The sequence below is a fragment of the Schistocerca piceifrons genome, chromosome X (assembly GCF_021461385.2).
Source record: "Schistocerca piceifrons isolate TAMUIC-IGC-003096 chromosome X, iqSchPice1.1, whole genome shotgun sequence".
In the NCBI taxonomy this organism is placed as follows: domain Eukaryota; kingdom Metazoa; phylum Arthropoda; class Insecta; order Orthoptera; family Acrididae; genus Schistocerca; species Schistocerca piceifrons.
This window is the reverse complement of record NC_060149.1, coordinates 65678754-65822932: the sequence shown is the minus strand read 5'-3', so window position 1 is coordinate 65822932 and position 144179 is coordinate 65678754. Positions and strand designations below refer to the sequence as shown.

The 144179-nt window shown below is 43.5% G+C and overlaps 1 protein-coding gene, 1 non-coding gene and 1 pseudogene across 2 annotated transcripts; 2 read left to right on the top strand and 1 right to left on the bottom strand.

Moving 5' to 3' along the window:
* Positions 1-28665: 28665 nt before the first annotated feature.
* Positions 28666-113115, top strand: LOC124722179 (histone H1, gonadal-like). Its single transcript, XM_047247379.1, has 3 exons — positions 28666-28786; positions 31507-31635; positions 112997-113115. The coding sequence occupies exons 1-3, from the start codon at positions 28666-28668 to the stop codon at positions 113113-113115; spliced, it is 369 nt and encodes a 122-aa protein (XP_047103335.1).
* On the top strand, positions 65167-65273 carry LOC124723917. Its single transcript, XR_007006576.1, has one exon. It is a non-coding gene; the product is annotated as a U6 spliceosomal RNA (small nuclear RNA).
* On the bottom strand, positions 108772-108889 carry LOC124723268 (annotated as a pseudogene).
* Positions 113116-144179: the final 31064 nt, after the last annotated feature.

Here is a 144179-nt window from a genome sequence, read left to right as displayed (position 1 = left end):
TCGTGGTAAAAAATAAAAGCACGAGGCATGATACATTCACTGAGAATTTCGCTCCTCAGTTTCTCTGTCATTACACTTCCGGATTAATACGCACGAATACAGAACTTCTTTGTTATTTGGAAACGTACGGTAGGTAGTATAATGGGCTCCAGTCAGCTTCACTCATATTTTTGTTCACTTGGATGATCTTCAGTGACTTAAAATTTTAAAAAAATCTTTTCTTTTGTAAGCTTACCATGACTGTAGCTCCTATGATAAGATATTAATGGATAAGAATTAGCCTCTAGACACCAGTGGCAGCGATGGTCTATCGGGTAGAGCACTAGAGTAGACTGGAGGTCCCGGATTCAGTCCTAAATGGGGGTGGTATTTTTCTTCGTTAAGCCCATCCAGACGGCTCTAGGTCCACAAAACCTTTTATCAATTGATTACCGGAAATCTTTCTCGCAACTAAAAGGCGGCCACTGGCCCTCCACCTCCCCCCCCCCCCCTTATCGCTGCAGCGAAGGAAGGCTTTACTGTACCTAGTCATCGCAGTATCCCTGTCACGCGCTGAGTCCCACAGACTTTAAGTAGACACTGCCTGTTTATTCTTTTATGATGATCGATCCGTTACAGAGCCAAAAATTCATTTCTTAGTTTTGTTTTACACGACTCATTCCGCAGGACGAAACTGACGGTCAAATAAATCTGCATGCTTACGGAAAGAGTCAGTACATGTTATTAAGATTAAAAAAGTAATACCAGATAAAATAAAATGTACACAAATTCTAGCAGTCGACCTACTGAGAGGGCATATTATGATACTCAACAATATAGCACAAAACGGAGCTTAATTCATTTCCATGAAATCCCAGAGAGAACAGGAGGAGTGATCCATGAGGAAATTCTTCGGTTTGGGCTTGGAAGTACAAGAATTACTAATAAGATTTTTTGATTATTGTGGTAGCTTACAGAAAATGAATGCAGCAGAATACTGTAAGCCTTTCTGCACAATCTCTGTTGATCCACTGTGGACGCGGAACAGCGGCTTGTCAAATATTTAGCAAGGAAAATCGCCAAACAATTGTGCGATTTGAGAAGTTATTTTATTTGATTTTCGGCAATTCAGTAATCCATCTTCAGGCCCCATACGCACATCATGTATAATCATTCAAAAGTATCGATATTTGCATGCTGTAGCCATCAGTATCTGGATGTCGTGAATACGTATTTCAAGTACTTCCTTCGAAGACTTGACAACAACTCAAGTCAAGTATTCGAATGAAGCATTGGCTTAGTACAAGGCTGACAAATGTAGCACAGTGCTTTACCACGCTGTTAGATACCCCATCATATCCATGAGTGCACAGTCTTCAGCGATTTAGCTATTCAATCAATCTCGCTCTTCTCAGTATCACGGATATGTATTTCAGATAGCAGCCTTGGAAAGCCATTTTCTAAGAGAGTTATATGATTACCTGTAGAAACAAAGTTTTCAATTAATTCACTCTCTATAGTTATTGTTAAGTACTGTAAGTACACGAGTCTCAGTAATAAAAACATGTTTACTGCGTACACAAACTTGTACTGTTGGCCATACGCTTCCTTCACGGCTGACCATGTGGTTTTAATTTTATCCTGAAAATCATCTATTCTACACTGAGGTTACAAAACTCATGGTATAGTGATATGCACATGTGGTGTCACCGCCAGACACCACACTTGCCAGGTGGTAGCTTTTAAATCGGCCGCGGTCCGTTAGTATACGTCGGACCCGCGTGTCGCCACTATCAGTGATTGCAGACCGAGCGCCGCCACACGGCGGGTCTAGAGAGACTTCCTAGCACTCACTCCCAACACTTACTGCAACTGTCAACTGTTGGACTCAGCTTTGCAATGAGAACTAACAACAGAACCTTCTTCTTTCTATTTGAATTTACAACTGACTTAGGATTCTTAACTGTTGAAACCTTCTGCATTTTTCCTACATCTGCAGCTACAAGTGACCTTTCTGTCCTAAACTCTGTTAGTTGATCAAATATATAAGTGATACACCAAGTGAAAGTCTGAACGTAACTATCTCCTAGCAACCTTCCTTCCAACTGCCAGTTCCCACTCCCCAGCACCATTCTCTCTCCTCATCCTATCTTGTGTTTACCAACTGCGCCTGATGGGTACAAATTTTACGCTCCTGCTCCTCTATTACTTTATTTTTGCTACATATCATACAATTCCAGGAGAGAAACTCCATAGAATAACTACTAGCTTACCAACTGCAGTCCCAACAATGAAAAAACTTGGCGCAAATATCAAACCGTAACCCATTACTCACGAACCTGTGTCAAAGCCCACTCTTATCACCCATGGCTGAAGTGTTAAAATCGTCAAAAAACTATGCATCTACGTTACCTAAGTTATGCCACTGTAGTAAAACGTTTTTATAAACGATTTACAGAGATTTCAAATTATTGATATTTGTATTCAGCCCATAGATCTCCTTCGATTTTTCAAGTGTATATGGCAGACATTAACTATACAAACACTGTTTCTTGCCTTGTTTCACAAATTTTATTATGGTTACTGCAGAACCTAGGTTTCGGGCAATAAGCCCATTTTCAAGTACATTACTGATTCCAAAGATATTAATGCAAAGGTAAACATGGTGATAAGGCAAAGATAGTCATCTCAACTTCTTTAATGGGCTTAATGCAAAATTACTTCAATTACATTAAGCCAAGGATCGATACATTAAGATGTTGAGATGACTATCTTGACCTTAACATCATGTTTATCTTTGCATTATTATCTTTGGAATCAGTAATGTACTTGAAAATTTGTATGTAACCCGAAACGTAGGTTACGCAGTAACCATAGCAAAATTTGTGAAACAATGCAAAAAACTGTGTTTGTTTAGTTAATTTACAATGTTTCACCAAGAATCCACAGCTGATTCAGTTAAAAGATGACGCTTAAAATAATGAAACGCAGTTACAATCATTAAAACTCGAACTTTATGTCCAAACCGCGTCAGACATCGTATAGGCATGTAGTACTAGGCATGGCATAAAAATATCTTAAGCCCTCTTGACTTCGCCTTGTTGATCTACACTTCGGTGTAGAGAAAGAGTCCCCGACCCTACAGGCAACTGCTCACGGTTTTCTTTTTTTTTGTTATTTTCGCATATAATGTGACTATACGGCTGCCGCGTTCTGTATATAATCTTGGAACAACTTCTGCGATCCATGAACAGCATGAAACTCCAATTTCTTTATGTGGTTGGATTATTGGTTACAAAGAATAAACAGAGAATGCTTATGGTTCGATAATGTTTGCTATCCTAAACCGGACCGTTTATCAGTTATTGCAGTCTCTGGATAGAAGTGTTAATAGTGCAAGGAATGGTAATGATCACTAAATCAAGCCAATAATGAAGTAATTCATTCACTGGTCTCTAAATTAAGTGGAAGAGTATAGACACTGCACTTAATAGGGAGATATCTCTACTCAAGGCTAACACTAAATATAAATGATTCTAAAACACGGGTATTTGTACTGTATGTAGTACTATCCAACAAAGACATCTGTAAAACTATGAATTTGTGTCCAGTATCTGTTTAAAGACCAAGTAATCGAAAGACTAAACTAACGCGAGTCGCTGAACAATGTCATGTAACAGACGAATACTCGTATGACCTGCTTATTCACAGGAGTCATAAATGAGGTACTATTTGGAGAAAACCAAAACATTTGCTTAGAAGAGTATATTTAACACATGGCATCCTTACAGAGTCAGATTTTCCGAAACAGAAGTTGCTATGTTCTCGTAGGTTCTTCGCTTATTCATCACCGAAGGGCGGATGTGGAGTTGAATTAAGTTATTAAAATGCGGCAGAAAGAAATAGTGTGCCCATTTGACAGGGGCAACGTGAAAACATGCTACATTGTTTTCGGCGTGTCCGCTCTGTGGTAGTTCAATACCTAATGCTGCATCTTAAGCATGATCTGTTCCATTCCGCTGTGGTTTAATTACTTAATCAAAACTCCACATCTGCACTTCGGTGGCGTATAATGGGAGAACGCTTGACAACACAGCAACTTCATTTCCGAAATATATGAGTCTGTAACTACCGCATGTATTAACAGATATTATTTCAAGCAATGTTTAGCTTTTCGCCATATAATACCACATTTGTGACTACAGGGAATCTGCTAGTCATGACTGTCTGTTAGACGATATTGTTTCTCTAGCGATTTGTGCTTCTGTTAAACTTCAGACATCGACTATACACATATGCAGAATTTAATAGGTAAATGACCATGATGGATGGTAAAACAGACACATCTCCATATTTTACAACCATTTTTATTTGACTGTATCTGGTCGAGTTGGATACTTTTCTTATTAGCTATGGTTCAGTTTTTCACTGTGTTCATTCTCTCGATAATATCTTGCGTGCACTACCGGCTTGCCGGTAAAACATACCTAGATACACATCAGCACTCTTAGGTATTGTTTATTTTCCTTTATTAAAAAAGGCAAGGTAAATAAGTACAACAATAAATCACAGAACTAATGTGAAGTTTTTTGGAAGTCGAACACTGATACACAAGCACTGAAAACTAATTGTTTCTCACTGTCTGTTGACGACTCGACCTACTGAGACGCATGCTATGTAAATTTTGAGAAATCTGTATGAAATTAAAATGTTTAAGTGCCATTATAATTTCAATTCTAAGTTTATGGAACAAAGTACCATGCCTTGTGGAACAGAGATTGACAGCATGTCACATGTTTAATAAACACTGCAGTTTCAAAGTGTAGCCAGAAGCGTCGTGTTGAAAGTTGATAGGCTTCAATACGTAACCAGAAATTTCAGGAACACTCGGATCTTGAAGATAACGACGTTAACGTGATGATTTGTATAAAATGAGTACTCATTTCATACTAGAGATGTAGATGTTTAAATACGTTGAAATTATCTTCGGGTGTGTAGCAGGCTCAGTGACAAGACCTTGTGTATTTCGGCTCTGTTACAACGCAAAAGTCTGCTTCCAGCGACGAGGCGAGAAAGAAGTTGTTGCTGGTAATCTTACCTCTGGAAACTGCGCCCGGTCTCGATGTTCCATTGGGAGAAGTAGGATAGCACAAATATTTTTTTGTGATTTTCACACAACATTTGTTGAAAAGAAAGCTGCGTTTGTGATACATATACTATTTTGCAGTAAAAGGAGAAAACGTACTTAAATTTCCCGTTAAAACTGAAATTTTCGTTTTGCTTGCAAGCCAATAATCACAGTTTAATGTCAATACTTACCTGCATTCAACGCATACAGCAATAACTGCTACTTATTTTATAAAGCGCACTCAACTTTCTGGAATCCTAAAATATATCTTTTTACCAGGAATTACAGATGTGTCTTTCTGAAACCTTTCCATCTGAAGAGGAATGAAGGGGGACTAGTTTTTTTACAAGTGGTCTGCAGCAGTTGTCCTTCCCGATGCTACGAACAACTTGTAGATTGCAAGTACTTAGTCAATTATTATTCTCTTTTTATGTGCGTGAACTGCGTGTTTGAAAACTAAGCAACCAGCGCAGAATAATCTTCTGACCGCACAGATCATTGTCGTTGCTAGAGGTGTAATGGAACATGAATGACATGGGATGCTAACACTAGTCCTCTTCTGTAAGGATATCTAGTATTGAAACTCCCAAGTAACAGGGCCTCTTGATAGGTTATCCAACTTAACTATTTCATTTCTGATTGTTTCCGCCGAGAAGAAAAGTCGACAGGAGCTCATAGCTCAGTGAATCTCCTGTTTCTGTACCAGGAGAGTCATATAAATAATGTTATTTCAAATGGATCTACGCCCATTTTTGCGTCCATAGTAGCTGTTTTCTACGGAATAAATTGACTTATGTAACTACGCCGTATGTCTTTTAAGAAAGAATAGAGTAAATGTTAGTTTAAATTTTGTGATTTTACTTTTTTTTTAGGATGTTTAATTATGCCACGTTCAGCCTACATGCGTCACTGGGACAAAAAGTAATTTAATGCTTCACACTTTGCTAATAACAATCTAAGGAAGCTTGAGTCAAGTTTTATTTATCTTCCATTATTTTACAATTAACGGTAAAATATCAATGAGGAGAACCTATTTCATCAGTGAAATATTTGATAGTTACGTAGATATTAGGATCTGGAGGTTAACTCTATTATTTCAAATGATAATCAAATGATTTGTTGCTTTGACATTTTACGTATTTAGTGTCGTCTACACACAGTAACATTCACTTCAGCTACTCTTGCCATATTTTGGGAATTCCCTCCGTACATTAATACAGTGTCAGTCAATTTACCTAATACGATTTACAATTTAATAACGATTTGATGACGCAACTTTTCTGCAATGTATATGGAGCACATAAATTTCGGAATATTTCACAATACCCTTACATAGGCTGTGGCTTCACTGTACTTTATTATTCACGGTCCAGTCACAATGTGACCACCGACTACGTTCGACGTCAACGTGCAATAACCATTCGCAGACCCCGGGTGGCAGCACTAGCAGTGGAGGGCATATAAGGCGTGTGGAGGGGACGCGAAAAACTGTGCAGTCATTGTAATGCGGAAACGGAGCTATTTATCTGACGTCAAAAAGGGCGTGATCATTGGCTTTCATGACCAGGGTGGAAACATTATAAGTTTGCAAACTGTTTCCGTGCTGCAGTGATTAAAGTGCACCGCGCATGTCGAAAAGGCACTATCAAAACTGGCGCGGAGGCAATTGTGTTGCACCACGGGCAACACATGATGGGGTCGAACCTCGGCTGTGGAGATATGTACTGACGAATAGACGTGCAACGGTTGAGCAACTGACCGTACAGATGAACCAAGGGGCTACCAAAAGTATCTGCTCAACGACCGTCCAGTTAACGTTGCCTGATTCATGCACTCAGTCTGTTCATCGGCGACAAAGTCTGGAATTTCCACGCCAATACCGCAAGTAAATGCCTACTGACAAGGGAACCTCCCCATCGCACCCCCCTCAGATTTAGTTATAAGTTGGCATAGTGGATAGGCCTTGGAGAACTGAACACAGATCAATCGAGAAAACAGGAAGAAGTTGTGTGGAACTACGAAAAAATAAGCAAAATATACAAACTGAGTAGTCCATGTGCAAGATAGGTAACATCTAGGATCGTGCGAGCTCATGAGCGCCGTGGTCCTGTGGTTAGCGTGAGCAGCTCCGAAACAAGAAGTCCTTGGTTCAAGTCTTCCCTGGAGTGAAAAGTTTACCTTCCTTATTTTCGCAAAGTTATGATCTGTCCGTTCGTTCATTGATGTCTCTGTTCACTGTAATAAGTTTAGTGTCTGCGTTTTGCGACCGCACCGGAAAACCGTGCGATTAGTAGACGAAAGGACATGCCTCTTCAACGGGAACCGAAAACATTTGATCGCAAGGTCATAGGTCAACCGATTCCTCCACAGGAAAACACGTCTGATATATTCTATACGACACTGGTGACGGCATGTGCGTCACATGACAGGAATATGTTGTCGACCCACCTAACTTGTACACTTGGCGAATGGGTAAAAAGATTCTTCTACCTTGCCCGATTTAGTTTTTCTTGTGGATGTGATAATCACTTCCAAAAAAGTGATCGCATCGGACGGACGGACGGACAGATAATAATTGTCTGAAAATAAAAAATTAAACTTATCACTCGAGGGAAGACTTGAACCAAGGACCTCTCGTTTCGTAGCTACTCACGCTAACCACAGGACCACGGCGCTCCTGAACTCAGACTCTCCTTAATGTTGCCTATATTGCACATGGACTACTCAGTTTATATATTTTGCTTATTTTTTAGTAGTTCCACACAACTTCTTCCTGTTTTCTCGATTGATCCGTGTTCAGTTTTTCAAGGCCTATCCATTGTGCCAACGTATAACTAAATCTGAGGGGGGTGCGATGGAGAGGTTCCCTTGTGAGTAGCGACAATTTGCCTTTTCAGATGAATCACAATATATGCTCCATCGGAAAGGTGACCGTTGACCTTTATGGTGTGATACTTGTGATAGCAAACACCCTACAACAATCGTCAGAGTGGTCCAGGGCGGAGGAGGGAGCGTTATGGTGTGGAGAATGTTTTAGAGGTATTCCCTGAGTGATATCGTCATTCTGAAAGGCACAATGGATCAACACAAGCACGGATCTACCCTTGGGGACCATGCACACTCCTGCGAGTAGTTTGTTTCTCTTCCGCACGATGACATCTACCAGTAGGACAACTCGACGTGTCACACAGCTCGCAGTGTACGTGCGTGGTTTGCAGTGCGTCAGGATGAGTTTACCGTATTGCCCTGGCTGCTGAACGCCCCAGATTTAAAGCCAATCGAGAATCTGTGGAACTACCTCGATCGGGCTGTTCGCGCCATAGATCCTTAACCGAGAAATCTGGCGCAGCTGGTCACGGCATGGCTCCGCATCCCTGTTGGTGCCTTCCAGGCCCTCAGTGGCTCTCTTCCTGCACGTGTCGCAGTGGTCCACTCTGCAGAAGGTGGTTCTTCACGCTTTCGCCAAGTTGTCACACGAATGTCACTGGGCAGTGTAATACTCCTAGGATGCCGGCACGGTAGCTCAGAGGGTTAGCTGCCCTCTGCAATAAAAAAACTGAGTTCATGGATGGAAGATGAACTCGAACAAGAATCTTGGAACGTCCGCCTCGAACAAATACAACGAACACTAACGAACAAAATGAGATCAACCAAAAAAAGGAGAATATTTCCTCTGGTAGTGGCATAAGCTTCTAGATCGTTAAACCCACCCCAGAAAAGTGCATTGTTACTCTATAATGTTGTGCCACATCTAAAAAATGTTTATAAAACTTATTTTTCCTTTGTCCGTAACTGTTATTCGTAATAAAAAAGCATAGTTCCATTTGAAATAAAATATTATATGAAAATACACTGGGACTGTATTATGTAGTCCATTGTATCTAAGCATATATCGTGCTTCAAACTGATTTTGAAATGCCTAAAATCGAATGTTATCAACTGTACATCAAAAAAATTCCGATTACAGGAAGGTCCTATCAATGGCTGGTTAGGTTCAAAATGGTTCAAATGGCTTTGAGCACTATGGGACTTAACATCTATGGTCATTAGACCCCTAGAACTTAGAACTACTTAAACCTAACTAACCTAAGGACATCACACACATCCATGCCCGAGGCAGGATTCGAACCTGCGACCGTAGCGGTCACGCGGTTCCAGACTGAAGCGCCTAGAACCGCACGGCCACAACGGCCGGCTGGCTGGTTAGAAGCCACAGCTGAACCGATCACTTGCACATTCATGGGCAATAAATGGCTGTATATAGTAGAGACTTTCTTCCTTCTTGCGTGTGTTATTTTAGCTGTAAAAAAGAAAGGTCCGTATTCTTCCCTTCTGTTCTATTCCGAAACAACGGTTCAAAAACTTCCTTATATGTACCAGATGGTTAAATTAAAGTGTAGCTACTCACAGAGGTCCAGTGTGGCCTATAATTATCGTATGGCAGCGAAACTTGGTAGATATTCTAATGCGTTAATGTGGAACCGATGTACGCTGGAAAAAATCAGTTTCAATTTTGGACCCTAGGTGCAAATTTGGTGCTGTACAGCATCTCGCCGACGTTTCCGATGCTCGTATTGAACACACTCCGTAAGCGGAGGTTAATAATATCAACATTATGCTTTACTCACTTGTTTGACCTCTCCTGAACACTTCCTGTTCCTAATACATTACGTATGGGAACATTTCTATACGTCTTTTTTGCATTCTCAGCGCTATATTGGTATCTGGTTGCCAAAACTGGAACTATTTTTTCCAGTGTAAATTGTTTGCGCACAAACACATTAGAATATCTATCAAGTTTCGCTGTCAACCGATAATTGAAGCCCACACTGGAAGTCTGTGGGTAGCTGCACTTTAATTATAACCATCCAGTGTATTCAGTTTGATATTATTTTTTGTGTTGAAGTAAAAACTTTTAATTATAGTCTTTCACTGTTTATAAGTGTACTTTGCGTAGAATTAATAACTTTCCTTGGCATTAACATTAACACAATGTCATATATTAACTGAAAATATTATTTTTGGTGTTGAAGTAAAAACTTTTAATTATAGTCTTTCAGTGTTTCTAACTTTGCGTAGAATTAATAACTTTCCTTGGCATTAACATTAACACACTCTCATATATTAACTGAAAATATCATTATCTCCTGAACTGCCGTACTTATTTCATTCTTAACTTACAATGTTTATTATCATTTGCGAAATTCCGTATTCATATTGTATTTGCAGTTGTCTAAAAGCGCATTTAGGTAAGTGCATCTGGAAGGTAGGCTTTCATGTTTTCCGTTTTTTAATTTTTAGTTTAGAATATATGTTAATTTCCTTTTTTGTAATTTTATCTCTAGGAATGTGTAAATTTTTATAACTGTATTTATTTGTTACGATGAATGTATGCAGTGTGTAAGACATTTCCTTGTTAAGCTTGTGCTATGAGACGTCCGGTTACGCTATTAACAGTGACTACTCAACACCTCATTTCACGTTTTCCAATACTTGACATGTATGTTGCATAGTGTACGTTCGACCTGCAGCAGATAGTATCCTCAAAACGAATAAATAAGTGTTAATGGTTGGAGAACAATTGTTTGGAAGAACCATTGCAAACTTTTGCCGTTTTGTCACATTGGAAATAAAATAGCTCACACAGGTGTACGGTTCTCTTCCTGAACATGCACGTGAGAATTTTCAATACAAACGCCAACAAAAATTGCATTTAAATTTCTATACAAAAATTACCTACTGTCCTTGTCGCAGTGAGTGCAACGCAAACAGAGAAGGCATTTCATCAGTTGTCGTAAAAGTGAATGTGCTGGAACTCTCAGTCATGACATGCATGATGACAGCTGATAAAGTCTGACATGATTCGACGCCCAGCGCACCAATTTCTTCTAGAGTTCAGTAGTTATTTGTGTCTTGTACTATCTTTAGATACTAAAATAAATCAAAATTTTTATTTCCTCCAGTAAGGGCGCCGTGTAGTAATTTTAATCCACATTTGCCTACTAAGTGACGTACATCAAAACTTTTTGACTTACTAAATTTAACCATTCACGTATTTTAGAATAAGAATTTGTAAGTTTCCTTTTATTCGTGAGACGATGGGAACTGCTAATGACATCACAATGTGCAGTGCTCTATAGACAGTTAACTCAGAAACTTGCAACACTCTTTAAGCCCACGACTCACGTCTAAATATGGTAAGTATGATGGTGTCAGATATGGCTGACATAACTGAACTATGTAACAGGCTCTCATACATGACATGTGACGTACTACGGGCTGGCGTATTTACTGTTGAGAAATAATGTCCTCGGAGCCACTATTTATTTATTATCTTAAGATCAGAGTCATTAATCGCTAACTTACAAGCGGAGAACCCGACGTTCGGATCGCGGATTTACTTTAGACTTCTGACTCTTTTAATAGTCCATTAGGACAATATAACGTGCAAGTAGTAAGGGGTACTACTCAAGCGATTTCGAGAAAATAGAGAGAGAAGTTTTATGTGTCAGTGATGTACCGTTGCGTCACGACCCCGAGCACTAGCTGGCTGCAGCCATGTGGTTAACGTTTAAGCTCTGTAATCGGTGGACTGCTGGGTCGAGTCTCTCTCACCACCTTTTTTTAATTTATTTTTGTTTTCTACACTAGTAATTTGGAAATTTGTGGTAAGGTCTCATGGGACCAAACTGCTGAGGGCATCTGTCCCTAAGCCTACGCATTACTTAATCTAACTTACGCTATGGACAACACACACGCCTATGCCCGAGGTAGGACTCGAACCTCGGACGGGAGGAGCCGCACGTACCGTGAGAAGGCGCGTCGGACAGCGCGGCTATGCCGCGCGGGCCGACACTACTCATACTATTTCAGTACATATTACATTTGAAATGTAATATGATGAAAAGACACCTGTATTTGCAGGAACTTTTATTGATTTTCCAATGTTATTTAGATGTTTACTAGTTTTTTTTTTATTATTGCAACAAATATGCTATAACAAGTTAAAAACTTTTTCAAGCGCCATCTAACATGTATATATTTCATTGCTTCTCAGGAAGATGCTATTAAAATACATTCAATCGTACATCGTCAAGCCGGCCGGGGTGGCCGAGCGGTTCTAGGCGCTTCAGTCCGGAACCGCGTGACTGCTACGGTCGCAGGTTCGAATCCTGCCTCGGGAATGGATGTGTGTGATATCTTTAGGTTACTTAGGTTTAAGTAGTTCTAAGTTCTAGGGGACTGATGACCTCAGATGTTAAGTCTCATAGTGCTCAGAGCCATTTGAACCATTTTTACATCGTCGATTTTCGGCACCGCTAATACGAAAATGTTGCGTTACGCGTGGTTTGCATCCAGACTGCCGGAAGAAAGAAAAGTTTTTCAAAAAGTCAACGAGCTACGTTATTCCTCAGAAGTCTGAAGATTGCTCGTGCATGCGGTAAAACTGCATTCACTCGATGTGGTAGATGCCATTTTAATTTATGTTTTCCGTGTCTGTTTGAAAAATGTCATCTTGCAACATATAGTATCGAAACCACATCCGACGATTAAACGTACATTACCCTTGCATTCTGGGATATTGTAACTCATTGTTATTTGCACCTTTATTGATCGATATCTGACTTGGGCTTTTCAAGCGTGTCCCTCGTCCTTGAAACCTGTGTTTGCAAATCGAAGCGTCAAGTGAAAAGCAATTCTCGTTACCTAATCTGATTGCAAGTATAAGAGATTTCGGAAATCACCATAGACATACATTTTCAAGAAAACTTTATGCGTTGGGTGGTTTACTTGTCGATAGTTGTATATATGATACTCCTTGTGATAGTAAAAATTAGTGAGCAGCCAAATAACATTGGAAATTCAATAAAAGTTCATGCAATTACACGTATGTCTTTCATCATATTACCTTCCAAATATAATATGTATGAAATAATATGACTAATGTTGGAAAAATATAAATAAAAAATAAAAAAAACAAGAGCGGGACTCGGCCCAAGGGATGTACCGATTACGAAGCTTGAACGCTAACCACATGACGGCCGCATTCTCGTACTCAGGCCGCAATGCACCAGTACATCACTGACGCGTAAAGCTTCTCTTGCAATATTGTCGAAATCGCCTAAGTAGTATCCCTTACATCTTGCATATTGTGTTTTCCTTATGGACTAGCAAAAGAGTACAAAGTTTGAATCCACGATCCGAACCTCATTGCCTCCCCTTGTTAGATCTAACCAGGCATTCTACACATTTTACATTATTTTCATAACGACACGCTTGTTATAAGAGAGACCTAAATTTAATCTTATGTACAACACTTCCAAATAATTACAACGTAAATACTAGATGCTAAATAAATAGTAAGACTTGTAGTAGAGAAAGTACAGTTCGTACTAATTCATGAGAAGTAGGATAAAAAAAGACTACAGTCAGGTAGATTTAAACTGAAGAGACTGGCAGCGATGGACGTAGAGAAAGAGGAAGGTGATAGAACAAAGCCCGCATCTCGTGGTCGTGCGGTAGCGTTCTCGCTTCCCACGCGCGGGTTCCCGGGTTCGATTCCCGGCGGGGTCAGGGATTTTCTCTGCCTCGTGATGGCTGGGTGTTGTGTGATGTTCTTAGGTTAGTTAGTTTTAAGTAGTTCTAAGTTCTAGGGGACTGATGACCATAGATGTTAAGTCCCATAGTGCTCAGAGCCATTTGAACCATTTTTGATAGAACAAAACTACCGAACAGCGGCAGAAGTAAAGTGGTGAAAGTGATTGACAAACGAAACGAAAAATAAGCGTAGCTGGGAGAATTTCTTTACAGTCCAGCGAAATCATCCACTGCGTTTTGCTGTACATTCATCCACTGAGTACCTCTGACTTGCCATTTTGATTGGCGTGGCAACTGCTTCAGCTTGGCATCGTTTGCTGAATCTGTATGTAGCCACAGTGCTTACTAGTCAGTGGAGCAGTTAAGGATGATCTTTATGGTTCAAAATGTGATATTTTACAAAGATTTTGAAGAGTGATAATATGCCGATGGTATCCATATATTTCTTTGCAAATCTCCTACGCGAAGCTGAAATTGTGGGGAAACTAGAAAGGTACGAACCCTTAGCACTGAGAAATTCGTTTTCTTTGTTTCATGCTGTTAAATAAACCGTTTTCACGCCCATTTTCCTGGCTTATTACTTAATTAATCAATTGAAAAGCGTTTAGAGTTGAAAACATCTGTACTAAACATCGAAATGACAAATAAAATAATCTTATGTAGAACATAAGTTACTTCACTTTTAGTTTAAGTAACAGTGAAGCTGTGGAATAGTAGTTACAAAAGAATTACTTGAAGAGGAGCGGCATTTACTTCTTTGTACTGACTGATTGGCTCTTGGAAAGCTTATTGTCTTAAGTAAGTCTTCAGAAACCTTCACGCAAACTTTTATTTGTTTACGTTGCTGTAGTACAAGCAGAAAGTGTACAAAAATAAATTAAAATATAGAGAATACCTACGCTCGACATTATTTCCTGATGTTGAAGAGCTGCAAAAGTCTTGTAACGTTTGAGACAGTCTGATCGGGCATCATTACCCAATTAAGATTACTTTTTAAGGGAACCAAAAACATTTCTTCATGGCGCATGGCAAAATTCTTGCCACTAAAATAATTTTACAGGAAAGAAATACAGCCAGAGTTCAAGGTTTTTGATTCTGCTGGCTACAACGCAGAAAAATAACACAGAAATGGAGATTAAACTGCTTGTTAGTGAACGATCAGGAACTGGTTTGCCGTCAGACATCATACTTCAGCGAGCAAACCGGTTCAGAAATGCCTCCGGGCAACTGAATTAATATATCTAAGCAGCTATTTACGTACAAATTTCTGACGTATTAGTATGAAGAATATTCGATCAGGCATTAAAGCTACGTATAAAATTTCGGCGTAAATCAAATTAGCATGTATGCCTGACAGAAACAAACAATGAGACAGGTGTGACATCAGGTTACAAACAAGTCATTCTTATCTTAAAGGTAATGTGCCGCGCTGCTTCAAAACATTTAGTAATTGTATCAGTTTCACCACAAGCATTCTGAAAATTATAATCTTGTCGTCATCCCAGATGTCACAGTACTTGACACGTTTTGATTACGATTATCCTTATGTACAGGAATCACCAAGATCGACTGTAAATTCTTTATGTCAGCGCTTCTAGTTCCGGGCTACGTGAAACAGACACAACGGCTATTCTTGCACAAGGCCGCTTGAAAACAGCAACGGTAACAGAAGGAAATAGAGCAGTAACAGCCGATCTCGGTGTTTTCTGTCAGTAACATTTATCAGAATCATTCTGTAGATGTGTCAGAGCCACGCGAGCGCCCTGTGCCTCCAGGTAGCTGTAATACAGGGCAGAATTACAAAAACGAGCGTAGCTTTTCGAGATGGAAATCAGTGCGCGGCAGCTTCGGCAGCAGGCATCTGGGGGAGACGACGCTCGCATTCCCGGCCGGCCTTACGTCGCTAATAACGCGCCGCACCAGATTCGGCATTCCAGCAGGCATTAGCCTCTCAGCACAACACGCCCACGCCCCCGCTTATTGTGGTGGCAATCTTCAGCTCGCCTCCCGCGCCGCACAACCGACAACACTCCCACTTCATTTGTAGCATTCTCCGTTGGGTTCCTTCCGGCTATTTTCTGACCGACGGGGCAACGTGGATTCTCTCACGCTTGTTTATATCAATGAAGCGTGTAATAGATGTAATGAAGGACACTGCATAGTACATCGTAAAACACAGACACAGTGAGAACAGTATTACATGCCAAGGCAGACAGCTACAATAGTAAGTAATACGATATTCCAGTTCCTGTGTTATTCCGAGAATTATGATGCAATGCTCCTTCTTGGAATAGCATAGGCAATGCAATATCTTTTATATCCGCCGACACCGGGCAAGCGACTGTCAAGTAAAATGTCTTCCCTGTACGGAAATATACTTAACTGATATAGGGCTACAAGTTGTAGACACATAGTTTACAACATACGGAAGTTTTGGGTAAGCCAAATGATAAGTTGGCCGCTCGTGATAACCTGGCTTCGAGTCACGGTCCGACACAAATTTTCACTGTCGTATTCGATTGTACAGCTGACGGTTGTCCATTTTAGCAACTGCGAATACATTTCTTGTAATAGTAAGTCCCTCCATGTGCGGGAATCACAACAAATGTGTGAGTGCAGGTCATGAACACGCGGTGACGTATGGGGGTTTGGGTTGGTGCTAGAGGCGTACTCGGGTAGCCGAAGTGGTTACGGCGGACGCTCGCGTAAATCGAGAAATCTGGGTTCAAGCCCTGGTCCGGTACAAATTTTCATTTATCATCAATAAATTGTGCAGCTGAGGTCTAATCATATTCGCAGCTGCGAAAACATTTCTTCTGTTTAGAAAATAACAGGAATAAATTTTCAGGGTGGAATCTACTTACATTCCTCGACTACTTGCGTGCATACAGACCGTCAGACTTCCAATTGCTGCCGCACAGGAATACAGAATGAACCCACATTGTATTGAGAAATTTCGAAAGTTATTGAGAGATAATTTCTGAGTATTTTGGTACGACTGTCTCGTGGCTTCCAGTTGGTATTCACAAAGTAACTGCAATTCGTATGACTACTCACACCCATTTATCATGTATTGAATTGAAAATATCTTCACCTCCGTGCAAATGTCAACGGTATGTGATGTGTGCCTTGTTTGGAAACAAATTTGTTCCATCCACTTACTACACACCAAAGATATTATTGCACTTGTCCTCCCCTGGCCGTTATCGGAAACGCGCGGTCGCTTTACACTAAAGAACTACCTTGGTGATCAAGGAAAAGGTATCACCTTGTGAATGATTTCAAGTCAGCTGTGCGTATACTGACAACTGGTTCAGCGTGTCCTGATGAAATAGCACGATAAAAACTCACGACGAGCCGACCGAAGCGTACTCGCTCCCAGAAGAAGTAATACTGTGTTCGACTAACACGCTGCTTACAGTTGACAACAGTGACACTATATTCTTCGCCCGCAAGTACTGCTCAGTTCTGTCTCGCATTTGTTTTGCGGCTGTGTTGGTTGTACGTTAAGAGGCATGTATAAGAATATGGACAGATTTACTGGTATAGAGTTGGCTGATGCGTGTATTGATTCACAGAATGTAAAGGAAAAGCGGCACGACCGTGCTCTGCTGAGCGACGACAACCACATGACATTACTTCTGCATCTGTAGATAGGTGCCTAAGAGGAACTGTATCCTTCCTATTTTGGTGCTTGCATTTTACGTGCTTTTACACTATTGTGGAAGTATTTTCACAGAAACATCGGTGCCTGGGGCAACAAATCGAATAAATCCTAATTGCACTATTACTCTGAAACGAGCCGCCGGAGACCACAGGTCTTTAGACCAAAACAATCCGAACATATTCGTGAACAACCTCAGAAACTTTTCCAGTGTAATTTAGGTTCATCCTGTATAGGTAATAACTAATATCTCAATTAATAGAACTGGAAAAAACATTAACACACGAAACAGTAAAAAAGCATCACGTACTTTATAGTGATTTGCAGGATAGAAACGTAATTGTTGAAGTAATTACCATAAGAACATCGACATTTACAGCGGACAGATTTGAACAAGACCTGCTCTTCTAGTGTAACCCGCAGTTTGCTAAATCATGATACGGCAATGTGAGCCAGATCCGAATCGAATCGGGCCACGAAGAATGAAGAAGCATTAACGTGGCAGAGTGGCCAGCGCGAATGGTTATTCTAGGCAGTTTCTTACTCTCGTTTATGAGATGCAGGGTGGGCTGGTCACCAATCTCTGCCTCGGGAGCACGACGAGCAGGTAGATGACGGCGCACAGAACAAATGTGACCACAAAGTCTTTCGTGTCGGATTAGTTGCATAAACTGTTCTTGCTGCCACTCGTCGCATTAATTCTCAAACTAAAGCCCGGCTTCCAATAATAACCACAGTTTCCTCCGTCACAAAAGAAACCGACTGTGGATGAGATAACAGAATCACACAGATGCAGTAACGCCTATTGCGACTAGAGATTACATCGGTACGTCACTCGCATAATCCGTCTCCATCACGAAGTACTTACAGCAAGGGACATACTGCTACGCAGTCTTTCCGGTGTCAAGACCCCGTTTCGACGCACTGCTCAGCCTGAATACCGTCTCTATGCTGAAGCCCTTTCACACATTCTCATTTCCATAATTTCTTTGATGAATGAGTCCCTAATGTGAGCTAAATTCCGAGTCTGCTCAAATAAGATTTTGTGTTTATTCGTAAGACTGTGTTCGGGAGCAACAGATTTTTCTGTATCTCTGTCCTTGATGTGCCACTACAGCGGTGGGAAACGGTGCGAACAGAATGCTCCACGTAGCTGCTGCCACATTTTTAGAGGATCCCAAACAGATTGCACACACGGTATTTCTCCCATAGGATTGACTGATGATTGGCGTGACAGTAACAGCGTCCGACCACAAAGTTAAAATTAATAATTGCTAAATCATGCAATACAGTGAAACACGAGACCATGGGTAAATTTCAGAAAAAGGGAGACGAAGAAGAACATATCCTACAAGAAGCCGAATGTGATTATGAGAAATTTAAGATTTCAGTGAAATGCCGAAACTGTGGTACGTTATTAAGGAACATTTTTACCTCAATTTCTTCAATATGATAATGTTTCGTGTAATGTTTAATGTAGCCAATTTGAAGGTTAGAAATTTATGCAAGAATTAAAATACATTATTAAATCATTGAAAGTTATCGCGGTAATGTGAAGCTGTATTGGTAACATACAACGGATTTTTTAAGAAGCTGAGATTTTAACTATTAGCCAAATTCCAGCAGAAAGTGGTACAACACAACCCATTCGCAAACTTGCAGACTATTACGAAGAGTTTCGTGAGAAACTGAGCGTGCGTGTTTCGATAGGAATGACGAACGGACGAGAGGCCAAATTTAACGTCTAGTCGACTTCAGTCTCAACAGGGTTATTGTCTCAGCTGGAGAATTTTGGAGGAATGAAGCGGCAGTGGCTAAGGAATCATACTGTAATTCTTATGCAGGTCTTTAGGGACTAGCGGCAATTCGAATCTCACTCCTCCTGAACATCTCATGCTATTTCCGCGGGAAGTTAACGGGCAGCTTGCTAATTTGTGGGGAAAATGCGTGTTGTAATCAGCGTTGCAAGACTAAGATTATGATAACATACCGAGAAATAGGTCGAACTGTAGTGCGCAGCTACTTTTACGTACAATATTGTTATGCACACAAATGGGGATGAGAGAATGCTCCGTTTTATTTTACACAAACGTTATTCGTTAATACCATATAAGAGATTAATTGAAGCCAAAGTACATATTTCGTGAAATATTGGTTCGATGTTCGCTTTGCACTTTTCGTAATGTGGGACGTGGATTGCGCCTAGTTGTTAGACTATCACTCGTAGTACCAGCGCTTTCTGTGATTTTTGTCTTCTTCTTCTTTCGTCCACTTTAATTTAGTTCAATATCTCGATCACGCGTGGTCTCGAATGGATGCACTGGCAATAGCTACCATATAGGCCCCTACGTCACTTACGTACGAAATCTTACTTCATTTTGAACGAATTCGATGCACAACCGACGCTGATCTCTTACGCCTCTCACCACAGCAGAATTACGTATTCTCGATTACACGTGGATAGTTCATGAGTTCATGAGCAACGTGATTTCACTGTCACTTAGTGAGTTTCACACTATCCCATTTCAGTACTTCGGGTACAGAGAAGCAATCAACAATAGAAAATATCGTCAGAAAGCATACGCGTGGAAATGGCTTCAGGAAGAATAAGCGTTTGCTTCACGTAATACACGTTAACAACACATTAGTTATTCGAAAAGTGCAAGTGGAGGACAGGTCATATGGACTTAGCACCCATCACGTTGGACTGCTGACATGACGTTAAATACCTCAGAACGAAGCTTGCAGCCAGCAGTGGAATATGCTGTGCAGTGGCATTTAACGAAATAATCACACTGCGTTGACGTCATGCGAGGCAGGAATTGGAGTCCCCATCTGGCTCACAGTTTTTTTCCGTACGGAACGTTCGATAAACTTTTTTTCTTTGTCGTTGGAATCACAAAAGTTATGCTGCGCCAAAGAACCAAAAGACTGTATACGAGTAGCTTCCTTCCAATGATTTTTTCCAGTAACTTAGTAACAGCTCTAAAAACTGAGAGGGGAGGCAAAAATCTGAACAACTAATCAGTAAAATACGTGGTCTTGATATGAAGTCGTGTTCATCATACCACTGTGAAAAATTGTTCCCAAACTTGTATACAATCGCTTCACCCAACTTTTCTTTTCAGGGTTCATCTAAATATCGACAATGTTTACCAGTACTTTTTCCGCTTCATTATCATCATTGTTTGGTTTTTGGAGCTCTGACAGTTACGCAAACAGCTGTTCTTTTTAAGGCCTAAACGTGTTTCAGCACATTTGCACCATCAGGAGTGAGTCCTTTGTTTCTGTAAAATGCAAACATGTTCTATGTAATAATTTTCTTTCCAATAATTACTACTTTAAGTATGTTTGTGTTTTATAGATCCGAGTAGAAATACTTAAAAACGTGCTGGGCATTGAAGAGAACAGTTGCTTGCATAACATGCGGATCTTAATTTCCATAATTCCACTTCATATTGTACGGTCTGTTACTAATTCTGTTTATATGATACGATAAGATAACTTAATGGAAAACATATACTTCCAGTGCTTGACATTTTCGAACAGCTAACAGATTGTCCGTAATCGGACTAACACTACAATTCTACTATCCTTTTATGAACTTCACTCTGCTAAGTATTGCCGAGGTCCTTTTTTCTTGTGTTTGAAAAAATGAGGTAGAACATGAAGCTCGAAAGTTTGTTTGAACGTTACAGCGTTTATTAAACTTGATTTTTTTGGAGATCGTGTGCTCTTGCACTGCTCCGACCTCTGAATCGACTTACCCAGTCAGATATAGGCGAACCTACTATTTAATATCGACTCCGAACCACGATGCAACCCTACATTTTTTACATTCACAAATAACTGTCAGAGGCGAAGGGAACAATGAGTGACAGAAACAAATGCTAGGATCTGCTGAAGATTGAAATTCGAACCTCTGGATTTGTAGCGTGACAGTTACCTAACCAGACACCGAGCCACACGTAAAGAAATAATTAAGAATCAAAATAATGAATCTGTGATTTCTGAGGTTTCCGGGCGTTTTTGGTTTGTTCCCAGTATTTAGACAAATCACACAGCAGTCGTCGTCAGGCGGTGTGATCCTGTCTCATAACATTCTAGTTACTATATGAGAAAGACAAACAGGTCAGTGATAGAGATATTACGTTTGAAGGTGGAGCTGTCAGCCTGGAAGGACAACCGAAAATACTCCTTCTAAAGACGAAGCTACCGAATTTCTCATAAAACAGTTTTTATTTTTATTATTTTACCCATGACTGTAGCGGTTGAGCTCCGTGGTTGTGGATTACTTTGTATGAAGAAATGCAGCAACGAGCAACTCTTTATACGGCTTTATTTATGCCAAGGCAACTCTCGCGTTTCGCGCCTTTATTATATTGGCATAATACATTTATATCTTTATCAATACAACATTTCTAACGCTGAAGCTGCCTGTTATTCTGTAGTTAGTATCGCCTTTTGCATTTAAATGCATAATACAGACAGAAGCTTTGCATCAGTGAAGATGAAGTGTACGTATTATGCAAATAAATGCAGAAGGTGCGACGAGTTACAGAATAAAAGACAATTGCAGTGGTTGAAACGCTGGCAACCAGACCGTTATACTGATGAAAATATTAATACATCACACTGTCTGAAAATGGATGGAAACCCGAGATGCGTGTCGGCATAAATAAAGGTATATACGCCGGCCGGAGTGGCCGAGCGGTTAAACGTGCTACAGTCTGGAACCGCACGACCGCTACGGTCGCAGGTTCGAATCCTGCCTCGGGCATGGATGTGTGTGATGTCCTTAGGTTAGTTAGGTTCAAGTAGTTCTAAGTTCTAGGGGACTTATGACCAGAGCAGTTGAGTCCCATAGTGCTCAGAGCCATTTGAACCATTTTTTGAAAGGTATATACAAAGTGGCTGGATGTTGTGGTCCTTCAAATAATATTTTCAGTCTTCCTCTATTTAGATATTTGAAGAATTATCTTAATATGAGAGAATTAAGATGACAAGAATCCAAATACATTTTTGGACTATAGTCACAGTTGCCCACGCATACAACATACCTTTCACAAAATTTGTACACGTAAGCACACTTTTTCTATAAAACTTTGCTTCGCACGGATGACGAAGGAAAGAGAACTGTGGACACATCGTCGGTTGGACGACTTGATCCTCGTGAAAATTGGGACCAGTTGGGCGGCTGTCTGCTAACCGGGTCTGGCCCCTCCCTTTCCCACGGCCAGAAGCTGCGAACCTGCCAAACCGACAATGGGATGGCCACCGGTCACTGTAATACTTGGCTGGAAAGGCGACGGGCTGAACTTAACACTGGGGACTAGTCCGTGGCCAGTAAACCTGATCGCAGCTGCGATTCGCCACTGTTAAGTACTTTGGCACGTAGCTGGTACCATCGCAATTGCAAATGGCCGCATTTATCTGTTCTAATCAGTTATGAGATGGATTCTTTCTTCTTTATTCATTTCCCCAGTATGCGGAAATCTCGTGTACTGCCAAGCCTGTACCGCCAAGCATTTTGAAAGTTGATCTATAGCCAGAATCACTAAGTATTTGCAATAAGGTGTAGAATAAATGTGTTGGGTTAACATAAGACTGAACTAACGTGAGTCTGGATGCCCAACGCATATTAAGAATGTGTTTATTGTACTCACAGAAGAATTTCGGTAAAGAAAATTCTAATTGGGATGAAGCTCGAAAAATAACGTCCACCACCTCACACGCGTTCAAAATCATAGGAATAATTTTATTGAACTGGTCATGTTCCTCAGAAGCTATATAAATTATGTATTTGTTTATGATAAACAAAACTGCTTTTCTCCTTGCTCCGATGTTGACGTGTTTAACCCTGAAGCATTTCACCTTTTATGCACAAGGTATCTTCAGTGTGTATTAGTAGCTTTAATTTCGGTGTCCTGGCGACTTTTCCAATCTTATTCCCTCAACGTGAATACAAGTTGAGAAAATCGCCAGCACTATTCTTTCGAAACTTTCCGCAATTTCATATTAAAGCCTCTTTTTTGTGTAATGATAACTGAATCTTTGCGTACACATTTACCAGTCGTTTAGCTAGAAAGATAGTAGCACGTTTCTGCCGTCAGCTGATAACTGTGAAAACATTCCTAGATCAAAATAGTCAGTTCTAGTGGGAAGGGACCTCAACCTCTACTCATGCCGAACAGAGACAGGGAATCACCATGATATTTTTGAGAATAGTCAACTATTACTTGCACAAAATACTGTTTCGACGAAATGAGAAAGTAACTACACCTGCATCTGAACATACAAAAATGCAGTTTTAATGTTAAACGAATATACTAAATTAGAAGAACGTGTTTTTACTGTAAAATCTAAGAAAATTCCGCTACTCACTTTACTTATAGTATAGTTTAGGTGCGATTAACTGCAGCTAGCCCAAAAAATCTAAACTTCCCCTAGTGGCATTAAACTTGGCCACTGCCATGCACTTCCTAATAAAAGGAGAGGACGTGGAGACGTCCATAACAATATCTTGTGTGCAATGCTGATAAATAAATTGGAACCGCTCACAGTATTTCCTCATCTCTGCAATTCTGAACAGATGCCCCCTTAAATTCTGAATTTTTTCTTCTTCATCGTCCAGTCATGAATCATGAGTCCAAATAAGGCTGAAAGAGCACACAGAAAAATACTGCATTCCGTACGCCGAATACCGCTAACAAACATTTGTCTACGGACACCTAAATTTAGTTTAAACCGTATGTTCCAGGCTGGCTAACGTACGTAGGACAGCAGTCAAGTCCTATTGGGAATGTTTTGCCGTCACTCTCTTGCTGTAATTATTTCAGTCAGCACACCTACGAATTGATTCGTCTCAAAGCTAAAATGTATTAAACACACTCTCTTCTGTGTTACCTGAATTAATTTTTTTTATCAGCATCGAATTCCACGAACTGCTATATCAAGAGAGTACGGATTTCTCTACAGCACCACAGTCTAAACAAACCACTCTGCGGTTCAGAAATTTAATTCGTCGGCAGTATAAAAACAAGTTCATTACTGTCAGGGAGAAACATCACTCACGTACAGCCCTCTGCACGAGAAATGTACTGAATAGATCACTTAGGATGTCGAGCATGTGGATCTAATTCTTTTTCTCTTGCAAATCAATATCTTTCTCGCATTTCGTCACGACCATTTACTATATTTCAGTGCGAAAATACGAGGCGTAGGGAAAATTGTAAACTGCAGTCTCATCACTCGAATACTAAATAGTGTAAAAGATGTTCAGCGAACTGATTCACAGAAAAAATACACGTGAAAGTTGATCTTTTACAACTAAATAAAATATATTCTGTAACACTGCACTCATACGTGATGAAAGATGCAGTCTTCGAGTCTAATGTTGACAAAATTTTGCTTCCTGCCGAAGTGAAAGTACAGAAAATTCATAGATGTTTTATACATTACGGAACAAATACGTAACAGGATTACTCTGCTGCCACTAACGGTAAAATAATATGAAAGAGACAGTGCTGCGCTGTGAAGACTAGCATTTTCGTGTGCGTTCATTTGTTTTCACTGAATTAAATCACTATGGCCCAAGTGATCTCACACGAATAAAGCGTGTCTGATGATAGGGATGATTTTGTTTATCGTAGACATATGATCGTTGTTTTCTTATTACAGTTTCTTACATTTGTTCTTAATCTACTATCTACTTATCCATAAGCCGACCTTCAGAAGATTAAGCATACTACTGGTAGTACAGTTGTGTGTGCAATGTGCTAGTTTTAATTTTATTTCAGGGCATCATCTATAGCCAGAATCATATGAAGGGCTTATTTCAATACTGGTACAAGTCCATTTTTGTTAATTCTGAGATACAGAGTCCTAAAGTTAAATGGGTATATATACTTGAATATTTCTGGTATCTCAACTGCAGAGCCGGCCGAAGTGACCGAGCGGTTCTAGGCGCCACAGTCTGGAGCCGTGCGACCACTACGGTCGCAGGTTCGAATCCTGCCTCGGGCATGGATGTGTGTGACGTCCTTAGGTTAGTTAGCCGGCCGGAGTGGCCGAGCGGTTAAAGGCGCTACAGTCTGGAACCGCACGACCGCTACGGTCGCAGGTTCGAATCCTGCCTCGGGCATGGATGTGTGTGATGTTCTTAGGTTAGTTAGGTTTAAGTAGTTCTAAGTTCTAGGGGACTTATGACCCCAGCAGTTGAGTCTCATAGTGCTCAGAGCCATTTGAACCATTTTGAATCAACTGCAGATTTTTCAGTGCTCATTTAACTTTAGTTCTCTGTATCTCAGAATGAGCAAAAATGGACTTGTACCACTATTGAAATAAGCCCTTCATATGATTCTGGCTATATTCAATACTGGTGGAAGTCTATTCAATACTGGTACAAGTCCATTTTTGTTCATTCTGAGATACAGAGTCCTAAAGTTAAATGGGTATATATACTTGAATATTTCTGGTATATCAAGTGTAGATTTTTCAGTGCTCATTTAACTTTAGGACTCTGTATCTCAGAATGAGCAAAAATGGACTTCTACCACTATTGAAATAAGCCCTTCATATACTAGTCTAGATGTAATTGCCTACAGTTCTGAGGAAAAGTTGTTTGCCGTCTCATGTTAGAACTGTGACCGCTCTCCCTGACAGTTACATAACCACAAATTAAACACAAATTCGTGTTCGTTCTTTCTTCATTCCTACTTGTTGCACGAATCTGCTTAACACATAGCAGTTATGTGATTAGTATCTAGTAAGTAAACTCCTATTGCTATAACTAAGTGAAATAACAAATGAACTTTTGACGAACAGCAACAGTTACATTAACAGAAAATGTTTTCGACTTAGTGTTAAAGTGAAATGCCTGAATTTCCTTTATAGCGTTTGGTTACATTAGAAAAATTACCCATTACAGAAAAATCACATTTTAGCCAGGATACAAACAATAACAGACTATGATTACCAATATCAGCAGTGAAACTGCAGGTTACGTCACGGAAAGAAGTTGTTGGTTTGTACACAAATGACAGTTTCTAATTTCCATCATGCAAAGCGAATATAGTTTTAGGACTAAATTTTATGAGGGCTTGTGGTGCATTCCTTTTGTGCCACTAAGAGTCCATTACCCTGAAAGCAAAACCAGTTCCACAATTTTGATGGTAATTTCACACGTCGACAAGGAATCAGTGTTATTTTCGGGTAATACGCAAGTTTTGTAGCTCCGAGATGATGTGTAAGGCAGGTGTCGCCAGCTCTGTTATTGTTAACAGATACACACTTCCTGCGATAGCCTGAAGAATTGTATTGGTAATTATTAAACGCGAAGTCATAGGCACATGGATTAGCTTAGCTGGTACTACGCGACCACGGTATTATTGTATTTCGAACCCCGTGGCCGTTATCGGAAACACCTGGTCACTGTAGTCAAGTGCAGGGGTGACTAAGGAAAACGCATGTGCGAAGGATTTGAAAACAGTTGTGCATATACTATCAAGTATTTCAGCGTGTCCTCCTGAAATATCACGAAAAAACTCATGATAAGCTGACGGAACCGCCGTCACTCCCAGGTGCAATAATATTGCGGTCGTCGAATACACATGATGTTGTCGTTGTTGTTGTTGTGGTCTTCCGTCCGGACACTCGTCTGATGCAGCTCTCTACGCTGCTCTATCTTGTAAAAGCCTCTTCATCTTCGAATAACTACTTCAACCTACGTCCATTTGAACCTACGTACTGTATATGTGCTACAAATCGGACAACTAAAAACCTTGTGCGTAATTCTAGATTGCATTTTCAACAAACATTGTTCTTCCTACCACATACTGTCTCCCAGGAAGTTAACAGTAATGTAGTATACTAACAATATGGCATTGTAGTGGAGGTAATTACTAATATACAATTTATATCACTTTCTTTATTATTAATAATTAATGTGGCAAATTTATAACGTCCTCTTTGAACTCCACTTGCATTATCAGAAAGGTTCTACTGTGCGTCACATCGAGAGAGACTCCGTCGTGAGTTCAAAAAATGGTTCTGAGCACTATGGGACTTAACATCTGTGGTCATCAGTCCCCTAGAACTTAGAAGTACTTAAACCTAACTAACCTAAGGACATCACACACGTCCATGCCCGAGGCTCCGTCGTAAGTACCTGACTTTTGTGAAAGTGATTTCGATATAGTTAAAAGGAACGTTTATCCTTCCCTTAACAACATCCTAAGGCTATAATTATAAACACGTAGCGTACACTTCGTGGGAAGCTCACAATGTTTCTCTCGCTTACAGTACTGTCCACAAAGAGATGAGGCGCCTTCAGTTTAGGAAAATTTGAGTATGAAGCGTAGAATACAAGACTCACTGTGTTGCTTTCTTCGAGCACGAGAAACATTCTCTTATGTATGGAAATACGAGTGTTAGGCCTTGCTAGGTCCTCACGTGAGAGGTCCATAAATTTATGAGAAGTACGATCCGATTTATACCACACACACTGTTTAAGTCCCCAGCACGTACACACTGACTAATCCAGACTTAATCGAGTAATTTGATAAGAAGAAAACAAAAAGAAGTTTTAGTGGTAATTGAAAGTAAGCTAATTATATCACTTCATCACGTGAACTGATGTTTGACAATTCCTCGAGCATCTGCAAGAAACTAAGTGTGACTGTTTCACTAATCCCATGGCTCTACAATGAGGTGGAAACCGCCCCATGAGATTCTATTCTTCTATAGGTATTCTATTGTGCTGAAGTTAATAGATTTGTCTGAGTTTTTCTAGTAGTGGAGGAAAACTGTGCAAAGATAAGACGAAATCATTGTCCGTGTCAATGCAGACAAGAAGGAAACCAAAAGCTGACCTTAAGTAGCAAACTGACACAGACCAGTAGCTGTATAGTACTGAAGCGGGGCTACACATTAGGCGACGAATCACTTCTGGAATAGTTCATTATTTCCGTTGCCATTTGAAAACACGATTTTAACTGCCAATGAAAAAGACATAGCAATTTGATCAGTGTAAGTTCTATTGGTCACCAAAATTTTCCACTAACGACGGGCAGTTAATGTTCTCGCGTAAGGAACGGTTGCGTAGTCAGACGAGGCTGTGGCGAAATGACGTCGAGATGAGTTTCACTGCCTGGAGCGGGAAAAGTGTCGGTAGGAATTACGGTCGGCAGTAATCCACTGGGAACTCGGATTTCATAATTTAATTTAATAGCACGCTCCAAATGGGGCCGTAGGTAGTGAAGTTGGAGAGCAGCAGTAAAAAGAGGCCCCGGCGAAGATGTCGGCTGCGGAGACGGCTGCTGCTGCTGGTGCGGCGGCGGCGGCGGCGGCGGCGGCGGCGGAGGCGGCGCGGAGGAGGACCGCGGGGTGGGGGAAAGAAAGGCCCGCCGCTTCTGAAGGCAAATTAGCGGTAATAAGGAAGAGCCTGCAGCGGAGCAGCGGAGGGGAGCCATCTTATTTCGCGCCGCAGACTCCTCCCACTCTTTCGCGCTAACATCCTCGCACTCGGCGGCACATTGTGCGATTCGTCGTCTTCCCTCTCTCCCTTCGCTTCGCCTTCCCACGCCTTCTAAGAACGAGACGCCCTCTCTCCTAGGGCCTCTCGCGCTTCGCTTTCAAATTAAATCCGTAGCTACGCCCACCCGCGCCCCCCAAAAATACCCCGCCAGCGGCGGCGGCGGCGGGCCCCGCGCGACTGCAGCTCAGACGCCGTCCTCGCACATACTGCACGCCGCTGCCGCTGCACGCTGCACGCTGCACTGGCGCCCACGCAGCCGCCGCCGCCCACGCGCCACGCCGCCACTATTTTAGCGAATTAGTTGAGATAGCGGCCACGCTGCCGCCGGCCCGATACCTCGGCGAGCAATCGGCCGCGAAAAAGCGGCCAGCCCCGGCGCAGGGAGCTGCGCACGTCCGCCGACGCTAGGTTCATCGATCCCTCGCCGACCACCCCCGCCACCGCCCCCTCCGCGCCCCTTCGCTGACTCTCTCCTCTCTCCTTCTGCCCGGGCGAGGCCTTCCGGCTGCCAACATGGCCACACCTGCCCGGGCGCTCGCTAACTTCCGTCACTGCCAAGGACACTCCCGAAAATCCGAGTTCACTTCCCTCTCGTTTTTCTCTGCTATAATCCAACTCTTACTTTCGTATGTTTCACTTCTATCTGAAAATTGACTAATTTTCCCAAAATAATATCGCGATAGAAAATTTGCTAGCACTTAATAATAATAATAATAATAAAAGATTAACGCGAACGTACGTTAAATTAGAGTTCACATTCTGCTATCACCCTCTTCTATAAATACAACCCACTCCCTACTTTCGTACGATTCACCCTTACCAAAACTAGCAAATTTTTACGTAAACATTATCGCGATACAAAAAGAAAAAATGCTTGTACTTACGAAGAAAAGAAAAGATTTACACGAACATATGTGACACTAAGACGTACGAAATATTTGTTTTCGTTAAAATATTCCTCAGTAACAGGCGAAAGTATAGAAAAAAAACACCGTACGTCACACCTACATACATTATTATCATACTTTCACGAAAAAAGAAACAAAAGAAATAATCAGAAACGCAAATTAAGTACAGTAGTCACAAGTAATATTTACTCACGTCGAATAAATTATTCTGGAATATTATTTTTATCACTTTCTCACACGAATCATAAGTGCAGGTGGGATCAGTAAAACTGAAATGGCGGTCGTATGACAACTTTTTTAACAACTATTAATGTCAGATTCCTGAAATTTGTCATAGCACCTCTTTTACAAGTTCTAAATTACACACACACTAAATAAAGAGAACGAACAGCGCTGTACTTTTTCGAAAAATAAAATCGATTCACACCAAAAAAACAACAATCTGCAAGAAATATTATTTGCAGCACAAAAATAAAAAATCCATAAACGGAGACAATGTTGGTACAGCTCGAAGTGTATGACATACAAGCTAGTGGCTTGTGACGACACTGGAAAATAGTATGTTCGTGCCCAGCCACAGAGAACCAAGACACACTCTTCTTGCTATATAAAAATTTTTCGCTGAAATGTTTCTTGATCACTTTTTCACTGGTCTATAGCTGATTCAATCAAATTTTTAAAAAAGGTAATGCTAACGCCTGATTTATGAGATTGTACTCAGCTGCTTCATATTACAAGAAGTATATTAAAAATGCAGAAATATGTAGAAATAGTTTCGCAAAATTACAATAAAAAATCTCTGCACTGTTAAAAATGGTCACAATAGTTTTAAAATCGGTTGTGAAAAATGCAGAAAGTAAGAAAAATAAAATTCAAAACTTTTCAAAAATAAAGAGTACAATGGATTCTAAACCATCAATAGTGTGACGGTGTTGTACATTACAGGAAAAGTAAAAAAAGAAAAAAAAACGAAAAAATAAATTTCAAAATAAAAATAAAAAATCGAAATTAAAAAATGTAAAAAAATAAAAAATAAAAAAACAAGGTTTCCTGTAACGGCAGCCATACTGCTAATCCTGTCTGCCATGTTGCTGTGTATTACAAGTAAAATACCAGAAACGAAAAAAATATTAAAAAGGTAAAGTATGAAAATTTCTAAAAACGTGGGGTTTTCGCGTGTTCGCGTATGTACTGTCAATCCTGTCACTGTGCTGTATATTACAAAAAAAAGCACAAAAACGAAAAAAATTAAAAATAATCCGGTAACTCTAAAAAAATCTCCTCACAGTTAAAACCGTTCAAAAAAATCTTGGGATCGATTATGAAAAAAGTAAAAAAATGTTATAAACTCTTAGAAGGATGAGTTATCGCGCGACGCAATCTGTACAGCGAATCCTGTGACGTAGCACTGAGAGCACTGAAAGAAGCGCATGTCTCTGGCGGCGGACGACTCGGGACTGAGGTGGAAAAGTGCGCGCCCCCTATATGTGCGGCCCGGAAAAACGCGCTCTGCGCGCCGCGCGCGCCCGGATAAAAGAGCCGCGCCGCGCGCCGCCTGGCCTCGTGATTGGTTAGAATCAACCGCCAAGTACGCCCCCACCACGCGCCAGCATTATCATCCCGTCTCTCCTTTTTTCGCCGCCTTCCCTCGTACGCCGCTTTTTCCCTCTCTACCTTTTATAAAATGCCGCAGCGCGCAGGACGGAAAAATCTGGCAGGGTGCGTGGAAAACGCCAAAAGCGGCCCGCGCCGCGCACGCGCCGCCGAAAAGAAGCAACTTTTGGCGTTGTTTTATGGCGGCGGCCGCGCCGGCCGGACCGAGGTAAGTCACTCTCCCTAGCTGCTCACCTGCTTCCGTAGAGTTGGCACACCTGCACATAGTCTTCGCACGTTTTGTCGAGTCTAAGAGGACCGTCCGGAACTGTCCAGATGGTGAAGAATTTCATCAACGTACGTAGCAAACTATGCACTAAACGCAAAACGGTCGGGTTTTCTCAACACTTACTCGTATTTCAGCCGGCTTTCTGGGGAGCGGGTCGTGGTATCACGTGTATTTCCTAAGGGCGACTTCAGAGTCCATGAGGATGTAATTAGGTGGCTCTCCAACTGTAACTGCAAAAGTGGAACAAGGCACGCCACACTTCTTCAGCTAGCTGAAACTGTTTATTCGAAACGGCTCAAACATCGAATCCTGAAGCCATCAGACCGTTGCCTTTGAGGACGTCCCTCTAGTAGGAGAGATTGTGACCTAGTTCCCCAAAAACCATAGTCATCACGGATGTAAACACCGGTCTTGAAAGTCAGCATTGTAAGATCATACCCGTATTTCGAAAACTTCGACTGCAAGGTTAAGGTAGCGCAGTATTCGCTCGGACAACACTGGGTTGTTCAAGGTCTCGGTAGAGACCCATCACATCCTTGTCTTATGATGAATCTCAGCTCTAAATTTGGAGTTGTTGCTCGTGGTGTGGCATCAGGGACTATGTTGGGCATTCCACAAGTTGTGCGCTATCCCCTCGCCATACATAGGACACACAGCTCATTTGACAATCTTAAAACACGTGGAGATTTTCAGCAAATACATTCCGTAGGTCTTGAGTAATGTTAATGCAGAGTATAAGTCGCGTCTACAATGTAACGGGTTCCTAGATGCTTGTCTGCTGCATCTCGCTAGATTTACGACCCGTCAGCTCCTTCAGTTCAGGAACAGTGTCATAATATTCTCTGACATCTCGTTCCTGGTCAAACGGGCTGTTCAGAAATTTAATTCGCCAGCCCCGTGGTTCACGGCCTTTTTTTCCGTTTTTGTGAGTCTTGCGAATCAGAGTAGCACTGTGAAAAATGGTACTAAGTGGGAATCTCGTTGAGAGGCACTATGTCCGTATCGTGCGGAAAAGGATGTATCTCAAACATAAATTTGGCCGATCACGTCAAATGAATGTTAGGGTCAAGAAGAGATACTAAATAACCGTTTCTGAACTTTTCCAAATGGTTACATCTCTTCAGGCAATTTCATCCAACCATGGCTTATCATGTGGGGCGTATGGTGAATTCATGTGTCCACTCAGAAATGTCAGTCACCAGAGGTCATTCACAAGATTACAGGAATTGTGAATCGTTACACAGAATTAAGCTTCTACCATAGTACGACAATGAATCATAGAAGTCTTACAATTCAAAATATTTTTATCGATAAGCGATGGCACAATCACGTTGCAGAGTTCAGATCTGGCCGAATCCATGGTCAGAGTTCCACGCGGAACTAGAAATAGTCGCTTTCCAACTACTGTACCTGCTAGCGTAGCAATGCGCCACTACTACTGGAAGACGCCAGCTGACCTCTCTCCTCCTCGGGTTCAGCAGTGCCTTGGTAATTATAATGGTTGTAAATCTAGCGAGAAACAGATCACTCCGGTTCAGGACGAAGAAGAATATTTTAAACTATATTTTTGTCAGATTATGCATATCTCTGGCGCGCCTTCTTTGGCTCTGGGTGCGGCCGCGCTCGCAAAAATCGAAGGCGTCGGCCACATCGCGCAGTCTCTGACGCCGACATTGATTTTGCAAAGAAATGCGCGGGAACCGGAAGCACGGACTACGTGATATTACATAAAATCGCGAAATACTTGCTTATTCATCTCTTACGCAGCAATGGATCCACTGCTGTAAGAATTCTGCGTCAACTTGCCAGTGCACAGCTATCACCTCAGTTTCTCTACCCTTTCGAGTTTACTGATGCCGAAGACTGCGCCAGCCACTGTGGCCGAACGGTTCTAGGCGCTTCAGTCCGGAACTGTGCGACTGCTGCGGTCGCAGGTTCGAATCCTGCCTCGGGCATGGTGACGTCCTTAGGTTAGTTAGGTTTAACTAGTTCTAAGTTTAGGGGACTGATGACCTCAGATGCTAAGTCCCATAGTGCTCAGAGCCATTTGAACCATTTATAATTCTATAGGCGGTGAATGTAAGATTAGGAAAGCGTTTGTTACACCAAGTTCAGTCTTCATCTTAGAGGGCAACTGTGGAAAACTATCTTGCTACCCTTAGCGTAATTAACACGAAATACGTGAAACAGCCTCCAGCTATCGTTTATTAGTCTCGGAAAAACGGTAACTTTATATGGGTGTTTCACAGGAATCAAATCCAAAATATACATATGACGGGTTCTCGTTATAGCGTATAGCGTAGTCTGATCGTGTATAATTTACGACTTCTGAATGTCTGTCTTTCGTGCGGCAGTAAGAGACTTGTTTGCTAAGCGTCCACGAACAATCACACTAATAGGAGTGGAAGGTCCACATTTGTGAGTATTCTATAACCAGGTAGGTACTACGGAATATACTTCTGCAGTAAGTCATGTAGCGTTTGGCTTATTGGCTGTAGGACATATTTGGACTAATCGCCACTTCTATAACAAATCGGATCGGATTTAGACGAGGTGTTGCTGTTATGTACACTATCTGATGAAAATTATTCAAACATCTGTTATTGGGCATTAATATGGGTGCATCAATCCTTCACCTTTACATCTTGAAGTCCGCTGGACACATTTTCAGCGACGTGTCTGACTGTTTGTGGAGGAATGGCAGCCCTTTCTTTCTTTAAGAGCTGAAACCAGACAAAGCAGTCGTGTTGGAAGCTGGGGTCTGGACCGAAATCGACGTTCTCACTTTTTCCGAAGGTGCTCCACAGGGCTCATGTTGGGACTTTGGACAGTACAATCCATTTCAGGAATGTTATTATCCACAAACCATTGCCTCAAAGATGCTGCTTTATGACATCATGTTGATGCAAACGTTCGTAGTCACCGAACTATTCCCCTACTCTACACAGCATGCAATGCTGTACAATGTGTTCATATCCTTCCACGTTTAGCGTTTTGTTGTGTAGAATAAGGATACCACACTCAAACCAGGAAAAACAGCCCCATAGCGCAACAAAAAAAAAAAGGTTCAAATGGCTCTGATTACTATGGGACTTAACATCTCAGGTTATCAGTCCCCTAGAACTTAGAACTACTTAAAATTAGCTAACCTAAGGACATCACACACATCCATGTCTGAGGCAGGATTCGAACCTGCGACCGTAGCGGTCGCGCGGTTCCAGACTGAAGCGCCTAGAACGGCTTGGCCCATACCGTAACACCACCTCTTATGTACTTTATTGTTGGCACCACATATGATGGAGGTAAAATTCTCTAGTCATTAGCCGAACACAAACCCTTGTATCGAAATGCCACAGGGTATAGTGTGAATCATCACGCTAAATCTCTCGCTTCAAGTCACCCGCTGGCCAGTGGTATCGCTTTCTACACCTCCTCGAGAGTCATTTAGCATGAACTACAGAAATATGTGGCTTATGAGCAGCTGCTCGACCATCGTACCCCATTCTTTTTAACTCCCTACGAATAGCCATTGTGCTAGATGGGCTGGTGGTAGGACTTTGGAACTCAAGAGTGATTCCTTCAGTCGATTTGATGAAATTTTGTATAACCACACTCTGCAATGCTCAACAGTCGCTATTCGTCAGTACATGAGGTCTTCCTAGTCATGATTCAGCTATGGGTTTTCCCTGGCGTTTCCGCTTCACAGTCGCATCACCAACAGCCGACTTGGACAGTTTTAGAAGTCGATGATGGATTTGTTGCTCAGGGGACATCCAAAGAATATTCCACATTCAAAGTTGCTGAGTTCTCCTGACCGACCCATTCTGCGGTTTCTGCTTCTCTAGTGACATCACAATACACCCCCACCCCCACTCCCCTTCGTTTATACTAGCCAGTTCACCTCTCATCGCATCTACTGGTCAATTCTGCGCATTGCATATGATGTCCAGATAATTTTGATGTGATAGTGAGTATGTCGTTGGTTGGTTGTTTGGGGGAAGAGACCAAACAGCGAGGTTATCGGTCTCATAGGGTAAGGGAAGGATGGGGAAGGAAGTCGGCCGTGCCCTTTCAAAGGAACCATCCCGGCATTTGCCTGGAGAGATTTAGGGAAATCACGGAAAACCTAAATCAGGATGGCCGGACGCGGGATTGAACCGTCGTCCTTCCGGTGAGTATGTGTCTGCAATTTGTGCGGAGTACGTTGTTGTTGTTTGTCCTGGAATGAAAGACACTGGATCCGTTCTGTAAGGAGTCATTTAGGCTTTTCTTCATTTCCCTCAATCAACAGATGTGAATTCCAGGAAAAAAGAGTAAGGTTTAAGGTTCGGTCGATGACGAGTACCTTAGAGTCGGACAGGGCAGAGACTCGGAAGTGACCTGTTCAAATGAAAATCTCGGATTTCATCTTACTCTATTTAGGCAGCTCACGGAAAACATAACTTAGCTACATGTTACATAGATCATTTGAACGATTCTTTCATGGAAATGATTTTGAACGAATCAGTTGACATTATTTTTTAGCCTTAAACGTTTTTGGACAGAATACTGGTTTTTAATAGAAATTCTTCCATAGAGTAGCATGAGTTGTTCAGGAGATATGATTTTAGGTTAGATTTGAAACTTGTTTTGCTACGTGCCAGTCGTTTTGTGTTATTGGGAAAATGATCAAATATTTTGCTGCTTCATACTGAACGCCTTTCTGAGCCACTGAGAGCCTTAATAAGGATAATCTTTCCCCTAGTGCTGAAGGTATACACATCACTGTTCTTCTCAAATTTTGATGGATTGTTTATGACAAATTTCACTAGCAAGTACATGTTTACCGCCTGACAAAGATTTGAACCTCGCTCCTCTAGAATGTGAGCTCAGTGCCTTAAACATGGGGCCACATCACTCTGTCTGATTTCGCAATAGTTCCTCCAACAATGGCCATGGAGAAACTTTCGCATCCTTATCCCAGCTAGTGTTTCGATGCTGATCATCTCAATGTCGACGGGATCTTCATTTTTTTAAAAAAAATTCATGGTCTTCAAGCATTCACGTAGCCTGCAACTAACACTCAGCTCCAACAAGGCGGCAATGCTCAACACGCGCATCTCATATCATCGTCTTAATCCCTCGCTCAGTAAGAAGCTTCGGAGAGTGTTAGTATGCACCCAGAACAGTGGTGCGTTATGTAGTGATTAACAGCTGTCTCCTCCCAAGTGTTGGCCACTTCATAACGGCGGGGATGTCTTCTTTTTCCCAGGATTCGAACCAGCTACCCTCCGTCAGAAATCACCGAGGTTCTACACATGTCCACACAGGCACTTACATTTGAAACAAATTTTTTTCCCATTCTAGAAAAGCTCATTCGCAGGTACACGACTCGATTACGACCTACTCTGCCACATTAAACAGAAGAAGCGACGCGGATGTATAGATTTTTCGGGGACCGATTAACACCTGAACAATTCAGTTATTAAAAGGTTAAATCAGACTCTTTAGTGTCACTTGAGTCAGAATTTATTACCAGAGACACGGAAGTCCGTTGGGGTCAAAATGGTTCAGTAATGTGTACGATATCATGGAGGTACAGAGATTGAGATACAGAGGTCAGTTAGCTACACCTAGTGCTCAGATTGTAATTAATTGCTCTATAGCAACATCCTGTTGCTTGCCAACAGCCTTCCTCTTCCAGTAGCGGTATCGCTTTTTCCGCGTGACTCGGTCTTATTCGCACAGTTGAGCAGCGGAAGGTGTAGCGACATCAGAGACGTGATAAAACTGGCGCGGTGCTGAGACCAACTACGGGAATAATTGGGGCCATTAGTATTTGCAACAAAGCGCGGCAACAGCTGCGCCGAACGACCTGCGTAAATCACCACCACGTGAGACTCAGCTCTCGCTGTCCGCCTAATAGCCGTCCTGCTACATTTTGTATTTCTGCTTAGGGAAACTTTCTTCCACAAAAGGCAGTACTTTCAGCGAAAAATTTAAAGGGAATTTTGAAACAATGAGACCTATCTGCATACACCCTTTGCAGTACATTATGAAAAGCATGGCAGAAGGTACTTAGCATTGTCCCATATGTTAGGGCTTCTTCCAATTCCTGTCGCGTATAGAGCGCTGGAAGAAGACTGATTAAATATCTCTGTGCTTGCTGTAATCAATCTCATTTTGTCTTCACGTCCCTGCGACAGCAATACGTTTGGAGCTGAAGAATATCTCAAGAGTCTTACCTGAAATTTTGTAAGTGTGGCCACGAGGGATAACTTGCGTCTATATTGGAGAGCCTGCCAGTTCAGGTTTTTCAACATTTTCGTAACGCTGACCTGTGAGTCAAATAAACTTGTGACCATTCATGCCATCCTTCCTTTTAACCCTTGTCAATTCTATTTCTTATGGGCCCCACACATTTGAGGAATATTCTAAGATGGGGCGCAAAAAAGTTTTGTAAGCAGTCTCCTTTGTAGACTGAGTGCATTTTCGCAGTATTCTGTCAATGAACAAAAGTCTGTCCCTGCCTTAGAGACAACGAAAGCTATGTGATAATTCAATTTTATATCTCTACAAATTGTTACACTCAGATATTTGTACGAGTTAATTGATCTTATTGTGAAACACAGATATTTCAGTCATTTGATACTACTGCAATACACTCCAAGAGAAAAAACCGCACCAGGAATTATCCGAATGGGACGCAAATAAGTAGATGTGATGAAACTTCCTGGCAGATTAAAACTGTGTGCCCGACCGAGACTCGAACTCGGGACCTTTGCCTTTCGCGGGCAAGTGCTCTACCATCTGAGCTACCGAAGCACGACTCACGCCCGGTACTCACAGCTTTACTTCTGCCAGTATCTCGTCTCCTACCTTCCAAACTTTACAGAAGCTCTCCTGCGAACATTGCAGAACTAGCACTCCTGAAAGAAAGGATACTGCGGAGACATGGCTTAGCCACAGCCTAGGGGAGGTTTCCAGAATGAGATTTTCACTCTGCAGCGGAGTGTGCGCTGATATGAAACTTCCTGGCAGATTAAAACTGTGTGCCCGGCCGAGACTTGAACTCGGGACCTTTGCCTTTCGCGGGCAAGTGCTCTACCATCTGAGCTACCGAAGCACGACTCACACCCGGTACTCACAGCTTTACTTCTGCCAGTATCCCGAGTTCGAGTCTCGGTCGGGCACACAGTTTTAGTCTGCCAGGAAGTTTCATATCAGCGCACACTCCGCTGCAGAGTGAAAAATCTCATTCTGGATGTAGATGTGATGTATACGCACAGACAAACAATTTATTACAATTTTTGAAAAATTTGAAGATTTATTTAAGGGAAAGGGCTTCACAATTTGACAAAGTCAATATGGTGTTGGTTCACCTCCGGCCCTTATTCAGTTATTCGGTTGGGTTGAGTTTTTTGGGGGTAAGAGACCAAACAGCGAGGTAATCGGTCTCATCGGATTAGGGAAGGACGGGAAAGGAAGTCGGGCGTGCCCTTTCAAAGGAACCATCCCAGCATTTGGCTCAAAAATGGCTCTGAGCACTATGGGACAACTTCTGAGGTCATCAGTCCCCTAGAACTACTTAAACCTAACTAACCTATGGACATCACACACATCCATGCCCGAGGCAGTATTCGAACCTGCGACCGTAGCGGTCGCGCGGTTCCAGACTGTAGCGCCTAGAACCGCTCGGCCACTCCGACCGGCATACCAGCATTTGCCTGGAGCGATTTAGGGAAAGCACGGAAAACCTAAATCAGGATGGCCGGACGCAGGATTGAATGTCGTCCTCCCGAATGCGAGTCCAGTGTGCTAACCACTGTGCCACCTCGCTAGGTCATGCAGTTATTCGGTTTAACGTTAATTGACAGAGTTGTTGGATATCTTCGCGAGGGATATCCTGCCAAATTCCGTCCAACTGGTGCGTGAGATCATCAAAATCTCGAGGTAGTTTGAGGGCCCTGCCCATAAGGACATTCGACGACTTTTTTTTCCAAGGGTGGGCATTATCTTGCTGAAATGTATAGCACAATTGTCCGGAGCGTCTTCAGCTTCGTCTTCGCTACTCATTAGGGCTCAGTTTAAGCGGGACTCATCACTGATGACAGTTCTACTCCAGTATCCCACACCGAAGGCGTGTCTGCAGACGTCCCGAAGGCAGTGGGATACCTACTTGACTGCCGTCCGCCATACGTCCGGACAGTCAGGAGTGATGGTTTGGGGGCCATTTATTTTCATAGCAGAATCCATCTGGATGTCATCCACAGCCCCCCTACAGCACAGTGGTACGCCGACATTCTACGCCCCGTTTTGTTGCCCTTCATTGCAAGTCATCCTGGGCTTAAAATTTCAGCAAAATAATGTCCGCCACCACATGGGGAGAGTTTCTACTGCATTGTCTACCTGCTTGCCAAGCCCTACCTTGGCCTACAAGGTCGCCGGATCTCTCCCCCAATTGAGAACGTTCGAAGCATTACCGTGAGGGCCCTCCAGCCAACTCGAGATTTAGACAATATAATGCGCCAATTGGACAGAATCTGGCACAGTATACTTCAGGAGGACATCCCATAACTCTGCCAATCAATGTCAAGCCGAATAATTGCTTGCATAAGGGACAGAGTTGGACTAAGACGTTATTCAAAAAATGGCTCTAAGCACTATGGGACTTAACATCTGAGGTCATCAGCCCCCTAGACTTAGGACTACTTAAACCTAAGGACATCACACACACCTATGCCCAAGGCAGGATTCGAACCTGCGACCGTAGCAGCAGCGCGGTTCCGGACTGAACACCTAGAACCGCTCAGCCACAACGGCCGGCAAGGCGTTATTGACTGGCTGAATCTGTAAAGGTCTTTCTCTTGAATAAATCATCCAATTTTTTTGAAACTGTAATCATTTGTTTGTCTGTAGGCTACATGTACGTACAGTTCAACATTTCGAATCAAGGTTTTCCACAAGTACGAGAATTTTGCGGAATAGTCACTGCCCGTTAGTTTTCTGTCCACCACAATAATGACGATACTAAGTTTTTAAATGCGTCCACCGGGGCCCCACCCTGCAGAGCGTATTTTAAGTTAGCGCCATTAGTTGTAAACGAATATTGCAAGTGATATGAGCTCTTCAAAGAGCCACGAGTGTGAGACACGTGCTTAATGAACTGTTTACTGCCTGCCGCTGTGGCCGAGCGGTTCTAGGCGCTTCAGTCCTGAACCACGCGGCTGCTACGATCGCAGGTTCGAATCCTGCCTCGGGCATGGATGTGTGTCATGTGCTTAGGTTTGTAACGTTTAAGTAGTTCTAAGTCTAGGGGACTGATGACTTCAGATGTTAAGTCTCGTAGTGCTTAGAGCCATTTGAATTTTTAGAACCATTTACTGTTCATAACAAACAGTTTCCTGTCACATGGATAATGATGACGCTACCTGATAACACAGACGAGAACTTGCATGCGCGCATTTAATGTATTGTGCAACAAGTTTTGGTATCCGGAAATACGAGCGAAAGTATAGCAGAAAAGTTTTGCAACAGGCGTCATCGTAATTGATCGAAATTCATCACCGTATACAGACACTTACGGGAAACTGGATAGTTAAAGCTACAGAGTTCTTCAAGATTGCTAACAAAGAACTGTTAGCATAGGAGGATTTGAACAGATGGTCTGTCATCTTGTGGGGGTAGTATCGCTAGTAAACACCCATCAACTTTTCCGCGAAATGCACAGTTGGAAAAAAAACTGTGTAGCAAGTGCTGATGGAGTAGCAATATCATAAAAATGTTTGCATGGAATGAAGACCAATGATACTTAAACCCAGAGTTCAGTTCTGTCAGTATTTTAAGCTGCAGTACAGGCACTAGAACAGATGGTCGTCATATTAACAGTTGTTGTCACCTAGTGTTGTCTCCATAGCGACTAAGGTGCTTATGTCAATAAGAAACTAAATATTTAAATTGCAACCATTAATTCTTCATCTCAAATGCACTAAAGTTAAGATTCTCCACTCGCTGTATATTCTTGAAACAAAATTGTGGGAGGCCCTGTACACATATTTTCAACGGCATACAGAAGACCTTGTAAAGAAAAGGGATAAAGTGATACGGCACGTGTTAAGAGGAAAGATTAGAGTTTAACGTCCGTCGAAGACGAGGTCATTAGAGACGGAGTAGAAGATCGAACTGTAGAATGATGGGGAATGAACTGGACCGTGCCCTATCAAAGGAACAAGCCCAGCAGGAAATTACAGAAATCCTAAATTTGGATGGGCGGACGGGGATTTAGGGCATCGTTCTCCAGAATGCGTGTCTAGCTTCTTACCTCTGAAGCTCCATGTTCGGTACGGTGGTGGTGGTGGTGGTGGTTAGTGTTTAACGTCCCGTCGACAACGAGGTCATTAGAGACGGAGCGCAAGCTCGGGTTAGGGAAGGATTGGGAAGGAAATCGGCCGTGCCCTTTCAAAGGAACCATCTCGGCATTCGCCTGAAACGATTTAGGGAAATCACGGAAAACCTAAATGAGGATGGCCGGAGACGGGATTGAACCGTCGTCCTCCCGAATGCGAGTCCAGTGTGCTAACCACTGCGCCACCTCGCTCGGTGTTCGGTACAAGTGTTAAAGATTGCAGGGTGGTATTTTTCTGAAGGTCATGGCTGCGGACCGGATCCAAGGGTGTGAGAGCGGGGAATTAGAAAGGGCGGTGGGGGGGGGGGGGGGGAGCCAATGGGTGTCACGACTCTCCGAAGAAAGGAAAAGCTCTCTGTCTGGACCACTGATGTAAACTGCGTATTACGATTTCATTACAACGTTTTATTTATCTTATTGTTATTAATATTAAAATGTTAGTTATGTGCGGCATGTTAACTGTGAATGACGTCAAGTTTAATTGGGGGAGAGGGCTCTGAAGGACAGTAAAATTCTGTGACAGCTCCCAGAATCGAACCCTGGATGCGCACCTGCATGGCTGACTGCACAACTGAAGCCCTACCCATTTATCCAGTGTTCACCTGACAAAGCAAGGAAGTTGCGTGGTGCCAACAATCTTAGCACTGGAAACAGTAACGACATTAAAATATCTAGGAGTAACCGGCAGGAGAGATATGAAGTGGAATGACTCGGTAAAATTAGTTGTAGGAAAAGTTGAATTCAGGCTGAGATTCACTGGAACAATCTTAAGAAAATGTAATTCATCCACGAAATAAATGCTTACAAAACACCTTACTAGGCTGGAAAAATAGAAGAGATATGCTGCAACGAAGACCGGCTCGTTTCGTCGTCCAGGAATCGTTTAGTAAGCGCGACAGCACGGAGACCCTCAAAAACGTTCAGTGACACACAGCACAAGAGATGCGCTGTGCGTCACGGAGATGTAGTCTGCTAAAATTCTGAGAGCGTACGTTCTAATAAGAGTTGGGAGATGTATTATTCTTACCATATACTTCTCGAGAAATGAACACGATGAGAAAATCAGAGAAATCCGAGCTCATACGAAGTCTCACCATTCGTGAATGGAACAGAAAAAAAGGGGAGAGGGGAAGACAGTAGTTGGTAGCACGAGCACACACCATCACACACTGTTAACGTACATACCCTAAACCATCGCACTTCCCCGGTAGCTACTGGATTCGAAGCAGCTGTCTCCGGGTCTAGTGCCTCATATCTAGCAGAAATTGCACTCTTCCTTTACAAGACACAATTTCTTCTACTTTTGCATATTAGTAATATATCGCATAGAACTCTATCATATACTGACTGTAAAAGTAGACATTTTACGTTAATGATTACGATGGTATTTTCGCGAAAGAAACACGATTGCCGATTGTCGTTGAGAGTGGTAGATGAGAAACGAGGGACGGAGTGATAACTAGGTTCCGACCAATGCTAATAGTCGCTACTCGAGTTTTCCCACGGCATGTATTAAGCGGATCGCAACTGGCAACTGAGCGCGCTAATCTGCATCCCGTATCAGGCGGTAGGGAGCAGGGCCCGGTGACCTACAAGCCATTTCCCTCTCTCTGGAGTTTCGCAGCCGGACAATGCAGGGGAAGCCGACCAACTGACGAAACGTATTGACTATTCACGGCGTTCCCGTCGTGATGATACAAACTTTCAGCAACGTAAGCTACGATACACTGTTCCGAAAACGATTTGGTCGAAAACTACGAAGCCTCGGAGTAGTGAAACAACTTAAATCACTTAATAAAAGCAAGTCTTCTTGTCCAGACTGTATATTAATTAGGTTCCTTTTGCAGTATGCTGATGCATTAGCTCCATACTTAACAATCATATACAACCGGTCGCTCGACGAAAGATCGGAACCCGAAGACTGGAAAGTTGCACAGGCCACACCAATATTCAAGAAAGGTAGTAGGAGTAATCCACTAAATTACAGGCCCATATCGTTAACGTCGATATGCAGCAGGATTTTAGAACATATATTGTGTTCGAACATTATGAATTACCTCGAAGAAAACGGTCTATTGACACACAGTCAACATGGGTTTAGAAAAAATCGTTCCTGTGAAACACAACTATCTCTCTACTCACATGAAGTGCTGAGTGCTATTGACAAGGGATTTCAGATCGATTCAGTATTTCTGGATTTCCGGAAGGCTTTTGACACTGTACCCCACAAGCGGCTCGTAGTGAAATTGCATGCTTATGGAATATCGTCTCAGTTATGTGACTGGATTTGTGATTTCCTGCCATAGAGGTCACAGTTCGTAGTAATTGACGGAAAGTCATCGAGTGAAACAGAAGTGATTTCTGGCCTTCCCCAAGGTAGTGTTATAAGCCCTTTGCTGTTTCTGATCTATATATACGATTTTGGAGTCAATCTGAGCAGCCGTCTTCGGTTGTTTGCAGATGACGCTGTCTTCGTGATATTGAGTAACTCTCGTTGCCAGATCCAGACTAATAAAGTCATCAGAAGATCAAAACAAACTGCAGAACGATTTAGAAAACATATCTGAATGGTGAGAAAAGTGTCAGTTGATCCTAAATAGCGAAAAGTGTGAAGTCGTCCACATGAGTGCTAAAAAGAACTCGTTAAACATCGGTTACACGATAAATCAGTCTAATCTAAAAGCCGTGAATTCAACTAAATACCTAGGTATTACAATTACGAACAAATTCAATTGGAAGGAACACATAGAAAATGTTGTGGGGAAGGCTAACCAAAGACTGCGTTTTATTGGCAGGACACTTAGAAAATGTGACAGACCTACAAAGGAGACTGCCTACACTACGCTTGTCCATCCTCTTTTAGAATACTGCTGCGCGGTTTGGGGTCCTTACGAGATAGGACTGACAGAGTACATCGAAAAAGTTCAAAGAAGGGCAGCACGTTTTGTACTATTGCGAAATATGGGAGAGAGTGTTACAGAAATGATACAGGATTTGGGCTGGACATTATTAAAATAAAGGCGTTTTTCGTTACGACGGAATCTTCTCACGAAATTCCAATCACCAACTTTCTCCTCCGAATGCTAAAATATTTCGTTGACACCAACCTACATAGGCAGGAACGATCACGAAGATAAAATGAGGGAAATCAGAGCTTGTACGGAAAGATGTAGGTGTTCATTCTTTCCGCGAGCTACACGAGATTGGAATAATGGAGCATTGTGAAGGTGGTTCGATGAACCCTCTGCCGCGCACTTAAATGTGATTTGCAGAGTATCCATGTATATGTAGATATACAAAGCCAAATGTGTAATGGATCAATTCTGAAAGTAGAATACGTGTTGCACATACAGGGTGTTTCAAAAATGACCGGTATATTTGAAACGGCAATAAAAACTAAACGAGCAGCGATAGAAATACACCGTTTGTTGCAATAGGCTTGGGACAACAGTACATTTTCAGGCGGACAAACTTTCAAAATTACAGTAGTTACAATTTTCAACAACAGATGGCGCTGTAAGTGATGTGAAAGATATAGAAGACAACGCAGTCTGTGGGTGCGCCATTCTGTACGTCGTCTTTCTGCTGTAAGCGTGTGCTGTTCACAACGTGCACGTGTGCTGTGGCCAACATGGTTTATTCCTTAGAACAGAGGATTTTTCTGGTGTTGGAATTCCACCGCCTAGAACACAGTATTGTTGCAACAAGACGAAGTTTTCAACGGAGGTTTAATGTAACCGAAGGACCGAAAAGCGATACAATAAAGGATCTGTTTGAAAAATTTCAACGGACTGGGAACGTGACGGATGAACGTGCTGGAAAGGTAGGGCGACCGCGTACGGCAACCACAGTGGGCAACGCGCAGCTAGTGCAGCAGGTGATCCAACAGCGGCCTCGGGTTTCCGTTCGCCGTGTTGCAGCTGCGGTCCAAATGACGCCAACGTCCACGTATCGTCTCATGCGCCAGAGTTTACACCTCTATCCATACAAAATTCAAACGCGGCAACCCCTCAGCGCCGCTACCATTGCTGCACGGGAGACATTCGCTAACGATATAGTGCACAGGATTGATGACGGCGATATGCATGTGGGCAGCATTTGGTTTACTGACGACCTGGACGGCTTCGTCAATAAACAGAACTGGCGCATATGGGGAACCGAAAAGCCCCATGTTGCAGTCCCATAGTCCCTGCATCCTCAAAAAGTACTGGTCTGGGCCGCCATTTCTTCTAAAGGAATCATTGGCCCATTTTTCAGATCCGAAACGATTACTGCATCACGCTATCTGGACATTCTTCGTGAATTTGCGGCGGTACAAACTGCCTTAGACGACACTGCGAACACCTCGTGGATTATGCAAGATGGTGCCCGGCCACATCGCACGGCCGACGTCTTTAATTTCCTGAATGAATATTTCGATGATCGTGTGATTGCTTTGGGCTATCCGAAACATACAGGAGGCGGCGTGGATTGGCCTCCCTATTCGCCAGACATGAACCCCTGTGACTTCTTTCTGTGGGGACACTTGAAAGACCAGGTGTACCGCCAGAATCCAGAAACAATTGAACAGCTGAAGCAGTACATCTCATCTGCATGTGAAGCCATTCCGCCAGACACGTTGTCAAAGGTTTCGGGTAATTTCATTCAGAGACTACGGCATATTATTGCCACGCATGGTGGATATGTGGAAAATATCGTACTATAGAATTTCCCAGACCGCAGCGCCATCTGTTGTTGAAAATTGTAACTACTGTAATTTCGAAAGTTTGTCCGCCTGAAAATGTACTGTTGTCCCAAGCATATTGCAACAAACGGTGTATTTCTATCGCTGCTCGTTTAGTTTTTATTGCCGTTTCAAATATACCGGTCATTTTTGAAATACCCTGTATTTACTATGGACATTGCTACTAACATTTGAGGAACCCGCCCGGATAGCCGAGGGCGTTAACGCGCCGCTTCCGGGCCATAGGGAGTTGAGAGTGGCCTAGATGCAATGCGCCTCGCGGGGGCGAGGGGGTGGGGGGGGGGTGGGGGGGGGGACAAATGGCACATTATCATCAACAAGAATGTTGGGTAGGTGAACCAAAGTGGTGGGGACAGGGAACTCCACTAATGCACTGTAGAGGACGTGATTTGAACACTAACGTTATCTCCTATGGTATAAAAGTCTGTGAGGCTGCACTATGAGCCCACAAGGGGAAGTGCACAGTCGATCATTCACAGTAAAATAGTGTTCATGTAGAAGATATACACGGCCAGTCAAAACAAATGACGCAGCCAGAAGGGAGCGATGAAACAAATTGAAACTTCACGGGCTGAGAGAGTATGTGATGTTCTTTACAACATGATGAAGATTACAAAATCGAGTAAAATTTCAAAACAACTAGGCAGCATGAGCTCATTGTCAGTACGACGTTGCACCCCCTCTTACCTGGATGCATATACTTATTTGCTTGGGAAGGGTGTCATAATGCCTTTGTATCCTCTCGTGAGGCAAGCTGGCCCACTGATGTTGCTGGTCCTTGTTATGCTCGATCCTGGCACTGGGACGGAGTTACGTCCGACCTGGCCTCACACATGTTCTATTTGGGACGGATCTGGGGGCCTTACTGGCAACGGGAGTTACACGATATCACGAAGACAGTTCATAGGGACACACGAAATGTGTGGGCGAGAATTGTGCGGTTCAAAACTGCAAATATGGCACAACCATACTGTCGCATAAGAATTAAAACATGAGGACGCAGGGTGTACGTGACGCACCGTTGTGCAGTCACAATTCTCTGTCACTACCAAGCGTGACCTGAAGTCATAACAGAGGGCTCCCCGCGCCATGACGCAAGAAGTAACACGACTGTACCTCTCTAAAACAATTGAAGAACAGGATCTCTGGCCAGGTCACCGCCACTCTCGCCGACGATAGTTACACAGGGTAGTGCAGAACCACAATTCATCGCTCAACAGAACACGAAACATTCTTCAGCAGACCATGCTTTCCGGTCACGGAGCCACTCCAAAAGCGGCTACTGGGTGACGTGGCGCAGTGATTAGCACATTGGACTTGCGCTCATGTTCTGACAAAACATAACACCTTGAAAGCCTCGAGATAGGACGTTTATATTCGCGGGACGTGTACATTAATATGTTCTGCAGGAATGATTAGCATTTGAACCATGTCGGCCCGCGGGTTCAAGGTCAACATCGATAATGCGGTGCAACACCACCTACCGGTAAAATGTGCGTGCGGCTCTCCTTGTCGCTATAAACAGAAGGCAATGGATCAGTGTGACTTGAGCAGATGTGCAGGATGCCTCGCAGACGTAAGCGCGAACCGTCAAATCAGTGAGTTTGAAAGAGGGCGCATTATTGGCATTAGAGAATGTGATGCATTCATTCGGGAAACTGCTGCTCGTGAGGGACAAAGTGTTTCGGCAATGCAACGGGTGTGTCCAGAATGGTGCACGGAAGACCGTAGAAAACGACGAGATTGGTCCGAGGGCACCATCCAGGCTATCCCCACCCCCCCACCCCAAGAAGTTCGTCACTTCATACGAATGGCACTGCAGGACAAATCTCCGTCCTCCTCGCCTCTGGCGTAACAGTGGCACAGTGTAACACATCTTACACTGTCAAGGATGACAGTCCGTCTTACGGCATGGGCTACGAGCGCATCGTCCACTTCTCCGTCTACCCTTGGCGAATGTGCAGAAACATGCTAAACGGCAATGGAGTGTGGAACGACGTCACTGGGGACAAGAATGGCATCAGATCGTGTTTTCCCACAAATCCAAGTTCTGTTTGTTTGAAAACGATGGCCACATTTTGTTTCGCCACAGACGGAGGGAGCGGCATTACAGTGACTGCATTCGCACAAGACATACAGGGCCAACTCAAGGTCTTATGGCGTGAGGCACTATTGGGTACAACCACAAATCACAGCTGGTGCGCGTCCAGGGCACGGTGACCAGTGTGATCTATATGAATGATATCCTGCCACCCGTAGCGATACCCTTTCTGCACAACACCATAGACGCCATCTTTCAGCAGGACCCCGTTTTCGAAGGTGCCTTAAGCCCTAATTTTCGTTCCTTCCTTGCAAACGCAAGCGTTTATGTTGTGCTAACGGCAATCTGCGCATGGGACGGTAATTCCCTTGTCCGGCTGCTGCTAGACTCTGACCAATGGTGAAGGGTGTCACAGAATGCAGGGAGTCAATCGCCTGCTCTCGTGTGACAGGCGACATGTGAAGACCCTTATGGTGTGCTTGGTCACAATACGGCGGTCCTCCCTTCTGGTGGTCTGACGCGGTCGACCAGAGCCTTGACGACGAGAATACCTGCTCTCACCATCCCATGCAAAGCAACATCAGGCCGCTGGAATACCCGAATGCCCCACAAATCTGGATATTTCGCCATTCCATCAGCCGGCCAAATGGAAATTCACTATGTGCCCCTTTAAAACTCTGTCAGGTGCCGATAACGCTGTTTCACACGATACACGACATTTCGGTGTCCTTCACGGTTATATTCAGTTGGGAAGGGCATACCAAAGAGTTGCTTAAGCGCCTAAACAATATCTGGCGCTGTTGATGCCCCTTATACTCCTCGGGCCTGGTAACAACACTAAACACGAACATCCCTAATGCACTCTGGTAGCCGTTCTACGTGGCACAAAGAATCGCAACTCTTCACATTTATGTAGCCGCCGATGGCGTGCACGTGTATGAAGCTAAATTGACAGTCACCCCAGTCTTCTGCGTGCTTCATTTTTTGGTTTGTCAGGTAGTGTAGTCCCAAAAAATCTGATGAATGTTTTTGAAACAACCTGTAGTAGGATGGCACGTTTGGCTTAGCTATTCACATTGAAATACATTTTGTTTCGGTTGTCGTAAATATTGAAAGTGAGCAGAGTGCAATTTACATAGCAGCTGGAAACATACACTCTATTTTTTTAATTTAATCGTATGGCTAGGGTCCCCCGTCGGGCAGGTCGTTCGCCGGATGCCGGTCTTTAAATTTTACGATAAGGACAACACAACACCCAGTCCCTGGGCGGAGAAAATTCCCCGAACCAGCCGGAAATCGAACCCGGGCCCAGAGGATTTGACAATCCGTCACGCTGACCATTCAGCTACCGAGGGCGGACAACATACGCACTGTACTAAGATTACTCAATTGCATAAATGCATGTTACCCTTGACCACAGCAATGCAGAATGACTGATTATAATTCCATTTGTGTTACTGACGCTTCAGTAGGAGTGTTCCACATAGATTACTGTAACAGTTTTATGTTGCCTGATGATGAACGTTTGGATCTGAACTGCTTGCAAATAGAGGTTTGCTTTACAGCAGCTGCTGGTGTTGCAGAAAAATGGCTTTCTTTGTATAGTCAGAGCCATGTCTAATTCCTCCAGCATAATTGCACCACTGCACACTGTTCATAATTTTCTCCCTCTTTATCAGAGAAAAATAGTGTGAGTCAGTTGCTGTTAGTATTTCAGAAGAATCTGATAATGAGGCGTCAGGTCCACGTAGTTCGAAGATATTTTACTTAGTCATTCACCATAATGAAATCCCAGCTCACTTTGTGGATAAAGCGTCAGATGCAGATAGGACTAGGAGGTGCTGTTTCGTGGCCAGTTCTTTCCCTGACCTTATCCCACTTGATTTCGCCTTGAGGGCTCATACGAAAACATTGGGCAAACTACGCTGTTGAGTCTATCGAGTGAGGTAGCTACGGCAGTGCTTAGACGATGGACTCGTATTCGGGGGACGTTGGTTCGAATTCCCGTCCGGCTATCAGATTTAGGTCTTCTGTGGTTTCCATAAAGCACTCGAATTCCAACCCTAATTCGAGCTTTTGTTTCGTCTCTAACGATCTCATCGTCGATAGGACGTTAGAATCTAATCTTCCTTTCTTCTCGCTTACACTGAAAGGATCTCTAACAAAATTTCTGCCAGTCTGTGACTGTGTGCAAACAGTAGCTAGGTTATTGAAGTAGGTACGACGAAACGACATCCGACGACATCACGCTTGCACAGAAATTGGAGGAAGCCAGTTTGTACAATGGTTACAAATGTAACAACTTGTGCCAGTTGTGGAGAGAATTATTATAAAAAATACTTAGATTTTTATCGTCGTCACTAGACCAGCGGTATACTTGAACTTGTACCATTTTCGATGATAAACTTCGGGATCATTTGCTTTCTAGGGTTCGTTATTTCTAACTGATACTTTTGTCCTTTTTATCCCACCACCATCACGAACAACAACCTACGTAAGAATAACAGCTTGAACGTAAAAGACATGAGGACCTTAGAAGTCGAATGATGAGACGATAACCGATGTTTTCATGGAGTCATATAAAAAGCGTAGCAGTCACATTCCAGAAAACTAGACTCTTGAGTCTCACGTTGCACACTGTAATTCTACCGTTTGGCTTAACAAAGCGTAATGAATTACAAGATTTTAAACATGGCTGAAACAGCAACTGTTGAAATTCTTCACGATAAAGGATGACAGCCACAACAGTTGCAGGATAAAGATTTATTAAAATTCTTGACCAAGGTTTCGGTATATATAAATATACCTTCATCAGAAGTAAAAAATCCTAAACAGGAAGACACTTTCAATAGCAAAATCTTAGCATCGGAAATGAATTATTTAGAAACTGGGTTATTACAGCATCTTCGTTTTAACTCAGATTGCTGGAGATCTGGGCGACAATTTGTAGAAATAATAATTAGAGAAAATACAGTGCAACAGGTCACATTTACGTCGAATGAACGACCTATTTAGCCGTGGCGAGACTAGTTCATCTTAAGATTGTAACATACAACCCTCGTGCAGAATAGCGTACGTCTTTCTCCTGTGATATGAGCAAATAACTTAATAACTGTTGGACACCTGGCCGAAAGCGAATGGAACAAGGCGTGGGAGACCGAAGATACGATAAGAGCACGTGGTACAAACAAATCCACCAGCATTTACCGAAGGATCATTGATATTCGGAAACGTGGGCAATGAATTGTAACTCAGCTGGCACAGGGAACGAAAGGAAGTTGGAAAGGATCATTGCTGGGATGAAATTCAACCACTGCTGCTACCGTCCATACCTCTACAGACTCCTCATCGTATCATGGCTATATGGGAACTGTGGGAAGATCCAGGACGTCAACCACGTCGATTTTGCCTGCCCTCGATGCAAAAGAGAATCAAACTATCTACTTACGGTGCTAGTCCACATTAATCAATAACTACCTTCGAATGTGTTAACACTCTTTATTACAATGGAAATAGAAATCCACAATTTTTTTGTGGAATACCTGTTAAAAGTTGGTGAAACTGTAATCATCAATTTAGTGTGTGTGTGTGTGTGTGTGTGTGTGTGTGTGTGTGTATGTGTGTGTGTGCGTGGGTGGGCAAGCGCGCGTGCGTGTACCTCGGTGTAAATATGTATATGTGTTTATTTCGATTTATTAGATACCTCTTGGTCAACAAACGAGGCCACTGTATCAATTTGTGTGTTTTCACCATGTCACTGATATTTATTTTACATTTCCCAGAAACTGTAGAAACGATGGATTGATGCCTTCAAAGGACAGGCAGCACTGTAATTTGGCTTGGCTCTGTTGGTGTGCCCAAAGGCCAAGAAATCAAAGAAAAAGAAACTTAATGCTACTATAAAACTGGGCAACTTTGTCATTAAGGTATTCCTTTGTGACAACAGCGCATTCCAGTTTTTATTCTCAGATACTATAATTCGGGTCAACATCCAACATATAACTCTCCTGCAGTGTGTTCTTGTATAGTGCTGTCAATAGTGACGCGAGCTACAAGTAAGGACACTACACCTGAACTGGTTGCAAAGGTACGTTATTGGCAGGTGGAGAAACGAGTTTGTAGATTTCTTGAAAACTTACTGCTACTGCTGTAACTTTGAAGAGCTGATTAACTGAATGTAAGTTGATATAAATAAGTTATGTGTGCAGATATACAATATAAAATTTAAACTTTACAAAAATTGTCTTCAGGCCTCAGAAAGCGAAAAATGTTATTTCTGTAGATTATATTGTAACTTTGTGACTACACACTGTGGAAACAAGTGTGGCAACTGAAGTAGTAGACAACAGGTCTCATTAATGAGGTTAGGTCCATATAGAAAAAGACAAAATTTTATTTCGCATTATAATTTTTTTCATGTATATAACAAACAATTGCTCAGAATATTGTACTGAATCTGCCATGACTTTATTTTTTCTCATAACACTGAACTTCTAAGCGTCTAACAGGTTGAACTAACTACGTTGCTTACAGGATATTGTGTTAAATGTGTTCTGAAGTGTGTAAGAGTTTTGTTTGATTAACTTGCTTAATGTAGTTTACTTTTCTTCATTCTTATTTTGTTTCAATGAGAGCAGATCTGCAATTATTTGAATTCTTAAAAAATTAGAAAAATAAATCCCACTAAAGTGGAAAACTTCGTGAATGATATTTTTATGTTTACGGATAAATCAGAAGACATAAAACTGGGAAAATTTGTGATAAAGTTAAAGTGTGCCATAAAAACCCACTAGATCAGCCCATCGTCGTGGCAGATGACTTTAACATTACCTCCCCTGTCTTAGACTTCATGTCACAATGTTTTCCTTAGGTGGGGGGGGGGGGGGAGGGGGAGGAATTTGAGCTTTGTGACAATTAGTATTCCATATTTTGAATACCTCACTCACACAAAAACTTTATTTCTATCAAAATGAAAAGAATAAAAATTGTAAAAGTGCATGCACAGGGTGATTCCATGACGATGTAAAAAATTTTCAGAGATGATGGAGAAGCGTAAATGTATCAAACAGAGGTAAGAGACTACGGTTTAGAAACGATCAGTTCGAAAGTTATATGCGAAAATTGTTGTGATACCTCTGAAGTGGGGTACATGTACTGGTACTGTTGTTGCTAAGGTTGTATGGCTGGCAAGTCTCAGAGTTATGAGTAGTGTACAAAAAAGAAAAAAATGTTTAGTAAACATCGACTGTAAAATGCATAGCTCAAGAGCTATAAGCACTTATTTATCTTCTATACTGTGAAATACATCTCTTCTACCGCAAGCTCTTTGCTTTCCACATTTTTGGATAAGGTAGTACGGATGAAAACAAGCAAAACAAGTCTACGAAGTTGTTGTTGTGGTCTTCAGTCCTGAGACTGGTTTGATGCAGCTCTCCATGCTACTCTATCCTGTGCAAGCTTTTTCATCTCCCAGTACCTACTGCAGCCTACATCCTTCTGAATCTGCTTAGTGTATTCACCTCTTGGTCTCCCCCTACGATTTTTACCCTCCACGCTGCCCTCCAATACTAAATTGGTGATCCCTTGATGCCTCAGAACATGTCCTACCAACCGATCTCTTCTTCTGGTCAAGTTGTGCCACAAACTTCGCTTCTCGCCAATCCTATTCAATACTTCCTCATTAGTTATGTGATCTACCCATCTAATCTTCAGCATTCTTCTGTAGCACCACATTTCGAAAGCTTCTATTCTCTTCTTGTCCAAACTATTTATCGTCCATGTTTCACTTCCATACATGGCTACACTCCATACGAATACTTTCAGAAATGACTTCCTGACACTTAAATCAATACTGGATGTTAACAAATTTCTCTTCTTCAGAAACGCTTTCCTTGCCATTGCCAGCCTACATTTTATATCCTCTCTACTTTGACCATCATCAGTTATTTTGCTCCCCAAATAGCAAAACTCCTTTACTACTTTAAGTGCCTCATTTCCTAATCTAATTCCCTCAGCATCACCCGACTTAATTCGACTACATTCCATTATCCTTGTTTTGCTTTTGTTGATGTTCATCTTATATCCTCCTTTCAAGACACCGTCCATTCCATTCAACTGCTCTTCCAAGTCCTTTGCTGTCTCTGACAGAATTACAATGTCATCGGCGAACCTCAAAGTTTTTATTTCTTCTCCATGGATTTTAATACCTACTCCGAATTTTTCTTTTGTTTCCTTTACTGCTTCCTCAATATACAGATTGAACAACATCGGGGAGAGGCTACAACCCTGTCTTACTCCCTTCCCAACCACTGCTTCCCTTTCATGTCCCTCGACTCTTATAACTGCCAACTGGTTTCTGTACAAATTGTAAATAGCCTTTCGCTCCCTGTATTTTACCCCTGCCACCTTTAGAATTTGAAAGAGAGTATTCCAGTCAACATTGTCAAAAGCTTTCTCTAAGTCTACAAATGCTAGAAACATAGGTTTGCCTTTCCTTAATCTTTCTTCTAAGGTAAGTCGTAAGGTCAGTATTGCCTCACGTGTTCCAGTGTTTCTACGGAATCCAAACTGATCTTCCCCGAGGTTGGCTTCTACTAGTTTTTCCATTCGTCTGTGAAGAATTCGTGTTAGTATTTTGCAGCTGTGACTTATTAAGCTGATAGTTCGGTAATTTTCACATCTGTCAACACCTGCTTTCTTTGGGATTGGAATTATTATATTCTTCTTGAAGTCTGAGGGTATTTCGCCTGTTTCATACATCTTGCTCACCAGATGGTAGAGTTTTGTCAGGACTGGCTCTACGAAGTATGGACTCTAAAACGCGTAGCTTAACAGCTATGGGTACTCGTTCAGTAGAAGAGATATGTTTCGCAGTAACAAAGATGAACAAGTGCTCACAGCTCGTAAGATATGCATTTCAGAGCCCATACTTGCCAGACATATTTTTCTTGTTTTGGTTCATACTACGAACTCTGAAAGTTGCCTACACTACGGTCTTGGGAACAACGTACCGATGCACGTATTCGAAAGTCAGGGGTATCAGAAAGATTTTCGCTTATAACTTTCGGGTCTGTCGTTTCCAGACCAGGGTCCTTTACCTCAAATTGGTACATTAGCCATGAAAGGGTGTAACATCATCACGGAATCGCCCTGTATGTGGAAGTGTAATGTTGCAGTACATATCTGTATAAACGTATGTAAGTGTCACAAAGTTGATCATTCTTACGAAATACGAAAACATTTATTGAATGTTTATGGTACTCACATGGCGAGAAAGCGTGATTTCTCTACTATAATACGGAACGCAGAAGGCTTTTCCTGCACCATGTTGACTTGAAGGGCAGTCCCAGTGCTATATTGTTCTTGCTTATTCTGCCTTTACATTATTACACGGTCCCCGTCTCGACCACCGATGGAGAAAGCTGAAATACAGAAAAAAATACATATATACTCATTCGAAGGAATCAGCGACTTTAATATAAAATTTGTGAAATGTATCAAAAAAATAATCAGAATTTTAAATAGTGCTTCTTTCAACCAAACGAGATGACGCAGCGGCCTAACCCCTGGTGGAATGTGATTCAAATCCCCGTCCTACCACCGAAATTTCAGTTTTCCGTGGTTCCCTTAAATCGCTTAAAGTGAATGCAGAAGCGGTATCTTTGAAAAGGATACGGCTTATTTCCTCTCTACTTTTTGCCCCATCTGAATTTGTAGTTTAACGCCCTATCAACGAGGTCGTTAGAGATGGAAGATTATAGAAATATGAGGAATGAAACTCTCTGAGGCTTTTGAAACCAAACTTCCCGGTATTCGCCATAAGCAGTTTAGGGAAACAACGGAAAACCTAAATCTGGAAGGTCGGTATGGGTTGTGAAGCAGCGTGTGCTGTCTAAAACGATGAAGGTGTCTTATCAGTACGAAACGTCACTAGACCCCGAGATCAAGTTTCCTCTCTAATGACGGCGTGACGTAAACCGTAATCTTCCGTCCTTACGACTGTTTATAAAGAAATAATTTTTCTCACCGAGAATATTGTTGGAATATCTGTGTTAGTCGCGATGGGACTGACATCAGCTTTTTGCTCTTTGTAATGTCTTACAATTATTGTACTCCGTTGCTTGCGGAGAAAGTGAGGTAAGAGTTGAAGTCTCACCCCTCAACTAACCATGTAATAGGGAATGTTCGTCAGTGGGCAACGGCGAAATACCTCACATGGCTCACAGCCAAAGGCTCGTAAAATCCCTCACCAACTGTCAGGAGGTTCTATAATCCCACCTTATTCTGTTGCTCAGAGTGAATTAATTAACACCGAACACTAAGCACGCAGTGGTCAGACACCAGATACAGGTAAACCATATGTAAACGTGGAGTATCTATCAGTGTAACCTCTGCTTGGGAGCCAATTAAGTCTTGATACTATCCTTCCAATGGGAGGGGAAAATTCGAATGCTGACACGGAGGAGAGACGTGTGCCAAGATCCTCTGTTGGATACGTGCGCACACACACACACACACACACACACACACACACACACACACACACATTCATCTAAATTTTAAGGAAAGTACAGGCATTGTTGATTTGACGTCCTAGCTGTAACCACGTATCTCCTTTCGGGGAATGATATGAGGACGATTTTGGCAACGAGAGTACCTCAACATCACGCAGATAGTTCATAGAGACACGTACCGTGTGCGGACGAGCGTTGTACGGTCCAAAAATGGCACCACTATACTGTCGCATGAGAAATAACATATGAGGACACAGGCTGTCCGTCACGTACCGTTGTTCCGTCAGAGTTAATTCAACAAATATCAGCTGTATCTGAAGTCATACCCAGCGACTCTCCGTACTGTGACGCCAAGAATAACACCGCTGTGCCTCTCCATAACAATGGAAGAACGAGACCTCTCCACTCACCGACAATGATCATCCGGGGTAATACAGATCCGCGATTTGTCGCTGAACACACTACAACGCCATTCATGAGCAGTCCATGGTTCCCGATCACAGCACGACCCCAAACGCCACCGTTCGTGTTGCAGTGTTGACGACGACAATGTCTGCTCTCACGTTCCTGTCCATTCCAACATCAGGCCAATGACTCACCGGAATGCTCCACTAATCTGATACTGCACGATTCTATCAATCTGCCAAATGAGGACCCAGAGTGAAGCCCCTATAAAACTCTGTCACCTGTTGATAACGCTGTCTCACACGAATAGGCAGCATCTCAGTCTTCTTCACAGTGATTACTCCATATCTAATGCTGTTCACGACCCTTATATAGCCTACTAGGCCTGATAACACCACTAACAACATTAATGAACCCTTGTGGCCGTTCTACGCGTCATAGGGATTTGCAATTCTAATAATTTGCATACCTGCCGATATTGTGCACGGGTAGTAAGTTACGTTGACTTCCGACCGTGTATTCTGGGTATTTCACTTTTTTATGATGCACTGCAAATAATAGATTTACTGCTCGTGATTACAGTCCAAGGCCTCAAACCGCAAGTACATTTTCAACAAGACCATCTTGCACAGCACTGGAACAATGTTAGCAGTCGCTATGCAAAAGCAGTCAGAATGCGAAAAGAGAAGGACAAAACTATGTGAACATCATGGAGGTAACACGATGTTTGCTGACCTTGTTTAATAAAATGTATCTGATGATATATATCTAAAGCACAAAGATGTTGTTTTCTGTATTCCTCTGGTTTTACAATATCTCTGGAAGAATTCTGGTCCAAGAGCACATTTTTGGTCATTTCAGTGCTGTGCAGATACACTACCATGTTAGAACTGAATTGGTCTCTGCATACGTCACCCATTATCAACAGTTGGATGGCTACCATATATACACACATTGCGTGCAGAGTTTTTGGGAAAACATCGTTTGTTAAGCACAGTACTGGAAAACTGGAATTTAAGATAATGTCTAATAAGAAGATTAGTGTCACAGAAGGGGCTGCTAAGCTTAATATGTGTTTAGAGAATAAACAGCGAGGCTGTGTTAACACTGGGTGAACGAGCGATCACGTTCTCTGAACGAGTTGTATTGGAGAGACACGATTGAAACCTTTTCCTTCGACGAGCAGGTCAAAAATCCCGTCGAATAAGGTCTCGCTCGTGTGAAAAAGCTATTCAGTGTACTCGGATAAGACAGACAACAGTAAAAGGCAAACGCCTGAAAAAGTGAGAGAATGGCTAGTTTCCTGGTTCTAGAAACGCCGTCATTGTTAAAAGTACGAGAGCGTGTTGATAAGTAACGCCTTCGAATTTCTTATGTGAAGAATCTTCAAGCTTTTCAAATAAAACAAACGTTATTAACATTCTACATCTTTATTCTTTATCTCTACGTACTTGCAGTCCCCTGCCGCTACAGGGCTCCGAATTGTAGTCTGTAAGATGGTGGTGAACAACGTAACTGTCTGCGCGTCAGAAACAGCTTGCCGCAATCGAGTTTCAGATTCGTACAGTTCGTCCACACAAGGAGCATCCTCTCTTTCAGCATGAAAATGCCAGACCACATACAAGTGGTGCGACATCTGCAACAATCCGACACCTTGGGTAATACTCCAATTAGCTCGGATTTATTAGTCAGCTTTGATGTGGTCTCACTTTTTACCAAAGTGCCTTTAATGGAATCATTACATCTTATTGGTAACTTATTCAGTGCATAAATGACGGCCTTGTTTGAACATATACTCTCCTCAACGTACTTTTTATTCAATGACGAATTCTTTGAACAAACAGACGGCGTCGCCATGGGGAGCCCTTTGTCGCCTGTGGTAGCTAATCTCTTTATGGAGGACTTTGAGGAGAAAGCACTTGAGTCTGCTGTTTTAAAGCCTACGGTCTTCTGGCGGTACGTAGATGATACTTTTGCTATATGGCCTCATGGCAGACAGGAACTGGAGAAATTCCTTCATCACTTAAACTCATTACATGAGAACATCAAATTTACGGTGGAGATTGAAAAAGAGGGCACTTTACCATTTCTAGACGTGCTAGTACGCCGTAAAATTGATGGGTCATTAGGACATTCTGTGTACAGGAAACCGACTCACACAGATCTGTATCTCCAGGCGTCAAGCTGCCATCACCCAGCACAAACAGCCGGTGTTCTCAGTACCTTAATACATCGAGCGCATATAATATCGGATGATGAAAACCTCCACGCAGAATTAGAACACTTGGAGAAGGTTTTCAAAGAGAATGGCTACACTTCTCGCCAAATAAGGAAGGCCATGCGCAACTATCATAACAAGAAGCAACGCACTGAGGACGCAGATGACGACTTTAAATCAACTGCGTTCCTTCCATACGCCGGGAATGTGTCTTCGAAAATAGGCCGATTACTGAAGAAAAATAAAATCAAGGTTATCTTCCGTCCACCAGCAAAGAACCGGGCCCTGATTGGATCCGTTAAAGACGATTTACAACTGAAGAAAGCAGGCGTCTACAAAATTCCCTGTGAATGTGGCTCTGCATATATTGGTCAGACGACAACTGTCCATGAACGATGTATAGAACATGAAAGATACACCCGTCTGCGGCAACCGTCAAAATCGGCAGTAGCAGAGCAATGTATTTCATTGGGACATTCAATGGAATACAATGGAACAAAAATTTTAGCCCCGGTTTCTGGTTTTTTGGATTCCGTAATCAAGGAATCAGTGGAAATACGTCTTGCCAATAATCTTATAAATCGTGACAACGGCTTTCAGCTGGATAAAAATTGGAATCCTGTTATTAAAATTATACAATCACAGCGGAATCGACAGTGTCATTCGATACTCAATGACCAGATGAAACTTTATTTTCACCACCGAGGGCAGCACGTACAACTCGGCTATGCTGCGCATGTCAACACCTGACGCATGCGCTGTAGGATGCCAGTACATTTCGCATGCGCGAGATTCGGCATAAATACCGCGACTGCACCTGGGGTCTTCAGTAGTTGTGTACTCACCTGATGATGGCCGGACGTCTCTGGGCCGAAATATCGTGGCAGAATGTCGACGGGATCCGGCTGCATACCCGGAAATTAGTAGAAGAAAATACTCCAATAGTCCCGACATGGCCCCATCTGGTTTTCATCTGTTTCCAAAACTCTTTGATAATGGTAAAGCGGTGCCAGTAGAGGTGGGGTTATGGCTCGCTCAACAAAGTCACACGTTCTACAGTGGCAGAATCAACAAACTGGTCTCGTAGGGAGAGAGGGTGACTATGATGAGAAATAAGCATGTAGACATGAAGAATAAAGATGTAGAATGTTAATGTTTGTTTCATTTAAAAAGCTTTAAGAGGTTTCACATAAAAAATTCGGAGGCTTTGCTTCATAGAAGACCTAGCGACCCCAGCTCACTTACGATTTAAATGTAGTACTGAATATTTCGATGTTACTGAGTGCAGTTCTAGAATGGGTTGCTGCAATGCAGGGACAGTACCGTCACACTCGAAGATGGTGGCAAGCTCCGCTCTCCGTTTCTCATTGAGGCCATCACCATCACATTACAAACCACATCTTTCTCCTTCCCCCTCCCCTCACCCCCTCTCCCTCTCAAGCCATTCACAATGTAGTATTAAAATGAGGCAGCCAACCAGAATGTAGATTTGAAATTACATAACCATCACTTGAATAGGAGCCAAGTTTAAAAGTATGCAGTATTCCCAAAAACTTATATAAGCTTCCTTTGAATCGTCTATTTTAAAAGGTGTTTAAGTAAAATGGCGTCATTTTAAAAGATATTTCCATCTGAACTGCGTACATACAAACACACACACACACACACACACACACACACACACACAAACACACACACACACACACACACACTGCATAATGTTCCACCTCTGTAAATACTGTACTGCCTCGGCATTAAATATCATCTCTCAAGTATGGAAACAAACATTAAATATACTTCCACATCTGCCTCATCATAATAACATACTACAGAGAGAACGAAAGTAAAATCAAAAAATCCTATTCGTATAATTTTTTTAAAAAAATTCATATAGTAAATAACAGTGAACTTTGACGCATCGTTTTAGATTTTATGCTATCACACACATGATGGAAACAGATGAATTTAACCTTCATATACAGGGTGGTCCATTGATAGTGACCGGGCCAAATATCTCACGAAATAAGCATCAAACGAAAAAACTACAAAGAACAAAACTCGTCTATCTTGAAGAGGGAAACCAGATTGCGCTATGGTTGGACCGCTGGATGGCACTGCAATAGGTGGCTCTGAGCACTAAGGGACTTAACATCTGTGGTCATCAGTCCCATAGAACTTAGAACTACTTAAACCTAACTAACATAAGGACATCACACACATCCATGCCCGAGGCAGGATTCGAACCTGCGACCGTAGCGGTCACGCGGTTCCAGACTGAAGCGCCTAGAGTCGCACGGCCACACCGGCCGGCTCTGCAATAGGTCAAACGGATATCAACTGCGTTTTTTTAAATAGGAACCCCCATTTTTATTACATATTCGTGTAGTACGTAAAGAAATATGAATGTTTTAGTTGGACCGCTTTTTTCGCTTTGTGATAGATTGTGCAGTAATAGTCACAGACGTATAAGTACGTGGTATCACGTAACATTCCGCCAGTGCGGACGGTATTTGCTTCGTGATATATTACCCGTGTTAAAATGAACCGTTTACCAATTGCGAAAAAGGTCGATATCGTGTTGATGTATGGCTATTATCAAAATACCCAACCCGCGTGTACTATGTATGCTGCTCGTTATCCTGGACGACATCATCCAAGTGTCCGGACCGTTCGCCGGATAGTTACGTTTTTAAGGAAACAGGAAGTGTTCAACCACATGTGAAACGTCAACCACGACCTGCAACAAATGATGATGCCCAAGTAGGTGTTCTAGCTGCTGTCGCGCCTAATCCGCACAGCAGTAGCAAATAAATTGCGCGAGAATCGGGAATCTCAAAAACGTCGGTGTTGAGACTGCTACATCAACATCGATTGCACAAGGAATTGCATGGCGACGACTTTGAACGTCGTGTACAGTTCTGCCACTGGGCAAAAGAGAAATTACGGACGATGACGGATTTTTTGCACGCGTTCTATTTAACGACGAAGCATCATTCACCAACAGCGGTAACGTAAATCGGCATTATATGCACTATTGGGCAACGGAAAATCCACGATGGCTGCGACAAGTAGAACATCAGCGACCTTGGCGGGTTAATGTATGGTGCGGCATTGTGGGAGGAAGGATAATTGGCCCCCATTTTATCGATGGCAATCTAAATGGTGCAATGTATGCTGATTTCCTACGTAATGTTCTACCGATATTACTACAAGATGTTTCGCTGCATGACAGAATGGCGATGTACTTCCAACATGATGGATGTCCGGCACATAGATCTCGTGCGGTTGAAGCGGTATTAAATAGCATATTTCATGACAGGTGGATTGGTCGTCGAAGCACCATACCATGGCCCGCACGTTCACCGGATCTGACGTCCCCGGATTTCTTTCTGTGGGGAAAGTTTAAGGATATTTGCTATCGTGATCCACCGACAACACCTGACAACATGCGTCAGCGCATTGTTAATGCATGTGCGAACACTACGGAAGGCGAACTACTCGCTGTTGAGAGGAAAGTCGTTACACGTATTGCCAAATGCATTGAGGTTGACGGACATCATTTTGAGCATTTATTGCATTAATGTGGTATTTACAGGTAATCACGCTGTAACATTCATGCGTTCTCAGAAATGATAAGTTCACAAAGGTACATGTATCACATTTGAACAACCGAAATAAAATGTTGAAACGTACCTACGTTCTGTATTTTAATTTAAAAAACCTACTTGTTACCAACTGTTCGTCTAAAATTGTGAGCCATATGTTTGTGACTATTACAGCACCATCTATCACAAAGCGAAAAGTGGTCCAACTAAAACATTCGTATTTCTTTACGTACTACACGAATATGTAATAAAAATTGGGGTTTCTATTTTTAAAAAAAAACGCAGCTGATAGCCATTTGACCTATGGGAGCGCCATCTAGCGGGCCAGCCATAGCGCCATCTGGTTTCCCCCCTCAAGCTAGACAAGATCGTTCTTTGCAGTTTTTTCGTTTGACGCTTATTTCGTGAGATATTTGGTCCGGTCACGATGAATGGACCACCCTGTATATGAGAAAAAGTATCACTACGTCTGTATACTGAGAATGTCTTTATTGTCTCACACGACTAGTTTCGGCGGCAAATTGCTGCCATCCTCAGGCCCCACCGCTGGCAAAACAGTATTAAGATTTCCTTGGCGCATTTATTGTCGTATGCTGCTGCAGGCCTGCCTGTACTACGGGTTTCAAAATAACGATAAAGAAAAAAAGAAGCATTTATTGTGGAGCCCTTCTTACTAGTACACGTGGGATAGCTATCCCCAGGAACCTCTACTCGACACCGTGTTGTCTCCAATGCACAATAAATGTACCAAGGAAATCTAACACTCTTTTGGTAGTGGTCGGGCCTGAGTATGGCCGAAACTAATCGAGAGAGACAATAAAGACTCCCTCAAGATACAGCTGTGGTGGTACTTTTTCTCATCTATTCTTAATATGACAATCAACCAATTTGTTATTTTGAAACGGTAACGTTAAGTGTAATAAACACGTTCATACCTATTGTACACTTCAAAAACAAGAAAGTGTAATCCCTAATCATAGCATGTAAGCTTTCATGGCCGGCGTCTTCATTAATTAAAACTTCTGGGCTGAATTGCCGTGGTCCATATATAAAACTACTTCTCCTTCCTGACGTTTCGTTGCCGGCTGCGGGCAACATCTTCTGAGGTGAGACCTTAGAAGATTTCCTTGGCGCATTTATTGTGGAGTCCTTCTTACTAGTACACGTGGGATAGCTATCCCCAGGAACCTCTACTCGACACCGTGTTGTCTCCAATCTCAGGAAGGAGAAGTTTTATATATGGACCACGGCAATTCAGCCCGGAAGTTTTAATTAATGAAGTGTAATCCCTCTTAAGCCAATATGTTATTTTTGGAGTCACTTCTGAAGAAGCATTTATATGTGAACCAAAACCAACTAATTTGTATTTGAGAACCAAACACTCTTGCACATTAAACAAGAAGCCATAAAAGACTTCTTTCAGAGATCTAATATTAATATCTTGTATAGTTCCACTGTGTGATACTTTGTGAACAGGAACTGACATTTTTATGCACAGTTTTTTTCTACTGTACACGAAAAATTATATATCAATGTTTTCAAAATCGACTGTGTTCGTGTTGTACTCGCTTCGGCGGTACATATACTAAAATGGGAACGATGCAGAGAGCATTAGCATGGCCCCTGCTCAAGGATGACACACAAAATCGCGAAGAGTTCCACATTTATTGCTCTGAGGTTTAGGGCGCCATGTCACGGACTGCGCGGCCCCTCCCGCCGGAGGTTCGAGTCCTCCCTCGGGCATGTGTGTGTGTGCTGTGTTTAGCATAGCTTAGTTTAAGCAGTGTGTAAGTCTAGGGACAGATGGCCTCAGCAGTTTGGTTCCTCAGGAATTCACACACATGTGAACATTTTACCGGCACGGTAGATAAGCGTCTATGGTCAGAGGGTTACCTAACCTCTGTAATAAAAAACTGAGTGAATGGCTCAACGAAGAACCTGCACGGTTGTCATCGGACGTCCGCCCCGAACTACTGCATCGAACAACATACTACAAAATGAGATGAACAAAAGAAAAAAATAAATAAATAAAAAGTGGTCAGAACATCTGCCTAGTAAGCAGGAGACCCGTGTTCGAAACCCAGTCAGGCGCAAATTTTCATCCTTCCCATTAATTTCAATCAATGTCGGCACGTAGCCAATATTATCTGTAATACCTTTGTCTTAATTCATACCTGCTGCTGGCTCAATATTTATAATTAAGGTGAAACTGCCAATGATCTATTCACTGCAGATGCACACCAGGCTCCAACTCTTACAGGAATTGGCGAAACTCCGCGAGTAATGAGGATAATGTGCAAGGGGTACTACTTGTATAGTGTGCGGATTAGTTTAGCTAGCGGGAGCTGTGCTAGGGTGGCAGTTGCAGTCACCACTGTGTCTGGATGGCTCAGTGGTCAGAGCATTTGCCTAGTAAGCAGATTAGAATCCAGGTCCGGCACAAATTTTCAACTTGCCCCACTGATTTCAATCAACGCCCGCTCGCAGCCAGTGTCTGTAATTTCTTTGCGTCTTCAACAATATACCAGACACATACTGCCACTGTTGACAAAGTCATGTTCACCAAAACCGATGGTCGAGAATCTTGACGGCTGATGAACCAGCCACACCTTCTCCAGTGCTGGTAGTCTTTCAGTCTGTAACGTGCTTTCTGGATGTTTAAAGTTCTGTAACATTCAAGGAAAAAGAATCCCTGCTTTCTAGTATTAAAACAAGCAGTTGATGACCAAAATACATAGATTGTATTAGTTATAGTAGTAGTACAGGGTGCGGCAGCGTGCATCATCGTGATAGACCTTGCTGAATAATGCTTAGCAGTCACGTTTTTTCTGTATGAGTCTGTATGGTGGCATGTTATAAAAGCGGGAAGGCCCGCTATATCAGCTTGTCACCAGCATCATAGTTGCTTTTTTTTTTCAAAATGTAAGTACAACATGCACTACATACTACAGAGTGCGGCAGCGTTCATAGTAGGATATTAAAAACACACCATCAGGCAGTAACTGTAATTTGTTTATTACCGATTATGTCAATTAATAGTTAAAGGTATGCCATTTACTAATGTGTAAGTCACTGTCCATTGCGTGGATTACTTTTTGAATATGACTCCTGTCAAATGATGCCCCCTCTGCACAACACATTCATCTAGGCGGTGTTGGAAGCTTTCTACAACTCGGCATAACGTATTCCCTAGGACACTGCTGACGGCAGTTATGATGTGATCCTTCAACTCAGGAATGGTGGCACTTCCTGCTTCAGGCAGCTCCAAAGGAAAAAGTCTGCACATGAAAGGTCAGGTGAGCGAGGCGACCAGGAAATGTTACCAAAACGGGAAATAACTCTACTGGGGAATGTCTGTCACAAGAAATCCATGCAAATTCTGGCCACCATTCCTAAGTTGAAGGATCGCATCAGATCCGCCATCGGCAATGTCCCAGGGAATACTTAATACGCCGAGTTATGGAAAGCTTCCAACGCCGCCTAGATGAATATGTTGTGCAGAGGGGGCATCGTTTAACAGGAGTCATACTCAAAAAGTAATCCACGCAATGGACAGTGGCTTACATATTAGTAAATGGCAAACTTTTAACTCTTAATTGACATAAAGGGTAATAAATTACAGTTACTGCCTGCTGGTGTGTTTTTAATATTCTACTATGAACGCTGCCGCACTCTGTAGTATGTAGTGCATGTTGTACTTACATTTTGAAAAAAAAAAGCAACTATGATGCTGATGACAAGCTGATATAGCGGGCCTTCCTGCTTTTATAACATGCCACCATACAGACTCATACAGAAAAAACGTGACTGTAAGCATTATTCAGCAACGTCTATCACGATGATGCACCATAATGAGACACGCAAAGTGAATTGTGAGGTGAGGATAGGCGAGCGTAGCAGTAAACTGCACCGCACAGTGGTAACCGTGTAGCAACCAGGGCGATGTCACGACACCAGGGCAATTCTCTGGTTATCGGTGATATGAATAGGCGCCGGATTTTGGTGAAACAACTGCGCGTGAGAGGCATATAAATAAGTGCGAGTTTTGAGGCAGGGATCACTTCTCGTCGCTGGACACCAGCATCACCACCACAATGTCGGAGTGAGACGACTGTGCACGACGAGCAGCAGCCATGGATTAGAATTGGGCGCCGCGCGCCACCAGCACGAGGTCCGTAACTGCACTTTGGTGCCACAGCCCCGCCGCCATGCTTGCCTGCAGCTGCTAGTGGGACTTGGCCGTCCGACTCCCGCCAGGGGCCAGTGAGTTGTGCCCCACACACAGCCTTCTCCACGTACCACCACGGTGATGAGCGTAGGATGAGGGACTGTCGAGGAAAATAGAGGGCTGCTGCCGTAACGGCCATGACTTCTAAAGGCTGCTAGCCTACCACGAGTCTGCCGTCATCATCGCAGAGAGCCAGGACAGCATCCAGCTTGGAAGTCATCGCCCATACATTAGCGCTGGTCAGGAAAATACAGAGAGATATGTTTCACTCACCGAGCTGCAACACGTTCTGTATTTGAGTCAAATAAAGTCATTCTTTACTGTCAACAGTGTTATCACCGGGGTCTCCGCCCTACCACTCACCCAATGGACTCTTCAGATGCAATGTTTATAAAAGCGACTGCAATTGAACAATCGTGAACTTCAAGCAATAATCGAAGTTTCTTTTCAAAAGATGTTATTATATTGTCATGTAAATTTCCAAGATTATTTCAAGGGCATTTTCTTTCTCTCTCTCCTTCTCACGGTCAGAGATAAGCATTGCTCCATACATCGCCGTAAATTGCAACATTGTAAAACTGATGCATCTTGTGTCCGGCCCTTGCCTTTATGATGGTTTGAATGCGGCTATCTGAATGTCTCTGACTGCTACCAGGGAAGGTAGTGATATTGGATACTATGATCTGCAGCAAAATCGATGTTCCAACTCATTCCAGAGGTGTTGCATTAGGTTAAGGAATGTTATTATAAAAAAAATGGCTCTAAGCACTACGGGACTTAACATCTGAGGTCATCAGTCCCCTAGACTTAGAACTACTTAAAGCTAACTAAACCAAGGACATTACACACATCCATGCCCGAAGCAGGATTAGAACCTGCGACTGTAGCAGCAGCGCGCTTCCTGGCTGAAGCGCCTAGAACCGCTCGGCCACAGCGGCCGACTGTTATTATCCACAAACCACTGTATGATGCTTTATGACAGGATGCACAGTCATGTTGACATAACCAATTATCGCCTGTGAGCTGTTCCTCAGCTGTATGCTCTACACAGTGCTGTAAAATGTGTTCATATCTTTCTGCATTTAACGTTTTCTTGAGTGCAATGCTCTAACCATGCATGACACCACGATACTTTATCACCACTGCACTTTATTGATGGTAGGTAATGTCTGCCACTACAAATCACTCATTTCCAGTCACCTGTTGTCCATTGGCGTCGAGCATCGCTTAGCATTAACTACACAAATATGTGGAGCTACTCGACCATTGCATCCTATCCTTTTGAACTCTCTATGCTAATTGCCTTTACCACTTACAAGACTTGTACATTTCCTTAATATGTTTAGGTAGGAATTATTCTACTCATCAATTTGATTTGCAGTGTGCTAGGAGGCATTTCAAAAATTTTAGCGCCTTTTTTAATCGATAGCAGCAACATCTTGTTTCGCCTATTTCAGAACTTCTGTAGGCCATTTTCGACACATCTGAAACATAAAAATGGATAAGGTTAGTTTACAGGATGTTGTTGCTGTTATGGTCTTCAGTCAAGAGACTGGTTTGATGCAGTTCTTCAAGCTACTCTATCCTGTGCGACCCTCTTCATCTCCTAATAATTACTGCAACCTACATCCTTCTGAATCTGCTTACTGTATTCATCTCTTGGTCTCCCTCTACGATTTTTACCGCCCTTAATTCCCTCCAATACTGGATTGGTGATCCATCGATGTCTCAGAATGGGCCTTGTCAATTGATCTCTTCTTTTGTTCAATCTGTGCCTCAAATTTCTTGTCTCCCCAGTTCAGCTTAGTGCCTCCTTATTAGTAGTGTGATCTATCCATCTATTCTTCAACATTCTTCTGTAGCACCACATGTCAAAAGCTTCTGTTCTCTTCTTGTATCTGTCTACACTCCATACAAATACTTTCAGAAAAGACTTCTTGACACTTAAATCTACAGTATATTCGCTCTTTCCATAAATGCTTTTATTGCGATTTCCTTTCTAAATTATATATCCTCTCTATTTCGGCCATTATTTACTTTGCTGCCCAGATAGCAGAATTATTCTACTACTTTAAGTGTCTCGTTTCCTAATCTAATTCTCCCAGCATCAGCTGATTTCACTCTTCTACCTCCTGTTATCCTCATTTTGTTTTTGATAATGTTCATCGTATATCCTCCTTTCAAGTTAATGTCCATGCTGTTCAACTGCTCTTCCAAGTCCTTTGCTGTCTCTGACAGAATTAGAATGTCATCACCAAACATTAGAGTTCTTATTTCTTTTCCTACTTCAAATTTTTCTTTCTAAGATAAGTCGTAGGATCAGTGTTACCTAGCGTGTTCCTAAAAAATGGTTCAAATGGCTCTGAGCACTATGGGACTCAACTGCTGTGGTCATTAGTCCCCTAGAACTTAGAACTACTTAAACCTAACTAACCTAAGGACATCACACACACCCATGCCCGAGGCAGGATTCGAACCTGCGACCGTAGCAGCAGCGCGGCTCCGGACTGGAGCGCCTAGAACCGCACGGCCACCGCGGCCGGCGAGCGTGTTCCTACATTTCTCCGAAATGCGAACTGATCTTCGCCGAGGTCGGCTTCTACCAGTTTTTCCATTTTTCTTTAAGGAATTCGTGTTAGCATTTTGCAGCTGTGACTTATTAAACTGATAGTTCACATCTGTCAGCAACTGTAATGTGTGGGTGCCTCATTCATAGGGATTTCATGTGGTTTGTATAAAACTCATTTTCTCGAGCTAATAAATGTCGATGTTTCGGCACTGGTTTGATTTGGTTTGCCACATTTTCATCTGCTTTAGCTTTCTGTAACATAAAATTTAATGCATCACGTCTTCTCTGCTCATACCTGGAGGTGGCAGTTGGCAGTACCCTTGCAAACAGCTGTCATGTATGATAAAGCGTGTTATCAGAGATTCGTTTGAGTGCCTTAAACAGCAGTAGTTAAACGATTTTTTTTACCACAAAATTATGGTCACTAACCGCAGAGTTCCTTGTAAACACTTCTCTGTTTCCTCTTGCTTGAAATGTGTAAGAGAAAGAAGATTTTTCCTGTTGTAACACAACTGGAAACTGGCGGTTACTTGACATTTCACATGAGATAAGACATTCTGGAAAGGTGCATGTGTTAGCTCTTTCCCTGCAGATTCAGCAGGAATTTACACACAAAATAGAAATTCCAGGAAATCCCTCGACACCACTTACTGATCCAGGAGGGAGGTTTGGTTACGAAAGCAAGGTTCTCACTCGAGAAAAGCATTGGAGTCATATCATCATAGCTGTCAAAATCAGTTTTTCCTTAAGACCACATGTGAAACCAAGAAATGTAAGTCTGACAAATATATATTTTACCAATAACGTTATTACGTCTTTAACTTACAGATTACTTGCTACGATTCATACACTAGTTTTTTTTCTCATTCAGTGTAGTAGTTTCTGCAAGTAGCTGGAGAGAGAACAGTGACTGTCAGTCGTTTTACACAAAAATATACCAAAATTTGATGCACCTGCTAACACACGGCAAAAAATGAAAGTCTTCTTCTGCTTACACAGGCATGTTCCATTGCTTGTCATATTTGTGAATGTAAGTCAGATATACTTCATTCAACATAACGGGATGTACAAGCTGAACTCGACTGAACAGCAGTGAACCTTTAGGCAGCTACACTTCTGTACTATCTCCCTGATCGAGCAATGGAGAATCTGCAGCAGTCGAAAATGAAAAAGATCTATGTCTCTCGTTATGCTGATCGCATTTCTCTTCTTTGGTGTAACATGGAATAATATAACTCTTTTACGAAAAGCATTGCAGTATTGCACCAAGACCACCATTAAAATATAAATTTTTGATTTGTCGATTTGCTAAATTTCTTGTGATTCATGACCAACTTTGACAACAAAATTAACGAATCTTACATAATTTATCATTATGTGAATACCCTATACAACTGGTAAATTGTGCATTATCTTCCGGCATCCAATTGTGAATGGCTTTTCCAGAGAGTGTTGAAACTTAAAGTGCATACCTCTCCTACTGCTGCACATGACACTGTGTTTCTGGCTGCACCAGTGAGATATTTAGTTTTAAATTTGTGACAAATGTGCTTTGTTTTTACAAGTCCACTGCTCTGCTGACCATGTGACGTTCACTTAAGCGTTTTAATGTTACAGATATTATTGACTGATACAAACATATTGCTAAAAGTTATTATATGTCCGTGATAGTTAAACATATTGTAGTACAGCAGTCTCGGGGATCTGTAGCTTAAATAATGCTCCGCGGTAATTGTTAAACATGAAACCATGGGATGTCAGCATAATTTGTACACAGAAAGTGAATATTTGTTGAAATAATCCACTATAGTAATTGTTAAGCACAAAAAGTCTCGTTTTTGGGACTATATTAATAATAAAACTATAAAACCGCCACGTTTTCCTGTTTGTCTATTTCAACACTTAACTCTCTAACACCACTGAAAGAATTTTCATGGGGCTTTTGAACTTGGGCGTAGCTTGGGGCAATAAGTAAGCTTTATTCCATCAAAATCGTATCACGGAGAAAACATATTGTGATTTAAATTTTGATCTAAAACTGTCATGTCTGTCTGTATATATGTTTGAAAACGCTAATCTCCAAACCTACTAGACCAATTTTCATGAGCTTTTCACAGGTAACTTAGTGCAGTTTGGGGAAACATTTAGGGATAGTTTAAAGTGTCATCTAAAACCGTCATGTCTCTCTGTTTGAACACGCTAATCTCTAAAACTACTGGACGTATCTTCATGTGGTTTTCACAGGCAACATGAAAATAACTTGGAGAAACATATAAGATTTATTTTATCAAAACTGGAACATGGAAAAATATCATAATTTAAAGTTTTATCTTTTTTTTGCATCTTAGTTGCTTCTATGTTTAATTATCTCCGTGTACTACACCAAAGAACGAATAGATGGTGCTGTTATTTTCATAATACACCAAAGAACCAGTAAATGGCGCAGTTAGTTCTTTTTAACACAGTGACAGATGTATTTTCGGAAGTTCACGTCAGTGACAAAATTAATGTCTCATTCTTATCTTTACGAAGAAAAGAGCGAATTTACTTGACTAGGATATAGGGATTTACTGATTTCTCTTCTTGTATTAAAACTTAACAACATTGCTTTGCTTCTTTTGTTAGGTTTTATTTATATATTGTGCTAAGGAAAACAGATTTATTAAGTTTGCTTTGTGATTTGGGTGCTACTCATTATATTCCGATTTCATTTTTTTTTACAAATAAAAATGCTTAGAAAAACCGTTGAATGTTTCTGACTACAGCAGAACGGCTAAAAGACTGAGGATTAAGTGGCCTTAAGAAGCCAGTGAAGATCGTGAAATGAGACTTTCTTTGGCTTGAGAACGTCAGGCATTGACTCGTTCTTTGGAAATTCCTTCCGAGGGTGAGGCACGACGAAACTGATCGAGAGCAATATGCGTGATCTTGCTCCTCAGAAACCTTCACTCACGGAGGCTTAAAGTTACTTCTCTCCAACGTGACATCATAGAAGTGAAATTTTGAAGTGAAGTTGCGCAGGCAAGCGAGTCTTTACATCCCAAATCCCACCAATTCCTAACGATTTACCATTTCGCTTCAAAGCTTTACATTGCCCGGTGAGCTTATGTTATGCCATGACCATAAACAAAGCACAAGGCCAGACGCTGTGTATTGGGGGTGTGGACAGTAGCTTTTTACATGGCCAGCTATATTTGGCTCCCTTGTGTGTTAGTGAAGCAAATAAGTTCTTCGTTCATGCCCTCAATCATAATACTTGAAATGTTGTATACAAAGAAGCTTTATAAGCTAAAAATAAATTCCACGTGAAAGAATTCTTCAGCACAGCTATAAATAAATACCCAGGCAATGCCAGGTTTCTCAGTTAGATTACAACAGTCTTCGTGTGTCTTTTGGATGATGGTCCTGAAAAGTAGTTGAAAGTGGGTATTTGGAATACTGGGAGAAAATCGGCGAGGATTCAGCAAAAATTGTAACAAAATGTCCCAAAACTACACTCCTGGAAATTGAAATAAGAACACCGTGAATTCATTGTCCCAGGAAGGGGAAACTTTATTGACACATTCCTGGGGTCAGATACATCACATGATCACACTGACAGAACCACAGGCACATAGACACAGGCAACAGAGCATGCACAATGTCGGCACTAGTACAGTGTATGTCCACTTTTCGCAGCAATGCAGGCTGCTATTCTCCCATGGAGACGATCGTAGAGATGCTGGATGTAGTCCTGTGGAACGGCTTGCCATGCCATTTCCACCTGGCGCCTCAGTTGGACCAGCGTTCGTGCTGGACGTGCAGACCGCGTGAGACGACGCTTCATCCAGTCCCAAACATGCTCAATGGGGAAAGATCCGGAGATCTTGCTGGCCAGGGTAGTTGATTTACACCTTCTAGAGCACGTTGGGTGGCACGGGATACATGCGGACGTGCATTGTCTTGTTGGAACAGCAAGTTCCCTTGCCGGTCTAGGAATGGTAGAACGATGGGTTCGATGACGGTTTGGATGTACCGTGCACTATTCAGTGTCCCCTCGACGATCACCAGTGGTGTACGGCCAGTGTAGGAGATCGCTCCCCATACCATGATGCCGGGTGTTGGCCCTGTGTGCCTCGGTCGTATGCAGTTCTGATTGTGGCGCTCACCTGCACGGCGCCAAACACGCATACGACCATCATTGGCACCAAGGCAGAAGCGACTCTCAGCGCTGAAGACGACACGTCTCCATTCGTCCCTCCATTCACGCCTGTCGCGACACCACTGGAGGCGGGCTGCACGATGTTGGGGCGTGGGCGGAAGACGGCCTAACGGTGTGCGGGACCGTAGCCCAGCTTCATGGAGACGGTTGCGAATGGTCCTCGCCGATACCCCAGGAGCAACAGTGTCCCTAATTTGCTGGGAAGTGGCGGTGCGGTCCCCTACGGCACTGCGTAGGATCCTACGGTCTTGGCGTGCATCCGTGCGTCGCTGCGGTCCGGTCCCAGGTCGACGGGCACGTGCACCTTCCGCCGACCACTGGCGACAACATCGATGTACTGTGGAGACCTCACGCCCCACGTGTTGAGCAATTCGGCGGTACGTCCACCCGGCCTCCCGCATGCCCACTATACGCCCTCGCTCAAAGTCCGTCAACTGCACATGCGGTTCACGTCCACGCTGTCGCGGCATGCTACCAGTGTTGAAGACTGCGATGGAGCTCTGTATGCCACGGCAACTGGCTGACACTGACGGCGGCGGTGCACAAATGCTGCGCAGCTAGCGCCATTCGACGGCCAACACCGCGGTTCCTGGTGTGTCCGCTGTGCCGTGCGTGTGATCATTGCTTGTACAGCCTCTCGCAGTGTCCGGAGCAAGTATGGTGGGTCTGACACACCGGTGTCAATGTGTTCTTTTTTCCATTTCCAGGAGTGTATAACAAACTGCCCCATAACTGTGAATGACAATGCGGGTTGGTTGTACATTGAAGGTGACTGATCTCTGTTACTGCTGCTGTTACTGACATTTCGTGGTGATCGTCTAACGTACAGAGCACAAATGACAGGTCCATCCCATGACGATGGCTGCCGTGATATGTGGGGCTAAACCACAACTTGGTCCACTAGTGGAGGGAGGATAGTCATTTTGCAACATAAATCATAGTACTTTAGATCAGGTAAAAGCATACGGTCATAAAGCGAGTTACGTAAACATAACTTAAGAGCATAGGTGAGCACTTCATTTACATAAGGCAGCCATTTTGTTTACATAAGGGCATCAACAAGTGAAGGTCTGTTTACATCAGGGTGATAAATTAGACTTACATAAATATAATTTTATGAGAACAACTGAGTGCTCTGTTTACACAAGGACGCTATATCAAATGGCCAGTTTGTTTACGTTAGGAGAACAATGGGCTTCTTGTTCTTCGACTGATACAGCTTCACTTCTCTGGATTAGTTTCTTTGCAAGGAGTGATATAATACACAGTTGACTACAATTTTCGGTTTGACATGTATAGAACCGTAGGCGGTTCTGTCCTGTTTCAGGTGCCAGTGGTGCCCTGTACTATTTTAGCTGACAAGGGGAGGCCGCCAATTGTGAAATTCAGATTCGACTCATACTGCGCATAATAAAAGCCCATGGCCAGAGGTGTAATGTGGCAAAGCACCAAGATGCACTTCTCAGCCGTTGTCGAGAAAATCGAGTTAAAAGAAACCGTTGCGGTGAAATACTCTCTACGATCAACATTTTTCTACAGCGTCGTGGCGCAGTGGTAAGCGCTCGGGTTCGTAATCCGAAGGTCGCCGGATCGAATCTCGCGCCATGCAACCTTTTTTTTTGTATTTGTTTTTTGTAATTCAAATGTATATATATATATATATATATATATATATATATATCACAAATGTTATTAATTGTCTTCATAATGTTAACCACGTATAGTTAACGGAAGACGTAGAAACGATATTCCGAAACGAATACGTATAGCGTAAGTCAAACGTTCGAATTAGAATAGAGATCCCACGAACACAAATTTGCTGTGGCAGGTATGAAATATAAACTCCGTTACTCGCTCGTTACACTTGAAGGACAGATGTCGAATGGGCCGAAACGAGCCGCCGCATAACAGCGTAGTTGCCTGCTAACTTCGAAAGAAGGTAGATGCGGTCCCTAGCGCAACTTATAACATCGTCGAAAATCAGTGCTGACGGGAGAGCTTTGGTACACCCTGTTAAAAAAAAGCGGAAAAATGGAGGCGGTACAATTGGAGAGCGATCCGCCTTCACCAACATGCATAAGCAATTCATTTTTATATATATATATATATATATATATATATATATATATATATATATATATATATTTGAATTACAAAAAACAAATACTAAAAAAAATTGCATGGCGCGAGATTCGATCCGGCGACCTTTGGATTACGAATCCGAGCGCTTACCGCTGCGCCACGACGCTACAGAATATTGTTAATTGTAGGGAGTATTTCACCGCAACGGTTTCTTTTAACTGTCGATTTTCTCGACAACGGCTGAGAAGTGCATCTTGGTGCTTTGCCACATTACACCTCTGGCCATGAGATTTTATTATGCGCAGTATGAATCGAATCTGAATTTCACAATTGGCGGCCTCCCCTTGTGAGTGTCACCTTAATTAGACTGCTCTCTATATGTGAGAGATATAGCACACATGAGCTACCTGAGACCATGAAGCAGAGTGATATGTGTTCCTAAAAGATAGAAGGGTACTAGATCAGCTATAGAATAATCGAGTGGGTGCCAAGGAAAATAAAACAGACATTCTGTCATATTTTCCACTGAGTTCCCATGTGTCATTAGCAGGACAGCGGAGCTGAATCGAAAGACCTCTCCACTGAAAAGAAAGGCACGCTGTAAATTTCCCATCTGCAAATATTGCCGTAGTTCCATGCAGGCCTTTATGTTCTCCTGATCCGCAAGGCTTCAGCAGAACACCCACCCCATGGTACACTAGCGTTTCTTCATCCTGTGGTGTCTCCCCGTACATCATAAGAGACAGCGATTAGCATTTTTCAGTAAGGTGTGTTTCAGAGTGTGTTCCTTGCGTCGAACAGTGGTGATGCTGGGAACAAGTGCAGGCACAGTTTGAACTTCCCTAAAGAATGTAATCGACATCGGCGTCATTAGAGAGATAGCATCAACAATGAGTGAACGAGGCTCTCCAAGGAAGTCCACCTTGAGCCCGTTGCTTAACTCAAAGGTTGGATTGTTTAGTTACTTTTTTCTAAGAGTCCAACCGTAAAAGACTACTGACATACCACCACTTTCTTCATGCGACCATCTCTGGGGACTACAGTGTGTGGTCGACTCGGCCACGTTTACGTTTTGAGCATTCCATCACTCCTCTAAACAAACAACATAGCCCAACCAATCTCCCCATCACGGTGGAAGGGCATGGATAGATGTGAAGCCTCATTCTAGCCTCTGACACAGTATTGCCTTGACTATTCCGAGATGCTCTTGATGTCACTGTAATTAAAGAATAGTTCTAGCTTATCGTTTATTGTACTGAATGCTAGTTGATGACCTCTTACTACTCCTCGCTAATTTCAAGGAATTAAAAGAAAGCTGAACAAGAATAAAAAGCCTTCAACTATTTTTCCATTGCAGTAATTTAATATTAACATTCGGCTAACATGAAGGCTGAGAAAGATGTTGCATTTAATTTACAGGCTCGTCAAACTTGTCTTGTTCATTTCAGCCGCTTGAGGTGGAGATCATCATCTTGGAATACGAACACCGCCACTAGAACAATGCTTGCACCATTCAATAAACGCTTAATATTCTCTTGAAATGTTTTCAGAAAATTTCTCATTTACTTTTTCTTTCAGTGTGACTTCAGAAGCCACTGAAAATCACGATGTATGACCCCCTCAGTGATCAGTACCATACTTCACAAACAGTACAAGTTAGATTGAATTTATACTTCGCACACTTTAATATGTTCGTATTTTCAAAATAGACTTGTTGAACAACATGTGTTTTCTTGTGTGTGCTATCCAGCTCGTTCTCATAGTCTGATGCGGTGACACACTAATCAGAAATATCAGATTCGCATTCTGGTCCTGGTAGGAGTTTTCATGAACTGTGTGTAGCCGGCAAGAGGAGAAGGCAATGATGAGTCAAAACATTATCACTAATAAGGAAAGAGAGCGTAATCCGCGGAATTACAAACCCTTATCACTGAAGAAAGTTTTCCATAGTGCTGACCCATAGTTATGCAGTATTTTTTAAAAGAATAAACCGCCGTTTCACTGTGTATTACTGTATTTATCCTCTGTACTCGCCGGCCGGAGTGGCCGAGCGGTTCTCCATAACCTTCCGTCAGTTACCACGAACTGTGACTTTTATGACAGAAAATCACGAATTCACTCTGACAACTGAGACGATACTCCATAGGTACGCATTTCGATTAGAAGCTACTTGTAAGGAAGGGTATGAAAGGCCTTCTGGAAATCCAAAAATATTAACTCAATTTGAGATCCCCTGTCGATAGCACTCATTACTTAACGTGAATAAAGAGCTAGTTGTGTTGCACAAAATGATATTTTCTGAATCCTTGTTCATTTTGTGTCAATACACCGTTTTCTTCGAGGTGATTTGAAACGTTCGAACACAATGTATGTTCCAAAATCTTGCTGAAAATCGTTGTCAATGATAAGTACTGTCTATTACTGTATTTATCTTCTGTACTATCTAGATTTCGGCTTTTATGCCATTATCAAGTCAATGCTAAAAGTTTTAGGCCATTAACACGTCATATGTGTTAAAGCTGTCAAAACAGGTAAACAAGTACAGAGGTTCAAATGGTTCAAATGGCTCTGAGCTCTATGGGACTTAACTTCTGAGGTCATCAGTCTCCTAGAACTTAGAACTACTTAAACTTAACTAACGTAAGGACATCACACACATCCATGCCCGAGACAGGATTCGAACCTGCGACCGTAGCGGTTCCAGACTGTAGCGCCTAGAACCGCTCGGCCACCCCGAAGATATTAGTATGGCAGTCAGTAGATTTTTTTTTTCATTACCTGATTAGCTCCTTCTGGTAAAAATGGCTCTGAGCACTATGGGACTTAACATCTGTGGTCATTAATCCCCCAGAACTTAGAATTACTTAAACCTAACTAACCTAAGGACATCACACACATCCATGCCCGAGGCAGGATTCGAACCTGCGACCGTAGCAGTCGCGCGATTCCAGACTGTAGCGCCTAGAACCGCTCGGCCACCCCGGCGAGCATATCATAGAGTTGTTCGTGTTCGAACGTTCTCGTTACGCTATTTGTGTTTAAGTAGACATTCACAACACGAGTCCGTCACGCTACTACAGTGCTACAGCTATTAGATTACTAGAGTTGGCAGCAGTCAAAACAAAAAAGCCAGTCGCCACGAAGTTTACCAATAAATAGAGAGCCGAAGCTCAACTTTGCATTGCAACTTAATAGACTTCGTGTTACTTCTCGCTGCTGCCATACTTTGCACTCTAACACTCGTTGCAGTCATTGTAAGTGTTCAACAGGCAAAATTTAATCACATATTCATTACAAGAAACAATTACCATATTTTAACGTGAACGATTTTAAAAATATATGAGAAAAGGGCTTTCTGGGTCTCGGCGTGGGTGGTGGAGGCGTGGGTTTGGAACCCCTCGTCCTCTACCTCCAGCCGTATTTACGCCCGTTTGCCGAGCAAGACACTGCAGCGTTGAAGCCATGTGCGGTTGAAGACAGGATTACCTTAAATTGGAAATGGCGTACGGAAATGACGTGTTTATGCCAGGTTGCTCATCTTCTGAAATACTCAGTCGTCTAAAGGAATTAGCTGAGATCGTGAATCTGTATGTTTCCTTCGACAACGTAAAATACATGAAAGATCTCATTGGTGAGACAAAATTGAAGGTTACTGGCTATGGATAGGTCGACGCGTTTCAAAAAAAGCTTAGCTGATGTAATGGAGGAAGACTGGCTAGAATAGGAAATAATTAAAAATAGTTTATTTTAATTAGACTAGGAGTCGTGAAAAACATTTACAAGAACAAACCACTTGGGAGGGGGGGGGGGGGGAGGGAAGTTAAGACATTATAGCACGGTTTCAGTCTCCGTTTAGCGCACTGATAAACGACATTCTGAAAATTGACGTATCATCAGTACCTGCCTCTAGTTGTATATCCTTGGCTGGAAGATGCGCATTTTGCACCCAGAATAGACACAGAAAACCGAACACAGTGCAGGGAAGCGTCCTGGGACCTCTGCTGTTTCTGATCTATATAAATGACTTGGGTGACAAGCTGAGTAGTTCTCTTAGGTTGTTCGCAGATGATGCTGTAATTTACCGTCTAGTAAGGTCATCCGAAGACCAGCATCAGTTGCAAAGCGATTTAGAAAAGATTGCTGTATGGTGTGGCAGGTGGCAGTTGACGCTAAATAACAGAAAGTGTGAGGTGATCCACATGAGTTCCAAAAGGAATTCGTTGGAATTCGATTACTCGATAAATAGTACAATTCTCAAGGCTGTCAATTCAACTAAGTACCTGGGTGTTAAAATTACGAACAACTTCAGTTGGAAAGACCACATAGATAATATTGTGAGGAAGACGAGCCAAAGGTTGCGTTTCATTGGCAGGACACTTACAAGATGCAACAAGTCCACTAAAGAGACAGCTTACACTACACTCGTTCGTCCTCTGTTAGAATATCGCTGCGCGGTGTGTGATCCTTACCAGGTGGGATTGAAGGAGGACATCGAAAGGGTGCAAAAAAGGGCAGCTCGTTTTGTATTATCACGTAATAGGGGAGAGAGTGTGGCAGATATGATACGCGAGTTGGGATGGAAGTCATTAAAGCAAAGACTTTTTCGTCGCGGCGAGATCTATTTACGAAATTTCAGTCACCAACTTTCTCTTCCGAATGCGAAAATATTTTGTTGAGCCCAACCTACATAGGTAGGAATAATCATCAAAATAAAATAAGAGAAATCAGAGCTCGAACAGAAAGGTTTAGGTGTTCTTTTTTCCCGCGCGCGTTTTTAGGAGTGGAATGGTAGAGAGATAGTATAATTGTGGTTCGATGAACCCTCTGCCAAGCACTTAAATGTGAATTGCAGAGTAATCATGTAGATGTAGATGTAGACGCGCAAAAAATTAATATGTCTCAAACATCAAATAGAAATATCTCCAGGGAGTGAGAATTGAGGCATTACCGCGCGTTGGCCTGCCACTAATCCCTGCCTCTGGTTTCGGGCAGCGCGGGACTTAATGAGGACGGACACAGCAGCAATCGTGATCCCCGCCAGCAACAGGTGGCGCCCACTAGCCGACGGAAGAAGGCCAGTCGGGAACGTGCAAACAGAACACGGTCAGCTCCTCCACAATACTGGCTGCATTCGTGACGAAACGCCCTCGGTTTAGTTCGATACGGTTTGACGCACGCGTGGCCTACATACTCATTTACAAAAACCAACTGAATTCTGTGGTGATTTTCATATAAATAGATGACGTTCTAAACGTTAAGTGAGGTGAGTTTTCAATTGTGGTTTTTAAAAATCATTATTTATTATTACTCATTTTCATTCGTTGTATTTGCTGTCGGCCTAGTTCACAAAAGGAAAGTTCCTTGCAATGAAAAACAAGGTTTATCACTGCCAGTTAAAATTGTTCTTCATGTGAATGCCTGTATTTTATTATACGTATAATAAGTATCCCTTCTAAGATCCATTCGGCGCGTTTACTCTGGTGTTTCTGCAGATACCTCCAATTTCGTTTACGCAATGTGTTGCTCGAGTCACTCCAAACAAATAATGCTTTTTCATGCGACGCCCCTTGTCGGCGGAAAGCGTTGGTTTGCTTCCGGTTACGAGCAAAATGATTTTTAAAGCGGAAGTGTACATGTCCATTCGATAGAGCGGTCCCAAATTAGTTTGGTGCTGTATTCGTTTTATCGATATGTGTTGACAGGCGCATTAAAACTAGAAGAATAGCCAGTAGTCCAGCCGCGTCAGCAACGACCTGGCCCGCGTTAACTACTCTCGCCTTGCAGCAGTGCTGCTCAATCGGTGCTCGAGTACTGGCTATTCTTTGTGTACTACTGTCACTGTTAAAATACATCGATAAAACCAGTATCGCATTAGACTAATGTGGGACAGTTCTATCGAATGGACACGTAAAATTCCACATTAAAAATGGTTTTGTTGGTAATTGGAAACAAACCGACATTTTCCATCGACACTGTGCGTCACGTGATGAGCAGTATTTATTTGGGCTGACCCCAGCTACACATTGCAAAAATGAAATTCCAGACATTTGCCGAACAATCAGAGAAAATGCGCCTGACGTCTCTTTGGAGGGACAGCACCTATACGGAGTAAACATTCATAAAACGGACAAACTGCAGGGACGGATTACTGACTGTAAATGGATGAAAAAAGTCCTACGAACACGTCTCAGTAAACGCATCATTGCCGCGGTAGATGGCGCTGACGAATGAAAGTTCCTCTGATTACGTGCAGTGATTGCAGCCCAAATGTTCAAATGTGTGTGAATTTCGAAGGGACCAAACTGCTTAGGTCATCGGTCCCTAGACTTACACACTACTTAAACTAACCTATGCTAAGAACAACACACACACCCATGCCCGAGGGAGGACTCGAACCTCCGGCGGGAGGGGCCGCGCAGTCCGTGACATGGCACCTCAAACCGCGCGGCCACTCCGCGCAGCGACTGCAACCCACATATGACGATTATGCAGTCTGCTGATGCCAGTTCTGGTAAAGGTTGCTTCGTCGGTTGATGACTAAACTCCCATAATTGTGATGGTCTGATACAAAACCCATCGACAAAGCTCTACCCGTAGAGAGAAGTCCACTGCGCCGGCCGGAGTGGCCGTGCGGTTCTAGGCGCTGCAGACTGGAACCGAGCGACCGCTACGGTTTCAGGCTCGAATCCTGCCTCGGGCATGGATGTGTGTGATGTCCTTAGGTTAGTTAGGATTAATTAGTTCTAAGTTCTAGGCGACTGATGACCTCAGAAGGTAAGTCGCATAGTGCTCAGAGCCATTTGAACCATTTTTGAAATCCGCTGCTGATAATCCTTGCACTTGTCGCGCCGCGCGGCGTAGCCGTGCGGTCTTGGGCGCCTTGCCACGGTTTGCGCAGCTACGCCCGTCGGAGGTTCGATTTCCTCCCTCGGGCATGGGTGTGTGTGTTGTTCTTAGCCTAAGGTAGTTTAAGTTAGATTAAGTAGTGTGTAAGCCTAGGGACCGATGACCATGAAGTTTGGTCCCATAGCTTACCACAAATTTCCAAAATTTGCACTTGTCGCAGGTGATAGGGATCGTAGCGGTTGTCAATGCGGGACGCACATAATCGTACTTTGGTTAACATCGTACAGGACCTTGTATTAGGGTTCGTCTCAATATCCTGTAGAACCCGGTCCTACACACGGTTCGCCACGTCCCTTGTACGTTCGTCTGTCTGAAAGGACCCATGATCCCACAGACGCCCAAGAAGAGCTTGAAGTGTTGTGTGATGTGGTTGGTGTCTGTGAACGTACTTGTCTTCGTATAGCTGTGATTCCTCTCGACCGTTTCCATCTGCTTGGCCGTACACAGACACCATCTCGGTTTGTTCCTGACATGAATACCGGACCATCCTGCTGCATCAGTCACACAACCTGCAACACACAAGGAACACACGGCTTCCATTCGTCAGCTCCATCTAAGTGACAACGATGCGTTCCCTGACACGTGGTCGTAGGACTTTTTTCCTACATATCCAGTCAGAAATCCGTCCCTGCAGCCTGTCGATTTCATTAACGTTCACCCTCTATACAGGACGTCCCTCCTAACAAGGGAACCTCCCCATCGCACCCCCCTCAGATTTAGTTATAAATTGGCACAGTGGATAGGCCTTGAAAAACTGAACACAGATCAATCGAGAAAACAGGAAGAAGTTGTGTGGAACTATGAAAAAATAAACAAAATATACAAACTGAGTAGTCCATGCGCAACGTAGGCAACATCAAGGATAATGTGAGCTCAAGAGCGCCGTGGTCCCGTGGTTAGCGCGAGGGGCTGCGGAACAAGAGGTCCTTGGTTCAAGTTTTCTACGGAGTGAAAAGTTTACTTTCTTTATTTTCGCAAAGTTATGATCTGTCCGTTCGTTCATTGACGTCTCTGTTCATTGTAATAAGTTTAGTGTCTGTGTTTTGCGACCGCATCGCAAAACCTTGCGATTAGTAGACGAAAGGACGTGCCTCTCCAATGGGAACCGAAAACATTTGATCGCAAGGTCATAGGTCAACCGATTCCTCCACAGGAAAACACGTCTGATATATTCTATACGACACTGATGACGGCATGTGCGTCACATGACAGGAATATGTTGTCGACCCACCTAACTTGTACACTTGGCGGATGGGTAAAAAGATTCTTCTACCTTGCCCAATTTAGGTTTTCTTGTGGATGTGATAATCACTCCCAAAAAAGTAATGAAAACAAAAGAGTTTGTCACATAAACTGAAAATAAAAAATTAAACTTTTTACTCGAGGGAAGAGTTGAACCAAGGACCTCTCGTTCCGCAGCTCCTCACGCTAACCACGGGACCACGGCTCTCCTGAGCTCACATGCTACTTTATGTTGCTTATGTTTCGCATGGAATTCTGAGTTCGTATATTTTGCTTATTTTTTCATAGTTCTACACAACTTCTTCCTGTTTTCTCGATTGATTTGTGTTCAGTTTTTCAAGGTTTTAAACATGGCTGCAACAGCAACTGTTGAAATTCTTCACGATAAAGGATGACAGCCAAAAACAGTTGCAGGATAAAAATTTATTAAAATTCTTGACCAAGGTTTCGGTACATACTTCTGATGAAGGTATATTTATATGTACCGAAACCTTGGTCAAGAATTTTAATAAATTTTTATCCTGCAACTGTTCTTGGCTGTCATCGTTTATCGTGAAGTTTTTCAAGGCCTATCCACTGTGCCAACTTACAACTAAATCTGAATGGAGGTACGATGGGGAGGTTCCCTTGTAAGAGTCTTTATCCCCATTTTCTCTCGTGTGTCGGTAGATATTTACAAGTTCTTTTTCGCAATGTGTAGCTGGAGTCGGCCGAATAAATACTGCTCATCACGTCTGTCATGTGATGCCCAGCGTCGATGGAAAGCGCTTGATTCTCGTTACGAACAAAATGATTTCTACAGTGTGATTATATGTGACCATTCGACAGAACAATCCCATATTAGTCTAGTGCGATATTTCTTTTATCTATGTGTATTAACAGGAATAGTAAAACACGAAGAGAAACCAGTACTGCAACAGCTACAGCACAACACTGGCTGCTACCGCCATGCAGAAGTGCTTCTCAGTTGCTGCTGGAGTGTTGATTTTTCTTTGTGTTTTACTGTTACTGACAGTACATGTCAATAAAATTACTGACGTACTAAACTAATCTGGGACCGTTCTGTCGGATGGGTTAGTAAAATTCCACTTTAAAAATAATTTTGTTTGATATTAGAAGCAAATCGCTGGGAGTCGTATAAAGATGTGATGAGCAGAATTTGTTTGGACTAACTCCAGCTAGACGTTGCAAAAGCTAAACTGCAAATATCTGCTGAAAGACCAGAGAAAAAGTGTCTGCCGACCCTTGGGACAGACACACGGTATATAGTCAGTTCCACAAGAATGTTTACGCTGTTATTTGTAGGAGATAAAAGACACTATTATAAATATATGTTTACATGAAAATACATGTTATGACTAAAGCCATAATTACCTAATAGTCAATCCAATCGCCGTCATTATCGCTTATAGCTTGGCAACTTTTTGGCATGCTTTCCAGGAGATTTTCTGCATATTCTGTCGGTAACGATCTCTATATCGTCCTGATTTTATATGACAGCTGCTTCAAAGTATATAATGGCTTTCTTTTACGCTTCATCTTATTATATGACCCAACATTTTCAATCGGATTTGCATCTGAAGACATTGCAGGCCAATCCATCGTGGACACGCCATTGCCTTGTCTCCACGCTGTACAGAGACGGCTGAGATTTTTCGGATCATTATCCTCTTCAAGCACCCACTTTGCCTCGTTCGAACCAAATAGCTTCTTAACCGACCTCAGAAGGCATTTATTGATAAATACTACACATTTGTTCAGCGCTTAAACTGGCTATAAGTAAGTGCAAATAGCCACGTCGCGCACGTTAGCCGTCTCTCCGGTAAAGCATCCACATTTCCAACATCTAAATATCGTTTGACTCACTTCGCAACAAACGTCTTTGACTTTCTAAGAATTTTAGCAGCAGCTCGTTATGAAAGCTTTGGTGCCCTTGGATGATTAACAAAGAAGACTGCCTCGTGACGCTTCAGATATTTGGCACTCATTTTAAACTACAACCGACAAAACAAAACATTCAACGTTCACTCTATTTATCTATACACTGTGCAAAAGCTCACTGATTACAAATTCGAGGCCACTTCCAGAGATTACGGACGTTACATTTAAAATTATGGCGTACACTTTCTTGTGGAAGTGACTGTATATAACTGACATCGTTACTGTGACTCTTATCGCGTAGTAGTACCAGATCTTTTTTACTCTCGTCGTAACGATTTGTCTGCTGTGGTTACAATTGGTTGGTTTCAATTTATTTAAATTTAATTGTCATGGAAGCAAGCCCTATATTTATTTAGGTTAACGATAAAAAAATCAGATTGTAGACCGGTTCGGATCTGGTAACATGGTTAACTCTCGCCTTGTAGACTAGAAGGTGGATCAGAAACTTGCGAAGCCTACGCCCGAGCATGCCTCCACCTGTGTCTGACCATTCTCCGAATCCGTTTAGGCTAACTTTCTCTTGGATCTCTTTTTCCTACTAAAATAAACTACCTGGTCTCAGGTCTGGTAATAAGCAACGTGACGGCTGTTATTAAATTTGTCTGCAGTATATCAAGCTAGTTGCGAGAGCAGGGAACTTTTCGTAGTCGACATCACTAAAAAGAGAGATGAGAAGAGAGATGAGAAGAAATTCCAGTTGTGACGATAACGAATATCTGGAGTAAGCTGAGTAATAACGTAAGTTCTTCCTATAGCCCTCACCTACTAGTTGACGTCGTAATATGACACCCATGTTATGCCAGAAATTTTTCCTCTTTTCCAGGTGACGGCACATCTACGTCATCTAGGAAAAATCCGATTGAAGTCTGTCACTGTCACAGGTGCGTATCTTCACGAGTCTTACGCTTACGTAGAAAGTCCGAGAAAAAAGGACGAGACTGTTCGCTTTAATAAGGAACTATTTGTCGTCACGTGTTAGTGCGCGGCTCTTTGTGGACTTTGAAGTGCGTCCTTACATGTGACAGGTCACATCCAACTCAATCTACTCGATGGAGAAATTTATTACAGCGATGTTTCTACCTTACTCCGGGAAATGTTATGCAGGACCACGATAAAAAGAGACACGAGGCTGATGGAGTGTACTCATATGTATTCAATTAATGCTGCTCTCCTCAATAATGGAAACGATTTGAGTCTACAGACGTACTCATTAACAGTGGTTTATTGTATTTTTAAAGGTATCTCAAAATATTTTTGCTTGTCATTTTCCGGGAGGCTACGCAGATATTCCGTTGCTTTTGTTTTCCGTCGCTGGTAAGCAACACGAGAGTAATACGCACGTTTGTGAGAGAGTTAAGTTAACTGAATCAGAACTAATAGTGATGCAAACACATCCTTAAGGCCCAGTGCTAGAATAAATGTACCGGTACGCAAGGGAAAGATTAATGTTATGAAAGATCGTGTCCCTAGCAGTGAAACTTAGTGAACAGTCATATAAACGAATTATGAAATCACGATAATTACGCAGAATGTGAAACTTCCTGGCAGATTAAAACTGTGTGCCGGACCGAGACTCAAACTCGGGACCTTTGCCTTTCGCTGGCAAGTGCCCTACCAACTGGCGGAATTAAAGCTGTGAGGGCGGGTCGTGAGTCGTGTTTGGGTAGCTCAGTTGGTAGAGCACTTGCCCGCGAAAGTCAAAGGTCCCGAGTTCGAGTTTCGGTCCGGAACGCAGTTTTAATCTGCCAGGAAGTTTCATATCAGCGCACACTCCGCTGCAGAGTGAAAATTTCATTCACGTAGAATATGAACTATGAGATGTAAGTAAGTGAACTATCGGTTGGCAAAATTACTCAGTGGCGTTCGGAATTAGCTCTCAATCGTACACCTGACTTTGTGAATTTCAACTCCACCTGCCTACACATGAGTTACAGTGATTGGTTGTCCGAATGGAGAAACGAAGAAGCCCATACAACTGAGATTGCGCTGACGAACGTGATAGAGTGAATCCGAACACGATTTTGAACTTCTGGATCGCTATGGTCGTAACACGCTGATGCTGCAAGTGACGCTCACCATTATCCTCGGTGCGATATGAGTAGATTGTGGAGACCGTATGCCTGCCATCAAGTATATCGCCAACCCAGCTTTGCAGAGGACTCGGTCATTGGACCCCACTCTGTTGATGGAGTCTGCAGTTCCAGTTGAGTGCGAAGCCTGTGGAGTGTCGATACGTTCAGCTCTAAGTTCAGAGACGCAGTCCTAATCTCTAGTCAGTGAAGAACTGACTACACCCTTATTCCCGCCAAGAACCTCGGCAACAAATCCTGTTAAAGTTATATCGGTCCGCCAATGACGTAATTCTTTGCTAGTAATTATATCTCCTTCCAGCAGAGGCGAAACATTAGAAACCAGATGTCGATTTCCTCTACAGTTTTCTAAAAAACTTGGCGCTACGTGTTGTGTTCTCCTGACGTCACATCAGTTTCACCAGTCGGTGCCCTCTCAAGCGGCAGCTAGCTTCGCTTCACAGGCCATGGGAAAATATAAAAAATAGTTCTCCAAATCTCTGGTTTCTGCCGAAACTGTGACAGGTCAGAGCTGTTTTGCCGTGTTTTTTAAACAGCCAGTGCTGAATGCGTGTGTCGGACGTCTACGTCCTGCAAGCTGAGTTCCGTCGTCCTGAAGGAAGGCCTTCAGCTCGGCCGTTCCTGATGGATGCGTGTCACCAGCTGCACAATAATCCGGGTGCCATTAAACACTAGCTGATGCGACTTTCCCCAGGACATCAGTCCATCCTCCCATAGCGGTTCCGCAAAGGCTGCATTCTCTTATCTTACAGTGTGTAGGTATAGGTGTGCCACAATTGCAACTCTCCGGTCCTGTATCCTCAGCGCTTCCGAGTTCCTAAGCTCACCCAGAAAGCAAGTGAAATAATCAGTACCAGGTTGAATTAAGGAACGTTAAAAAACGAAATGAAATCAGCGTATACATATCATTAAACCATCTAAACTTTTATATTATCAGACCCTGTCTATAACGACTCACGTACCGTCGAATTATTTGATCAAATATGACTGAAAAGAGACGAACAAAGGCTTGCTGCTTTGCTAGGATAATGTCACTGAATTACTCGATTTATTATGATAAACGATTTTTCAGGGTAAGGTTGAAGGTGGGTCGTACGCTAGACGGTCATAAAAATATTTCCTTAGGAGTGCGACAGCTTTTTTCCATGCTCAGCAAGTCCCTTACTTTATAGGGTGAGTCTCACTCAGGTTCAGTGCAACATTCAGCACCTAAAAACTGTTTCACAACCAATTGATGCTCAACATAACGGTCTTCTCACATTACTGACGTTCTATCAGTGGTTGCTGAGGAGGCCAACAAACACAATCAGACATCTACAAAAAGTAACACATTAATAATTTTATTTACGCTATGTATTCTTAATAATTGAGTTATACGTAACTTTGAATGTTGTAGGTTCTTCTGTGGTGGTGAGCTTTCCTCACAGAGAGTAAAGTTCTTGACTGCAACGGCCGAGCAGTTCTAGGCTCTTCAGTCTGGAACCGCGCGACCGCTACGGTCGCAGGTTTGAATCCTGCCTGGGGCATGGATGCGTGTGATGTCTTTAGGTTAGTTAGGTTTAAGTAGTTCTGAGTTCTAGGGGACTGATGACCTTAGAAGTTAAGTCCCATAGTGCTCAGAGGCATTTATTGACTGCAACAAATAATCATGAACGCTGGTACACGTAGTCTCTCAATACTAGTAAAGTTTAGTAGCATCATGGTACAACAATGTATTATCGTCGCTGCAGTCTTCCGCACTAATTTTGGTAGTCTACAGATGCACTCTCTGGGCAAATGTCTTTGTGTGGCTACTTAAAAACATGTGCTGGCTAGTCAGAGTTACACGCAGGGAGGTCATGTGATTTTGGCGTCCTCTGGTGGTGTGTATCTTGGGCGCCACCCAACTAACAACAACGAGGGGATGGGAGAGAGTTGCACGTGGGAGATTTAAAAGTCTCATCTCTCGTGTAGCTGTGAGCGGCGCGTGGTCCGCTGGTTGCGGTCGACCAAGATCCTGTAAATACCGCAACTGACACACCGTTAATGTCAAAATAGAATATCGTAAGAGATCAACACTGAGGTTGCTTGGTTGATTTGGGGGAGGGGACCAAACAGCGAGGTCAGCGGTCCCAGCAGATTATGGAAGGATGGATAAGGAAGTCGGTCGTGCCCTTACAAAGGAAGCAACCCGGCATTTGCCTGAAGCGATTCAGGGAAATCACGGAAAACCCTAAATCAGGATGGCTGGACGCGGGTTTGAACCGTCACCCTCCCGAATGGGAGTCCAGTGTGCTAACCACTGCCGCACATCGTCCGATAACACTGATGGGGTCAACCACAGAAAGCTTAATTTCCATATGGCACCATTCAGCTCAGCACGCTTATAAAGGCAGCAGAAATATAGGGTCGCATTGTCGTTGTTTCACTTACCTACTGGTGGCAAACCGTACGGCAGTAGTCTTCTTGGACAGTTTTTCAACATCCCAGTCTACACATTTACATGCAACACAACTTCCAGAACGTAAAAATCAAATTTTGTATGGAGCTACCTCCGAGTCGAGCAATACCGCACAAGCTTTCGTAATGACATAAGCTACTCGTGCTGTCAGTGATGACACGCACACGCCGGCATGTGTGGCCGAGCGGTTCTAGGCGCTTTAGTCTGGAACCGCGCGACGGCTACGGTCGCAGGTTGGAATCCTGACTCGGGCATGGATGTGTGTGATGTCCTTCGGTTAGTTAGGTTTAAGTAGTTCTAAGTTCTAGAGGACTGATGACCTCAGATGTTAAGTCCCATAGTGCTCAGAGCCATTTGAACCATTTTGACACGTACACACTTTTCGAATGAAAACTCATACGCACCAGACACAGCGAGAACAAAGCGTTGGCCAACAAAAAAGGTGGCCCAATGGCCTGAATCAGACAGTAGTCCTTCATCTGCGATAGCAGTGTTGGGAAGATGGTGCTGACGTATTTGCGTTACTTAAGAGAACATAACACATAAGCTGAGGGAATTAGATTAGGAAATGCGACACTTGAAGTAATAAATGAGTTTTGCTATTTGGGAAGCAAAATATGTGATGAAGGTCCAAGTAGGAAGGATATAAAATGTAGACTGCCAATGGCAAGAAAAGCGTTTCTGAAGAAGAGAACTTTGTTAACATCGAATATAGATTTAAGTGTCGGGAAGTCCTTTCCGAAAGTATTTGTATGGAGTGTAACCATGTGTGGAAGTGAAACAGGGACGATAAACAGTTTAGACAAGAAGAGAATAGAAGCTTTTGAACTGTGGTGCTACAGAAGAACGCTGAAGATTAGCTGGGTAGATCACGTAACTAATGAAGAGGTACTGAATATAATTGGGGAGAGGACAAATTTGTGGTACAACCTGATTAAAAGAAGGGATCGGTTGTTACGACACATTCTGAGGCATCGAGGGATCACCAATTTAGTACTGTGGAGAAGCGGGGGGGGGGGGGGGGGGGGAGGCGGGAGGGGTAGAAATCGTTGAGCAAAACCAAGAAACGAATACAGTCGGCAGATTTCAGATTGAGAGCGATGTAGGTTGCAGTACTTATTCGGAGATGAAGAGGCTTGCACAGGATGGAGTAGCATAGAGAGCTGCATGAGACCAATCTTTGGGCTGAAGACGACAACAACAACAACAACAACAAGCGAACATGTTATTCGCTACGCTTACGAACAGCACTACTTAGGGAAGAAGGAAAACGAACTCGAATTCGATTTTCACTGTCGTGTTTACATATTACGCCTGAAACGATTTTGCTAGGATGACCACATTTCGTCTTTCCGTACGTCAGATGCTTTATATGAATAATGGAACGTTCGGAAGGAAAAAGTATTTTGTCCGAACACGTACGCGGAGCTGTCCGTGCATACTAAGTTGCGGTACATAACTATGAAGTTGTCTGTTACAATGACAAGGTATGAATGGTATTGATTTGTTTAAAATTACTGAAACTGTAACAGAAAGAAAGAAATTATTGTAATAAATACATAGTTCTGGCAGCTACCCAAACACCAGGCGAATCGTGAAAATTCGCTTTGCTTTTGGTGAATTAACAGGATCCATTATGTAACGTATTATTTGCAATAGGTTCGACTCACTCACAGTGTTATTTCAATAGTTACGTTACATGTCGGTGATCTCTAATTGGGGGAGCTGAACGTCTTTAGGCGATCTCACGGACTGTGACTTGTGTGCTGACAGAAAATTGTGGGAGATTTGAGACATTTTTGAGTCAAACACATGAAGCCCTGGTATCATCATTAAGATAACTTCTATATCGATTATGCTTTCTATTGGCAATCATTCTCACAGTGTACTTTCCAAGACGTCCGATTTCACAAGACTGTACCTTGTGCGTGAAAGAAGATACAAACTTGGGGTGAATATTAACTACGAATAGGACTATAAGGTTTTATTTTCAAAAGAAGTATCTGGTATTAAAAGGATATGTATTTTACATACATACACGCACAAATTTGGGGTACTTTTCACACTGAGGCGCCAAAGAAACCGGTATAGACATGTGTATTCAAATACAGGTAAATGTAAACACGCAGAATACGGCGCTGAGCTCGGCAAAGGCTAGATAAGACAACAAGCGTCTGGTGCAGGTGTTAGATCGGTTACTGCTACTGCAGTGGCAGGGTATCAAGATTTAAGTGAGTCTGAAGGTGGTATTATAGTCGGCATATGGTCGATGGGACACAACATATCCGAGGTAGCGATGAAGTGGGAATTTTCCCGTACGATCATTTCACGTGTGTACCGTGAATATCAGGAATCCGGTAAAACATCAAATCTCCGCCATCGCTGCGGCCAGAAAAAGATGCTTTAAAAATGGAACCAAAGATGGCTGAAGAGACTCGTTCAATGTGACAGAAGAGCAAACGTTTCGCGAAGTGCTGCAGATTTCAATGCTGGGCCATCAACAAGTGTCAGCGTGCGAACCATTCAACAAAACATCATCGATATGGGTTTTCGGAGCCGAAGGCCCACTCGTGTACCCTTGATGAGAGCACGACAGAACGCTTTACGCCTCGCCAGAGCCTGTCAACACCGACACTGGACTGTTGATGACTGGAAACACGGTGCTTCGTCGGGCGAGTCTCGTTTCAAATTGCATCGAGTGGATGGACCTGTAGGGGTTTGGAGGCAACCTCATGAATCCATGGACCCTTCATGCCAGCAGGGGACTGTTCAAGCTGGTGGAGACGCTGTAATGGTGTGGAGCGTCTGCAGTTGGAGTGATATGGGACCCCTGATACGTCTAGATACGTTTCTGATAGGTGACATGTATGTATGCATCCTGTCTGATCACCTGCATCCATTTATGTCCATTGTGCATTTCGACGGACTTAGGTAATTCCAACAGGACAATGCGACACCCCACTCGTCCAGAATTCCTGCAGAGTGGCTCCAGGAAAACTCTTCTGAGTTTAAACACTTCCGCTGGCCACCAAACTCCCCAAAGATAAACATTATAGAGCATATCTGGGATGCCTTGCAACGTGCTGTTCAGAAGAGATCTCCACCCCATCGTACTCTTACGAATTAACGGACATCCCTGTAGGATTCATGTTGTCAATTCCCTCCAACACCACTCCAGACATTAGTGGAGTTCATGCCACGTCGCGTTGTGGCACTTCTGCGTCCTCGCGGGGGCCATACATGATATTAACCAGGTGTGCCAGTTCTCTTCGGCTCTTCTGTGTACATCTTCATTTAGCATAAAAGTTTCCATTTGCCTTTCATAAATATTCAGTGTACCCTCCAGCCGAAGCACGACAAACATCGAGATGACAGGCAAACACGTACGATACTTAGCGAGCATGGCTGAAGTTACTGCATTACAGTTACTGCAGTACAGATTCTGTGCGGCGTCGCAGGTCAGTCAAAACTATTGGACAGGTGACAGAAAGCCGTAGACTTTAACAAATCTCCTCAAAATTCAGGTCACATGCCGTGAGATCAAGAGACTACGAAGACCAATGATGCTATGCAAGATCCGTACGTCCTTTACGCTGTAAAACAGGCGTGGCCAAACTGCGTTCCCTAAAGCGGGAGCGCTCTGGCCGGGCTCCCGCATATTCCCAGCGCAGTGGCGAGAGGGGCTGCTGGCGATACCGATTGTGTTACATTAGATTTACGCTACGCATCATCAATACTATGGCACTTATGCACTTATAAAAAATAAAAAAAATAAAAAAGTGATGACACATCATTCAGTGCTGAATGGGAATTGGTTTACTTGTGTTTGAAGGTCATGTAAATGCAAAATGCTTACTACATCATCACACTATTATGAGCTGGAGAACACCATTACAACACCACCCACAAAGACGGTATGATGCACTCGTCTTCTTACGTACGACTGTAAATGCTGGCTGAACTTATGGCGGCCAATTGGGAGAAAACGGAGGTCAGGGTAAATAGACTAAAAAACTAAAACTAAACCCTTCCCGATCAGGCCATGAAGGCCCAAAGGTACCGACTGGCGGCCGTGTCATCCTCAGCTCACAGGTGTCACTGGATGCGGATATGGAGGGGCATGTGGTCAGCACACCGCTCTCCCGGCCGTAGGTCAGTTTCCGAGACCGGAGCCGCTACTTCTCAATCAAGTAGCTCCTCAGTTTGCCTCACAAGGGCTGAGGGCACCCCGCTTGCCAACAGCACTCGGCAGACCGGATGGTTCCAGCCCGCAGCGCTTAACTTCGGTGATCTGACGGGAACCGGTGTTAGCACTGCGGCAAGGCCGTTGGCAAGGGTAAATATAGCAGTGACATAATCTTTTATGGTCGACATCACAAATTATTTCACTTCATTAATACATGGGGAGAATCATTTGGTAACAGATATGGTGGACAAGAGTGATTCTATCAAATAAAAATTAATCCTATGGAAAAGTTAGCTGCAGGTTCATGACATGGAACATTTCCTGGAACTCAAAGCAGTAATTTGTGGACCAAAAATGACTGACTACATTTCAATAATTGAAACATTTCGTCATGAGTTCTCGAAGAGACTCCAAGACTATAACGTTGAATACTGATTTCGATTTATTTGTCAGACCGTTCTCGCTTTTGGTTGCTGATGTACCTTCTCATTAACTCCAACTTGAGCTGAGAGATGTACAGCGTAGCACCAGCTTGACGACTTATTTGTTCAATACAAGAATTCAGAACATTCTTATATAGTGTTACGGCAAGACTAATATCTTCGACTGCACAAGCAAGTCGCTAAAGTTATTTCAATGTTGGTTTTCACGTACGTGCGCGAACGGATTTTTCTGTTATTAAACTGAGAAAATCCCACCAAAGGTCAGGTTTAACAGATTTAATGTGTGTAACTCCATGTGTTTGTTACATAGACCGTATTTCTAGATATATTACGTATTCTAAAATCGAAATGTGTATAAATTTATAAGCATCACAACTTGCTTTTAATGCCTGTATGACGGGCTTTTTGTATCTCTTCTGTCTGTATTAGAACTAATGTATACATTGAATTAATTAGTAAAGTTATTCTATTGGCGAAAAAATGAAAAGTTGAAAACAAACAGTAGGGATAAAATCCTCCTGGTAATAGTTTGCTGCAATATTAGTTTCTTAGAAGTAGTGGCCCTATGTTGCAACCACGTCTTCCTAAGTCTCCTGCTTGTGCAACCTTTGGCATACGGCCGTCTCATCCACACAACCACTCTGAGTAGAGCAGTGATGGTGGAAGCGCTGAGCAAACTCGGCTGCGCTCGCGGAGCGGGAGTGCACTCCTGGAGCGCAAATCTTCGCCAGGCCTGCTGTAAAAGGTGCGGTCCGCACTCCACACGAAAAACATACCGTACAAACATAATCGCGTTGAACCTCTTGAAACGGAAAAGGCAGAACTCGCTTTGTTACTGCGTTATCGCCCTCTCTATTCAATGCACAGTAAGTTATGGCCGAGTTAGCGAGCGAGATAGCAACACCAGGAGACGGCTAACGGTTACCACATGAACAGACAGTTTGCAAATTGAACCAAGTTAAGTTTTTATATTTCATGCGTAAGCTAAAATTCAGACAAAATTTCTATCTACATTCGTGTAGGAGACAAAGTTTAGTGAAGTCGGATGTTTCTTTTTGAAACACACTTTACTCACAGGCGGTAGTCAAAATAGTTGAAACACCTTTGTTCCACTCAGAAATGTGACGGAATAATTACGGCACTCGACTTTATTCGGGTAGACTAAGATTCGAAACATGAAACGCAATTCTATGTAAGAATACATGATTATGAGAAAGACAGATGCACTGTATAGGAAAATAAAGGGACTCTTGGAGAGAAGAGAAGCACCTGTATGAATATAAAGAGTTCATATGGCACGCTCGTGCTAAACAAAGAAGGGAAAGATGAGTGGTGGAAGGAATATACACTCCTGGAAATCGAAAAAAGAACACATTGACACCGGTGTGTCAGACCCACCATACTTGCTCTGGACACTGCGAGAGGGCTGTACAAGCAATGATCACACGCACGGCACAGCGGACACACCAGGAACCGCGGTGTTGGCCGTCGAATGGCGCTAGCTGCGCAGCATTTGTGCACCGCCGCCGTCAGTGTCAGCCAGTTTGCCGTGGCATACGGAGCTCCATCGCAGTCTTTAACACTGGTAGCATGCCGCGACAGCGTGGACGTGAACCGTATGTGCAGTTGACGGACTTTGAGCGAGGGCGTATAGTGGGCATGCGGGAGGCCGGGTGGACGTACCGCCGAATTGCTCAACACGTGGGGCGTGAGGTCTCCACAGTACATCGATGTTGTCGCCAGTGGTCGGCGGAAGGTGCACGTGCCCGTCGACCTGGGACCGGACCGCAGCGACGCACGGATGCACGCCAAGACCGTAGGATCCTACGCAGCGCCGTAGGGGACCGCACCGCCACTTCCCAGCAAATTAGGGACACTGTTGCTCCTGGGGTATCGGCGAGGACCATTCGCAACCGTCTCCATGAAGCTGGGCTACGGTCCCGCACACCGTTAGGCCGTCTTCCGCTCACGCCCCAACATCGTGCAGCCCGCCTCCAGTGGTGTCGCGACAGGCGTGAATGGAGGGACGAATGGAGACGTGTCGTCTTCAGCGATGAGAGTCGCTTCTGCCTTGGTGCCAATGGTGGTCGTATGCGTGTTTGGCGCCGTGCAGGTGAGCGCCACAATCAGGACTGCATACGACCGAGGCACACAGGGCCAACACCCGGCATCATGGTGTGGGGAGCGATCTCCTACACTGGCCGTACACCACTGGTGATCGTCGAGGGGACACTGAATAGTGCACGGTACATCTAAACCGTCATAGAACCCATCGTTCTACCATTCCTAGACCGGCAAGGGAACTTGCTGTTCCAACAGGACAATGCACGTCCGCATGTATCCCGTGCCACGCAACGTGCTCTAGAAGGTGTAAGTCAACTACCCTGGCCAGCAAGATCTCCGGATCTGTCCCCCATTGAGCATGTTTGGGACTGGATGAAGCGTCGTCTCACGCGGTCTGCACGTCCAGCACGAACGCTGGTCCAACTGAGGCGCCAGGTGGAAATGGCATGGCAAGCCGTTCCACAGGACTACATCCAGCATCTCTACGATCGTCTCCATGGGAGAATAGCAGCCTGCATTGCTGCGAAAGGTGGATACACACTGTACTAGTGCCGACATTGTGCATGCTCTGTTGCCTGTGTCTATGTGCCTGTGGTTCTGTCAGTGTGATCATGTGATGTATCTGACCCCAGGAATATGTCAATAAAGTTTCCCCTTCCTGGGACAATGAATTCACGGTGTTCTTATTTCAATTTCCAGGAGTGTACATTGCTCAACAAAATTTTGGAGTACTATCGTAAAATGTAGTCTACCATTCTAGAGGTCTCATTGACCAAGGTACTTCAAGCATTATCCAGTTAGAGCCCATATACTGGACGGTTTTTACTACTGGCATACTCTGTGGCAGTTTTACAGTCATATAAACACACCGCTGCCGCACCGGCACACCGTGAGCAGTCCAGTATCAACAACAGCTTCATTCAGTTTGTGTCAAGCGCTGCAGTAAGATGCCCCACGTAGAGAGATTCAACAGTTTGATAGACTCAGGAAAGCGGTTTTACTTTCAGAAGGCCATACATAGCAAGATGTTGCTGATCGGTTGAATGTCACTCAAAGTGGTGTGTCTAAGGCGTGGAGAAAGTACACAGAGACGGGAAATGTGAACGATAGACGTTGCAGTGGTCGTCTCCACATGACAACAGCAACGCAGGAACGTTTCGTCCGCATCTCGTGGTCGTGCGGTAGCGTTCTCGCTTCCCGCGCCCGGGTTTCCGGGTTCGATTCCCGGCGGGGTCGGGGATTTTCTCTGCCTCGCGATGACTGGGTGTTGTGTGATGTCCTTAGGTTAGTTAGGTTTAAGTAGTTGTAAGTTCTAGGGGACTGATGACCATAGATGTTAAGTCCCATAGTGCTTAGAGCCATTTGAACCATTTTTGATTTCAATTAAGAATAACTTAAATTCGAACGATCACATAGAGAATATTGTGTGGAAAGCAAACCAAAGACTGTAATTTATTGGCAGAACACTTAGAAAATGTAGAGGTTCTACGATTGTCCACCCTCTTCTGGAATAAGGCTGTGCGGTGTGGGATCCGCATCAGTTTACACTGACAGAGGAAATCGAAAAAGTTCAAAGGAGGTCAGCTCGTTTTTTACTATCGATAAATAGGGGAGAGATGCCATGGATATGATACGCGAATTGGGGGAGCAATCGTTAAAACAAAGCCGTTTTTCCTTGAGCAGGATCTTCTCATGAAATTTCAATCACAAACGTTCTCCTAGAGTGTAAAATATTTTCTTGGCTCTCACCTACATAGGGAGAAATGATGATCATAATAAAATAAAAGAAATCAGAACTCGCATGGAAAGCCTTAAGCGTTTGTTTTTCCCGCGCGCTGTTCGAGAGTGGAACGGTAGACAAATAGCTTGAAGGTGGTTCGATAAACTCTCTGCCAGGCAGTTAACTGTAAATTGCAGTGTAATTGCGTTCTGTCAGAAATTAGACAAACTAACTATCGAAACGTTTCAAATTATGGAGCAAATTTCCTGTGACGACGTTTTTCGCCAGGAAGCCAGAGTTTAGAGGCTAGAGGCTGAGGTGGGTACTGTTTGGCCACAAATGGTTGGAGCTGAACTAAAGATTGAAAAAGTTGCAATGTTGGTTGTGTTCCAACCGCTCCCAAACGGTAGACGATCCCGCAACAGCAGTACAGTTCAGTCATGGTAGGTGCTACAAAATTTTCACTGATGAGCTAAAGACGTAACATGTTACCCAGCATCCTGACGCAAGACCAACTTGGTGATCGCTTGACGATTTTTGGTAACCTGATCACTTGTGCTGACGATGAACCAACGTTTCCCAAATGATTCGTAACTGGAGACGAAAAATGGTGTTTCCTGTACGACCCGCAACAGAAGGGACAATCCGCAATGATCCCGGCGGAGGTTCGAGTCCTCCCTCGGGCATGGGTGTGTGTGTTTGTCCTTAGGATAATATAGGTTAAGTAGTGTGTAAGCTTAGGGACTGATGACCTTAGCAATTACGTTCCATAAGATTTCACACACGTTTGAACATTTTTTTGACAATCCGCCACCTGGAAAATACCAGTATTGCCACGACAGAAAAGAAACCGCCAAAAGACGGGTCAAAAGACAAATTGATGCTTGAACTGGAATTGTTCATACGGAATTCATCCCAGGAGGGGCAACGGTAAATAAAACCCGCTACGAGGAAATCCTCGGCCGTTTACCTGATTCAGTTCGTCGCAAGTGTCCTGAGCTTTTGATCTCGCACCATGAGATTTATCTCTCTTTCTCCGCATGAAAGCACCCTTGCGTGGCCGTAAATTTCATTCGGCCGAATACGTCATGACTGCCAGAAGAGAAGCCGTGCGGGACCTTCCTGCCAAAGTGGTTCGGCGGGGCATCCAGCAACTATACAGACGTTCACAGACGTGCATAGAGGACAACGGCGACCGTTAGAAGGAGCGTGTGGATCCGTTTAAGTGCACGCCGTGGCCATATGACCTTCAGCCAATATACAGGGTGATTCAAAAAGAATACCACAACTTTAAAAATGTGTATTTAATGAAAGAAACATAATATAACCTTCTGTTATACATCATTACAAAGAGTATTTAAAAAGGTTTTTTTTTCACTCAAAAACAAGTTCAGAGATGTTCAATATGGCCCCCTCCAGACACTCGAGCAATATCAACCCGATACTCCAACTCGTTCCACACTCTCTGTAGCATATCAGGCGTAACAGTTTGGATAGCTGCTGTTATTTCTCGTTTCAAATCATCAATGGTGGCTGGGAGAGGTGGCCGAAACACCATATCCTTAACATACCCCCATAAGAAAAAATCGCAGGGGGTAAGATCAGGGCTTCTTGGAGGCCAGTGATGAAGTGCTCTGTCACGGGCTGCCTGGCGGCCGATCCATCGCCTCGGGTAGTTGACGTTCAGGTATCATAACTAACCTTTTTCGTAGGACTCTCCATACAGTTGATTGTGGAATTTGCAGCTCTCTGCTAGCTCTGCGAGTCGATTTTCCTGGGCTGCGAACAAATGCTTGCTGGATGCGTGCTACATTTTCATCACTCGTTCTCGGCCGTCCAGAACTTTTCCCTTTGCACAAACACCCATTCTCTGTAAACTGTTTATACCAACGTTTAATACACCACCTATCAGGAGCCGGCCGGTGTGGCCGAGCGGTTAAAGGCGCTTCAGTCTGGAACCGCGTGACCGCTACTGTCGCAGGTTCGAATCCTGCCTCGGGCATGGATGTGTGTGATGTCCTTAGGTTAGTTAGGTTTAATTAGTTCTAAGTTCTAGGCGACTGATGACCTCAGAAGTTACGTCGCATAGTGCTCAGAACCATTTGAACCATTGAACCACCTATCAGGAGGTTTAACACCATACTTCGTTTGAAATGCACGCCGAACAACTGTCGTCGATTCACTTCTGCCGTACTCAATAACACAAAAAGCTTTCTGTTGAGCGGTCGCCATCTTAGCATCAACTGACGCTGACGCCTAGTCAACAGCGCCTCAAGCGAACAAATGTACAACTAAATGAAACTTTATAGCTCCCTTAATTCGCCGACAGATAGTGCTTAGCTCTGCCTTTTGTCGGTGCAGAGTTTTAAATTCTTAAAGTTGTGGTATTCTTTTTGAATCACCATGTAAAATAAAAAATCAGTGTACGCCGTGTCTATATGCCTTAGGCCCAAACGTCAATAGGCCGGCCGGAGTGGCCGAGCGGCTTACTCTCCAGGCGACAGTCTCAAAACTTAATGACTGTAGTACTATGTAGATGTACGTACAGCGGAAGCGTCACCCCCTCTCTGGTTGTGACCTGAGAAACCTTCAGCGCTGCTCAGTTAAAAAATATGACGAAACGGTCTCCACTGGGACGCATGGCAGATGTGGACAGTGAAATTCCATTAACCACGAGAAGCAGAAGCGAAGGGGGAGCAGCAATCGATTCCAGATGCTCGTCCAGCTGACCGGCCGGCGGTCAGTTGGGTCGCGCTGTTGCCGCAGCTGGCCTTCCGCACACCAGGCCCCCGTGTCTGCCGTCGTGCCACCACCACATCCCGCACTTCGCTGAAACTCCCGTCGGAGGTTCCAGTCCTCTCTCTGGCATGGGTGTGTGTGTTGTTTTTAGCATAAGTTACTTTGCCCGCATCTCGTGGTCGTGCGGTAGCGTTCTCGCTTCCCACGCCCGGGTTCCCGGGTTCGATTCCCGGCGGGGTCAGGGATTTTCTCTACCTCGTGATGGCTGGGTGTTGTGTGCTGTCCTTAGGTTAGTTAGGTTTAAGTAGTTCTAGGGGACTGATGACCATAGATGTTAAGTCCCATAGTGCTCAGAGCCATTTGAACCATAAGTTACTTTAAGTTAGTTTAAGTAGCGTGTAAGTCTAGGGACCGATGACCTAAGCCGTTTGGTCCCTTAGTAATTCACACACATTTTAACATTTTAACTTCGCTGAAATTGAAACAGCTTGCTTTACTGTTCTTATTGTGGGCTGTGCGCGAGTTGGAATGTTTTTAGTACGCCTCTTAATCTGTCTACGTCTTGGCTATTTCGAGAAATATCTGTGGGACGAAGCAACATGTCTGCTGGCGTCTGGGAAGAGCTGCCGCGGTCATTAGGTATTTGTTGGGTCAGCACGAGGACTTCCGAAAATGCTCAACAAACATCACTGACAGGCGCTAAAACAATAACATTGACCCCCATGGAATGATTCCATGGGCTACAATGTTATTGTTTTAGCGCCTCTCAGTGATGTTTGTTGAGCATTTTCGTAAGTCATCGTGCTGACCCAACAAATACCTAATGACCGCGGCAGCTCTTCCCAGACTTTGTTCTACGTCTTCTGTTAATCCACCTTTCAAAGTGTCCCAGAGTAACGACTCATGCTCAAGAATTACTTGGTCGAGATTAGTGAAAGAGACTTCTTTTGCTTTCGTGGATGCAGCTGTTAAGCTACCTTTCATCGAACTTCAGTCCGGAATCTCTTCCCCTCACAAATTGATTCAGACATATGAGGGCGCTTGACCTCACAGCGCACTTGCTGGCTGTCTTATGATATATATGACCATTCTGACTGCTTATACAGAGTAGTCCGAAATGGTGTAACCACTCTGCGCATGACACTGTTCACTAGTTATGCGCTTAGAATTCGACATCTGCACTTCGAAAGTCACCATATGTTGTGTGGTGATACTTCGAGCGCCAATCCATCTCTATTAGCGAGTGGTGTGCGGGAATAACGACTGTAAGCCTATGTACCATTTCGAGTTTATCTGATTTGCTCACTGTGGTCATTTCCTGAGACATTAGTGGGAGAAAACAATATGTTACACGACATTTCTATGAACGTACGCACTCGGAGTTTCAGCAGTGAAAACTTCCGTGATACACAGCGCCTCTCTTGTCGAATATGCCTTTATAGTTTGTTGAGTATCACCATAACACTATCGCGCTTACTAAACGATCCCATGACGAAACGCGCCGCTCGTTCTGGTACGTTGGATCTTCATTTCTATTACATTAATCCAGCCTCGTAATACTCCCAAACTGGTCAACAGTACTTAATAATTGATCGGACGAGTGCGTTTTAAGCCACTTCTTTCGTGGATTAAGTACAACTCCTTAAGAGTCTTCCAAAGACTCTCAAATTGTAATTTGGTTATCCTACAACTTGTTTTAGGTGGTCATACCACTTTAAATCGTTCCGAACGCTTACTTAATACGACTATTTCCAGCGACTGATCGTCACTTAGGCAATCAAGTAACAACAACTCGCTGCGCTTATTTACGTACAATACTTTTTATTGCTTTATGCTGAGTGCAAATTGCCAGTCCGTGCATCAAGCGGCGATCATCTTTGGATTTTTCTTCATTTCGTTACATGTTATTTTGAGCTGGTAAAATCTGATACACAGTAGCATAATCCGCGAACAACGTGATGTAGCTTTTATATTATCCTCCGGAACATTTACGGGCATCTTCAATAGTAACGGTCTTATTATACATTCTTTGATTATACCCGAAGATATGGCTCAAATGGCTCTGAGCACTATGGGAGTTAACATCTCAGGTCATCAGTCCCCTAGAACTTAGAACTACTTAAACCTAACTAACCTAAGGACATCACACACATCCATGCCCAAGGCAGGTTTAGAACCTGCGACCGTAGCGGTCGCGAGGTTTCAGACTGAAGCGCCTAGTACCGCTCAGCAACATCGGCCGGCATACTCCAAGATACTTCTCCATCTGACGGATTTGTTCGTTGAGAACGACGAGCTCGGTTTAGGACTACAAGCAGGCATTAATCTCTGTTGTTTTCAAATAAGACATCACTCATGCACAGCCCTTAATTGAGTATGTATATTTCTCGGCGAATCTCGGCATCAAAGTAGATTGGTAGCTAGAATGAACACCGTAACAGCCAAACGAACCAAAAATAGACACAAAATACATCTAGTTACATAAGCAAATAAAAATACTCTTGACATCTTCCTTAGGGACAGTCTCCACTCCTGCCACTCTATGTAAGCGTAGATCAGATGTGTTTTAAAGCCGGCCGGTGTGGCCGAGCTGTTCTAGGCGCCTCAGTCTGGAACCGCGCGACCGCTACGGTCGCAGGTTCGAATCCTGCCTCGGGCATGGATGTGTGTGATGTTCTTAGGTTAGTTAGGTTTAATTAGTTCTAGGGGACTGATGACCGCAGATGTTAAGTCCCATAGTGCTCAGAGCCATTGGAACCATTTTGTGTTTTAAATTGAAAGAAATATATCGACGGCACTCGAGAGGTATGAAGTAATGAGAGAAGGTAGTGATCCCCCATGGTAAGCAAAACAGTTTGAACAATTTTGCAGAAGCAACGAAAAAAGTATGCCAAATTTAAAAGAACGCGTAGTCCCCAAGATTGGCAAAGTTTTACAGAAGGTTGAAATTTAGCACTAACTTCAGTGTGAGATGCTTTTAATACTTTCCATAACGAAACTCTCTCTTGAAATCTGACAGAAAACCCGAAGATATTCTGGTCGTATGTAAAGAACACCAGCGACAAGACGCATTCAGTACCTTCACTACGCGATAACAATGGTGATGTTACTGATGAGAGTTCCACTAAAGCAGAGTTTCTAAAAACAGTATTGGCCTGCTCAAAAGAAGACGAAGTAAATATTCCAGAATTAAAACCAAGAACAACTAACAAAGTGAGTAACTTAGAAGTAGATATCCTCGATGTAGCGAAGCAACTTAATAATGGCAAGGCCTTCGGTCCCCTCTCAGAGTATACTAATATAATAGTTCCATACTTAGCAATCCAGTCACATATATCTGCTCGCTCGTAGGAAGATCCGTACCCAAATCAAGTCACACCAATAGCCATCCGCTGAATTACAGACCCAAATCACTAACGTCGTTTTGGAACATATACTGCGTTTGAATATTGTGAATTACCTCAAAAACAAACGATTTATAGACAAACACCCAAGACAGTTTCAGAAAGTATCGTTCTTGTGAAACATAACGAGCTCTTTATCCTCATGAAGTAATGAGTGCTATCGACAGAGGATATCCAGTTGATTCTGTATTTTTAGATTTCCGTTCCTCACAAGCGACTTCTAACCAAATTGCGTTCCTATGAAGTATCGTCTCTGTTGTGTGACTGGATTCGTGATTTTCTGTCAGAGAGGTCACACTTCACAGTAATTAATGGCAAGTCACAGAGTAAAACAGAAGTATTATCGGGCGTTCCCCAAGGAAGTGTTATAGACCCTCTGCTGTTCCTGATCCTGATTTAGGACACAACCCCACTTAGATTTTTTTTGAGATGATGCTGTTAGTAACCGTCTTATAAAGTCATCAAATGATCGAAACGAACTGCAAAATTTTTTAGACAAGAGGGTGCAAAAAATGGCAATTATCTCTAAGTAATGAAAAGTGTGAAGTCATCCACATGAGTACTAAGACGAATGCGCTAAATTTCGATTATACGATAGATCACCCAAAATTCAACTAAATACGTAGGGATTAAAATAACAAATAAATTGGAACGATCACATAGACTATATTGTTGGGAAAGCAAATGAAAAACAGCGATTTATTGGAGAAACACTTAGAAAATGTAACAGGTCTGCTAAAGAGACTGCTTACACTACGTTTGGCAGTTCTGTTCTGGAGCTCTCCTGTGCGTTGTGGGGTTCGCATTGCATACAGTTGATGGCAAACATCGAAAAAGTTCAAAGAAGCTCTTTGTGTATTATCGCGAAATAGGGAAAAGAGTGCTACAGACGCGTTACGCGAATTGGGGTGGTAATAAAATAAAGGCGTTTTTCGTTGAGCAGGATCTGCTCATGAAATTTCAGCCACCAACTTTCTCCTCTAAATGGTATTTATAATATTATTTTAATTAATTTGCGTTAACTCGGAGCGATACAATGAATTCGTCCGACTCCAACGAGAGTTCTTCCAATAGTATCTCTTTATTGAGTAACCAATCGTTTCCTCCGAGACGCAGTATTAATAGTAGTACGATTCGACGCTTAGTTTTTGAAAGTGACAGTGATGGTGAAAATGAAGAATCACTCATTCGAAGCCGAGAATCTGATGATCGATTTGTCCAACGTTGTGCAGATTGGGCAGCATGTATCGATGAGAAGGTACCTGTGTCAACTAAGGACTTACTCTATGGAGGACAAACAATAGTTCTCAAAGGTTTGGGTTGGCCAAGCTGTTTATATGATAACACTTTGTATTTGCAAGCACAATCTTCATACTCAAGTATTATAACACTTCTTTCAATAAATCATTGTAAATTATTGCGAATATGTGTTGTCATCTATTTTTGCAATAAATACTGCCTAATCCTGTCTGGCCCTGTAACAGACAGTATATTTGCTGTGTGCAGGTAAGTTACCTCACAACACGAACTCCTCCGGTGATTATCTTCCTGCAACATTTATATACACTAAAGAGCCAAAGAAACTGGTACACCTGTCTAATATCGTGTAGGGCTCCCGCGAGGACACAGAAGTGCCGCAACACGACGTAGCATGGACTCGACTAATGTCTGAAATAGTAATGTAGGGAACTGACAAAATGAATCCTGCAGGGCTGTCCATAAATCCGTAAAAGCACGAGGGAGTGGAGATCTCTTCTGTACAGCACGTTGCAAGGCACCCCAGATATGCCCAATAATGTTCATGTCTGGGGAGTTTGGTGGCCAGCGGAAGTGTTTAAACTCAGAAAAATGTTCCTGGAGCCACTCTGTAGCAATTATGGAATTGCCGAAGTCCGTCGAAAGCACAATGGGCATGAATGGATGCAGGTGATCAGACAGGATGCTTACATACGTGTCACCTGTCAGAGTAGTATCTAGATGTATCGTGGATCCAGTATCACGCCACCTGCATACGCTCCACACCATTACAGAGCCTCCACAAGCTTCAACAGTCCCCTGCTATCATGCAGGATCCATGGATTCATGAGGTTGTCTCCATACCCGTACACGTCTATCCGCTGCGCTCGATATAATTTTAAACGAGACTCGTCCGACCAGGCAACGTGTTTCCAGTCATCAGCAGTCCAATTTCGGTGCTGATGAGCCCACGCGAGACGTAAGGCTTTGTGTCGTGCAGTCATCAAGGGTACACGAGTGGGCCTTCGGCTCCGAAGGCCCATATCTATGATGTTTCGTTGAATAGTTCACACGCTGACAGATACTGATGGCGCAGCATTGAAATCTGCAGCAATTTGCGGGGGCTGCACTTCTGTCACGTTCAACGATTCTCTTCAGTCGTCGCTGGTCCCGTTCTTGCAGGATGATTTCCCGGCCGCAGCGATGTCGAAGATTTGATGTTTTACCGGATTCCTGATATTCACGGCACACTCGTGAAATTGTCGAACGGGAAAATCCCCACTTCATCGCTATCTCGGAGATGGAGTATCCCATTACTCGTACGCCGACTATAACACCACTTTCAAACTCACTTAAATTTTGATAAGCTGCCATTGTAGCCGCAGTACCTGCACCAGTCACTTGTTGTATTATATGGGCGTTGCCGACCGCGGCGCCGTATTCTGCCTGTTTACATATCTCTGTATTTGAATAAAGCACTCCGTCTTCAGGCCACGAGTGGCCTACCGGGACCATCCGTCCGCCGTGTCATTCTCGGTGGAGGATGCGGATAGGAGGGGCGTGGGGTCAGCACACCGCTCTCCCGGTCGTAAGATGGTAGTCCTGACCGAAGCCGTTACTATTCGGTAGAGTAGCTCCTCAATTGGCATCACGAGGCTGTGTGCACCCCGAATGATGGCAACAGCGCATGGCGGCCTGGATGGTCACCCATCCAAGTGACGACCACGCCCGACAGCGCTTAACTTCGGTGATCACACGGGAACCGGTGTAGCCACTGCGGCAAGGCCGTTGCCTGCATTTGAATACCCATGCCTGTATCACTTTCTTTGGCGCTTCAGTGTATTTGACGCCAAATGAAATTGATGAGCACAATTGCGAGCAAATCTCAAGTGCTACTAAACTCGAATGCAAACATGTTTCTTATCTGTCACTCTAAAAAGGCCATATCAATTTTATAACGATTGGAAAATTCACCTTACTATTTCATTTCTTCTCTAGGCATTGAGTGTCTTATAATTAACTATAAACATCCCAGGAGCACCTTAACTCGTCATCTATAACCGTAACAGTACAAAAAATTTTAATAAAATTTCACTTTCAGCAGTGTGTCGTGGCTAACGCTTTATTTCCGACCGTTGCTTCCACATCTCCAAGTATTCAGAATCTGTATATCTGACTGCACAAGTTTGGATGCGTTGTAAATCAATGGAGCCTCTATTTGTAGTGTTCGAAAACGAGGCAGCATCGGTCACATTACAAATTTTAGTGGTTGCTTGAGGCATGCTGTTCAAGGCCACTGCTAGAGGTAAACAGGAGATAGGGGTTCGTGTCCTGGGCTGGCAAAGGTTTTCATTTGTCACGATGTGCATTATCGCTTCCACACTTCTGCACGAATTTCACTGTTCTCATTTAAAAGTCACTGCATTTTCGAGTCTTTCATATCTACTGATTCCAATCCAGTGAATTTAATTGAGTTGATTTATATTCCTATGACAGAGCGAGCCAAATTTTTAATAAAATCGGTGCATTTCCCACACACCCTACGGAAGAACAAATAGCTGCAATGCTCAGGAATAATAAGAGGGATGCATCAGTGATGCTGTAGATTTGAATCGCTTGTATAGGAGTGGTTGGATGAACCAATTTATTGATTTTTTTGTCAGTGCAACAGTGTCTCAGCCTTGTTCTAGGAGCCACATATGGACCGTAGTGCACAATTTCCTACGTGTGACTTTCGAGACAGTTAAATAAGAACTGGAGACAATGATGAAGAGTTCACAACGTTCGAACCAGGAACATCGTCACCTGATCAACACAGTCAGGAGAAAAGTCTTGTGAAACGACAACGAAAAGAGACTTACAATGCAGATTGTTCAGTCTGCCTACGAGAATGCAATTATTTTGTCCAATATTGAATTCCCACACCCCTATTTTTATGAAGGGAACGGAAATAATACGTGTTGTATTTCATATCTTAATTTTATATGTATAAATTAGAATTAACAAAATTTCGGCCAGATGACTTTCATTCATAACAATCCTGAACAAGTCACTATCAACACATACACTACATTTTCATTATCTTGTAGTACACGTAAAATTTTGATGTCAGGATTACATACATTATGTGGAAATTCTTGCAATTCTGCGAATAAATTGCTTAAATTTGTGTATAAAAACAATTCAAACAATGTATCTGCATCGCATGGAGAAAATATTCTGTAAAGAGAAGTTACAGTCAGACTGTGGTGATTAAAATATGTATGTGTGTGTATGTGTATGTATGTGTATGTGTGTATGTTTATACGTATACATCCTTGACGATAAAAAATGTGCTCTGGCACTGTCCCTTTTTTCTCTCCTTTTTATTCATTGCCAGTATAAATAGTTTTAAGGGCGAACTCATAGTAACAGTTACGATCTGTATCAACATTTGTACAACGCTGCAGCTCCGTATATCAATGGAATAAAAGACTGCTTACTTACTTTACCTTGCGGATCAGGTCCAGAGAACCGTGCTGAGCTACAAGGCTTCTCTTCTACTGGATTTTGTTTTCTGCCATTTGTCGCCAATCACCATAAGAAGTAGCCTTCCTCCGCAGGGATTAAAATAGATGGATTTCAAAGGCTATCAGTGCTTATCCATATGAGCGACATGGTCCAGGGTTAGATTCCCGGCCTTGTTGGAGATTTTCTCCGCCCGGGGATTGGGTGTTTGTGTTGTCCTCATTTCATCCTCATCCTCATCATCATCATCATCATTCGTGGCAGTGGCTAGATTGGACTATGTAAAAGATTGGACTATGTAACAATTGGGACTTTGTGCGGGTGCTGATGACCTTGTAGTTGAGCGCCCCACAAACCAGACATCATCATAAGAGCGACATGTTCTGCACGTGCAAGTCGTTTGCTTCTCAACAGGCCTGCAGTGTTCGGTCTAGTGTACATTTAATCCAACTCACAATTATGCCGGATCTGAACAATAAACTAATGTTTTTCAAAAATACAGTTGGTTGTTACCAATCCTCGTTGTTGTAACCGGGAGATTCGAATACTGGGCTGGCACAAATGTAGCGTTTATTACGTATTGACTACACTGCAAGTTCAGAATTTCATGGTGGATTCCAGTGACATCATTTCGTGTTATAGCATTTACGTAAGTTGCACCGCCCTCCCTTCATCTACATCTACATCTACAGCTACATCATACTCCGCAAGCCACTGAATGGTGGCTGGCGGAGAGTACATCTGGTGCCTTTAACTGATCCGTTCGCGACTGACGCGTGGGAAGAATTATTATCGGTAAGCCTCAGTATTGGCTCTAATTTCTCGAATTTTATCGTTGTGGTCATTACGCGAGATGTTTGTGGAAGGAAGTAATATGTTGCCCGACTGTTCCCGGAAAGTGCTCTCCTCAAATTTCAGTAGTACACCTCTCCACGATGCACAGCGCCTCTCTTGTAACGCCTACCGACAGAGTTTGATGAGCATCTCGATAACGCTCTCGTCACGATTAAACGATGCCGTGACGAAACGTGAAACTTGTCTATCCTTTCTGACGGTACTACCTGGTAAGTATCTCGTATTGATGAACAATATTCAAGAAAAGGTCGAACAAGCGCCTTATAAGCCACTTCATCCGTGGATGTGTTCCTTACGATTCTCTCTATGCCATCTGCTCTTCCTACTGTTTGTTTTATGTTGTGAACCCACTTAATGTTGCTCTGGATAGTTACTTCCAGATATTTTACGGTAGCTACTGTTTCCAACAGTTTGTCATCAAAAATGTAATTGTTCAGTAGTGGATTTCTTTTTCTATATATGCGCAATTTGTTACATTTACTTATACTCACAGTCAAGTGCCGGAGCGCGCACCATTCATCAACCACTGCAGTTTATTCTGCAAATCGATACGGTCTTTTGGCGTTGCTAGTTTGTGATAGACAACCGCAGAATCGGTGAACAGTCTTAAAGAGCACCCGACGCTTTCTACTAGATCGCTTATACACATTGTAAGCAGTAACTGTCCTATCAAACTTCCTTGAGGTACTCCGAAGATTAACTTTAAATCCATCGATGTTGTTTCTTTAAGAGAGACGTGTTGAGCCATATCTGCAGGGAAGTTTTGAATCCAGTCGCAGATCTGGTCCGATACTCGATAAGCTCGTTTCTTTTTCACTAAACGGCAGAGCGAAACGGTGTGCAATGCCTTCCTGAAGTCAAGGAACACGGCGTCAGTCTGGGCGAAGTTTTCCACAGCGCTATGAATCTCATGAGTTTCACAAGATCTCTGTTTGTGGAATCAATGTTAATTTTTATAGAGGAGATTTTCAAATAACTCTAAACACTATGGGACTTAACATCTGAGGTCATCAGTCCCCTAGAACTGAGAACTAATTAAACCTAACTAAACTAAGGACATCACACACATCCATTCCCGAGGCAGGATTCGAACCTGCGACCGTAGCAGTCACGCGGTTCCGGACTGAAGCGCTTAGAACCTCTTGGCCACAGCGGCCGGCTTGTTCTCCAAAAACATCATAATTTCTGAGAGTGAAATATGTTCGATAATTGTACAACAGACTAATGTAAACGATATAGGTCTATAATTGTGTGCGTCTGTGCCATGGCCCTTCTTGAAAACAGCTTTCTTCCAGTCGCTGCGTACCATTTGTTGGTCTAGCGATCTACGATAAACTTTCGCTCGAAGGGGAGCAAATTCTTTCTCATAAACTTTGCAGAATCTCCAGTTCGCTGAAGCTGAAGCTACAGCTACGTTCTCTTGTCCCCCACGACCAGTTTTCCCTCAACTGTCCTCCGACGCGAGCACGGAGAAGCGAGTATTTTGCTGGCAGCAGTCTTTGAGGCTGGTATTGACGCGCCGCGCTGGATTCTTGCAGCGCGCCGCGGAGAGTGTGCGTGCGGCCCAGATAGTAGGCGAAAACGTCGCGCACCGGAGATGGAAGCTGTTATCAGCCTATTGAGTGCAGCGGGCGCCGCTGCCGTGTTCCGATATTAATGACACGGGATTTGCCGCGCCCGCGCAGAATACCAAACTTAACAGTAGACGTACTGCAGCAGCCGCCTAAGCGACAGCGCACTGCCGCAGGGCCTTGTGTTTCGTCTGCTACCTTTCTTTTCCAGTCCCTAACCTAAGCTTCTGCTCGGAACGTGACTGCCATATTTACTTCCTAGTCTCCTCGTAGTTCCATTAAACTGAAAACTACAGGAGGTGGACAAAAATATGGAAAAACATTACATCTACATCTACATTTATACTCCGCAAGCCACTCAACGGTGTGTGGCGGAGGGAACTTTTCGTGCCACTGTCATTACCTCCCTTTCCTGTTCCAGTCCCGTATGGTTCGCGGGAAGAACGACTGCCGGAAAGCCTCCGTGCGCGCTCGCATCTCTCTAATTTTACATTCGTGATCTCCTCGGGAGGTATAAGAAGGGGGAAGCAATATATTCGATACCTCATTCAGTAACGCACCCTCTCGAAACGTGGACAGCAAGCTACACCGCGATGCAGAGCGCCTCTCGTGCAGAGTCTGCCACTTGAGTTTGCTAAACATCTCCGTAACGCTATTACGCTTACCAAATAACCCTGTGACGAAACGCGCGGCTATTCTTTGGATCTTCTCCATCTCCTCTGTCAACCCGACCTGGTACGGATCCCACACTGATAAGCAATACTCAACTATAGGTCGAACACGTGTTTTGTTAGCCACCTCCTTTGTCGATGGACTACATTTTCTAAGGACTCTCCAAATGAATCTCAAACTGGCACCCGCCTTACCTACAATTAATTTTATATGCTCATTCCACTTCAAATCGTTCCGTACGCATGCCTAATACGGTGTAGGACACCCGTTGGCATTCAAAACAGCTTCCAGTCGGCGAGGAATGGGTAAACTCAGGTCGTGTGAGGTTTTCAAGGGAATCTTACACGATTTTTCGTATAAAATATTACAAGTTCAGGTAACGAAGAGAGAGGTGGGAAGCGACGACGTACACTTCTCTGTAGACCACAAAGGCTCAATAACACCGAGACCTGATGATTGTGGTGGCCAGCGGAGAGACAGAAATTTATCCTTGTGCTCACAAAACCAGTCCTTGACAATACGAGCTGTGTGAACAGGAGCCCTATCGTCCATTGTACAATGGGATGGACTTGATGAGCCAAAATGGAGACATAATCTTGACAGCATTGCAACCTTTCAGAGTAACCATCTGCCCGCATCTCGTGGTCGTGCGGTAGCGTTCTCGCTTCCCACGCCCGGGTTCCCGGGTTCGATTCCCGGCGGGGTCAGGGATTTTCTCTGACTCGTGATGGCTGGGTGTTGTGTGCTGTCCTTAGGTTAGCTAGGTTTAAGTAGTTCTAAGTTCTAGGGGATTTATGACCACGGCAGTTGAGTCCCATAGTGCTCAGAACCATTCAGAGTAACCATTTATCCCGAATAGCACGGTATTGCTGCCAAAATCATCACCGACCCCCCCCCCCCCCCCCAAGTTTCACTGTTGGGACGTAAACTCGTTCAGAAGTTGCAAACAATGTCAAACAAGACCAATCCGACCAAATGACGTTCTTCCATTGTTCCAAATTCGAATGGACCAAATTTTATGGCTTCAGCACCACGATTTACTCTTGCAGGCATTTCCATCACCGATGAGCGGTTGTGAGTTGCCAGATCACCCTGCAGTTCCTTCTTCTGGAACTCCCTTCTTGTTACAGTGCTGACAGCGTCGCCTGTGCGACATTCAGTTCTACAGTGACTTTTGCTGCTGTCATCCACTTATTTTTCGTCACATTCCTTTTCAGTGCTAGTCTGCCACGATCACTGAACACAGATTTTTGTCCGCATTGTGACTTAAATAAATCTTCGAGACTGTGCTTCTCGAAATTCCACCAACTCTTCGGCCACCTTGGTTACGGCAGCATCCACTATACGAGTACCAACAATCTGCCCACGTTCGAATTCCCTTAGCTCCGATATAAGGCGCTCGCAACTACACACAACAGTGTTCTAACCACGACTGACACTTGCAACGATCTGAGGAACCCCACAGGTGCCATTCATGGTCAAATACGGCAGCGAACCTGCAGGCTTGGCTGTCACCTGCATTTATGTTCAAGCGTGGTATCTCGCGGTTATTCCGTATTTTTGCTCAACCCCAGTATATTTCTTAATGGCTTCTAGATCGGTACAGCACGAGGCACGGTGCGTCGACGCTTGAGGTATTAAAACTGAGCACGCGGAACGAAATACGAGGTGCGGCTAGAAAAAAACCGGACTGATGCTGGAAAAAACATTTATTTACAATTATTTACAATTTCATGTTATCTCCTTCAATGTACTCTCCTCCTCGGTCTCTACACCGCTCCATACGAATTTTCCACTGTTAATAGCAATGCTGCAGATCATTTTCGGTAAGTCCATACATTACTTCCGTCGCTTTTTCTTTTACTGCTTCAACAGTCTCAAATCTAGTTCCTTTCAAAGCTGACTTGACTTTAGGAAAAAGAAAAAAGTCACAGGGGGCCAAATCAGGTGAGTAGGGTGGATGATCTAAGATGGGAATGTTGTGTTTTGCCAAAAACGTCTTCACTGACAACGCACTGTGGGCTGGGGCATTGTCTTGGTGAAGGATCCATGACTTTTTTTCTCCACAAATCGTTCCGTTTTCTCCGTACTCGCTCACGTAGGGTAGCCAGGACGCTAATGTAGTAATGCTGATTCACTGTTTGTCCCTCTGGTACCCAATCAATGTGCACAATCCCTTTGATGTCAAAAAAAACAATCATCATTGCCTTGAATTTCGATTTTGACATTCGTGCTTTTTTTGTCTTGGAGAACCAGGAGTTTTCCAATGCATCGATTGGCATTTAGTTTCGGGATCGTAAGTAAAAAACCACGATTCATCGCAAGTAATAACATTTTGTAAGAAGGTGGGATCACTTTCAATGTTTTCCAGGATGTCAGAACAAATCATTCTTTGGCGTTCCTTCTGTTCAATTGTGAGACACTTTGGAACCATTTTTGAACACACTTTGTTCATGTTGAAACTTTCATGAAGAATCTGCCTAACACTTTCCTTGTCAACTCCTGTTAACTCAGACACTGCTCCGATTGTTAAACGGCGATCTTGTCGAACAAGTTTACCGATTTTTTCAATGTTTGCATCAGTTTTGCTGACAATGGTCTGCCAGTGCGAGTGTCATCACTGGTGTCTTCGCGGCCATCTTTAAATCGTTTAAACCACTCAAACACTTGTGTTCGCGATAAACAATCATCGCCGTACACTTGTTGTAACATTACAAACGTTTCACTTGCAGATTTTCCTAGTTTGAAACAAAATTTGATGTTAACACGCTGTTCTTTCTGTACACTCAACATTTTCCGACGCACAGACAAAACGTCAACTACTTAAAACAGACGCCACGGGCAGACTGAGTGCAGGAGGCAGATGAAACTCGAGCAGTGGGCGGAGCGAGAGTCACGTGACAGGCCACGCGACTTTCAGCCTTATTGCATTCGTTTTATTGTTTCACCAGTACTAGTCCGGTTTTTTTCTAGCCACACCTCGTATTACTCACCCCTCTGAAAGAGCACACTGGCCAATTTGGAGCGCTGTAGGTGATGTAGGACTGCTAACAGGCTTTCGCGTTACCCTCCACCACCAACATAGTAACGGCAGTGAAGTGGATGGAATGTGGAGACGTGATATGGTGGCAGAACGGAGATGTCGTATTTGGCCAGACCCATGAATAAAGTTACCCGATTTCTTGGTGTATCAACACGGACTGTGCAACATGTCTACAGTGTATAATGTACCACTCTCAGCTATGTAACACGTCGTAATAATGGTTGCAAGAAGATCTTAGCTGTTAGGGACAGGAGACGAGTGTTACGCCTTGGCAGCGACAAACTGTTTCAAAGCCGACAGAAATTGCAAGTCCAGCTCTACCGGAATGAAATTGCATGCAGGGGAACTGGGAGTCGCGTACCTTCCCAAAGGTCACTTCTGACAGCGGCAGATAAAGCTGCACTTCATGGGCCAAACGATGTAGAAAATAGACAGCAGCTGGCTGTAGGGTTGTAGCACGGTCCGACGACTCGCTATTTGGCCTCTTTTCAAATGATGAAAGGAGTCGTGTACACTGAAGACACAATTAGGCATTTAATCCGAATTGTGCCGACGGTACAGTTCGGGCCAGATGTGGTTATGGGAGGTTTTGGGAGTGTTTGGGAGTATTTTTCGTACGATGACTTGGCCCAATCATTCAGGATACCGTCAACGTGAACTAAGGTGTTTATTTCGACAGTCTCGATGATAACGTGTTGTCCTTCTGTTCTGCATCTTGATGAAGTATGCGGAGTGGGTCCTGCCGTCTGCCAAGATAACAGCCGTGTTTAGGGGGCTGCCAGCACACGCTCTTGGTCCGACGTATAGTTATCCCGAACTTAATCTCAAAGAAAATGTCTGGAAATATATGGATTAGCGGGTGAAGCTTATCAGTCAACATTATCGTAATTTCGTAGCCCTATGGGATCTAGTAATTAAAAAGTCGTTTCACCTGAGTATGGCATACCTAAAATGTGTTCTCGTCCTGGCCGAAATGGGGCGATAGGCAATAAAGTTCTACGGCTCATCTCCCGTGCTTCTTCAGGGAACTCTGCCAAGCGCAAGAAGTATCCAGCGTACTTCGTTGCTGTTCCTAAGACGTCATGGATGTGTATTGTTACAGCCCGGCAATAAATGTGCACACACTTCTCGTGTTACCCAACACACTTCACAAATGTGCAGTTTTTCTGACCACTTCCATCACCAGGGTTATCCCTCATAGAGTATGCATGGGAAATGACAACACGTTACCCGGAACCTCTCTGTAGCCAGAAAATTCCCTTCACTAAATGAGATAACCTATGAAATTAGAGTGGGACAGTAATTCTCCGACACTCATATCGTCGTCTGTATGCGCGATCTCAACAATGAATAGCTAGAGGGTACTGAAATTTTCAACGTAGATATTTTTTCCACAACTACATCATACACTGTGAACAACCTATGAAACACGTGAACATACTCATAGCTTGAGTCTTGTCGGTCCAGAGCGTTCTTTTGGTCGCTAGAGAAGTTTTCGTTGAGATCTAATGAGGGATGATGCCCACTGCGTGCGAGAGCAAGCCTGTAAGAGGATATTCGAAAAGTTGATACCAGAAGTTTTCGAATCTCGCGGACAAGACGGAATCTAGTGTGTCTGAGTGCCTTCAGCTCTCTGTGAGTGTTACACTTAAATTACACCTGCGTTTTCGATTCATACGGAGAGGATTTTTGTGGGATGTGGCTCCTCTGTGAAAAAATTAAGTCACCGGACATTTCTGAGCACTATGTGGTGTGTATAATGCTTATCGAAACGGAATGGCCGACAAAAGTCAAAAGTTGCAATCAAGATCTACACAGTTTGTGTTTGCTGGATGAGTGAATAACTGCAGTTACTTCAATCTGTGGCCACCTACGCCCTGTCGCCGCACAACTTAAACTGAATGGAGTATCAAGGAAACAATAGCCCGCCCATAGATCACGAACCCTGCCGGCTGTACCCAGACGTTAGTCATTCAATTCTACTTTTTCATTTTATGGTCCTTTTCCGGAAAAATTATTGCAGTCTTTATTCATTATGTTTCCATTGCTGCTTGGGTCCTGTGTTTTTAGTAATTTTATAAGCTCCCTAATTATAACCGTAAACAAGCATATTCGTTTCATTTATTGGACGAGTGGTCCCCATGGTTCCAAAAATCGTTAATATCAGTTTTTTAAATACCAAAAATTGTCGTTGATTATATTTTTTAAAATATAAAAACAGTAATTACGTTATAGTTTCAAACCTGGTCATGCGCCCACCACGAAGATATCTGCTCCATTTTTTAAGTATGACGTAAGAGTAGTTACAATAGTTGGTATGAAGTGGAACAAGATTGGCTTTAGGTGATAGTACGAGATGTTAGTTTTGTGACAACATCCTGGGTGGATAAAAAAGTATGTACCAAAATAGGTCACGTGCTCCAATTTGACAAATTCAGATTTCATCAAGTTCGAAGTTCCTGCTTTCAGTCCTAAGACTTTTTCATCATTTCTCGCTTTCTTCCCCTCTAGCAGTGACAAGCATACGTGTGAAGCCTTAGTTTGTTACATGTTTCATAAACCATTTGAACGACTCTTGTATCGAAATGATGTGGAACGAATCAATTTACAGGATACGTATACATGATTAGTGTTGACAATAATGAACACATTATTATTTTTCGTTCTACTCGTGCAACTACTCTTTTTACTGTCTACCAGTTTTAAATAAAAATTCGTCAGTGGAATAAAAGGAGTTGTCCAGGAGAAATGATTTTAAATTATATTTACCTCTTGCTTTACTACCTGTCAGACATTTTACATTATTGGGCAAACAATCAAGCGTTTTTGTTGTTGCGTATTAAACTCCTTTCTGATCCACTGACAGCTTTAACAATGGGTAGATAGGTCATTTTCCCCTCTAGTCCTGTAGGTATGGACATCACTGTTTTTCTCAAATTGTGATGGATTACTTATGACGAATTTCATTAGTGAATGTATGTATTGTGACAGCGTACTTAAAATGCCTAGCTCCTTGAAGAGGTACTTACATGACGTCCGTGGATGAACACCATATATTATTCTTACTGCTCACTTTTGTGCAATCCGTACTTTTTTACTAAGTGATGAGTTACTCCAGAAAATTATTCCGTACGACAGTGCTGAGCGGATATATTCAAAATATTTCAGGAAGTTGATACGTTTAGGTAATGCAATTGCTTGAAGTAATGATAATCTGAAGTTCTCCCACATAACTGATAGGGTAAGACTGTTCATACAGTGGAGTGAGGTAATAGCATAATTTATAGAATAGTATTGCACACAGTAAAATACTGTGTTGATGATACCAGTTTTATGACTGAGGAGAGCCCTACCCTCTAGAGTATTATTCCGTGTGTACAAAATCCTGAAGGAGATGCTGGAGAAATCCAGCATTAGATTGTATTGGAATCGAGTGCTGCTCGTGTGCAGACCAGGATAAAAAAGTGTGTAATTTGCGTGGTCTATTGGTTAACGTTATAAGTAAGTGACGCGCTGGTCCCAGGTTCGATTCCCAATAACCACCTCAGAATTTTCTGTACTGGGATGGTTTTGGAGAGCGCCAGCTGACCTCGTGTGACCATATGAGAAGCTACTATAAAAAAAGGAACAAAAGCACTGAAACGGACGTGCAAGTCGCTTACGTGGCCTCAAGTACACTCTTAGATGAAACAACCGACGCACCACGAAGTAATTATCCGAAAGAATGGTAATCCGAAGATGTGATGTACATATACAGGTAAACAAATGATTGAAATTTTAGAAAAAATGGGCGATTTATTCAACAGAAAGAGGTTTACAAATTGGCACGTCAATAACGCGTTGATCCAGGTCTGGCCCTTATGCAAGCAGTTATTCGAGTTGGTATTGACTGATGAAGTTGTTGGATGTCCCCCTGAGGGATATCGTTCCAAATTTGGTCCAGTTAGAGCGTTAGATTGTCAAAATCCATAGCTGGTTGGAGAGCCCTGCTCGTAATGCTACAAATGTTCTCAATTGGGGGAAAATCCGACCACCTGGCTGCGAAATTTGGAAATTTGTGGTAAGGGATTATGGGACCAAATTTCTGAGGTCATCGGTCTCTAAACCTACATACTAATTGATCTAACTTAAACTAACTTATGCTATGGACCGAGGCCCACGAGAAAGACGTCACGAATGTAGTCCTGAACTCGCTCGCTCGCTCAGCTCAGCAGACAAAATGCGTTTCTGAACCTGTTAACTCGCAGCTGGGCGCGTAAGTACTAACGAGAACTGCATCTTCCACTGGAATCTGCTATATTGAAGTCTTACTGATTAACAGTACTACAGCAAAATTTAATTTAAGATCAATACTCGATATAAATGGTATAACGGCTTGTTTATAGTATTTACTCTCTTCTGCTTAAGAGTACTCATTACATGCTGCAAGTGGTGCCTTATGCAACTGGTAATCATTTTAGCATGGTTTTATTTTATTGTACGCCAGTACAGACGTAACAAATTATAAGTAGGCCCATGGACTTCTCATCATTATAGAACTAATAACAGTAAGATTCCATAACAGTGGATTCCAGTAGAAGATTCAGTTTTAGTTTGTACAGACACGCTTAGTTACGAGTTTACAGGTGTAGAAACGTAGTTTGTCTGCTGACTTGAGCGAGCGAGCTAGCGCAGGACTACCTACGTGACGTACGCGACGTGGCCTGTCTTCCTCGTACGCCTCGGCTATCGACAACACACACACCCCATGCCCGAAAATTGGAAATTTGCGGTAAGGTATTATGGGACCAAACTGCTGAGGGCATCGGTCTCTAAGTTTACACACTACTTAATCAAACTTAAACTAACTTACGCTAAGGACGACACAAACACCCATGCCCGAGGGAGGACTCGAACCTCCGACGGGGGAATCAGCATGGACCGTGATAAGGCGGCCTGGATGGGGAAGGGCACGAAGACAAGCAGCAGAAACTCTCGCCGTGTGCGGGTGGGCATTACCTTACAGTAATGTAAACTCACGATAGCTTACCGTGAAGGACAACAAAACGGAGGGTACAATATCGTCCACGTACCGCTGCGCTGTCAGGCTGACGCGGATGACAACCACCGGCCTCCTGCTATGAAAAGAATCGGATCCCCAGACTGATACTTCTGGTTGTGGGCCGTATGGTGGGCCAAAGTCAGGCTGGTATCCCACCACCGTACGGGGTGTCTCCAGACACGTCGTCGTTGGTCATCGAGGCTCAGTTCAAAGTGGGACTCATCACTGAAGACAGTTCTATTCCAGGCCGAAGACATGTCTGGAGATGCACCGGACAGCGGTGGGAGACCAACCTGACTGTTGCCGGCCATAAAGCATGACAACCAGGAGTGACGGTCTGGGGTGCTATTTGCTTTCATAGCAGGACCACTTTAGTTGTGATCCGCGGCACGCTTACAGCACAGAGGTACATCGACGATATTCTACGCCCAGTTATGTTGTCTTTCGTGGCAAGCCATCATGGGCTTACATCACAGCGAGATAATGTCCGCCCCCACAAGGCGATGGTTTCCCCAGGTGTGTACGTTTGGAGCAGTATGGAGAAAGCCGTCGAACCAGCTCGTAAATTTGACGATCTGACCCATCACGTGCACAAATTGGCACAATTTCCCTCAGAAGGACAGCCAATAATTCTATCGATCAATGCTAACCCAATTAACTGCTTGCGTTAGGGCCAGAGGTGGACCAACGCAATACTGAGTTGCTCAATTTGTGAAGCGCTTTCTCTTTAATAAATGATCCAACATTTCTTTTTTTTTTTCAATTTTAGTCATTCGTTGGTCTGTACATGTTCATTACATCTATCAAATTACCGATTTCCGTACCGTTCGCATAATTCCTTTATGCTGCGTCGATTTTTTTCCCTTTTCTCCTTAGAGTCTAGAAAGTCTTGCACCAGTTACACTCCAAATATAAGTGTTGTTGCCTCTCTCTCTCGCACCACACACTATGTGATCAAAAGTATCCGGACATCCGCAAAAACATGTTTTTCACATTACGTGCATTGTGCTGCCACCTACTGCCAGGTACTCCATATCAGCGACCTCAGTAGTCATTAGACATCGTGAGAGAGCAGAATGGGACGCTCCGCGGAACTCACGGACTTCGAACGTGCTCCCGTGAATGATTGTCACTTGTGTCATACTCTGTACGCGAGATTACCACACTCCTAAACATCCCTAGGTCCACTGTATCCGATGTGATATTGAAATGGAAAAGTGAAGGGACACGTACAGCACAAAAAGAGTACAGGCCGACCTCGTCTGTTGACTGACAGAGACCGCCGACAGTTTAAGAGGGTCGTAATGTGTAATAGCCAGACATCCATCCAGATCATCACACAGGAATTCCAAACTACATCAGGACCCACCGCAGTACTATGACAGTTAGGCGGGAGGTGAGAAAACTTGGATTTTGTGGTCGAGTAGCTGCTCATAAGCCACACATCACGCCGGCAAATGCCAAACGACGCCTCGCTTGGTGTAACGATCGTAAACATTGGATGACTGAACAGTGGAAAAACGTTGTGTGGAGTGACGAATCACTGTACATAATGTGGCGATCCTATGGCAGGGTGTGGGTATGGCGAATTCCCGATGAACGTCATCTTCCAGCGTCTGTAATGCCAACAGTAAAATTCGGAGGCGGTGGTGATATGGTGTGGTCGTGTTTTTCATGGGGGGAGCTTGGTCCACTTGTTGTTACGCGTGGCACTACCACAACATAGACCTATATTGATGTTTTAGGCACCTTCTTGCTTCCCACTGTTGTAGAGTAATTCGAGGATGGCGATTGCATCTTTCAACACAATCGAGCACCTGTTCGTAATGCACGGCCTGTGACGGAGTGGTTACACGACAGTAACATCCCTGTAATGGACTGACCTGCACAGAGTCCTGACCTCAACCCTATAGAACACATTTGGGATGTTTTGGAACGCCGACTTCATGCCAGGCCTCACCGACCGACATCGATACCTCTCCTCAGTGCAGCACTCCGTGATGAATGGGCTGACATTCCCCGAGAAACCTACCAGCACCTGATTGAACGTATGCCTGTGAGAGTGGAAGCTGTCATCAAGACTAAGGTTGGGCCAACACCATGTTGAATTCCAGCATTAACGATGGATGGCGCCACGAACTTGTAAGTTATTTTCAGCCAGGTGTCCGGATACTTTTGTTCACATAGTGTATCAATAAAATGAGAGCTATAATGGCCGCACGGGATTAGCCGAGCGGTCAAAGGCGCTGCAGTCATAGACTGTGCGGCTGGTCCCGGCGGAGGTTCGAGTCCTCCCTCAGGCATGGGTGTGTGTGTTTGTCCTTAGGATACTTTAAGTTAAGTAGTGTGTAAGTTTAGGGACTGATGACCTTAGCAGTTAAGTCCCATAAGATTTCACACACATTTGAACATTTTCAGAGCTATAATGGCAGATGAGTACCCAAGACGAAAGCATTTCGACTCGGCCATCTCCATAAGGGAATGCCTGATATTTTCTTCTTTTTCGCTTACGATTCAGTCAGCTCATTTGTTGTCCTCAGTGCGAGCGACACAGCATGGCAGTTACCAACTGGTCGCAAATTGATTGGATGCAGGGCTCGCAGCCTCGTCAGGCAATTCCGATTTCCCGCAGTTTCTCTAAATCTAGTAAGGCGGACACCAGGATGGTTCCTATGAATATTCCTTCCCGGTATTGTAATTACCTTGCCGTCGACGCGGCGTCGAACCCCACTCTACCTTACTTCCGTGTGGCCCAGTACTTCACATTCAATAAGATACGTCTAAGCTTTCACTTAACTGCTATTTGTAATACATGAGAATACATTACGATTTTAAGTTATAATGACTGTAATGCAAGAACAAAAATGACACTTAAAAAGGGAAAGGAAGAAAAGGAGAAAGAGAAGGAAAAAGGTAGAAAACGGAGGAGAGGGTTAAAAGGTGGATAGGATCTGGGAGAACATATTTTGAGAGAACATAAATAGGAGCTCACTGTATGCTGTGAAAAAGGTGGACTTCGAAAGCGCCTTTAGTGTAATGTATAACTTCTCTGAAATTAAGTACTAGATTACACCGCCGGCCGGAGTGGCCAAGCGGTTCTAGGCGCTACAGTCTGGAACCGCGCGACCGCTACGGTCGCAGGTTCGAATCCTGCCTCGGGCATGGATGTGTGTGATGTCCTTAGGTTAGTTAGGTTTAAGTAGTTCTAAGTTCTAGGGGACTCATGACCTCAGCAGTATGTCCCATAGTGCTCAGAGCAATTTTTTTTAGATTACACCACAGTACAATGCTTTCAATACCGGATCAATTGACTTAAACAACTACAGTGTGATAGGGAACTGAATCTGATTCTGAATGGAAGGATGCAATAAGGAATGAATCTTACTGATGTTAGACTGCTGTATGTAATGACATACGCGGAGTTGTTAATATGAAGCAGGAAATGGAGCATACAAAGACAGAGGTAATTCTAGCTTCAGACTGTACGTAATCACAACAGTTCTCTGTAGGAAAGTATAATATAATCAAAGAGGGCTTTGCCAATTACGTATCTCTCACACAACCCAAGATCATGGTGGCGAGATTTGGACCTTATCTATGAAACTGACAATACTAAGTATCAATTATTTTCTGTTCATGTGTCTAAGGAAGCTTCCTGCGTTTCTGAAAGATATGAAATGACGGATTTACTTAACTCGCGGAATAGGTGACAGGCAAATAAGACTTCTATCCGGCACTCTTCATCTCGGATGATAAGGTGCCCTGAGGATTAGCGACGACCATAATTTGTTGTTGTTGTTGTTGTTGTGGTCTTCAGTCCTGAGACTGGTTTGATGCAGCTCTCCATGCTACCCTATCCTGTGCAAGCTTCTTCATCTCCCAGTACTTACTGCAACCTACATCCTTCTGAATCTCCTTAGTGCAATCATCTCTTGGTCTCCCTCTACGATTTTTACCCTCCACGCTGTCCTCCAATGCTAAATTTGTGATCCCTTGATGCCTCAGAACATGTCCTACTAACCGGTCCCTTCTTTTTGTCAAGTTGTGCCACAAACTCCTCTTCTCCCCAATTCTGTTCAATACTTCATCATTAGTTATATGATCTACCCATCTAATCTTCAGCATTCTTTTGTAGCACCACATTTCGAAAGCTTCTATTCTCTTCTTGTCCAAACTATTTATCGTCCATGTTTCACTTCCATACATGGCTACACTCCATACAAATACTTTCAGAAATGAATTCCTGACACTTAAATCTATACTCGATGTTAACAAATTTCTCTTCTTTAGAAACGCTTTCCTTGCCATTGCCAGTCTACATTTTATATCTTCTCTAATTTGACCATAGAAACACGAATTTGAAGGAAACTGTCGTGCAGCTGGAGCTCGGTACGGATCGCATAGACTATGTGCAGGCGCAGAGCCCGGGCAGGCAGTTAGGCGGCTCTTGCACGGAGCGGCGCGATCCCTTTAAATTAATCTTCCGCCGCCATGTTGCTTATTAAACAAACAGCGGCGCAGCGCCATCTCAGCTTAGGTGGCGCCTTCTTCCCCCACCCTCCCCTTTCTGCTCTCCGGCTCCTCCTGCGGCGCCACCCGCCTGCAACGCGATCCACCAGCGCCGGCAAACATGCTTTAATTATGATACGCAAGAAGCCGCGAAACTCTATCTGAAGACGACGCGGGAACACGTTAGAAACGTCTCTCGTAGTGCGTTGCCTTCCGGTGGGCTTAAGCCTTCGCCGTTATGAGTTTACTAAGCGCCGGCGAGGAAGAACTGAGAGCATCTGCAATATCCCGGGGATCTTCTGTCCCCTGGGGACCGAGACGTTTCCAGAGAACTGCTCCACGTTATTATCACCTCAACAGTTTTTCGGATTTCTCGTGCACAATCCATCAGACGATTTAGGTAATGCGATGAACTGTAGTCTCTCGACATTATCAGATTCAGATGTGTATGTCCACACAAATAATCAGAAGTACTTCGACATATTCATACCTGTCCCCTCTCTTTCCCCTTGAATTCGTTGTCAAAATATGTTCGTGCGTACATTGGGAAAATTTATGCTCCTATTATGTTTCCTTGGAGTACTATGGAGCTGCATGATCTATAAATCTATAACCGATAACTGTTGTGGCGAGAGAAAATTGCCCAGTTGCAAAGAGGGCTCCTTCACACGTGACATGGATCCTCCATCTGTACCTCTACCTCACAATCCACCATTTGGTGTGTGACAGAGCATGCTTGCTATACTGGGTTCTCTCCTCCTCCCCCCTTTTTTTCCTGATCCACTGGCCCGTAAGTACAGTACCTGTGCATGATCAGTGTCTCGTGGTCATTTCACAACACATAATTTGCAAGCAGTAATCAGATACCTAGAGTTAATCGAAGATAGACCGCAAGTAACAGATAAATATAAGCTCACCAGGCAAAATACTAATCACCCGCTCAAACAGCTCACAAGGGAGCCTCCCCATCGCACCCCCCTCAGATTCAGTTATAAGTTGGCACAGTGGATAGGCCTTGAAAGACTGAACACAGATCAATTGAGAAAACAGGAAGGAGTTGTGTGGAACTGTGAAAAAATAAACAAAATATACAAAGTGAGTAGTTCAGTGGAAGATAGGCAACATCAAGGACGCTGAGAACGCCGGAGCGCCGTGGTCTCGTGGTAACGTGAGCAGCTGCGGAAAGAAAGGTCCTTGGTTCATATCCTCCATCGAGTGAAAAGTTTAACTTCTTATTTTCAGTTTATGTGACAAACTCTCATGTTTTCATCACTTTTTTGGGAGTGATTATCACATGCACAAGAAAACCTAAATCGGGCAAGGTAGAAGAATCTTTTTACCCATTCGCCAAGTGTACAAGTTTAGTGGGTCGACAACATATTCCTGTCATGTGACGCACATGCCGTCACCAGTGTCGTATAGAATATATCAGATGTGTTTTCCTGTGGAGGAATCGGTTGACCTATGACCTTGCGATCAAATGTTTTCGGTTCCCATTGGAGAGGCACGTCCTTTCGTCTACTAATCGCACGGTTTTGCGATGTGGTCGCAAAACACACACACTAAACTTATTACAGTGAACAGAGACGTCAATGAACGATCGGACAGATAATAACTATGCAAAATTAAAGAAAGTAAAATTTTAACTCGAGGGAAGACGTGAACCAAGGACCTCTCGTTCGGCAGCTGCTCACGCTACCACCAGACCACGGCGCTCCTGAGTTCACATTGTCCATGATATTGCTTATGTGACTCATGGACTACTCAGTTTGTATATTTTGCTTATTTTTTCACAGTTCCACACAACTTCTTCCTGTTTTCTCGATTGATCTGTGTTCAGTTTATCAAGGCCTATCCACTGTGCCAACTTATAACTAAATCTGAGGCGGGTGCGATGGGGAGGTTCCCTTGTCAGAAACTGCACATTAGCTGGCTGGAGGCGTTCACGTCGAGTTACGATTTTGCCTCTCCGCAAATGATTCAGGGCCTCCACTGCACCTTCAACACAGTGAGGAGTTTAACCTCCAGCATATGAAAAGTTTAGTACATGTGTTATGTCATTTTGTGAAGTTTTTGGGGAGTTTTCCGACCCATGACTTGGATCCTCTCAACCAGGCTTTCGCGAATATGAACAGGATGTTTGTCTGAATATTCTCGGTGACCAAATATTGGCATTTCTTCGACATCTTGACAGTTTTGCTACGGACAATCTGGTCTTCCAATATAACAACGTCTTTGTTCACATGGCTGCGTGCATACGTTCCTGAACCGACCAACACGCACGCACCCAATCGCATCTCGACTGGCCCGCTAAATCACGCAACCTTCATACCGCAGAAAATATCTGGGAGTTTTGGGGCAGCGATGAAATGTAGCAATTAAGAGCACCACCAACTTGATATCTCTACGGCATCTACACTTTTTTTTAAATGGAGCAATGCCTATTGACACTGGAAATGGAAATGAAGTCCCACGTAGGGGAACGATGCGGGAGACCTGCACCGTCGTACTAGGCCAGTTCCTAATGGAGGTGGTTTGTTGTCTCCTTTCTCCGGCCGTAATGGGGATGAATGATGATGATGATGATGAAGACGACACAACAACACCCAGTCATCTCGGGGCAGGTGAAAATCCGCCGACTCCGCCGGGAATCGAACCCGGGACCCCGTGCTCGGGAAGCGAGAACGCTACCACGAGACCACGAGCGGCGGACCTATTGACACTAAAAAGCTAAAATTAGGGTAAATTAGAACGTAAGTGGTGTTTTGCTGCAGGATTCCAGTGCGAGTCGTATACGAGATATCGTATTCTGAGAAGTTTCCACACCGACACTTGTTTGTACCATTCAACCTGCATAATTGCTAGGTACGATGTTGTATGTTTACTTACAATGTGCTTGTGTGTTCGTGAGTGCAATGCAACTTGTTAGTCAGCGAGGTTGTGACAGTCCAAATAATAGGTCGTGAGTGAACGATGGGATCCACCTATGCAGAAAAGGCCGACATGCTCCTGGTGTATGGAGAGTGTAGGAAGAATGCAGTTCTTTCTTGATCGATGTAGGCGGCAAGACATCCCAATAGACGTCAATCATCTCGACAATTATTTATCAACCTATTCAACCAGTTACTTGAAATTGGTAGTGTAACACCTAGGCAAGTAATAGAAGGAAATACGCGACAGCAGAAGAGGGGGATATTAATGTTGCAGTTGATCCGCACGTCAGCTCCCACACAATAGCACGAGGAAGTGGCTTTGTTAGGCAAGTATTCTACACATTTTCCATCGACATAAGTTCCATCCCTACCACATCTCTATCCATCGAGAACTGCATGGAAACGATTAAGAGAATCGTGTTAGCTTCCGTTCACAGACAGTAAGACCGGATTCTCCAGATGTATCATGTAGCTTGTTTAGTGATGAAGCCACATTTACCAGTCGTGGTCAGGAAAACTGCGGAAACATGCACTATTGGTCTGTAGACAATCCCCATTGGCTTTGTGAGGTGGAACGTCAGCATCCATGGAGTGTAAACGTGTGGTGTGGTATAGTTAACCATCAGCTCATAGGCCCGTTTTTCATAGATGGAACACCAAACGCACACAGGTACTGTAGCCCCCTAACAGACGATCTTCCAAGGATCCTGTGATACCAACATGATGGCTACCCAGCGCATACTGCACGAAGTACTGCAGAGTGTCTTCAAGAATTGCTTCCAAGACGCTATACAAGGACATACCAACTACACCTAGTCATATGCAACGACGTATTTCTGTAGCCTGCTCGGACATCTCTGCTGAAATACTAGCACGTGCGCAACAGTCGATCCATACCAGACTAGAAGCGCGTATTGCAGCTGCCGGTGGTCATCTTGAACACAACCTGTGATGGTCAATTGTCTCGTTACTGGTCAGAATCTACATAACTAATGTATGCACTTGTTCTTTATTGAGTGCTACCGCACCGCAGGTATTATACAAGTGTCGATGTGGAGACTTTTCAAAATACGATATCGCTTGAACGACTTGCACTAGAACCTTGAAACAAACAACACTGAAATTCTAATTCATCCTACTTCTAGTCTGTTAATTTCAATAGGGATTATTTCGTTTAAAAAGTATATGTTTGCACAAAAATTACACTTTCCAAGTATTATTACAATCAGTTTATTGCCAAGCAATACGAGCCACTGATTCTGAATCCATTCTGTGAAAACCGCACAGCAATAGCACTTTCCATTTCTGCAATATTTGCGGCGCAAGTTTTAGCCGATTCACCAGAGAAATATATGGCCTGTCTTTCCGTATGTTTATTAGTGTATCGTGTGAAATTTTGAAGTAAATCGGTCAAGTACTTTATCAGATGTTTGGAAACAACGTTAAACAACGATATGCCTTTATACACACTGCTGCGGAAAAAAAAATTGTAGACCTGGAAAGACGACGTTGATTATGATCCGATGACAGAATATGCCACTTGAGGGATAGCAAACGTTGTCCGACGGTAGATAACGTAGCGGCATAGCTACGAGAGCGCCATATGTGGTACCATTTAATAAAAATGTGTGTTAAATCTTATGGGACTCAACTGCTAAGGTCATCAGTCCCTAAGCTTACACACTACTTAACCTAAATTATCGCCGGCCGGTGTGGCCGAGCGGTTCTAGGCGCTAGAGTCTGGAACCGCGCGACCGCTACGGTCGCAGGTTCGAATCCTGCCTCGGGCATGGATGTGTGTGATGTCCTTAGGTTAGTTCGGTTTAAGTAGTTCTAAGTTCTAGGGGACTGATGACCTCAGATGTTAAGTCCCATAGTGCTCAGAACCATTTTTTAACCTAAATTATCCTAAGGACAATCACACACACCTATGACCGAGGCAGGACTCGAACCTTCGCCGGGACCAGCCGCACAGTCCAAGACTGCACCGCCTAAGACCGCTCGGCTAATCCCGCGCGGCACCATTTAATAGGGAATGCTCCCAGTCAGATGGCTCAGTGTGGTTCAAACATGTGAAGCAAGCAGGCAACCATACAATCGAAACGATCTCGTGCTTCCTAAAGCCAACTGAGCGAGTTTGGAAGCTGTCAGACTGTGTCGTCCGAGCGGCTTGACGGTCCTGTCGGAGAACTGCCACATAAGTTGGACATGCTGCGTCAGTTGTGCATCGATGCCGCTATCAGTGGTCACGTCAACATTCTCACACCCGTAGACGGGGTTCTGGACGTCTACGCAGCACAGACGTCCAACAGGGGTGTCGTATTTAAGGGCAGCAGTGGCAGGTCGTACAGCTACCACAACACAGAAAGAGGTCTTGCGAGCCCAGACGTGTCAACACCAACTGTTGTCAAAAAGCAGTGGGACTACTGGCGAGCGCACATCTAACTCGTCTTCCACTCACGCCACGTATCGACGTGTACGGCTCAACTGGTGCCGTCAGAGGATCACTTGGAAGATGGAGTGGCGGGCCGTGGTGTGTAGCGGCAGAAGCTGATTCTGCCTATACACAAATGATGGTCTTTTGAACGTACAGCTCTGAACTGGTGAGCGCTGTCTCGTAGAGCACATTCGTCCCATACACACTGACACCACCACAAACCTTATGGTCTGGGGTGCGATAAGCCAGAACTCTCGTTCACCTTTGGTGTTTCTGGAGAGGGAGAGGTTGACCCACGTGTATAGAGCAGACGGGGAGTATTTTGTTGTCAGCAGAATTGGTTGGTCAGGACGGTTCGGTGACTTCGAAGGTGGACTACTCCTTGGATGTCACCTGAAGAATAATATATCAGGGTCATTTCAACCCTTTTAAAGCTGTTAAAGTCGGCGGTTGGTATTGTGGCTATGAAGTGCACAAGCGAAGGAACACCCACGGCCCCTTACTGCCCTCAAGGGGCTGGTCCCGGCGGAGGTTCGAGTCCTCCCTCGGGCATGGGTGCGTGTGTATTCCTTAGGATAATTTAGGTTAAGTATTGTGTAAGCTTAGGGACTGATGACCTTAGCAGTTAAGTCCCATAAGATTTCATACATATTTGAACATTGCAGGGTTATTACAAATGATTGAAGCGATTTCACAGCTCTACAATAACTTTATTATTTGAGATATTTTCACAATGCTTTGCACACACATACAAAAACTCAAAAAGTTTTTTTAGGCATTCACAAATGTTCGATATGTGCCCCTTTAGTGATTCGGCAGACATCAAGCCGATAATCAAGTTCCTCCCACACTCGGCGCAGCATGTCTCCATCAATGAGTTCGAAAGCATCGTTGATTCGTGCTCGCAGTTCTGGCACGTTTCATGGTAGAGGAGGTTTAAACACTGAATCTTTCACATAACCCCACAGAAAGAAATTGCATGGGGTTAAGTCGGGTGAGCGTGGAGGCCATGACATGAATTGTTGATCATGATCTCCACCATGACCGATCCATCGGTTTTCCAATCTCCTGTTTAAGAAATGCTTCTGCTTTAGCCTTTTCCGTAAGATTTTCCAAACCGTCGGCTGTGGTACGTTTAGCTCCCTGCTTGCTTTATTCGTCGACTTCCGCGGGCTACGCATGAAAGTTGCCCGCACGCGTTCAACCGTTTCTTCGGTCACTGCAGGCCGACCCGTTGGTTTCCCCTTACAGAGGCATCCAGAAGCTTTAAACTGCGCATACCATCGCCGAATGGAGTTAGCAGTTGGTGGATCTTTGTTGAACATCGTCCTGAAGTGTCGTTGCACTGTTACGATTGATGTGAGTGCATTTCAAGCACGACACGCTTTCTCGGCTCCTGTCGCCATTTTGTCTCACTGCGCTCTCGAGCGCTCTGGCGGCAGAAACCTGAAGTGCGGCTTCAGCCGAACAAAACTTTATGAGTTTTTCTACGTATCTGTAGTGTGTCGTGACCATATGTCAATGAATGGAGCTACAGTGAATTTATGAAATCGCTTCAATCATTTGCAATAGCCCTGTATTTTGCGCTCAAGGAAACGTTTAATGTGGATGGATGTGGACTCATTTTACAGCGTTTTGTACAGCGTACGGTAGGGGAACAGTTCGGAGACGACGTTTGTTTGTTTCAGCATGATATTTCACCGCCGGCCGCTGTGGCCGAGCGGTTCTAGGCGCTTCAATCCGGAACTGCGCTGCTGCTAAGGTCGCATGTTCCGACCCTGCCTCGGGCGTGGATTTGTGTGATGTCCTTAGGTTTGTTAGGTTTAAGTAGTTCTAAATTTTAGGGGACTGATGACCTCAGATGTTAAGTCCCATAGTGCTCAGAGCCATTTGAGCCATTTGATAGTTCACCCTGTCTTAAAGCAGCAATTGTGAGGCAATGATATGTGAGCAATCACATTCACCAAATGGACTAGCCTGCCCAGAATCCCGACCTGAACTCAATGAAACATCATTGGGCTGAGTTGGAACACGACCTCTCTCCAGATACAAACGTCCAACATCACTAGCTTCTCTTTCTCCGACTGTTGAGGAAGAATGGAGTGCCATTCCTCCATAGACATTTCAGGCACCTCACTGATAGTGTCTCCAGCGCAGGCCAAGCCGTCATAACGAATTATTCGTAGCCTATTGAGGTCATAACCGGTCTAGCCACTAACAGTTTAGTGTGAGTATTTGACGGTAAAACTTCTTTGTTAAATAAATATTAGCGCTAATGCCAGCAACGTGGTAAACATGTATATTGGTGTTTCTCATACATCACCAACGCTACCATTGTATCAAAGCAATATCAAAATCATCACCTCTATGGACTAATTATTAATTCGTTTTATACTAACCAACATTTATAAACTAACTAACGCTTTGGGTGAACAGCTGTTTTAGTCCGCAGTAAACCTGTCCTGCCCCCTCCCGTCATGGGGATCTGAAATAACACTGAAGAGAAAAGAGACGACACAGCGAGGAAATTCTCTGCACCCCGTACGACCGATCGGTAAAATCTGTACAGAAAAGCCAAGTTAGGAGGATGGGTGACAGAAAAGGTTGTTAATTTAGGGACAATAACAAGAAGGCCTAATTAACACTAAAGTGGTTCATTGGAAAATACCCTACATAAGGGTAGGCATGAAGGAAAACTTCCGTCTCTTAAGGTCGGTCCGTCGTTTGTCGAGGTCAGCAACAGCCAGACAGCAGCCTCGCGGTTACTCAGTAGCCAATATTCGCTTGACCTAACCGCAGGAAGTTCACTGATCGTCTGGGCAGCGCAGCACCATCAGTGCCGACACCGCGGTATCCGCACTGGCGGTATAGCGCTTGGACCCTTGCTTGCCTGCTACAACCTCGGTGGAAGCAGTGAAAATAGACACTAATAATGTACAAACACTGTAGAAATTTCGCCATGTCCCCCTACGTATCATACAGTGTGGCCAGCTGCCATAAATCTTACCCACACGGACCACCTCCTTTTCCCATTCACACACTCCTTACTTCGTCCCAAGACGACTTTTAAACATTTCTCGCTTGCTCATACAGAAATATGCTCAGATATCTACTGATCCTATCAGCTATAGTGATCTTGTCTCTACAGGTCAAGGCGCTGTGACCTAGCCCTAAGACTCCCATTTCACACCCCGAACTCCCCACACCACATCTAACATTCATTTGTTACTCTTTTTCATTCTCCCCTCGCCCCTCCCCTCCCCCCTCCTCGACAAATATGATAGCAAGCTTCTGTTATGTGTATTACTGTGATTCCCATATTCCCTCTCATTCTATATTTACAGTCAGCAGGAACAGCTGTTCTCCAGAGCACAGCCATCAAATCGTGAATATATTTATCAAGACCTTTTAAATATTCCGATTGATTATTTTAACCACCAATTAGTATTGCAAAGCTGTCATCAATCCGAAGAAACCGTTGTTTATTAGGTGTAGTGAGATGGTATGGTGTTGACTTCTTCTGACGTCTCAACTGACTTACCCAGCCATTTAGGCTGGGGCTAAAGTTCAACGTGGACTCCGAATCACGGTGCAACACGCCATTTTCCACATTAACAAACACTAACGAAGGTGAAAGAAGCGGTAAATGGCGCAAAAGACTTAGCACTGACGGGGGATCGAAATATAGACCTCTGGATCCATAGTCGTAGCCGGCCGAGGTGGGCGAGCGGTTCTAGGCGCTACAGTCTGGAACCGCGCGACCGCTACGGTCGCAGTTTAGAATCCTGCCACGGGCATGGATGTGTGTGATGTCCTTAGGTTAGTTAGGTTTAAGTAGTTCTAAGTTCTAGGGGACTGATGACCTCAGAAGTTAAGTCCCATAGTGCTCAGAGCCACTTGAACCATTTGAACCTTAGTCGTATGACTGTAAATCTGACAAATAACATAGACCGAAAAGCTTCACACTTGTAGCTGGCAATCGAAACAGTGATTGGGCAGACTAGGTAGAAATATTAAGGAATGTACCAATCATGACACATTCAATAAACAAAGGGTGTTCAAAAAAATAATTAAAAATAAATATTTTAGCGTAATGTTTAGATAAAACAATTAAAAATTATTATCGTAAGTACTAATTGTAGAAACTGAAATAGAAAGATCCAAAACACCTTTGCATACAAAAAACCTTGAAAGAAAGTAACAGAAGAAATAATGCTAAAATCAGCATCAAATAAAAGAGCACAAGGTAGTTAGTTATGACATAACAATGGCCAAGGAGCGTGTGGCCGAAATCTCGTGCGATTCAACAGCTTGACGCAGTAGGAAGTCCGAAAAGATATTATAACAACGCAGGAAAATCGTGGTTTAATTATCCGTCTATGTTGAGGTCATTCAAGACTAAAGAAAAGTCCAGATTGGACAAGTTACTCATTTCAGACAAATGTCGGAATGATCTGATCCCCTCCGACGTTCTTGTCCAGCTCGCCTAGTATGCCCACTCATTAATGACCTCCACATCGACCGCTTTTACACTCTCCTCGTCTTTCTAAAAACCGATCCGCGTTCATTAAACTACTTTGTGACCTGGAAGGACAGTTACCAGGCAGCTGAAGTAACAGAGAATCCAATGAAATCTGCACGATTGTTAAAAATGTTTTTACGGTTGGTGATCGCAGTAAGCTTGTATTGCAACTGCGGCGCAGATAGTTACCGTGCGTAGAGCGATTCAGCTGGCTGGTGCGCTGCCGACGAGGACTGCGTGGCGACTCTGCCTGGCCCAGCCTGCACCTTGCGCCGCTCGCCGCTGCTGTGGCGTCTTGGCCCGTTCTCACGGCAAACCGGAAACCCGCTGACCGGGCCACCGAACACACGCTGCCACTGATACACTCCACCGGAACGTGTTCGGCGGCCGAACGCGCCATCACTTGCGGACCCTGACACCTCCGGGTCGGTTCCCTTCTCTTCCCACAGACCTGGCCGATGACTCAACTCGTTGCCGCGTTGAATGCGACGGGTAGATACCTCCAATGTAACCTCGTTTCACCGGTTAGACCAACATCGCCTCTTGTACACCTACTGTTAAATCTAGAAGGTGAACCCGATCTCCACTGACAACATTTTGGAGGTTGTCATGCATATATTCTGAATTTTGTTGTGTAAGGACGCGCAGCCTTCGATGATGAAGAAGTCTGTTAAATGAATCACCGAAATGTGTAATACAAAACACATAGCAAAGCAACATTCTTTAGATTCAAAAGTCCTGTAATGTGGCTGCCATCGCTCTGCCACTCTCTCATTGAATTCTCGATTGCAACATAATCTGCACGTTTTCAGATCAACGTTTACTAGAATCTTTTTGCTTCTATTATCGTACACTTTCATCTGTGTCAGTTTAGCTATTAATTATGATAAGGAAACTTGGCGCTCTATAAATGTGAAATCCTTGTTCCCACAGCTGGCATTTTTTTGGGCCACCGATTATAGCATAGTGTCGGTAGGGCCGGTTAGTTGCGAACTCGGTCAAAATGAAGCTGCGAGTGCTCATCAGAGCCTACTGGGCAACTGCAGCGAAAACGCTTCCATTTCATTCTTGGATTCTTTCCAACTGAGCTACAAATCAGGAAATGTGCAACAAGGTAGAGGCTGTGTGAGGTAGACACAAACCGTGCAAAAGCAGTCGCTGGTCAAAAATCAGTTGCTTAAGTGGAGCAACAACGAGTGGCAAGAGATATTGGTTAGAACAGAGACCAGATGGTGACTATGGGCTCCTACCAAACGGCATGGATTAGCGCAATATCAGACTTCTGCAATCCTCTAGGGGCTAAACCTATAATGTTCTATATTCACACTTACACAAAATTGACTTTTTTTTCTCACGATTAGCACAAAAGTGGCGATCTAGATTACAGTGCAACGATTAAAAGTGCTGAGACGGAAAAGGACCTCATCAGAGGCTAAAGTCTTAACAACATTCTATGCCGAAGAGAACTGTGGGTGCCGGCTGCGGTGGTCTAGCGGTTCTAGGCGCTCAGTCCGGAGCCGCGCGACTGCTACGGTCGCAGGTTCGAATCCTGCCTCGGGCATGGATGTGTGTGATGTCCTTAGGTTAGTTAGGTTTAAGTAGTTCTAAGTTCTAGGGGACTGATGACCATAGATGTCAAGTCCCATAGTGCTCAGAGCCATTTGAACCCATTAGAACTGTGGGTCATTCTAATCGTTCTAGCAAATAAACATTCAAACCATGAACTTCCACTACTGCTTTATGGTGGAGAATGGTGATACTCGGAGGTCGCAGCTGCCTTAGTTCAGCTTCACTCCAGAACCCTCACTTAAAGCTGCAACTCACACAGAAGAGCATCATAGGACACTGATGATAGTAGAAGAATAACTCCTCAGACAATACGCTGAGAAACAGTATTTGACATTTTTTATTATGCAAAACGGTGTGTGACTTTAAATTAAGGACCCCCCCCCCCCGGTCCAGTAACATAATTTCATTCTAAAAAATGGGGTGAGACATACCAGGTGCCCCAAACATTTTGGTTTAAAATGATTCAGCCGGTAGACGACCCTAAGCTGAGCGCTTTGAGATAAGGTATAGTGGCTGGAAATTACTATTTAGTTTTTTTATTGACATACACAATTTAAGCACACAGCAACTGTTCCATGTGACCAGCACCAAATTTGAATTTCTGTAACACCATCTATCCAGTTCTGATTTGCAAATAATTCTTTGTCGACATTCTCGATCAGTTTCACGTGGTTTCGACGACCGATTTTCATTTCGTCCAATTAATATGGCGCTTGTAGCAAAACTTTCCTCTGTACAATCGTTACGCTTTCTGGCCACTTCATCCTGCTGTGCCATACGATAAATGCATGTCAGAAAGCTCCTGTAACGAGTATATCCCCATCTTGGACAACCACCGATGAACTCTGAACATCGCTAAGCTCCACAGCGGACGCGTCACTGACAATAGTGTATAATTTCCAAGTGTAGTGCCACCAATGTCAATGCTTATCACGAAACAGAAGGTTTACAAATACGTGTTTCACATACATCGCTCATTCAACACCTCGTACTACCGTCCTTCAACTCCCATCTCGTAAGTTTGAGTATAGGACGATCTTTAGTATGAACAGTTATGTTCTTACATGTATAGGACGCCCAGTACACAGGGTGCTGGAGCTAAGTCAGGCAACCCTAAATTTATCGAGAACGAGTAAACCCATCCAAGTGCTACTTGTTCCATGTTACAGAGGACAATTTGGCGAACTTTGTGACGTGCGCAGACAGATAATTTTCAACGTTTATGTCAGCCGAATCATGGCACCGTCGTCCTTTCTTTAAACGGAGCTACATACAGGGGTTGGACAAAAATATGGAAAAACTGCAAGAAATGCTCGTTTGAACATAAATGCAGATGTTAGCCAAGCCTACAGATTGTATTTGACCACGAAAGACACCTGTGCAGTGTCCTTAATAGGTTGACGGTATCAGTCGTGGTCAAAACAGTGTGGTTGTGAGTGCATCATGTCAGAGCTACGTGAATTCGAACGTGGACAAGTTGTTGCTGGCCGTATGGTGGGTGCTTACGTAACTAAGGAAGCCCAAGAGTTTCGTGTGTTAAGACGCTAAGTAGCAACGCGGACGAAAGTGCTTATTGCGTGACCGTGATAGGCCGTCATTGAAGAGGACGTCAGCTGCACAAGTCACTGCAGAACTGTATGTTGTACTCGTGGGTCTTATCATCACCAAAACAACACGAAAGGAGACTCAGAAGCTGAGAAATTCAGGCCGCAACAGGAAAAGTTGGTGCCGAAGCCATAGAACCTAGACGGTTGAGCAATGTAAAAATGTCGTGGTCGGATGACTCTCGTTTTACACTGTTTCCAACTTCTGGCTGAGTTTGTATGCCAAGAGTGAAGCATGGCGGGGCTTCGGTGACGATTCGGGCAGCCATATCGTGGTATTCCGTGGGCTCTTCAAGATAAAATAAATGTCGTGTGACTAGGGCGTCCCGTCGCTATCCATCACCAGCATCGTTACCTGAAAATGCCACTGTTCTGCAGGTAGAACGGTAAGTGAGTAAAAACTGTAAGGGGTATTGATCTTACGTAGAATCAGTAAGTGTTTCGAAAGCATTTATTCATTTTCTCAGCGACCACACTGGCTTGGAAAAGGGAGATAACTGAGAGAAGGCCAAAATACTGAATTCGGTCTTCGGAAATTGTTTCACCGTGGAAGATAGTAATACAGTCCCACGTTTCAACCATCGCACGAGCGTCGAAATTGCAGGTATTGAGATAACCGACCTTGGAACAGAAAAGCAACTATAATCGCTTAGTAGTGGAAAGGCATCAGGACCAGGTTAGATACCTACAAGATTCTGCAAAGATTATGCGAAAGAAATTGCTCCCTTTCTAGCAGCAGTTTATCGTAGATGGCTGGAGCAACGAATGGTACGTAGCGGCATTCCCGTTTTCACGAAGGGTTGAAGAACAGATGCATAGAAGTAGAGGCGTATATGGTTGGTTTCGATATGTTGTAGAATTTTGGATCATGTTTTGTGCTCATGAATTATGACGTTTTTGGTGAACGAACGTCACCTCTACAAAAATCAGCATGAATTCTGCAAACAGAGTTCCCGATAAACTCAGCTCGCTCAGTTCCTCTATGGGATCCATAGAGCGCCCAAGTTGACGCCATGTTCCTTGGTGTCAGGAAAGCATTTGGTACTGCCGTTTAGAGGGAAAAAAATACGAACGGATCGATAATTGGACCAAATTTGTGACCGGGGTGAAGACTTCCTTGTAGATAGAGCTCATCACGTCGCTCTTAACGCAACAAAATCGACAAAAAAAATGGCTCTGAGCACTATGGGACTTAACTGCTGTGGTCATCAGTCCTCTAGAACTTAGAACTACTTAATCCTAACTAACCTAAGGACATCACACACATCCATGCCCGAGGCATGATTCGAACCTGCGACCGTAGCGGTCGCGCGGTTCCAGACTGTAGCGCCTAGAACCGCTCGGCCAACCCGGCCGGCAAGAAAATCGACAGATGCAAATTTTATTTCCGAAGTACCCCAACGAAGTGTCATAGGATTGTTAATGTTTACAATGTGTCTAAATGACGTAGTAAAAAGATTCAGAAACTCTTTAAGACTGTTCGCAGCTGATGCGGTTGTTCATAAGAAAGTAGCAACGCAAGAAGGCTGTATCGACTTGCAGAATGATCTGCAAAGGACTGATGAATGGTGAAAGCTGTGGCAGGTGACCCTGAACGTAAATAAATATAGCGTGATGAAGATACGTAGGAATATAAATACACTAGTGCACAACTACACTATTGATGACAAATTGCTGGAAAATGTATCTACCGCAAATTATGTGGAAGTAACCATTTGCAGCGACCTTAAGTGGAGTGACCACATAAGGGTAATAGTGGGAAAAGCAAACGCTGGACTGGATTCAAAGCAAGAATCTTAAGGGAATGGAATTCGTCCACGAAAGCAGTGCCTTTCAAGGCACTTGATCGACATATTTTTCAATATTGTGCATTAGTCTGGGATCCTTATCAGGTAGAACTGATGGACGCGATAGAGGAGATCCAACGAAGAGCGGTGCGTTTCGTCACGGGATCGTTTAGTCAGCGCGAAAACGTTACAGAGATGCTCAACAAACTCCAGTGACAGTCGTTACAAGAAAGAAGTTGTTTACTATTGAAATTTCGTGAGAGTACTTTCCGGGTAGAGTCTGGTAACATATTACTTCCACACACATACATCTCGCGAAATGACAACAACGAGGAAGTTCGGGAATTTAGAGCTAATACAGAGGCTTACCGACAGTCTGTTTTCCCACGCGCCATTCGCGAGTGGAACGGGGAAGAGGGAGTGAGTTAGTAGTAACAGATAATGATCAGTTTTTATCGCAGTGCATTGCTCTTGTTTTGTTGTTGTGGACGGTGTTGAAGAAAGTAACGGAGAGGTTGAAGTAAAGTGCCGCTAATCGACTCACTCTTCCAGAGCAGTACCAAGAAGAGTGTCGGTTTGAGCGTTCACCGTCAGCAGCGTCTCATTCCACCACCTTGTGAGTCACTGACAGATTTCACACAATTACTTTTGGTCAGACAGGCGATCAGGGACTCCCGTCACCTGCTCTTTTCCACTGGCTAACCAGATTCTATTGACGAAATTGTTGTCGGCCACCAGGATCCAAAGCAACTGTCTTCGACTCGAGCGCCCCAACATGCGTGCTTCAGCTATTCAGGCGAAACAGTATAGATACACATGCTACACTTGATCGGCAGGTCTGTACATTTCTGTGTGGTGTCCAGCGGACATTAACTATGGTAAAGTTACTAGGTAGTTGTTGGAGCGCTTCATGAAACCCATAATAATAGTAGTCGGCTCTTAACCAGCGACAGGAAATAGTAAGTTAAATGTTCGTTGGAACGATTGTCAGTCCTTTCCGGTCTGCCGCTTTCCAAGACCGGACACGGAGGCAGCGATGGCCAGTCAGGAAGAACCAGACACTGTCCGTCGTGGGAATGCCGCTCGCAACACAAGTTGCCAACAGGCTTCTCCGAACTGGCAAATCACTTGGCCCCAACCCGAAGCGCCAACCAGTTCCCCCAGCACTGTCAAGGCCCACTTGCAACTCCTGTTATCCCACTTCGAGTTTTATCCAGTCTTTAGTGTATATCAAATGCCCGGGCACAACTGTCAGCATCCGCTCATCTTTGCCAAATAGCCAGTGGATTAGGAACTGCATACTGCCACCTCTCCGTGCCATGCCCGACAAACGTTTGAAGTGTGAAAGTGATCCTTTACTAGTCCGGCTACCACGGCGTATTTTCATGAATGATGAGCTGCTAGGTTACAACAAGTGTTACGGCCCAGCGAACCTAACTTAGCACGTGATTTCGTTTACTGCTTCTTCTCCCACGAATATTGAAACTGACTTTACCATCTGGCCGTTACTTATTCTATTTATATTAACTGAATGACGGAGGGAAAGTGTGTACTAATGACAAACGGTTCTTTGGCTACTTTGATGTGGACTGCTACGAATTCCTCTCCTGTGCCAATCTCTTCATCTCAGAGCAGCAGCCGACCGTAGTGGCCGAGCGTTTCTAGACGCTTCAGTCCGGAGCCGCGCTGCTGCTACGGTCGCAGGTTAGAATCCTGCCTCGGGTATGGATGTGTGTGATGTCCTTAGGTTAGTTAGGTTTAAGTAGTTCTAAGTCCAACGGACGTTTGACCTCAGATGTTAAGGCCCATAGTGCTTAGGGCCACAATCAGAGCAGCACTTGCAACCTACGTCCTCAATTATTTGCTGAATGAATTCCAATCTGTGTCTTCTATAGTCCCCTACATAAAGGCCTTCAGTGTACTCTTATTGTTTACTGTTCATAAAATTACGTGCCTGACGCAACAGTTTAACGCTGAATGTCAGCAAAACACCTCATCCAAACTACTTAACACGTTACCGTATTCAACAAAATGTTCCAAGTTGTTGGTGCATGTTTTCTAATATCATATTCTTACCTTCCTTACGTCTCTCTTGAATTCGCCCAAAAATTTGCTTTGTCTTTCTATTATCCATTCGCCTGGCTACAAATCCCGCCCATCTTCATTTCGGTTTCACTACAAGTATAATTACATATTTCATTCTAGTGTATCCGCTGATTAATTTGTTCAGTTTCCTCTCTCTGCTAGTAAATCCAAACTTAATTCTCTCCGCTGCATATTTTGATTAAATCGAGTCATAAACTTTCTAAGAATGTGTGGATTTCAGGCAAGTTCGTAGTCAAAGCTCACTGTCCCCTTTATAGTTTCGTTCTCAACTGCAAGTCATGAATTAATATGTAAATTAAAATCGCTCAAAAGAGGAAAGACCGCTGGACCTGATGGGATACCAGTTCAATTTTACACAGAGTACGCGAAGGAACTTGCCCCCCTTCTTGCAGCGGTGTACAGTAGGTCTCTAGAAGAGCGTAGCGTTCCAAAGGATTGGAAAAGGGCACAGGTCATCCCCGTTTTCAAGAAAGGATGTCGAACAGATGTGCAGAACTATAGACCTATATCTCTAACGTCGATCAGTTGTAGAATTTTGGAACACGTATTATGTTCGAGTATAATGACTTTTCTGGAGACTAGAAATCTACCCTGTAGGAATCAGCATGGGTTTCGAAAAAGACGGTCGTGTGAAACCCAACTCGCGCTATTCGTCCACGAGACTCAGAGGGCCATAGACACGGGTTCGCAGGTAGATGCCGTGTTTCTTGACTTCCGCAAGGCGTTCGATACAGTTCCCCATAGTCGTTTAATGAATAAAGTAAGATCATCTGGACTATCAGACCAATTGTATGATTGGATTGAAGAGTTCCTAGATAACAGAACGCAGCATGTCATTCTCAATGGAGAGAAGTCTTCCGAAGTAAGAGTGATTTCAGGTGTGCCGCAGGGGAGTGTCGTAGGACCGTTGCTATTCACAATATGACG

Bases quoted from the DNA above. Each gene is read 5' to 3' on its own strand.
- LOC124722179 (XM_047247379.1), top strand. From the start codon at position 28,666: ATGTCGGCTGCGGAGACGGCTGCTGCTGCTGGTGCGGCGGCGGCGGCG. The intron at 28,787-31,506 runs GCAAATTAGCGG...AAAATGCCGCAG, and splicing joins AAGGCCCGCCGCTTCTGAAG to CGCGCAGGACGGAAAAATCT. The intron at 31,636-112,996 runs GTAAGTCACTCT...GGATTCTTGCAG, and splicing joins GCCGCGCCGGCCGGACCGAG to CGCGCCGCGGAGAGTGTGCG.